This window comes from Eptesicus fuscus, chromosome 20, assembly GCF_027574615.1.
Source record: "Eptesicus fuscus isolate TK198812 chromosome 20, DD_ASM_mEF_20220401, whole genome shotgun sequence".
Taxonomy (NCBI): domain Eukaryota; kingdom Metazoa; phylum Chordata; class Mammalia; order Chiroptera; family Vespertilionidae; genus Eptesicus; species Eptesicus fuscus.
In genome coordinates, this window is record NC_072492.1 from 36913360 (window position 1) to 37050409 (window position 137050).

Consider the following 137050-nt stretch of genomic DNA (forward strand, 5'->3'; position numbering starts at 1 on the left):
CCACCCACTCCAGCCCCTGGAAGGGGAAATAGCCCCTAAGGAATGTAAAGCAGGACAGCCCTGCCCACAGACTTCAGGCCCACATCCCAGGGCACAAGCCTTCCCTTTGGTGCTGAGGCCAGGAGAAAGGCAGAGGAGAAAGAAGTCTGCAGAGATGGCGAGGACAACAGAGTGGGGAAAAGGGTGGGGAATCGTTGGGCAGGGGCCCACCTCCCCTCCACTCTACATCCTTGACGGTAGAGAGACCCTTCAGGACCTCCCAAAGCCAGAGAGGAGGAGGGTGAAATTAAGGCATTTCCCCCCAAGTCAGCTGAAACCAAGGCACCAAACTTCCTGTTCCGTCCTCACTCAGGGAGACTCCAGAAACAAAAGGTACTATCTGGCCCCCTACCCACCTTGAGCTGGCCCAGGCTCCAAGGGGGGAAAGGATAGAATCGGGGAAAGGGTGTGAGATACAATATGGGGAGAGGCTGCAAAAGGTAGCCCCATATCCTCCAGAGGAAGCAAACTTTTAGAGCTGAGATGTGGGCCACAGGGGAAGGGGCCTGAGACAGCTTAGAGGAGCAGGAGGGGCGAGGCTGAGAGACCCACACGGCACACGTCATTGAATGTGTGACTTTTTGTTTTTAATAGAAAAAATAAACAAAATCACAATGATGAAGCCCAGAGGATGGGGCCGGGGCGTCATAGGGCAGGCTCCTGCTCCATAGGTTCCTCTGCTGGCCTGTGGGGACAAGCACAGGGAGGGGCATTGAGTGGGGTCCTCAGCGTAGGCGAGGGCAGAGAGGTGGGAGGAACCTCACCTGGGGCTGTGCTCCCTGGCTGCAGCAGCCTGGGCCTGCTCGGCCCCCACTGACAGCAAGGCCATGGCGCTCACAGTCTCGGCCTCCTCCGTCTCACCTGCCTGGGCCTCCCGCAGGGAACGACCCAGACCAGCAGCAAACCTCTGCACACAACTCCAGTGTTTGCCTGTGGATGAGAGACGAGCAGGAGATCAAAGAGGGCAAAAACCACCATATGCATTTGTTCATCCCCAGCCCTGGCACACCCCTAAGCTCCGCCCCTCTGGTAAGGTCTGAGCCCCTCCACCTGTCCCCACATACTCTGGATCTCGATGACTTTCTCTAGCGTGGCCACTGCGTTGATGTTGGGCTTTTGCTGTAAGACTGTCTCATCCAAGGGCTGTAGCTGGCAGTAGAAAGAAGAGAAGGCTTAGGGTGGGGAATGGGTGGTGGTGCCTGACGTTCTAACCACCCCATTCAGCCTCAGACATCTCTCATGATAGGGGGAACCCCTACTCAGAAAGCTCTCCTGGCCTCTAGCTGTCCTTGGGACCCAGGAAAACCTTCCCAAGGGCCCTCGGTACTGCTTGACCCAGGAAGGGGCCCTTCCTCCCAGCCTCCCAGACCCTGGCCTACTGGCCCACATCCCCCAGCCCCTCCCTTCACCCCTCACCTCCACGCTGAGCAGAGCCGAGACACAGGCCTCAGAGGCATCACAGATGGCGGTCAAGTCGTGGCCTCCCTCCAGGGCCAGCACCACCCGGCCCCCTGCCAACGTCATCAGCTGCCTGGTCAAGTGGCCAAAACCTTTAGGGATGAGTGAAGAGAGATGAAATGGTAAAAAAAAAAAAAAAAAAAATTCAAGAGAAGGTAAGAAAGGAGAGGAGAAATAGAAACAAGAGGTGAGACAAACAGCACAAAATAAGATGGTAGACTTAAACTCAAACGTGTGTATCTATCCATAATAAAATTTAATGTCAATGGACTAAATGCTCCATTAAAGACAAAACATAACAGACAAGCTTTAGAAATGCAATTAGATGTCTTTTAAAGAACACCACTGACACAGGATGGATCAACAAGCTCCATGCCTAGGACTCCGGGAGGAGACACACCCTCTGCTATTCCCCCCACCTCCCTCCTTGCTTGCCTCTCAAGGCCAGGATTGGCAGAGGGAGACTAGGGGGCACTGCCAGGATTATTGCAAGTCTTGGACCTGCCCCAGCTCTCCTCCCAACGGTGCAGCATCAGTCTATACTGCTCCACCCCCCCACTTGACCCCATCCTTACTGTTCCACAGCCTCCCTTAACCCCCCAGCAGGCTCACATCTGGCGGTGACAGAGTAGCCACCCAGCGGAGACAGGTGTCCCTCAACAGCATCAAACCCGGCGGAGACTAGGACCATGTCAGGTGAGAACTCGTGGGCAATGGGCATCACCACTGTCCTGCAAAGGGAGGGCCCAAGCTGACCCTGGCAGGAGGCTGAGCCAGGCCTCGCCCCACTGTGCCCCCCAAGACAACCCCCTCCACCTACACCAAACTGAGTGTCTCTACCCTCCCACGGCAGGGCCCGGGGGCTCCCACCCCTCCCTTGGCCCTTCTCAGTCTTCACCTGAAGGCTGTTAGGTATTCCACGTCTCCGATGGGGGGGTCCACACCTCCCGTCCATGCCACGTTCACATTGTACCCCATGCCCGGCCCTCCGCCAACCTGGCAGCACGGTGGGGGAGGGGTTATTCTCACTGCCTAGGGATCCCAGAAGTTGCCCCCACCCTCAGCCCTACCTCCAGCCCTCACTCCACTGACCTCTGCTCTGCATGGAAGGGCAGTTGGCCGGTGTGGTCCTCCCACTAGGAGCCCAGACTCCCCAGGTACCAGCACCACCAAGGGCCTCCAGGACTCCCTGCCAGGTCCCATTCTGCTACCTCCCTAAGGGGCCCCACATTTGAACCCAGGAGCTGTACCTCTTCAGGAGCCCCGGAGCCTGGAAAGAAGTTCCCATTGTCGTAGCGATGCAGGGAGATGTAGAGCACGGAGGGGTCATTGTAGAATGCTTGCTGGGTGCCATTGCCATGGTGAATGTCCTAGTGGGGAGGGGTGAAAGCATCAGGAAAATGGCCCAGGCTCTAGCCCAAAGGTAAAAATTCCACTTGTCACCCCCCCTCCCCCAATATGGTGAGCCCAGGGTACAGCCCACCACTAGCTACAGGGCATCTGTGTTCTGTTCACAACAGTATCACCCTATGCTTCTCTAACCAGGAGCTGTGCAGGGTAGATGCAAAACCATGAAGCGAATGTGGCTACTCTCCCAGGGCCCATTCTATACAACAGTGTGGAGGGCAACGTTAAGGCTAGTAAGCCTTGGAAAACAAATAGCTATAGCCCAACCCGCATGGCTCAGTGGTTGAGCATCAACCTGTGAACCAGGTCACGGTCCGATTCCCGGTCAGGGCACATGCTCGGGTTGCAGGCTGGATCCCCAGTGGGAGGTGTGCAGGAGCAGCCAATCAAATGATTCTCTCTCATCATTGATGTTTCTATCTCTCTCTCCCTTCCTCTCTGAAATCAATAAAAATATATATTTTTAAAAAACACAGATACATTCTGAAGAAAAATCCAACATTAACATTAATTTTTAGGCCAAAGTTGGTCTTCAAAGAGATTTCACCCTTGACGAGGATTGCTCATGGCTACTTCCCCAGCTCACAGGGAGTGGTGGGTGCCTTTCCCTCTGCCAAGAGAGACAGGGTCTGAGAAGCACTGTGTAGGAGCAAGAGTACAAGTGTTGGGGCCAAAAGGCCTGATTTGAAACCCAGTGCCAACATCCCAAACTAAGCGGCCTTGGTTGGGTAAGTCACCCAACAGCTCAGTGTCTCCATATATAGAAATGGACATCCTAATTCTTCCTTCCTACATAAGATGGCGTGAGCACACTGTGTCGTGATATTACGATGGTATTGGTCTCTACTGTTCAAAGTAGGAAGTCCTTTCAGTTACTTGAAGCTGCAAGGTGGGGGCCAACATGGACCAGGGGCTAAAACCACTTTCGAGTCTCCTAGTGAGGAGGGAGTCCCAAGGAAATGGAGGGTTGGGCTAATGCTCCAGGAGGAGGATGTAAAGTAAGCCATCAGGCCCAGCTCCAGCGTGGGCACCTGAGGAAGAGGAGGCAAGGTTGGGTGGGGGCTTCCTGAAGGTTGACCCTGGCCCCAGCAGCTCACTGCTTACCCAGTCCACGATGAGAACCTTGCCCACATTCAGCTTCTGCTGCAAGAGTTTGGTTGTGATGGCTACGGAGTTGAAGAAGCAGAATCCCCTGAGGGAAGGGGGAGAAAGGGCGGGGAGGTCAGCCTTAGCAGTGGTTTGCTCCATGAGCAGGATACATGCATCACCTCGCTGAGAGGGAAAAAGGGTGAGGACTGCGGGTCTAGTGCAGGGCTGGGGTGGCACTCACATGGCTGTGGATTCCTCAGCATGGTGTCCTGGGGGCCGGATGATGGCAAATCCATTCTGAAAAGTTGCAGACAGAGGGACAGAGATAAGAGACAGACAGGCAGGCAAGGTGGCCACAGAGGGGTGGACACAGAAGGACAGAAATATAAGCCAAGCAGGGAAGAAAACACAGATCAGAAACATGTATCATACACACCTGTGGCCAGCTGTGGGCCACGTGGGCAGATAGGCAGACCATCCCAGGTCACGAGATGCCCATGAGAGCACCAGACACTAGTGCCACTTTGTTGGTCCCTCTTTACCCCTCATCCCCCAGCTGGCCTTAGAACTGTCACCTCCTCCCAACTCTGGCACCTGAAAGTTGAGGTTGCAAAGGACCATGCCTTACTGAAGGGAAAGCTAAGGCTGCCCCATCCTCGGCTCCTGAGGATACAAGACCAAGGCAAGCAGTGCTTAGCTCCCCCCTGCCAGTACTCACCTTAAGCTCTCCAGCTGCCACCTTGAAAGCCAGCTCCACCAGGCAGCCCACCGCCATGCGCACGGCACTGGAGGAGTGCATCTCATTCCATACAGTGTCACTGTCCACCTGCAGGGGCAGGAGAGCAGGCTTCAGCGTGCCCCCTGCAGGGGGAGGGCAAGAATGGGGATGGACACTTGGACAGCCAGCAGCTATGTTGGGCAGGAAGGGAGGGGCCAAAATTGGGAGAACCATTCACCAACCCCCACTGGCAGGTGCCCTACTCACCCCGATACCCCCACAAGGCAGCATGGCGTACATCTTCTGGCTGATGGGGCCTGCAGGGAAGAGAAACAGAGCTACTCTGGAAGCTGCCTCCACTGCCAAGGCTGTAGGTTGGGGTGTGCAGAGGGCAGTGAGTTCAGTCATAGAAAAAGACCCAAGCCCAGGTCAGGCTTCTGCAGCCCATACCAGTTGGGAGATGTCTGTCCCCTATTCTGGGGGTACATCCTGCCTCTGGGGCAGACAGCAGGGAAAAAGGGGCAGGATCATTTGGAAGAAGAGCAAAACACACCCCCATCACCAAGCCAGACCCCTCACCTTCCACTCTGCAACGCACTCCCACCAGCATGCTCTGATAATGTCATATTCTACATGAACAGAGTCCCTTGGAGGTATGCAATATGGCCCCTACCACCTCTGCCTTGGGGATGACCTGTGCTCAACAGGACCCACTTGCCTACCCTGGCCAAGCAGTCTTCCTGACAGCCCCCTATCCCACCCAGGCAGTGGACAAGGCCCGGCCCACACCCTGCCCGTCAGCCTGCTCACTCACCAAGCAACTTCTTGCTGTCCAGCTTCTGTCGGTTGAGGGGGCTGGTCCCATAGAGCAGGGTATGGTATTCAGAGTGCACCGTCTGAATCTCGTCCAGTGTGGCTTTTCGACCTCGGATCCGCTGGCAGGGGAGATCAGGAGAAGCGTGGCACTGAAGGTCCAGCTCTCCGTGAAGCCCAGACCCTCTCTCTGCACCACAGCCTGGGGCACATGGAGCCACTTCTGACCTCAGGAGATCCAAAGGCTTTTGAGAAAATATAACCTGGCCCCCCCTGGGAACCCCAGGCCAGGACCCTCCCCGATTCTGCGGGGGACCATAAGGGGAAAACAGGCTGTAAGGGATGGGGGGACTGGCCCTGAGGTCAGGGGTTGTACAGAGACACGGAAAGAGGCTTCACCAACAGGGAGGCACAAAGGCCTTCGCTGGGTTTGCGTTGGGGGCTGAAGGAAGGAGGGGCTCCCTTACCTCACACTTGCTGAGCAGGCCCGTCTCCTGCAGCCGGGACCAGATGCTCTGGATCCGGCCAGCATGCTCAGGGTGCACGTGTGTGTTTCCGCACATGCACTGGTGCTTCAGCATGAATGTGTCGTAAACCACGCCTGAGCCAGAGACATACCTGTCCGTCAGCTCTGCTCTGGGCCATGTGATAGGCTGGCCACCGCAATCCTCAGAAGAGCTCATTGAGCTCTCCCCAGCCCACCCCAGCCACCCTCCCACACACCCACCCCTCTTCTCTCCTCCGGAAGTTTTTTCCTCCATTACTGCCTGTCCAGCCTCCCTGCTCCTCAAACCTCACCGAGGCTGCCCTTGACACCCCCCTGGTTTTTATCTCTGCCCACTACGCCCCTAGCACCGGACCCTCGTGCACATCCTCCTTGCCCCGCTCCTGTCACAGCCCTTGTGTGCTGCTCCCCACCCCCCACTCCCCACTGATGAGGTGAGACCATCCTCAGGCATCTGTGGCCCCAGCACAGGGCAGCGTCAAGGGGAAGGGCTTTCTGGAATGGACAGAGGCCTCACGCTTGCCCTCACAGGGAGACAGGGGAAGCTGGAAGGGCAGGATCCGACTGAGACAGTGAGCTTTCTCCACCCACTGGAGGGCTTGTGCGGTGATGGCACAAAATCAGGGGTCCCTCAGCAGGAGTGGGTGGGGGCCCTGGAAAAGATGCTGCCCCAGTGGGTATGGACAGGGGATCGCCACGCTCCCTCGCGGTGGGGCAGAGGATGCCCCCACTACCACAGGTGGCTGGCTGGTGGTGCACAGGGAGAGGACGAAGGCCTGTTTCCCTCCCTTCAGGGCACTCTGAGGGGCCCTGGCAATCCCTTCAGGCCAGGGGCTGTATCTCTTCACGATTCCCAACAGACTGAATGCATGCACAGGCCCCTGGCACAAGGTGGAAGGACAGTCGGCAGTAGTGGGGCTCACCTGTGGTGAAGAGGTGCTTGGTGGGCTGGTCTGGGGGGCTCTTCATGCCCCCAGGAGCAGCAGGTGAGGACTGGGTTCGGCCAAGGGCCTGGTGGGGCACAGTGGACAGGCTGAGGGGTGCCTGGTACACCTGTAGTGGCTGCAACTGCTGGGCATCTGAGAACACCTGGGAAGGAGGAGAGTAGGACGGAGCCTAGGTGAGGCGTAGCCTGAGATGGATGTGAGGACAGGTGTCCTGGGGCCTCCAGGGGGGTCCCATAGCCAGCCCTTCTAAACCTCCTCTCCCCCCACCCCCCAACTCCCTCCAGGAACAGAAGAAACTCCAGCCTTCATTGTCTCCATCTCCCAGGAGAAGGGGAGGGATGGGAGGACAGTGATGAGTCATGCCAGAGTAGCATTGAGGTAAGTGTGTGGGAGGGGTGGGATGACTCAGGCCCCGAGGGCTCAGCTGTGGCCGCAATGAATGAAGTGCGCACTAGGCACAGGGCATACTGTAGTAACAGTGAGGGTGTGTGTGTACACACGCACACACGCACGCACAGGGACCATCGCACAACCGACCCTACGCAGGCAGAAATGCAGATAACGGCCACATACGTACAAACACACACACAAGAGACAGGCGGGGGCGATCACAGACAGAGGCAGGGAGGGGTTGGCGACTGGTATTGACAGCTCTGAGACCAACACCAGCAGTCCCTCCCCTCCACAGCTCCTTGTCTTTTCCTACTCCGTTTGCTCTCTTCACAAAGCTGGCCCTGCACAGCCTGGGCACTGCAGACTGGGGAGAGGGAAAGGCAGGGTGGAAAGGAGGAAGGACAGAGGGATGGTGATCGAGGCCTGGGGGAGGGGGCACCTTTCTGTAACCAGTTCTGGACTCCTCCAAGTCAGGTCCCTCCTCAGCGCCACTCTCGCCCTCCTCATCCTTGACCTGGATGCAGTCCTCCTCCTCCTCTTCCTCCTCCTCCTCCTCCTCTTCCTCCTCCCCTTCCTCCTCTTCCAGGTCCTCCTGCGTGCTCTCACTCTCCGTGGAGCCTTCTCGGGGTATGGTGAGGGCTCCCTCCCCCAGCAAGGCCTCCTGCTGCTCTGTGAGCTCCTCTTCTGTCTCCTCGGGGTGGGTGGTGGGCTGTCGAGGCAGCTCCCCAGTCTTCGTGAGGATCTGGGAGCAGAGCAGAGGGAGCGCATCAGCTGGGAGGGGGAGCAGCCGTGCAATCTGTGGCCCAGGAGGGTCCATCCTTCCCTCCCCTCTCCCTGGCAGCCACCCAGCCCTTACAGAGCTGTGTGAATTAGAAAAAGGCAAGGTGGCTCCTCTGAGCAGATGTGGCACCGGGGAGTGACCTCGGTGTCAGCCCCCTCGGCCTTCCTGTCAGCCTGGTCCTGCCCCCGGCACAGCCCTGCGCGTTTACCTCTCCCGGCTCACCTTGCCCAGCTGCAGCTGCTGCTGCTTCTGCTTCTCCAGGAACTGCTGGTGCTGCTGCTGCATGACCAGCTGCTGCAGGGCCTGGGGGCTCTGGGGTAGCGGCGAGGACTGAGTGCGGCTCAGGGGCCGGTGCCTCGGGAGCTTGCCCACCGTCCGCATGCTGGTAGCCACTCGTTCACCCGTCACCAGTGGGGACTGCCCATGGAGCGGCACTGTCAGGTGCGGGAAGGAGTCACCATGACTGTCAGGCCCCTCATCCCATCCCAAGACTCTCCCCATCCTAAAACACCACCACCTGTACACTCAGGAGAAACTGTGGAGCGGCCTGGAGCACCCTGCCCCCAAATCTGAGCCCCGTTCTTCCTCCTCCCCGTAATGAAACAGTCTCCCAGCTAAGAGCCACTGCCTCCAGCAAGCCTTCCTGGATTCTCCATTCCCTCCCTGTGATTCACTTATGTTTGCACATGTAGTCGTGGGCCCTCCATGTGAGTGAAAACAGTGACTAGTTCTTCCCATCTACAACAAGACCTCCCTGCTCAGGAACATGGATCCTGGGCTGGGGAGCCCGGGAGCCAGGACCACGTGTCTTTTAAGCAGAACCTCTTCTGATGCCACTGGCTACTTAAGGGCTGACTGTCCCAAGCTGTGCTGTCCAATCCCACAGCTGCCAGCCACACTGACTACTGAGCACTTGAAATGTGGCCTAAATTGAGATGTGCTCTAAGTGTGAAATACACCCAGGTTTCAAGAGAGTGTAAAACACAAAGTATCTCACTGATAACTCTTTGTATCGACTATGTGTTGAAATGATAATATTCTAGATATAGTGAGTTAAATATGTTATTAAAATGAACTTTTAATGTCTTAATGCGGCCACTAGAAAACTACATTACAGATGTGGCTTGTGTTATCTTTCTACTGGACAGCGCTGCTCTGGCACGTGAGCTCCATCACGGCAGCAGGTGCGGCGGAGCCCAGGATCCGCAGGCTGTAGGTTGTGGAAGAAATCAATGATGCCATTGAGGGAAGCTGTGGCAGGGCTGGAAAGAATCCCTGACTGCTTCTCCCTGCTGGTCCTGCCTTGAGCCCCAGAAGTGGGGCCTGACCCTCCTCCCTCGCACAGCGGCCTGCCCACTCACCAGCGATGAGGGTGCTCTGCTGCCGGGCCTGCTCCAGCAACAGCACATGCTGCAGCAGAGAGGCGTGCCCATGGGGGCTCGAGTCGCCCTCCAGTGTCACACCCAGCAAGCAGCCGGGGATAGAGGATGTGCTCATGAACTTGCCAGTCAGTGCGCCACCCTGCCGCAGGGACTGAAGGGCCTGCCTCTCAGCCTCCTGCTGTGCTGACAGTTTCGGGGAGGCCTGGGGATGGAGAGGGGAGACAGATGAGGGAGGGGCTTATACTGCCCCCGTCCTGCCAACTTCGGACCAGCATCCCTCACCTACCCTCTGCCCACCTCCCAGCTCTGAGGTAGTGTATGTGATCTCCCTCAGGGCCTTGGGAGGACAAAGCTCTAGCTGGGGACATCCAGGACTAACAGGGTACGCGCCCGTACTTACAGTGAGGTGCGAGTTGGTGACAGTGACTGTGGCCTGCAGCCCTAGGGAGATGTTGGGCAGAGAGGGAGACGTGTAGAGGCTGAACTGGTTGGGAGAGCTTTCCAGAGGGAGGGCCCGGTGCTGGGGGAGCATCTGGGGAGCAGTCAGGAGAGACAGGCATGAGCGCAGGCAAAGGGGGACTACCTGGGGCTGAGACCGAGGGCTCTGAATGGTGCCCTGCTCCCCGCTACCAAGCCCCACCTGGGGGCGGGCCAAGAGTCACAGCCGTTCAGGGGCCCGCGGGGCATATCCCACTCCAGGGCAACAGGTCTCTCCAGCCTGTCTACATGGGGAGAGAGGTCCCTGCTGGGCACTCTCAGCAAGACAGAGGGGAAGGAGCTGCTGTCCTTCCAAGGGAAAAGGGGTACCTGGGGCCCACCCTCCCCGCCCACAGGCCCGTACCTCGGTGGGGATGTTGGGGACTGAGCCAGTAAAGCCGTTCTCAGCGATGGTGCTGTGGGAGCTGTTGGGAGAGCTGGGGCCAGAGCCTGGCGCGCTGTTACACACAGATGACACTACGGGAGAAGTGGCTGTCAGCTGGGCCTGCTTGGAGCCACCGCTACTCCCAGGCCCTCGGAACAGGGACAGGAGAGGAGTCCTTACCGCCAGGCCCGGCACCTGTGATCTCAACAGCTCTCTTCTTAAAGGTGCTAATGACAGTCCCATCCTTTCGACGCAGGAGGGGACTGCTTCTCCGCTCGGCCACCTTCTGCTTTAGCCTTGAACGCACTTTCAAGTTAGGTTCAGAGGCTGGGGAGAAGGTAGCCAGGGCTCAGACACAGCCACGCAAATGGGCACACACGACAGCCCAGCCCTCCACCTCCCAGGAGCCATATGCTGGGAGGCCAGGCTGGGCACCTACCTGTTTTGCGGAGGGGGAAGTCATCGCGGCTGTCATAGGGCCCAAGCAAAGGCAGTTTGTAGGAGGGAGGCGTCCCAGGGGGGCCACTCTGGGGAGGGGAACTCTGGTCCAAAGAAGCATGGTGGGCTCCCCTAGGGGTTGAAGGGCAGGGATAGAGACAGATTTAAGGTATCACCTGTCACCTAGCATTCTACGTTTATGAAATATCCACTGTGTGCAGCGATAGGAAAATGGATCCTGATGAGGGAAGCGAGAGAAGCCAGGAGTGGGATTTCCTAGGAGGGACTGCAGGGCCCATATATGGCTTTAGGTCAGGAACCTCTTTCTAGCCTGCAGGCAGGCAGCCCCTGAGCAGGGCACCTCGGGGACCCATGCCTGCCCAGGGTCATTACCAGCATTTGGGATGCTGCGGGAGGGAATGGTTGAGGCCGCCTGGCGTGGGCTCCTTTGACTTCGACAGGAGGAATTCCTGGAGCCTCAGCTTCACCTCGGTGCTGGCGATGGCACCTGTGGGACAGGGCACAGCTGACCTGGGTGCTCGGGCCAGGACCCCACAGCCTAGGGGAGACGGACAGGCGTCCTGGCTGGCCCCAGGAGGCCCCAGGCCTTACTCTCTTTGCTCTTCTCCTTATTCCGCAGGATGAGCAGCTGCTGTTCCAGCCGCTGCTTCTCCAGCTCCTCCTGCCGCTGCTGCTCCCGCTGCCGCTGCTGCTCGAGCTCCTGCTGCCTCTTGGCTGCCAACATCTGCTGCTGCTGCAAAGGCACGGGGGCGGGGGGCAGGGGGAGGCAGGGTGAGCAGGTCCAGGCGGGGGTCAGAGGTCTGGGTGGCCCCCCCGCACCCCCCTCGCTCACCTTGAGGTGCTTCTGCAGCTGGACCTCATGCTGCCGTGTCAGGTGGTCATGCTGTTTCTGGAACTCGGCGAACAGGAGCTGCTTCTGCAGCTGCTGCTGCTGCTTGAGCGCCAGGAGCTCCTGCTGCAGCTGCTGCTCCCGCAGGGCAGGGTCCACAGAGCCTGCCAGAGCACCCCGCAGCTCCACTGGGCTGGGGCTGCCTCCACCCCCGCCACCCATGGAGCTGGGCATGGCTCCTGGCAACACCGGCTTCACCTCCACTGTGGGGAGAAGAGGCAGAAAGGGGTCCCCACTAAGCCCTGGCAGCCTTGCCTGACACCCAGAGAGCTATCAAGCAGGACTACTAGACCAAAAGAGAACGGAGAGATGGGAAGTCAAATCCCTCTGCTCTGGGGATACAAGCTTGTGCCTCAGTTAAGTGAGGTTGAAGCCATAAACTTCAATAAGACGAATAAGCAGGAAGCACAGTACCTAGAAGATTGTGAGTGCTCAAAACGTGCTACTGTCATTGATAGTTAATGCCACTGGGTTCTTTATATGAATTATTTTACTGATGAGGAAACTGAGGCTTCAAGAGGTTTAAGTAATATGACCACAGACAGACAGCAGGTGACCGATGAACCAGGATATAACTACTGTCCTTGTGCCTCCTCCCTCACCTCTCAACACCACACACTCCCCGCCAAAAAGTCTGTACTAGAAGAGACACTGAGGCACAGGGGTCAGTTCTAGAAATGACAGGACTGGCAGCCAGGCCCTCAGTGAACCCAGGAGAGGCCCTTGGGGACCCTCTAGACATCCCTACCCACTTCCCTTCTCTCTTCCCCACACCCAACTATGGAAGCTGAAAGGAGAGGCTATGGGAATGGGGGTGAGGTGGAAGCAGGAGGCCTCAGGGGAAGGGGGTGCAGGGCTGCACCAAACCAGGGACAGGAGGGGGCTGGGAATCAGACTGGCTTCCTTTGCTGGATTATCTCCTTTCAACAGTTTTATTGTAATTACCCTGAAAATGCCGCTATATATAGAGTGAGCCAAACAGCAGCTGTGCCTAGGGGGAGGAGGGAATGAGAGAATGGGAGAATAGGAGGGCAGGCGCAGAGAGGAGGTGGGAGGAGGAGACAGGAAAGGAAAGGGAATCAGACAGGAAGAAGGTAATAGCAAGGGGGGCGGATGGGGGGACGGGAGCTGAGGCAGAGAGCTCAGAACTGCAGTCCCAGGGACAACCTGCTGGGAAGGGAAAAGGAGTCCAGGGGCCTGCTGGGTCCCAAGACCTTGGGTCCAGGCCCCCAAGTGGACAATGGGCTGATGGGCCCCAGGGAGTGGCAAAAGGCTCCAATGGGAAGGATAAGCCTCAACCTCTTGATCCCTATACACTGTCCTCTGGTCACTGAATGTCACTTCCCATCACTGCCCTGTGGTTGCCAGGGCAAACACCATCACCAGCAAGGAGCCCCAAACCCAGCCCACACCCCACAAAGCCTCCTGACGCCAGCAGGAAGGGGAAGGCAGGCTACCCACTGCCTGGGAAGGAGGAAGTGAGAGAGGCAAGGCCAACCCATCTTGTTTCTTTTCCATGTCTTTCTCCAAAGAAAGCCCTCACTTTCCTCACTCCAGCCCCGGGAGGCCCCAGGGCGTGGGGAAGACTCTTATGGCAAGAGCCCACTCCTGCCCAGGCCTGGAGAAGAAAGCACCCTAATATCCGTGCGGCTGCCAGTGTTTCCTGCCCTCGTGTACAGGCTTCTGCCCAGGTTCCCCCAGCCCCTCATCAGGAGTACAGAGGGGCGGGGGGGCAGTGAGGGGCTGAGCTAAGAGAGGCTCCCACACCCTGTGCAGTCAGCCCATGGGCCTAGATCTGAAAGAATGTCACCGAGGCAGGGGCTAGGCCTGTTGAAGACCCTCAGGCCGGAATACGGCCTCTGGGACCCACTGGGGGAGGGGAGGTGAAGCCTGAGCAGAATGTCTCTCTCAGTCCCCATCGTCCCTTCTCCCCCAAGCACTGCGAGGCACATTCCTCTGTGGTCTGCCCGCCAGCCACACTGACGACTCTGCGGCCAGAAGGCCAGAGCCACATCTGTAGGAGTGGCCAGATGTGGCCAGAGGGTGGGGCTACACACACACACACACACACACACACACACACACACACACATCTACTTTTCCTCCTAACCCATGTTCTATCCCAGCACCAGGACATTTCTGGAGGTGGCCGGCACCATCCAGGGTGCAAACCAGGGTGGCAGCAAAGAGCCAGCAGCCAGCCTCAGGTCTCCCCAGCTCTGGAAACACCCAGCAAGGCCCCAAGCTGCCCTGGCCAGTGTGGCTCAGTTGGCTGAGGGTCGTTTCATGCACCGGAAGGTCGCCGGTTCCATTCCTGGATGGGCACATGCCTGGGTTACCAGTTCGATCCCCTGTGGGGGCATGCAGGAGGCAGTAGATGGATATTTCTCTCTCTCCTCCCATCCTCTCTCTCTAAAATCAATAAAAACTTTTTATTTTACAATAAAGGCCCAAGCTGGCTGGAGAGTTGTCTGTTCCTAGGTAAGCCTGGCTAGGCCCGGGGCACTCCAACCACTCAGCCAAAGGTAGACAAGCTTCAACCTGCTGCTCCCAGCAGTGTCGGGGCTGCAGGAGCCCATGCCAGCCCGCCCGCCCAGAGAAGGGCAGGGGTCCAAGTTATCCTGGCTCCTCGCAGTCCTGGCTTCCCTTGCAGGAGCCCTGCAGAGAGGGCACGGGCTCAGGTGAGGGGAACCTCCCACAAGGGCTCCCTCACAGCCGCCATCACGGCTGCCACCAAAACGCCAGGCCCTGTGCTGCAGTTAGAGCTGCAGCCCCATTGGTATGCAGGTGGTGGGGCAGCCAGCGGGCTCCGCCACACAGCACTGTTCCCACGCAAGCAGGAAGCACGGGCGACTGGAGACTATTAATCCGCAGGCCCTGTGCAGCCTGGACAGGACACAGCACCCCAGGGGTCTGCCAGGTAGTCACCTGGCTCCAGCCAAGATGGAAGGGGCTGCAGCGGAGCAGCTGGAATCAGAGAAAGGGTAGGGGGTAGGCACTGAGCCCCTGCATGTAGGCTGCTGGGCACAAGACCTGGGGCCTAACTGGCCTTGCACCCCCTCAAGGATCTGTGCCCTCTGCCAAATTGGCACGAGCAGGGTAGGTGCAGTGGCTGCCCTCAGCACGAAGCGCCTGGAAGAGAAATGGGTGTGTCATGAGAAGAGGCTCTTGATCGCCTCCCAGTGGACCAAGGAAGGTGCGAGGACCTCTGGAAAGGGAGGGAGTGGACCGAAGGACACTGTTCCTTAAGAGGACAGTTGGGAATTTGCTAGCAAGGAGACGAGTGAGAGGCCAAGTGTGGGGTCACGTACAAGGGCAAGGCCCTGGGTCCTCCCTTTACCCCCATACTTCCTTCTGACAGAGAGCTGTAGGTAACAGAAAGTAAGCCGGACAGCCCACACAGCAATCTCCTACAGGGGAAGCATTGTCTACCCCGCTCCAGACTCTCTCCTTCCTGGGGACTCTGACCCTTTATCCTGGGAGTGGCGGCCTCGGGAACCAACAGTAACACCATCCTGTCCTCTGGCCTTCTGTGGGTCTGACCCACACCACCCCTGTGGAGAAACCCAGCGCAGGCAGCTGGGTGGGCAGGGCTGGATACTTCTAGCCATCACAGTGACCCCACTTACACCAGGCTCTGGCTCAGAAGGAAGCTCCCTGCCCAGCTCCTGGGCACACCTGGGCAATGGTGAGACCTCAGTGACACCTTCCCATCTCGCTGGGCCTCCTGCCTCTCCAGGAACCCCTTTAGTCCAGCGGGGGTCCCACAGCAGATCTGAGCAGCACAACCAGGGACAGCCTAGATCCTTGGGGGGAGATGAGGCAGGTACTCATGGGCAATCTTTGGGACAAATGCCAGCACAGCCTTAGACTACAAAGAGTGTCCAGGCCAAGCCTTCCTCCTGCTCTGAACACACCACAAGCCATGCTCCAGCTCCAAGCCCGCTCTTGGGGAAGTCACCAACTCCAGAATCCCTGTGACCCAAGCACTGGCAGCAGGGAATGGTGCCTTTAGTTGCCCTTGGAGAGGCCCTGGAGGGAGCAGGGCCGCACAGTGTATGGACCTGCCCGGCAGATCTAAAAAGTTTAACAGTTGGCTCTAAAGAGACCCTCCTCCCAGGAAATACCAGCCACAGAAGTCGAGGGAAGAAGAGGAGACCACGTGAATGTAGAATATGAGGGAGGTGTGCAATAGCTGTTTGGAATGTCTACACGGGACCAAAACGAGACCTTTGCTGACCAGCCCTGGATCTGAGGGGCTACCCTAACAAGAGAGAGGGGGTGAAAGGGGCTTTTGAGATCATCGGTTTCAATCCCCTTGCTACACAGATGAGGAAACCAAGACTCTTAGGCTCCTGTGCAGAAAATCCCACCAGCTAAGGAGCAGGAACTCGAAACCCAGTGTCCTGACTCCCAGCTCAGGCAGCCTGGCTCCACGGCGGGCACCCCGGTGCTCAGCACCCACCAGACCTAGGTAACCACCTCTCTGGAGAGCAACAGGCTGGCAGCCTGCCCTGGAGGGCAGCACCTTCTACCAGCACCAATACCCTCAGGAGCAGGTCGGGGAGTCAGCAGCTTCCTTAAATGTTTAATGACCTCACTCTGTCCCTCTGGAGAATGGGAAAAGGCCCTTGTCCCTCTGCCGGTCTTGAGGGATTTTGGAAGGAGGCACAGAACAGCATTTCACACTCCTCCCCACGACGCCCATGACCCCTCCCCACGAAGGATGGTTTCCCATGATCTATTTCTGTGCTCTTACGTGATTAGTGAGGCCAATTTAGGCTCAACAGGTTCTACCACAATTCAGACAGCATTTCCACATGTGCAAACTGGGATGACTCTCACCTAGCAATTTTCACAACGCCTCATGTCACACGCATCACATAATGGGTAGGAACAAGGGCTGGAGTAAGAGAAGACCAGGGTTCAAGTCAGGCTCTGCCACGTCCTAGGACAAGGGACTGAGCACCTCCCTGTGCCCCGTGCAGGCATCTGTGAAATGGGAGTAGGAATAGCACCCACCGCCCAGAGCCGCTGGGCTCGGGAGAGAGAACACAGGCAGAGCGGCTTGGCACCGGGCCTGGGGAAACCTCAGGAGGTGCTCGTCAGGGCTGTTATTAGTGACTCCTGACATTTCCCGGACCCCTTTGCCAGGCTAGTGAAGCCTACGGACCACTTCTCAGAAGGTTCCTAAAGTGAGTGAAGTCAAACAGTACGTAGAATCACGTGGGGTCAAATTCGCAGACCACCTGAACTCCCAGGAAGTCAGGCTCAGACCTCTACCAGAGGGAGGCTTCAGCGCTCTCGTTTTAGACTGCCCCAAGGCCGCTGTGGTCCTGTCCCCATCAAAGCCCTTCCTGGGGGTCACACACAGCACAAGCTGGACCCCAGCGCTGCAGAAGGCATCTCTGGGAACAGACTCTTCCCAACGGTGGCTCCTCCAGGCTTTTCCTCCGGCCCTGCTACCTCCAAGAAAGGCCACTCTGTCCTCTGCGGCTCGGCCCATAGCGGTGGAATCCCTCCTTCCCCTCAAAAGCATTATTTAGCCCAGAGGAGCATGCGTTTGGAGCCCTGCTCTCAGGGCCCCAGTTACGAGCAGCCAGAAAGTCTCCCCTGGCATCTAGCCTTACTGTGCCCGCTGCAGGCAACACCTCCCTCCCCGGTACCATGCCACATCTTCCTGGGCCCCTCTTCTTGCAGAAGCAACATGAACTGACTTCAGAAACTCTTAGAATGACAGGGCAGGAAGGGCCTGTAAGTCAGCAACTTAACGTCCCCAGTTGACAGAGGAGGACAGTAAGCCCCGAGATGTGAGAAATTGGTCCAACGACACCTGGAAAGGAGGCGCAGGAGCCAGCCAGGGCTTCTGGCTCTCCCTTCTGGCTCTCTACCTCCCACTGAAAAAACAGGAGAAATCCTGAGGCTGCTCCTGAACGTAATGAGCGATGGAGTAAGGAGCCAAACTCAGTATTCAGGATCCAGGGATCTCGGGGCCCCCAAAACACCAGAGACCAGGAGCACGTAGGAGAAGGGAGCCAAGTGGATGGAACCCCCAGAAACCCCGAGGCAGACCGTGCCTCTACAGCCTTAGGGGTACAGAGCCCAAGGGGAAGGTACAGAGCGTCTCTCACTGGTGAGAATGGAGTTCGGCATTGATCTTGGGCTGCCATGTGAGGGAGAAATAGACTCACTTCTCCCAGCCCAGCCATTTCCAGGAAACACTTGGGCACCATGCTAGAGGCAAGTAAAAGGCACGATAACCATTCAAAGTCTGCAGCTGCTGCTGAGAATGTGCACTCCACACCTGGGGTGGACAACAGGGGCCTCAGGACATAACCCAGCCCTGAACGTCCAAGAGAGCAGCCTGCCCACCTGCCCACCTGGCCACTTGCCAAAATCCCCCACCCCAGCTGGGGTTTAGCCACCTGCTCCCCAGCGTCTCAAGACATCCTCCCTCTCCAGACTGCCAGGCTGCTAAGAGCTGGATTTGACTCTGACTGGGGTAACCACCTCCCTCCTTTTGCACGAGGCCCTTCTCTCAAGAATCCTCAAGCCCACTGAGGCCTTCCAGGGATGCTGGTGACACCCACTGGCAGGCGACTAGGCCCCATGACCCCTGTCCACATGACCCCTCTCCACACAGCCTTTACTCCAGCATGGTCTGGGGCTACTCCCGTCAGCGTCACCTGAGATGTGCTAAAATGCTGGTTCTGGGCTGCCCTAAAGAATCCGAACCTGGGAGGGGGAGGGGCAAGACTTGGGAGCCTGCATTTTCATAGATTCCTCTGGTAATTCTGATACAACTGAAAGTCTGAGAACTACTTTCTCACAGTGTCCCGGGGCGGCCGCACTCGTTTTTGCTGCCAACCTGACAGCTGTTACAGCTGTGTGTGTGGACACAGTTAATCTGATTTCCTGTCTGGCAGCTGTGCAGCAGGGAAGGGACAGCTGAGGGTCTCAAAAACAAGAAGAGGGGATGAGGTAGGAGGGAATGGGGGCAGGGGAGGCTGTCTGAAGGGACGGGGTATTCAACTCTGTTCCTGAGCTCCCTTCTCCTGTCGGGCTGAACTCCCTGCAGGAAGGGAAACAGGTGACCAAGTGGTCCCCAGTATTTATAGAAAACAATCTCCTCTCTGAAACCTCAGCAGTCCCCCCAAGGCCAGACTGGCCTCTATTGTCTAGGAGCACAACTTGGAGGTACAAAGGCAGGCTTACCCCATACAGCTGTGCAGGTTAGACACTGCACAAGGGCACCTGATTGAAGGGACAAGTCGGGGACTGAAACCCAGCCCATGGTCCAATTGCTAGGCCATGCACTCTGGCATGAGGATATCTATCTGAAAAAAAAAGGCCACTTTCTACATTTTGCACATTGGAGCTCTTCTTGTGTGGGTTAGCAGTGGCCCTACCTAGAGACCTGAGTCCGAATCCCAGCTGTCTCTTACTCTGTGACCTTGGGCAAGTTCCTTAACCTCTCTGATCCTTCTCAATTATAAAACATGGCTATTAATACCTCCCTAGAAGAGGTAAGGTAAGGAAAGCACCTGATATCCCGTCACTTAGTACACTATATTAGTTCCCTTCCCACCAGTCTCACCCTCCCTCCCCTCCCCACACCCTACACCTACACACCCACACGCCCAGCCAAGCTTGGTATGGTCTGAAGAATGTGAATAAGAATATCCAGGGGAAACTCCAATGCCAATCCACGGCACTGCTCAAAATCCCAATATGCACAGCGTCTTTTCCTGGCACAGGCAGGATGCACACCCTCCTCACTGGGAAAGGAGACTCCTCTTCCGTGCCTGCTCATAATATCCTGCCCAGTCCAGGCCGGAGGGGAATCTAGGGCTCCCAGGGAGGCAGGGGATGCCCCAGCACTGCATTCTGGGGAATCCCACCCTGCAGTTCAAGTTCCCAGACTCGCCAAGCTGGGACCAGGCCTAGAAGAGGGGGTGCCCACTGTGTGCTGGGCTGTTGTGGAGGAGCCCTCAAGAAAGACCTAGGATGGCGCTAGACCTGAGCTGGGATCTGTCCCCCTCCTCAAGCAAGAACAGCAGAGAGTACCCCACATCCCTCATGGGCTCCGTCTGCCAAGGTTCTGGCTCACCCACTGGGGCAACCATATCTGTCTATTTACCCAGAGGGCCACGCCCCGGATTAGAGCCTAGGAATCCTGCCATCAGCCCTGGACGCCAGCCCCTCAAGCATCATTCATTCATCCGTGTGCCAGGCACTGTGCTAAAGCTGGGAAATGGCTGTGAACAAGAGAGCCAGAGAGCAATGGATGCCCCTAAAATGGGGTTCCATACTTGCTGCTGGAGCAGGCAGAGTCCACCCCGGAAAGGCCCATTCCCCAGCCCCTCATGCTGCAGAGGACTGGCAACACACACTGCCCAAAAAGCATCCCTGGACACCTGCTTTTTTAGCCTCCGGCTCTTGCATCCTGTGTCAAGAGACTGGGGGGAGAGGGAGAGACCAGGGTGCCTGGGCCCTCATGGCCATGTTTATCCAGGGTGGAATTTTTTTAACCCAAAGGTTAAAGTGTTTCTATTTGAAACATCTATTTACATTCCAGAGTGAAGAAAAAAAAAACCAAGGCCTCCGAGCTCCCGGCCTATATCTGTCCCCAGCCGCGTCACAGACACAGCATCAGAGCTGCGCAGGGGAGAACATTCTTAGCCCTCTCCCCGAGCCGCCGAGGTGACTCACACCTCCCTCCTGCCAGCATGGACCACGCCACTGCCGCTCAGAAGGCTAGGCAGCGTGTGTTGCGGGGGGATTAAGGGGAGACAGGGATCTGGAGAGAGAAACTGGCAGGGGGTTCTATGCAGGCACAGGCAGCCTTAGGGGTGAGATGTGGGTAGCGGGGTTCCAGCCTGCAAGGATTCTGGGGTTTAACTTGAAAGGTGAGAGAGCGTGCTGAGGAGGTAACCTCAGCCCGACCACCAGCTGCTGCTGGAAGGCAAGGGACAGTGGGAGCAGGGCAGGAGGGGTGAACTGATATGGCATCTGCCAAATGGGGTAGAGCTGCCCCCAAGCAGATGCTCTGCAGTCAGTCCTTGACTTCCCAAGAGACCACCTTGACTGCTGCAGGCTCTGGGACAGGGGTCAGCAGGTAGAGTCTTTAGCTAGAGCTTCAGACTCAAGTAGACCAAGACTAGACCAGCCGTCCATGTTTACACTCCCTCCCAGGGGGCTGTGTAGGGGCTTTGCAGGGCTGGTGCCCAGGGTTATGCCCCTACCCCAGGAGACTACATGGGCATCCCTGCCCAGGCAGATGGCAAGCCTTGTTCCAAGGGTTTTCCTAATTTTCCCAAAACAGTCACCCACTGACACATCTCAATTCAGCTGCAACCTTATCCCTGGATGGTTTAAAGCCAAATCACACCAGCTCCCACCTTCCAATTCAAAGCTTGGGACCCACGCCCACGGACCCAGAGGCAAAGACTCCCCATACATACACACACAGACACCCACGCCCAAGTGCCAAGCCACTGTCAGGAGGGGCCAAGCGGGCATGGATCCAGCAGGCCCCTCCCTCGAGGAAGCATCTTGTGGTGCCGGCCTGGTGGGAAGGCTGTGCCAGAAAGGCCTTGATGCTGCCAACAGGTTCCTGGGAGGGAGGGAAGGAGTGGCCCGGCTCTAGGGCACCCCACCCCCAGCCAAGAGCCAAAAAAGTCCCTGCTGAGAAGGTGGCAGGGCTAGGGGGGTCCCAAGCCTCTATGAAGGCATCTCTTTGCCCTCATGAGATGGGAACAAACCAAGGCCTGGGGGAAGGAGACATATGGGGGAGCAAAGACCTAAGGCAGCAAAGGCCCCCTGATATCCCAGCTGCCAGCCTCTGCCTAAGTCTACACGGCTGCACAAGCCTCCTCCCTCAGGTGACTGGTTCCCAGGGGACTCCTGACGAGGGACTTGCGGAAATCACTGCACGGACCCTCTGCTCCTCAGAACCCAGCCGGAGGAGCGAAGGGAGCCTTTACTTGTGTGCACACTCAGCTCTGGCTTCTTCCCCTGCCCAGACCTGGGGGGCGGGCAGCCTGGAGGCAGGTCACTGACCCACTTCCTCCCCTCTGACCACGGTGCCAACTAGGCCAGGATCCTCCAGCCATCCACAGCCCCCAGCAGGCAATGCTGACCCCACCGGAGGCCAAAGGGGCTGGAAGAGATGCGGCCCAGTGCAGCCGAAGGGAGGGCAGGAAACCCCACCTCCCGAACTACCCATAGTCTCAACACAAAGCCCCTGAGCAAGTCCTAAGCAAGACCCTATCTGGGCGAGGCTCAGAGCCAGACACTCAGCCCCAGAGACAAGGATGCCCAACGGCAGGGGACAGGTGGGGTCGCCGAGGCACTTACCTGCCACAGGGATGCCGTGTAGAGGGGTCCGAGGCAGGATTTCCAAGGATGGTTCCCGGCCTGACATCCCATCTGCTGAGAAACAGGATTCCGTCTCATAGATGGTTTGCAGCATCTCCACGAGCCCCTGAGCCTTGGGCACCAGCAGCATGCCAGAGAGGGGGCCGCCAGAGGCGGGGATCAGCCAAAGGGAAGGTGGTCGGGCAGGCCCTCAGGGCTCAAGGGCTCCCTCAGGCCACTGCTGCCGGGACCCGCACTTGGGGAGGTGCCTCATCCGGCCTGGGCACTCCTGGCAGCGGGAGGAGCCAGGAGGCCCCGGAGCTACGGGCCCAGCTCGCCCCTAGAGGGGCATTGGACCACCGGCCTGTCCCCAGCTCTCGGGAGCTGGAGTATGGCAAAGCACTCAGGGGACAGGAAGGGGAGCTCAGCAGGCAGGCGGGCTCTCTGTGTTCCCTCCCAGCCCTGGGTGACAGCTTTGGGACCGGCTCCCTGCTCCTCCTTCCCGAATGAGCCGCCGGCAGCTGGCAGGAGACTGAAATAGCAATTGGGGGAGGGCCCTGTCTATAAATAGGTGGAGCATGCTCAGGGAGCTGCAGGCTGGCTGCCAGGAGCCAGGGCCTGGCGGAGGCCCCATGGGGGGAGGCGCGTTCCACCCCAGGAGGAAGCGCCAGGCAGGGGGATGGGAAGAGGGGAGGGCCTGCACTCAGGGCCAAGGCCACAGAGGCTGGCGGCCAGAGGCTGGGCTGGGGAAGGGCACCACCGGAGGATGCGTGCATCTGGGACAGCTCTGGTGCTGCTCCTGGCAGGCGAGGGGCTGGAGACCAGAAAACAATTCCATCCTCTCTCTTCCCTCTTGCATCCAGAGCGTGTTTAGGAACAGGAGAGGTCTTCAAGAGGGCAGACAGGGCCACCTGGCCTAACCTTGCATCTTTCCTGGAGTTCTTCTAAAAGCCGGATAGAAGTTTGTTTAACTTCTGCTCTCCCTCGGAGCTGAGAGGCGCCCCTTCAGCCCCTCAACCAACATGGAGATCCCTGGGCAGCAGCTAAATGGCAGCTTCCTTCAACATATTGGGGTGCCACCTCTGGAGGCTGCTCTGCTTCCTTCTAGGGGGCAGGAGACTCTTCCTGGACAGGACTCATCCCCGCCCAGGGAAGGGGACCTGGGCGCACCTGTCCATTCTCAGAGCCCGGGTGGTTTGTCCCCTGCCATGTGCCAGGTGGAATGCTAACAGCAGCACATACATCACCTCATTTATTCCGCATGATGACCTCAGGGGATAGGTGCAGATGGGGAAACCAAGGCACTGAGAGGTGAAGTCACTCACCCTTGGTCATATAACTGCTCACATGGTAGGGCTAGACTGTCTAAGCGCTGACTCCCACAGCCCACTGCCTCCTGCACAGCAGAGCGAAGCTGCCCCAGGGTTTCCGTTAACAGGGACCCAGGTAGGAACAGACTTGAGGTTGGAGGCCCTCTAAGAAGAATCAAGAAGCTGCCAGCATCCAGCCTTCCTCACCAGTCCCAGACCTGACAGAACAGCTCCTGTTCTGGGGTGCCACTGGGACCGAGGGCTGGTGCCCCATGAGAACTGGTGACACCTACCTACCCTGCCCACTGCTGGCCCATCCCTTCTCCTTAGATTGTGCTTCCCACTGGTACAGAGATCCCACTTGGCCCCCTGACCTCACTGGAGCCTTTTAATAGCCTGGTTATTCCTGGGTCTGGGTCCCCCTCCCCCTTCCTGATGTCACAGTTGCTATTTTGGAGCCCCCTCCTGGCCCCTTCTTGCCCCCAACTCCAGGCATGGAGCCAGGGACACCTGTCCTCTCCCTGGACTGCATGACCTCACCCTCTTGTCGGGAGCCCGGGGGGAGCTGGCCAACCAAGGACACAGTGGCTGTGGGTCCCGAAGCCCATCTTCCCACCAGCTTCTGCCAGCCAAGGTGCCTCCTGCCTCAGGCGGGGTGCACACGGACAGGGGAGGTGGCAGAGGTGGGCATTCCCAGGCTACAGACTGGCTGGCAAGATGTCTATGTGGGGGGTAAGGGGGCACAGGACCTAAACAAATATCTGGAGCCTCAGCTTCTTAGCCAAGGCAGGTTCTAGAAAAATGGGGATAGAGCAGGACCCCCACAGGGGTCTGAAATTGGTGGACACCCCAAGGTAGGACATGGGACCTTGTTTGCCACCCCCAACCACAAACTCATCCTGGCCAACCAGGTTCTCCAAACAAGAAGGGAAGGCCAAGGTCTCCTCAATGGGGTGACGGGCAGCAGACTCAAGGGAGCCCAGTAATAGCCCCTCCCAACCCAGGACTCCACCCACCCACGCTGGGAGCAACCAGAAGGGCTGGCTAGCCCTGTCCTGGCTCTCTTGCCTGCCCCAGGCACAGGAGAGTACGGCAGGGGAGCCCTGCTCTGGAAGAGAGGAAGTCACCAGTTATAACGATTCCAAGCAGGGCCTCCAGAACCTGGAGCAGCCAGAAACCTAAGGAGAAAACTCTCTGCTTAGGGAAGAGAGGAGCACCCAGGAGACCGGGCATCCAGAAGTGGCCAAAGCCAGGGGCTTAGGGCAATTCCCAGCACTGCTGTGATTTACAGTAACAGCAAGAGGTGGGAAGGGAAGTGTCAGACACAGCCAGACAGTCCTCAGTGCAGCTCCAAGGGAACAGGAGAGGAGGACTGGGATGGAGGCAAGTCTCTTTTTTTACTTCTGAGATTCAAATGATGCAACAGTATCTTCCTAATGCCTAACCTCAATCCTTCCTGCGCTATGGCCCCTTTCCTTGTGGCTCATGTCTCTTCGGCATCCCCACTCATCCCATGTGTCACCCTACAAACCTTACAGAGCACCCACCAAACATGGGTATCTGAGCCTCATTCGGAGCCAGCACAATGACCTTGTTCCGTCCCTCGGAGGCTTTGGGTCAGGCCTCCTAACCCCCTACATCTCGAGGAAGGGAACCCAATCCTGGCTTCTTGTGCTCCTCCAGGCTTCCATTTCCTGGACCCCAAGTCTGGGGTGGGGCCTGACCTAAAGGAAGAAGGCAAGGTCGGCTTTGTGTATAATACGAAAGCCGAGGGCTGACCGAAGAGCACCCCGGATGGAGTGTGGGTGCCAGCTTTCCTGGGGTCCTAGAGACATTAGGCCTGCCTGCCCTCCAGTTTTCTCCTGCCCTCTGAGCCCAGTCATGCTGGAGCCCGTTGGCATCGCCTGGGAGCTGCCATATGCCAGGTCCCATGCTAGGTGCTGGCTGAACCCTCTCATCTGAAACCAAGCCCAGGAAAAACATAAACTCCTACTTTGGCATCTTCACATCCCCTCAGGGTTGACCCTGCCTCCTCCCACCATCCCATTCTAAGCCTTCAATCCCTTTGGAATGATGGAGCAGGGGAGAGGAAGTCGAACAGACCCGATCTATAGTGAGCGCCGAGATGCGCTGGGGGCCCCTAAGTGGAGAAGTGACAACAGGAGTCCACTTCCCAGACCCCCACCCCACACTGGCACTGACCCACTTTCTCCTCCTCAGGGCTGGCTCCTTCCCCAGGGGCTTAGAGGCAGAGCCCGAGCTGGAGACTGGGAGGCAGGACGCCGAGGTTCCTGGCTCCACCCCACGCCCATGCCCCAGTTTCTCTGGTCACCAAGAAAGGAGGGGGCAGCTGCCCTCCCTCCCTCCCTCCCTCCTGGGAAAGGGAAGGAGAGAAAGTGTGGAGTATGCTGGGAGGTGCTGGGCAGGCAGGTGTTGTCATAAAGCTTGTCTCCCTCCCACGCTGTGGATAAGGAACCTGGCTGCCTTCTCCTGGGGCCCTGTCACATCTAGACCGGCTCACATGGCAGGCCTCACTCTTACCCTCTCCTCTGGGCAACAGCCCAGAAGACGGGGCAGTGACCAGAGCAGGCCTAGGTCCCAGGTCTCGGGTCAACCCCAGGCAAGGGACAGATTCTGCCAGTCCTTCAATCCCACTGAGGGGAGCAAACGTGATCAGTTCCAGAAAAATAAAGAAAGCCTAACTCCTCAAGCCCCCTTTTTCCTGAAGAGAAGCCAGACACCCGGGAGTGGACTCCTCGGGGAAGCGGGCAGCCCCCTCGATGGGCTCTGCCTTTACCCCGGACGGGAAAAGAGACCAATCAGGTGAAAGGCTGGCATTTGGCACACTCTGGAGGTAAGCGGGTCAGCTCCCACTACCCAGGGAGGGGAGTTGAGCCCCAGAAGTAAGCAGCCTCGAGTCTCTACCTGCCGCCCCTCACACAGAACTCCCTCTCACTGGCGTGTCTGCTATGAGAGCAGAGATGAACCACCTTCTGTTTTTCTTCTGTTTTCCCACAGGCTGAGCTCAGGGTCTCACAGGTTGGGCGTAGTCAGTAAGGACTTATCAAACAGGAAAGCTCCTACACTGAGAAAACTTTAGGGGAACCCCAAAACAGTGCTATTCTGTGTCCTGAGGAAAGAGGAACGAGTCTTTGGGGATTCGGGACAGGATGGGAGTGCTCAGGGGCGGGGCCACCCAGGCCCTGGGGACTAACCATCCTCATCGTGCCCACCTCTCTCCCAGCCTCGTGGTCCCTTGCTCTTCCTGGGCCTCTCTGAAGGGTATTCACAGGGGAGGCAGACACCACAGGCTCCAGCTACAATTCGTGGTTTCACTTTACTTCTGTGAAGTCCAAAGGCACATTGTATCCAAGGCTCTGCCTGACGCAAGGCACCTGCAGCCCCAACCCAGATGCCACCCTGAGCTCCGGGAATAGCAGATGCCAGGCCCCTTGAAGAGGACGAGCTGGGTGGAGGTGGCTGTCCCCGGAGCAGCTCTAACCACAAGTGGGAGAGCCAGCCCTGGAGCCCCAGGAAAACTCAGCAGGAAGGGCCTCAGGGGGGTGCTCCCAAGGAATGACCCCAGTTCTGAGGCCTCTCCATAGTCCTAAAATGAGGTCCCCAGTCCCCAGTCCCCTCCTTCTCTCCCTCCTTCCCACACACGAGAAGACAGCATCTCCCCCTACTGGGGGGAGCTGGAAGGCCAGGCAGAAGCACAGCCAATTCTATAGGCCGCACTCAGGAGGCTCCTCCTGGCAGGCTCAGCAGCAGCTCCCAGGCTGCCTGCCTCCTGGGCTGGTGGAAGCCTCCAGCTCCTACCACACTCCTGCCAACCCTGGCAGAAGTAGCTGCAAGGGGAACTGGGACCACCAGAACCTGAAAAGGCAGCCCAGTGAACTCATCAATCCAAGGTTGATTATTTTACCCTTTTCTTAAGGGAAATGTCCTTCCCAAGCCATCAACAGAGGCCTCTGGGCAGCTCTGTTCCCTTGGCCATGGCTTAGACCCCAGGCCTGGTGTGACTGGAGGTGGCTCCTGGACAGGTCAGCATAGTAGCTCAGATGGCACTACTCCCAGGTACAACTGACCCTGCCAGGGGGCAGTGTCCAGCTGAGATGGGCAAGGGACTCATGAGAACCCACCAGGCCTCTCCTCTCCCGTCACCAGCCCAGTCTCCGAGGAGGAAGCAGGAAGTCAGAGCTCAACAGCCTACCCTCCAGCATGGGAGTCACACACACCTCTCCGCGTCTAACAGCTGGCACGGCCCCTACAGCTGGACTGAAGGCAAGGGCAGAGGTGGGAGGATCTGAGAGGGAAGCACACCCCCGCAGGAGGGGGCTCCTCAGGCGGAGCTGACTGGGTGAGTCTCAGGAGTCCAGCCTCCTGCAGCGGGCACTCTACTCTGCCTGCAGCCTATGCCCTGGGCATGTCGTGCTGCGAAGAGAAAGGAAGGAAAGGGGGCGCAGCCTTGGCCAAAACAAGTGGCACAAAGCCAAACAACCCCACCAGCTTCCAGATTTCCTGAGTCTGCTGGACCCCCCACGACCCTGCTCAGGGCACCTCCCACCTATCGTCAGCACCGGGGCCCCACAACAGAAAGCCCCAGTCCAGCAAACTGACAAAGGGGGAGGAGGTGAGAAGGGGCCTGGAGTCCTCCCTGGTGCTGCTCGGTCTCTCCTGCGTATGGGTTTTCATCTCTAGGCGAGTTTCCCTATCTCCGGAAGAGAAACAATACCCCTCCACCTCTACAGACAAAGATGTGGGGCCTAGGATAGGCGTGTTGAGCAAGAAGGGCTCTGACCCTTTAAGACTGTACAGAAGAAGACAGCCACGGAGAGAAGGCAGTTATTACTTTGACCACAATGACCCATGACCCTCCTGTGAAACTCCTGAGGGTCCAGCTCAGGCCACTTGGACACATGGTCATGGGCATACACCCAGACCCACCCACACTGAAAGCGGCCTGCGTCCCACCCAGAGACTATTTCTGGCAGCCTGAGGCAGGCTCCTGAGAGCAGAGAGGAATAGGAAATCTCAGAGTCAAGACCCCAAATTAGGCATCTACCATGTCTAGGGCCCACGGGGGAAAGGGGTAGTGTACCCGACTCAAAGGAGAGAGCCAAGAGTCTTCTAACCCACCCCAATCCCACACACCCCAACACGGACCAAGGCCAAGACCCCGCAAACCTCCCCTAAGGAGAAAGTATGGGACACAGAGGACCACGCCACCAGGAAGAGAGCCACCACCACAAAAAGGAAGCTTGGCATTCAGCTACTGTAGGATCTTCTTCCAACAGCATCGCCAGACCCCCCAGAGAGGCTCAGGGCCCCACGCCCCCTCTCAGGCCTTGGTGAACAGGACAGGACACAGCTAAAGCTAAAGGCCCCCTAGTTGAGAGGGTAGGCATGGGGAACAGAGCTGGACCCATGCCCTCCGAGGGCCAGTCCAGACTGTCGACCCATCGATTCTCAGGTGTAACCCAGGATCAATACCTTCAGGTTCACCTCTTGTCTTTTCTTGCGATGCTTCTCCACTCCTGACCCCCTTTGTTCCCTTTCAGCTCAAACTGGCCTAGGCTCTCAACATGCACAGCCCATTGCAGCCAAAGCCACCCGGGGCGCCCTTCTCCAGCCTCCCAGCTCTTACCCGAGTCGGTGGGAGAGTTCATGCCGGCTCTGGGCCTGCAGGAAGCTGGCGTTGGGGGCTGGGACGGGAGGGAATGGAGCTGCGGTGATGTCAAGAAAGACAGACGATAACAGACAGACGGACGGGACAGGAGCCCGGGGCCGCTGTGCCTCTAATGCCCATCCGAGGCCATCCTTCGGGGCGAGGAGGCAGTCAGGCACTCAAAACGGCATCCCTGGGGAGAGACGGAGCAGGGTTAGAGGTCCCCAACTCAGGAATCTGGGAGCTGCAGAAGACCTCCGCGCTCGTCAGCTTACACCTGGGGAGAAGAAGAGGGACAGCTGCCCAGGGGCACGGAGGAAAGCGGCAGACCTGGACCCAACCTCGGTTTCTTCTCTTTCTAACTGGCGAGGCTGCCAGCACTCAAGGGAAGGGAAATGGCTGCAGTAGTCCCACCCAAATCAACTCCTTTTCCAGCGACAGTGCCCACCGCCAGGTGGAGAGACCTGACAGGCTCCCCAAGGGTGCCCAAGTGGGACTGGAGGCGCCCAAAGGAGGAAGTGCAGGGAGGCTTCGAACTCTGTCCACAGCAGCGGGGAGATGCAGGGCCGACCTGGGGTCCCTGGTTACGGGAGACACTGGTATCCCAGCCCCAGCAGCCTGAGTCGGGGCTCTCAGGTGAGTGTCACCTCCTCCCACTCTCTAATCCTTGTGCCAACTCTTGAAATGTGATGTGCTTCCATCTCGGTCTCCCCCACTTAACAACTGGTCAGGGAAAGAGGGACACCCTCTTCTACACATAACCCACGCTGTTTCCAGGAATTTGGAAAGGCAGAGGTGTTCACCCCACATCCAGCGCCCCCCAGACTTGGATCCAGGGCCGAAGCCCAGGGTTTTGTGTGTGTTGTGCAGGTTGTGCCCTGTGCAAGGTCTGAAATCCAGCCTATAGTCTACCTGCCAGGGTATGGGTCACCCAGGCTGAGTCCAACCAGAATAAGGGACACATTTTTCCAGTTTGTACAAAGGCACCAAAAGGCCCAGCTGTAGGCCTGCCAAGGCCAATATAGTAATAGAGGATGTCCCAGGATTAAAAGACCGTGAGTTTGACAACCTGTCCCCACTCCTCCTAGAGCTAGTCCTCAAGCCTCAGATACTACACACTCACCCACCCCGAGCCCACCCCTAAACGGCCCACGTTGCACCCCCGACATGATCTCATTCATTTTCTTCCCAGTGAAGGTAAGCCCTCTAATACCCAGTGAAATTGAGGTAGCAGGAAGTGATCAGATGAGGCTGAGAGGAGCTGGATGTTTAAGCTCTAACAATGCTTCCAGCCAGGAACAGGCGATCAGCCCTGCCTCTGGATAGTCCCACCTCCTGGCAAGATACATTCTCAGTAAGCCTTGAATTCTCACCAAGGATTCCCAGGAGTAGGGTCCATATGGAGCAGAGTAGCCTTGCAGTCAGCCATGGCGGGGACACAGAACACACACACACACACACACACACACACACACACACACACAGGCATGCACACATGCCCATGCACGCATGCACACACACTAGGAAGACTTCAAGTCTTCATAGGCCTACTTGCTGCTTGCTCTTACCCACAGGGTTTGGACTCTGTAGCTGGAGAAAGGTGCCCTCAGATTGGGGAGGTGGGAGGAGGCAGAGAGAAGGGGCTGAATGGCTCCCAACAGGCACAGGTGTGGGGCAAGGACAAAAGAGGCTGTGCAGGGCTGGGGCCAACCTCAGGAATGCAGCAGGTGGAGCTGTTGGTGCTGTGGCAGGGCCAGCGTGGGCAGGCAGCTCAGCCCGTGCCCAGCCCGTGCCCACCCGGCCTGGCGCCCAATCCTGCTCACACCCTTTCCCGTGGGCTGTGGTACACAGTTTCAGAAATTCCCACGATTCCCAACAGCCCAAGTGGCCCAGCCCATCTGCCTAATAAAAGACACCTCCACAGCAGGATGCGCAGAAGGGGCACAGCCTCAAAGGTACAAAAACTAAGTCAATATCAGTCCTGAGCCCCCATCATCCTCACCCCCTGGGGAGAAAAGGAGGGGTTCCTAGAACACCCAAGAGCTCAGGATTCCTCCCCTCCCTGCAGGATGCAGCAGACCCCTGGGCCCTGTCCACCTGTAGAGTGTCTGCCAATACCCCCATTAAGCCTTCCCAGTGAACAGGGGCCTCCATGGGAAACAAAGCAGCATTCACTGCCTAATCAGGACAAGTGTAGATTCTTGTCTGGGGTGGGGCATGAAGTGGAAAAAGGGCAGTGTGATGGTTAAAACCTGAGCTATTTGGTCCCTCCTCTGCCAGAGAAAAATCAGTGCTAGCTATTGTTATATGAGGGTCTCCGTGGGCAGTTGGGGGGGACCAAGAGCTGTGTGGCTCCTGAATGGCAAATTAGTGAGCAGCCCAGCTTCCTTGACATAAGTAAGCAGACCCCAGGGCCCTGTGCCCGCCCCATCAACTCTCTCAGTCAGACCCCAGGATCCAAACCCACCTCCAACGTCCAGCGAGGATGGCAGGGCAAGGAATGAGGAAGCAGCTCACCCTACAAGCTCACGGCTAAGCCAGGGCAGTTAAGGCAAAAAAAAAAAACCCACACCCCATTCATGAGCAATAAAAACTCTGGCAGAGGGTGGGAAGAGACGGGCAGACAGGTGAGGGAGATACAGAGTAATGTAATTACCCAAAGGCCACAAGTTTATAGTGCTGCCCTGCAGGGATCCTGTCCCTCAAACAACTCCCTCAGAATTCCTGGGGCGTCAGGTGTCCACTTGAGGGCCTCTCTGGAACCAGCACCACCTGGCAGCCTTCGGACACACCAGCTCTGGCCCAAGCTCTGAGCACGGTGGCCAGGGTCCCTCCCCAGGTCACAGGCGGCCAGGTGAGCTGTCTGAACCAAATCCTGTGAACCTAAAATTGCCCACAATCTGCTATCTGCCTCCAAAGACTTCATCAGAAAGCTACAAGCCCAGACATCCCATCCCAAGGCGCAAAGGACCTCTCCTGACTTGGACATGGGAGACCATGTCCCCAGCCTCCCAGAGCTTCCACAGCCGTGTACCTTCCCCAGACTGGGCCACCAGAAGCCTGGGATTATCAGAGCCATGAGGGGTAGCTGACTTGGATGTCCAGGCCCCAAACTAAGAGAAAGGCGGGGGGGGGGGGGGGGGGGGGGGGGGCGGGCAACAGGGGAGAGAAAAAAAGGCACCAGGCTGACAAATTCATTTTTGCAATCAGCCCATTTCTGTTTGTCTGCTCAGACGCAGCTCCAGGCATCTGCACCAACCAGATGGAGGAGGCTGCTATTTCTAGAAGAAGAAAAAAAAAGGGGGGGGGGTTTGAGATGGGAGGGAGGGAGGAGGCAGAGGCAGAGGGCAGAAGACCTGGTCTGTTCGCCCTAAAACCTCCGGCAGAATGATATCCCCTCCCAGCACTACCAGACTGGGTCCCCATTCCAGAGAGGGCTGGGCCAGGGGCTGGGGTGAGGTGGGGTAGGGGAGAAGAAAGGCAGAGAAAGTTTAATTAGCCAAAGTCGACTATAGGCTACAACAGGCCCCCTCACAGGCGGCATCAGGTTTTCATTCATGAGCAAGCGACAGTGCTCCAAAAATGCCAAGAACCGCCCCCCCTTGTAGTCTCTCCCCCCCCCCCAACAGGAGTGCATCCTCTAGCAGGCTGGCTGAGCCTGATGCCGTGTTCCAGACATCCCTCCTCCAAGGGATGTGAGTAGGAAGAATTAATTATTAAAGAGCAGCTGGTACTTCGGCACCGACTGTACTCCCCCCCCCCCCCCCGCAGCTTCTATAGCTGGTCCCCCTTCCCCCTTTAGCAGAAACACAAACTACCCCCCCTCCCCCCAATCCTGGGCCCCATTTGTAAACACACAGCTAAGATGCCACCCCTAGGGAAGGGAAAGCAAACCTTTGTCTCTGCAGCTACTTGGAGGGGGTGGGGCATGTGATACTGCTGCCCCCCACTCCCTCCAAATTACGGGATCCAGCCACAGAGGAGGAAATGTTGGGGAGGAAGGAAAGGCTGGCACAGAGCTAACGTCCTCCATCCTTGCCCCCAAGTAACTTGCACCTGGTATCTGTCTCTCTGGCCCCTGGTGAGCATACAGGACCGAGTGGAGGCACTGGGGGCCCACTCCCCTAACTCAGAGAGACCCCTGTCTGCCTTGTCAAGACATGGCCCAGATCCAAGTCCAAGGGGGGACAGAGCTAAGAGAGGATTCAAGAGGAGGGGCAGGAGGCAAACCAAGATCTCCCCAAGCTCTGTGTTCAGGAGGGAGAGGAAGGAGGGGAGACTGGAATGAAGGAGGCAGCCCCCAACATGGCTCACCCACCATCCCTAGCCCAGCATCTCCAAACCAGGAGACTCAAAGGCCCAGGTACCTGGAACACAGACTGAGGACCCTCTCTCAGCCTATATCCTGTGAACCTGGAAGGGCCCAGGGCAAGACCCAGACCCTGGCTCAAGTCCTGCAAGTCAGTCCGGTCAAGAGTCCCACCGGTCAGTCTGGTCCCGGATCTCCCACCCCCTGCCTCCTTTTGTTCCTATGATCTGGCTCCATTCTCCCCTCCCAGTTGGACCCTGAACCCAATCACCACCCCCAATAGCCAAAGCTAGTTCCAAGCTCCAGAAGAACAGTGGTCACCTGAGCATCCCCCAAAAGCAACTGCAGTTGCTACTCATCACCTCATCTCAGGCGGCCAACAGTGGGGGTATCAGGTGGTCACCTCCTCCCCCAAATGGGGCACCCTCATCTTCCTTTCTTCCCCCCCCACCAACCAGACTCCCAGATGAATTACTTATCACCCAACCAGTCTCATCTTCCCCAGGGCCCCAGAGAAGGGTGAGGCAGCGAAGCAGCCTCCCCCAAGTTAAAGGACACAGGCAATTTCACCGCCTCCATGAGATACGGACCCAGGATGAAAAATGAGGGGCATCCACCCCAGACCAGAAGCCCGGAGCTCCAATCTCCTAGCTCGCTCTCTCTGTCTCTCTCTCTGTCTCTCTCTCTCTCTCTGGCTTCAGGGTGTCAGACGGGAGAAGAGGGTGGGAACAAACGCAGTAAGGCCTCACGGGGGAGTGGATGAGAATAATGGGAGAGAGAAGTAAGGTGGGCCCGTAGGCCCCCTCCTCTTGCACGAACTCAAGGACACAAAATGAAGAAGGCGTTCTTAGGTCTGGGTAGAAGCGCTGTGAGGTGAGCAGCGCTCCTCAGAGTACCCAGAAAGGGGTGCCCAGCGCAGAGGGGTCTGCATAGAATCTGGGTGCAGGGCTCAAAATCGCTCTGCAACCCAACATGCGCCACTCGGTAGGGGGCAAATCAGACAGATCCGGCCGCGTCCAGGCCATTTGGGACTGCGGGTCACGGGAAGGTGGGCCCTTCCCTTACCTGCAGGAAGGCGCCCCTGCATGGGAGGGGCGGGGAGGGGCGCGCGCAGTAACCCCGAGGCCCAGCTCCCGGGCGGGCGATGCTCCCCCCGGGGGACGCCGGCCAGCGCCAGGAGCCGGGAGGAAGGAAGGGGGCGCGGGGTGAGGAGCGCGGAGCACGGGGCGCGCGCGCGGGGGGCGCCCGCGGACAGCGACGGCAGGAGAAGGTGCGCCGCCTCGCGTCCCGGGGGCCCGGGGGAGGTGGGATCCGGGTGGTGCGGTGAGCTCACCCCCTGTGGATCGAGCTCCAGCTTCGCGGACGGCGGCGACAGCAGCAGTGGCGGCGGCGGCAGCGGCAGCGCCTCCCCGACGGCTCCTCCATCTTTGCGGCGGCTCCTCCGGCTCCGATCGCCGCCGCCACCAACAACAACATTCGGAGACGTCACTCCCGTCACGTGACCCGACCCAGAGCTAAAAATAGACATCCCCCCCCCCCCCCCGCTCCTCCCGCCGCTTCATCTACCACCAACCCCTCCCCTCCCGCTAGGCCCTCCCTGCAGGGCGGGGCCAGCGGCGCCACTGGAACAGCTCCTTAAAGGGCTGGTACCCCGCGTAGAGCTGCGCTGGGAAGGGGGTGGGAGGCCAGGGATCGAGCCCAGCGAATAGTGCTGGAAGGAGCGCTGCAGGCGGCCGGGTCTGACTGCTGGGGCTCAGCCTCTGGGACACCTGATTTTCCTCCCCGCGCTTCCTCGACTTCCTTTTCAAACCGTGGATGGTGCAATCGTCGCCTGCCTAAGCTTCTTCCTAACACGCCCTGCTGCGGTGGGGGAGGGGAACTAGGGAAGGGGGGCGGATTACTAGGGTCTAGGGGAGTCCTCGGAGGCCCCTGCCGAGATGCCAGGCTGGGGGTGGATGGCTGGGACAGATCTTGAGCTCTGACCTCACACACTACATCCGTGTCAGGGGAGGGGAAAAAATGGGGAAAAGCCAGGGTATGGTTGTAACCGTCCAAGGCCTTCAAAAGGAAGACTTCCGGTCTCTGATGCCATCCTTATCTACAACCCGTCTTTGGTGCCATTCTCATCTGCAGCTCTCCTTAGGACACCATATGAATATGTGTGGTTAAACCTAGACAGTTTGTCAATAGTCCAGTAATTCCACTAGCAAATTTTATTCTAAGGAAATAAATATGTCTCCAAAATGAATATGGCAGGAAAGAGGTTGTTTATAATGATGTGAAAAGTTGGAAACAACCTAAATATCCATCAATAGTAAGGGATTGGCAAATAAACTAGGGGACATTCATTCAGTGGAATGCTATCCAGACATCAAAAGTGATATGTCCAGCCCTAACTGGTTTGGCTCAGTGGATAGAGCGTCCGCATGCAGACTGAAGGGTCCCAGGTTCGATTCCGGTCAAGGGCATGTACCTTGGTTGCGGGCACATCCCCAGTAGGGAGTGTGCAGGAGGCAGCTGGTCGATGTTTCTCTCTCATCGATGTTTCTAGCTCTCTATTCCTCTCCCTTCCACTCTGTAAAAAATCAATAAAACATATTTAAAAAATAAAAATGATATGTCCATAAAGACCTGAAAAGATGCTTATGCTATATTGTTTTCTTGAAAATCAGGATTCAAACTAGTAACTATAGAATTGCTCCGTTGTTGTAAACAACAAACTAGATCCATATGTCTGAGTATGTGTGTATAGAAAGAAGCCAGGAGAATAAATACCAAAATATTTACCTTTGTTTTCTCATTTATCTTTTCCTGTATGCCTGAAGTTTTGCAACGATCATGTATCATCTAATAAGAAAAAGTAAGTGACATACATAAATATTTCTGGAGCAAACTGATAAAGATTGTTTCTACAAAGTATCTCATAAATCAGTTCCCGCTCCAGCCCCAGACACATCTACAACCCCACCCATTGTACTAAGCCAAATCACCCCTCAGCTCAGATACTATAGCTGCCTCCCCAATTAGTCCACTCCCTGCACCCATCCCAGCCTTCTCCCAAAACCAGAGTGACTGTTTTTAGAACACAAATCTAATCAAAGAAAGGGTTTAAAAACTTTCTGATTTTCCCACTGAAATCTGTATCTGGCCCAGAAAAGTGGTTTTTAAACTTTAGGGTTCTTACAAATTAACTGAGAAGTTTGTTCAAAATGCTAATTCCTGAACCCCATCTCCAGAACTAACTTTATATATGCTTTTATAGATTCTGATAACCATTTGTAAATATATATCTATTTATGGCGTTATTGGTTCAGTGTCCAACTCTGTAAGCTTCTTGAGTGCAGAATCCACACATTTCCACCCAGCAGTGCCTGGAACAAAAAAAAGATTTAGTGAATATTTATTAAATGAAATGAAGGAGTACTAAAAGGTTAAGCCAAGGTGAGCATTTTTTTGACTGGACAATGGACTCTGAGCAGAAAGCCTGCGCCCACCAAGTTACCCCATGTCACTCCAAGACAGGGGTCCTCCTGACTCTGTTCTGTATTGATGGTGCCACCCATTTGCTGTCACTTCTGTTCAGCCTATGTTGTCTCCTGTTGGGTTGGGTTGGGTTGGGTTGGCATTTTGCTTTCTCCATCCTTATGTTTTGGCTCCCCAAACGGAGTATGAGCCACTTGAGAAAAGAGGTAAGATCATATTTCTTGTTGCCTTTCCAGCACCTATTTCATCACCTTGCACATAGCAGGTATTCCGTAAAGACTCCAGGATACTGAAGACTGGAATTTCTTCTCTTGAGATCTCAGAACGTGAAGACAGAATCCTCCATCTGGTATGACATATGTCAATGACTGCCTTGTGGAACACCTGCTAGGCACTTCTGATTCCGTCGATGAGAGAAATAATCAACTTGCCCCAAAGCACTGAGTTCATGCAAGCAGGAACAGGGATTCAAATCTAGGTCTCTCTGTCTGTCCCCTAAACACAAGGAACAGGGCCTGGGGCAGCTAAGCTCCCAAGCCCAGCACTCTAGCCCCCTTTTCTGGTGGTCCCTGAGACTGTGTCACTTTAGTCCCCAGTGATCAAATGTCCTAGAAGTTAATATAATTCACCATATGGGGCCCTGACTAACCCTCAGATTTCCCCTTTTCAGCTAAGTGTGTGTTAAATAATTCTGCATTCATTCTACATGTTTCTTGAGTGCCTGTAGTAGGTGCTAGGAATATAGAAATGAATCTGTCTTTAAGGAACTTAGAGTTCCTCACAGAGAATAAAGTGTCTTTTGTTATGAGTAACTAGGGTAGGCCCTTGCTAGGACCATTTACCATGGAAACAGGTGTCCTGGGGATGTCCTGTTAACCACGCCCTCAGTGTCCCAAGGTAGAACTTCTGACCCTGGGACCCAATGGTGAATTTGGCTTCTTGGTAGAAGAAAATCGGTCTTGGAGGAGAGCCAGATATTTAACCGGGCAGGTTGGAAGCACTATTGGACTTTGAGAAGAGGCATCAGGGCTAGGGAGGGGAATGAGGAGTGTTAAGCAACACCACTAGGGACTCTGGGAGTTGCTACTCCTGCCTGGAATCATGAGAAGAGTCCTGGCCAGTACTTGGAGCAGGAGAGAGAGCAATGTTCCTCCCTGCTTGGTGGACCCTGCTGTACTGACAGCGAACCCATCTCCTCCACACCCCCTCTCACTCACCCAGGGTCTATGCCCTCTGAAGTTAGTATTGCTTGGGGAACAGACAGGATACCCAGTTCCAATGTGCCCTCCCTCACCTTCAAACTCTCACCCAGAATTTCTCCTACGGTGGAAATCCTCAGATCCATGGGCAGGATTCCAGAGGCTCTGGGATCCTCTGGCCAGAGTGGTCTAGCTCACATTTCCGTTCTCTGGTGGGACAATACTTAAGCGGCCCTGATGGCCTCCAATGAGTGTCTGAGTGGAAACAGTCTAGTTCTGCCTCAATACAGCCTCAGGCAGAAAATAATGTAGAACAAGAAAGAACTGAGCTGAGCCCTAACTGGTTTGGCTCAGTGGATGGAGTGTCGGCCTGCGGACTCAGGGGTCCCAGGTTAGATTCTGGTCAAGGGCATGTACCTTGATTGCGGGCACATATCCAGTAGGGGGTGTGCAGGAGGCAGCTGATAGATGTTTCTCTCTCATCAATGTTTCTAACTCTCTATCCCTCTCCCTTCTTCTCTGTAAAAAAATAATATATATATATATATTATTATTATATATAAAGAAAGAAAGAAAGAAAGAAAGAAAGAAAGAAAGAAAGAAAGAAAGAAAGAAAGAACTGAGCTGATAAACCCAAGAAAATCACTAGATCTCGGAAATATGCATTCTTTAAAGCTTTTACATTTACCAAGGGCAACTTGTACATGAGGCACCGTGTTCCTATTCCATTCAGCAAGAATTTATTGAGCATACTGACAGTTATGGCGTCAGCCAAGGGTTGGGGCTCCATGCTAGGGATGCCTCTATTGAGGACTTCTCCATGATCTCTGATCTCTGAGGACAGGTCAGCGGTCTGGGTCTGCAGGTGTCTGACATCTATATTGACTCGGGGGCAAGGTTGGTAGGTGGTGGAGATTGTGGTGCCTTTGGGTTCCGGGTCTTTTTTAGTATGGGTAAAGCGCAGTACTGTAAGTGGGAGCCTGATTGTGCCACGTCTTCTCTGTGTGTTTTTGTCAAATTATGTTATCTCAGGCACCTCAGTTTGTGCACCTGTAGAATAGTACCTCCCTTATAAGTCTGTGGTGACAAAGTACACACACACACAAAAGCTTAGCACAAAACCAGGCATGGCAATAAATGGTCATTAGTATTGCTACTGAAAAAAAAATGAGAGAAAATGTATGAGGCCGGCACAATGCTAGGTACTGTGGGGACTACAAATAATCAAACAAACAGGACAAGAGATGAGAAAACCTGGGTCCTAGGACCAGCTCCATCCCTTGGATGAGTCATTTCCCCTTTGGACCTTAGTGTCCTTATCTGGGAAACAGAACTTCTATTCTCTATTCCCTTTCAGTTCTGACACTCGTGAATTCCCCCTTAGATGTGATGGCAGGTGTGATCACATCCAGCATAGTACTAGGCTTCCATGTTTAAGCTGGACCTTCATGCTTTCTGGATGCTTTAAGGTCCAGGGCTGTCAATAGGCTTTTTACAATACTCTGAAGATCCAGAAGAGAATTTATTTCAGGGAAAAACAATTCATGTGCCCAAGGCACGAAGCAAAGGCGTGTCTTTGAGGACTGAGTTATTCGAGTTGAACTCAGGATACCTGAGTTTGGCCCAGGTCTCCCTGTGTGACACTGTACAAGTCCCTTCCTCTCTCTGGGCCTTTTGTTTCCTTACCTGTAGCATGAGATGGTTGGACTAGATTTCCTTCCTTCCAGCTAGAGACAGTTCTGATGGTACCATGGATGAAGCTGAAAAGGAAGGATGGCAAAACTGTTCCTCCTCCCCCCCCCCTTTTCTTCCCTTCCTTTCTTCCTCCTTTCCCTCTGGGCATAGGGCAGAAGGAAGCTGGTTCCAAGCCAGCATCCAGCACAGAATCACGCCTGACTGAGATTTTGGAGGAAGAGCAACTGACAGGCTCCTAGGCAAACCTTCACCCCTCTGGGCTTCATTTTCCTCATCTGTAAAATGGTATGATTGGATGGATGGCTCCTGAGGATTTTTCTAGCTCTGATAGCTAACAATTCTAGAGTTGTGGCTAAAAAGAAAAAGAAATAAAGAAAGGAGGGCCTGATCGGAGACAGAGCCTCAGTCATTCCTCACTTGAGAGCCTCACTTGTCCCTTGACACTTTCTGTCCCTTCCCAGGCCTCCTAGCTCCTGCCTTCCTGGGAGAGATTGGGAGAAGGCTACTGTCTCTACACTCAGCAATGACCCAGCCTGGGGAAAACCAGCTCCTAGAACAAGCTGTGAATGAAGACTATTCTGAATGCAGTTATCATCATTTTTCATGTTGCCTTAAATAAAAAAAAAAAAAAGGAGAGAGAGAGAGAGAGAGAGAGAGAGAGAGGAGAGAGCAGAGAAGAGCTACAGTCCCCTGGTCTATAGTCCCACATCAGCCAAGAGCTCGCACAGCAGCCACAGGATAGCAGGTGACCAGAAGGCCTGGGACAGAGGTGGGACCCTAGGACAAGGCTTCTCATCCTTGGACATGGAGTGGCCCACATGGAGCCTTCTTACCCCTCTAACAGCAAAAAGAGCAGGAGGTCCCGGGGGATGACTGAAAAGGGAACCTGTTCTCTTCCCCACCTTCCTACTGGAACCCGGAGCGGAGGCCCAGGATTCCCTGGACTGTATGTGGTCCCTGGCTGCCTGCTGAGAAGCCAAGGCCGCACGAACACAACGGTGCAAGGACAGCTATGGCCAGTCACATCCCACATGTCTACAGCTCCTCCAGAGTGTCGTCTCTGCGCAGGACATGCATGTCAGGGAGGGGACAGAAGGTATACATGTGCCTGCCCTCTGGGAGCTTATGATCCTTTGGAAACAACCGAGTCCCAAGAAGCAGGGTTGAGCAGTGGGGAAGGAAGGAGCCTGGGAGACATCGGCCAGCTCTGCCTATAGAAGCTCAGACAAGTCATTGGCCTTCTCTAAGACTCAGTGTCCCCTCTATGATTGGAGGGTTGGGCTGTGTGATTCTGGAAGGTCCTCTTGTCCCTAAGGTCATGAGATAATAGAGGATAAGACGCAGTGTCCTTACGTGATATATGGAGGGACGTGGACTACAGCCACACAAAAACTGGCCCAATTGCCTTTCTTCCCTGGGTGTAGCACCCAGATGAGGTCTCTCTAGGTTTGAGAGGTCTCCCCAAATAGACAGAGATAGTCATGTCCTTTTTCTCCTGGGAACTCTTTGAGGACACATTCCATCATCCTCGAGCAGTAGGGTCTCTGGCACATCCATGAGGACACTTCCTGCCCAGTGGACAGACAGAGCAGCAGACAGCAGACTTTCATTTCATCCTCCCAACCCCACAAGGTACGCATTATTATTCTTATTATTATCCCCAGTTGTAAGATGAAGGACCTGAGGTGCAGGAGAATTAAGGAACTGGCCAAAAGCTACAAATCCAGTAAGTGAAGATGCAGAGATCTGACCCAGGTTATGGGAGCCCAGAGCCTGTTTAGTTTAACCACTGGATTTCAACCCAATGAGAGAGTAAAGACCTTGACCTGGATTGATGCTCTGATACTTAGCTGTGAACTTGGAAATGTACTTACCGTAATCTCTTAGAATCTATTTCCTCACCTATAACAACGGACAATGACATCCTCCTCGGTGGGTTGCTGGGCATGCCATGGAGTACCTGTGTGAAGGGCTAGCATAGCAGGGCAAAGGGTGAGCCCCACCCTGACCGCCAGCCTTGGTCTTACCACTCCTTGGTTCTGAACCAGCTGAAATGGTACTGACCACTTTCACTCCAAGCAAGATACTCACCTTCCACACTAGAAAGGATCGCAACCCCCACCCTCTCTCGCCTGCAGTTTCCAGCTCCTGAGCGCCCCATCTCCTTCTCCCAGGCTCTGTAGAATTGCCCTGGAGTAGGTAAGCCCAGATGGCCATCCCCAGATGTTTCCCTGCCCCAGGGATGCCGCAAGAGCAAGGACTCCAGACTAGGGTTGCCAGAATTAGCAAATAAAAACACAGGATGCCCAGTTAAATTTGAGTTTCAGATAAATAATAGTTGTGTAGAGTACTTATATTAAGAATTCATGCCCTAGCCTGCTTGGCTCAGTGGATAGAGCGTCAGCCCGTGGACTGAGTGGTCCCAGGTTCGATTCCAGCCAAGGGCACATGCCTGGGTTGCGGGCTCGATCCCCAGTAGGGGGTGTGCAGGAGGCAGCTGAACAATGATTCTCTCTCATCATTGATGTTTCTATCTCTCTCTCCTTCTCCCTTCCTCTCTGAAATCAATAAAGAAATATATATATATTTTAGCCCTAGCTGGTTTGGCTCAATGGATAGAGTGTCGGCCTGCGGACTGAAGGGTCCCGGGTTCGATTCCAGCCAAGGGCACATGCCTGGGTTGTGGGCTTGTTCCCCAGTAGGGGGCGTGCAGGAGGCAGCCAATTGATTCTCTCTCAACATTGATATTTCTATCTCTCTCTCCCTCTTCCTTCCTCTCTAAAATCAATAAAATATATTTAAAAAAAAGAAATATATATTTTTTAAAAAGAATTCATGACTTTTTTTTTTGAAGTGAACATATCAAGATTTTATTGTCATATAATAAAACAAAATATGAGGCTTAGAACTGGATCACTTGGCCCTTTCTCTTCTTATCTCCTCCCAGTTCACAATGCTTACATCTCTTAATAGCCAGCATTCTCTTAGATCTGCAGTTGGGCTCAACGCATTCAAGCCTCAGCACAATCTTCTTTGTAGTTTTAGCCCTTTTTCGGAAAATCGGCTTAGTCTGCCACCATAGCCGCTCTGCCTCCTGTCATCACGCCGCCTTCCCTGCGCACACAGAGAGGCCTTGGCCTTCTTGTACTGGGTTGCTTTGTGGGGTTGATGCTTGCCACACTTCTTACAGAAAGTTTTAGGAACGTTCACCATGTTTGCGAGCGCTATCAGCAGGGAAAGCAAGAATTCATGACTTTTAAACTTTATTACTTATTTTATACTTACATTAAAAATTATTCCTTATCTGAATTTCAAATTTAAGTGGGTGTCTGCCATCCCGACCACTCAAAACTTTGAGGTTAGGTTGGAAGACTGACCTTAATGGTAGACAGCCCAGCAAATGACTTTTGTTAAGAGCTTTTAGATAACTTTAGATATAATTTAGATAACATAAAACTTACCAATTTTGAATGAACAAGTCAACATTTTTTATTAAATTTACCAAGTTGTACAACCATCACATAATCCAGTTTTAAAACATTTCATCACCCCAGTATAATACCCATTTACAGTTAATCCTCATTACCACCTCCACAAATGGCTTTTTAAAACATTTAATAAATTAATTACTTTTTCTGCTATCAAAAATCACAAACGTTTAATGTAGAAATTCTGGGGGAGATCTGAAAAGAACAAAGAAGAAAATAAAATTACTTCTAAATCCATAATTCAATGAGAACAATCCTATCTAATAAAGAGGGAATATGCTAATTGACCCTCACATCATCACAAACATGATGGTGCCCATAGCCAATAAGGAGGGAATATGTTAATTTACTCCCCACCCTCAAAGATGGCGGCGCCCACAGCCACAAGATGGCGGCACCCAGTCCCCTCAGCCCCACTGGGGTGGCAGGCATGCGCGGCAAGGCTGGACCCGCCCCCAGGCGGGCCCCGCCGCTCCGCGCACCTGCCTCTGGAGTCCCCCAGTCCCTTCAGCCCCCCAGCCACCCAGGGCCGGCCTGAGGTGCAGGTAACCAGAGCCGGCCGAGGCTTGTGCTGCCGGCAGTGGCAGCAGCAGAGGTGTGATAGGGGCATCGCCTTCCCCTGATCACCGGGTCGCCTCCCACCCCTGAGGGCTCCCGGACTGTGAGAGGGAGCAGGCCAGGCTGAGGGACCCCCCCCCACTCCAATGCATGAATTTTCATGCACCAGGCCTCTAGTTATTAATAATTGGATGAATACTTTTCTAATCTTTTTTCCATGCTCATATTTTTTTTCCAAGAAAACCTGTATCATACTGGACAAAATATCATACAATCTAATTTTTCATGAAAATATTCCCATGGTATTGAATCTTCTTCCACATCAATTTCTTTGGTTGCCTTGTATTCCATTGTGCTGTTCTACTACAGTTTCTCTATTCAGTCCCCTTTTGATGGACATTTGGATTGTTTCCAATTTTTTACCATTTTAAATAATGCTGTGATGCACATTCTTGTAGCTAAACTGCTGCACATATTATTATTTTCTTAGGATAAATCCTTAGAAGTGGAGCTGTTTTAGCTAAGAGTTCACACATTTTTTAAGGCTTTTGATATTTTTACTTGATTTTATTATTTTTTTCATTAGTTTTTTTAAAAAGATTTTTTATTGATTTTTAAAGAGAGGAAGGGAGAGGGAGAGTGAGAGAGAGAGAAATCGATGTGAGAGCGAAGAATCAATTGGCTGAACTAGCAACCTTTTGGTGCACAGGACTATGCCCAACCAACTTAGCCACACCCAGCAGGAATATTTTTATTGATTTTAGAGAGAGAGAAACATCGATTTGTTGTTCCACTTATTTATGCATTCATTGGTTGATTCTTGTATGTGCCCTGACCAGGGTTCGAACCTGAAATCCTGGACCATGGGGAGGACACCCCAACAACTGAGCCACCCAGCCAGGGCTGGTGATGATCTTTTTCTGACCTAGTAAGGGACACCACCATGGGCCCAAATGTCCAAGTCAGAATCCTCAACTAAGGTTCAGTCCAAGAGAAGAAGGCTGATTGATGGGGAGTAGTGGGATACAGGTTGCGGGGAGCAGGTGAAGGAGTGCAGAGGAGAGAAGCTACCAGGTTCTGAAGATTATCAGGTACTGGGGAGACACTGTGTGGGACTTCCCTGAAAAAACATAGGATTATTCTTGCCCTCTCCAAATCCCCCCCTCACCACCAGCCACAGGTGCTCCAGGCAGCAGCTCCAGCAACTCCTTCCCCGCTGCCCCCATGTTTGTCTTGATGCTCCTCCAAGCAAGCTGGATGCCAGCTCCGAAGATCCAGCCAGCTGCACCCAGCCCTGAGCCCCGCCCACACCGCAGCCCCGAGTAGGTCAGCCTGGCTTCCAAAGGCAGAGCGCGGCACCCCACCAGGGGCTCGGCCTCCCCGCCTCTCCTCCCCACCCCCCACCCCCCCCGCCCCCAGCTTTGGAGGAAGACCAACTCAGGGATGCTTAGGGCGGTGCGGGTTGGATTGGGGGGGTGTAGATCTTGAGGTGACTCACCCGCCACCGGAGGGGAGAAAGGGGCTGGGCGGTGAATGGATTGCAAACCAGAGGGAGGGGTTGAGGGGATGAGCTTTGGTGCCTTGATTCGCTCGCGTCAGTTTCTTCAACATCTGCAGTGCGTGGGGTTGAGCGATCCCACTGGGGGGTTGGAGGGGAGGGCTGGGCGGCTCACTGACGTTTGCTTCCCGCCTGCTGGGTCGCCGGAGCAGTTCATGAATGACTCACTTCATTGTCAGGCTGATTCACTGCTCGCCTGGGGACTCGGGAAGGAGGGAGGCGGATGGGCCCCTCTGTGCATCCCGCGCGCACACACGTGCGTTCGCGGGCGGGGCTCCAGCGGGCCCATTGAGCTGCTGGGGTCAGGGCACGTTAGATGGGTTTCCCTGCTAAGAGGAAGGAGGATGCGCACCACTGGCCTGTGGAGAACAAGTTGGAGGTTTCTGTCTAGAGTCTCACCTGTGACGATTGCCATTCAAATTAATTAAAATTAAATACAATTAAAACTTGGTTCTTCCGTTGCTCTCGCCAGGTTTCCAAGTGATCAATAGTTACATGTGGCTAGTGGCTGCTCTATTGAACAGTGCAAACAGAAAATATTTCCATAAACACAGAGAGTTCTACCCCATCGCACTGGTCTGCGCAGCCTTCATACACACAAAGCCACCAGCCCTTCCCCACCTCCATGCACTCAGATCCCCGCCCTCAGAGGCAGCACACAACATACATTTTATTCCACACGCATTTTACACACTCGCTCAACATGCATCACCCACCAACACAACCATGCAAGACCCTCAGCGTGTGTACAACCACGCCAGTGAAGGCCACTTTCCATACCAAGGTGAATGTCGATAGAAACACATAAAGACAGCCATCAGCACACTGACCGGCATACAACCGTACATAGGATAAAAGTCCAAATTAGGACAAAATGCAATGGCAAGTATGCTGAAACAGAGAAACTCAGAGCATGTGGTTCCCATAACAAATCTCAGCACATGTTTGCAAACTCAAGTAGGGGGAAAGGAACCCACATTGTTGAGCCCTTGCCAACGTGCCATGGAGTTGGCCATTTCAGTGCATTAATTTATTTAATCGCAGAGCAATCCTGTGAAGAAGAGGTATTATTCCATTTTCATAGAGGAGACAACTAAGGTTCAGAGAGATAAAGTAACTTACTCAAAGTTACACAGCCAGTTAGCAACAGGGTCAAATATGAACCAAGATTTGTCTAGCTCCATAGCCAATGAAAAATGCCGTGTACACACACACACACACACACACACACACACCAGGTCTGCTCTCCTTTGTGCCTGAGAAGGTGGAGCTCCTCACCCAGCAGCTGCAGGCATTTGCGTAAGCGAGTGTGGAGTTGCTCAGGCTCCTTCGCACTCTCTCCTGACAAATGGCATTAAGTCATTCAACAAATGCTTGTTGAGTGTCTTCCATGTGCCAGGTCCTGTGCCAAGTGTGGTTCACGAAATGAAAAGCCATCATTGTTGCCCTGTAGGGATTCCAAGTCCAGCAAGGAGGTGTGAAGGAAATCTGAAGAAAATACAGGGCATACAAGAAACCAAGCCAACCTGGAGCTAGGCCCCAAGTGCAGGGAACCAAGGAGGACACCTGGGTCTGCCCGGGGCACTTAAGGAAGGCTTCTTAGCGGAGGCAGCCTGGGACCTCGGGCATGAAAAATAAGTGGGGTGAAGAGGGGTTGATAGTGACTGGGAGGTTGGTTGAAGGCAGGATAGGGCAGTGAAGCAGATGCCAGGGCATTGCAGACCCTGGGATCTTATATGTCACCTCTGGTGACAGGGAGGGATTGAAGAATTTTTATTTTTTCCATTGATTTTTAGAGAGAGTGGAAGGGAGGGGGAGAGACACACAGAGAGAAACAGCAATGTGAGAGACACAGCGAGTAGTTGCCTCCCACACATACCCCAACTGGGGCAGGGATCAAGCCTGCAACTGAGGTACGTGCCCTTGACCGGAATCGAATCTGAGACCCTTCAGTCTGTGGGCCAACACTCTATCCACTGAGCCATTTTTAAAAATACTTTTATATGTTTTTGTTAACTGATTTCTGAGCGAGAGAGAGAGAGAGAGAGACATCGATTTGTTGTTCCTTTTATTTATGCATTCATTGGTTGCCTCTTGTATGTGCCCTGACTGGGGACTGAACCTGAAACCTTGATATTAGGACAATGCTCTAACCAACTGAGCTATCCGACCAATTTTTAAATCACAGGCAACCTCCATATTGTGTCCTGTCAGGTCCTCCCCACAGTGTCCTAGGTCCACATTTCCCATTTGCTCCAGCCACTGCCCCCATGCTCCTCTAGGTTCTAACAGGAAGTGGCAGCAACAGATGCTAAGTGTATTTAACTGAGAAAGGTGATGGAGGAAAAAGCATAGGATTTCCAACCAGAAGATATACCACTGAGTGGCTGTGTGATTCTGAGAGAATCCCTTCCCACGCTGGGCCTCAGTTTCCTAATCTTTAAAGCAATACCTGCCCCTCACTCTGTACAGGATGTCTGTGACCACAAAATGAGCTATTGGTTAAAATTGGAAGCCGCAGAGTATGGTGTGGATAGGAGTTATCATTATTCCTCTTAGCCTTCGGGGCTCTGTGATCTCCTGTCAACCTGAGCTGACCGAGGTGAGAGTCACAGGGAGCCCTAAAACTGGGTCTCCGGGACTATCCACAGTGGTGCAGGATGAGTTGTACCTGGATTCCTGTGAGGAGAGGAGGCCTGCAAATGGGAGGGTTGGGATTTTGTCCCCCAGATCAGAAGCACAGAGGCCTTGAGAAGATGGCTAACTTGGATGAAAGTTAGGAGCCCAGGTTCCCTTTCCCAGTGCCATTCTGGCCTCCATTCTGACATGTGACAAGAAAGCTGGTCCACATGAAGCTATGATAGAAGCCGTAGGCCGTCAGAGGGGAGGCCAGGCCAGACAACCCTAGGAAAGATTCAGGACTGGCTCAGATCAGATGGTTAAGAACTACAGTCAGCTGAAACCAGTTTGGCTCAGTGGATAGAGCGTCGGTCTGCGGACTGAGGGGTCCAGGGTTCAATTCCGGTCAAGGGCATGTACCTTGGTTGCGGGCACATCCCCAGTGGGGGGTGTGCAGGAGGCAGCTGATCGATGTTTCTGGCTCTCTATCCCTCTCTCTTCCTCTCTGTAAAAACTCAATAAAAAATATTTTTTTTTTTAAAAAAGAACTCAAGTCAGAGACCTTCCTCCTGCCTTTTGAATCCTCCACACGATGCAGCCCTAGCTGTCATTCTGACTAGCCCTGTGATGACAAGCATAAGAGAAACTGAGGTCGGAGTAAGGGTCATTAACCACAGCAGGCTTTAGGGACAGAAGCTGGCCTTCTCAGCTCACGAGGCCCCTGTCCATCTCTCTGCACAAATCTCCTGGACGCTTTTGGACCTGTGTCTCCCTGACTGGTGTGTGAACTTGAGGGCACAAGCAGTCATTCTTTTCTCTATCCCCAGGATCAAGCATGGTGCTCAATACATAGCAGCCATTGTGTCATTCAATAACTCTATTGTGTATTGTGCTAAGTGCTGGGGCTACAAACTTGAACAAGCCAGACAAGGTCCCTGCCTTCAGGGACCTCATATTCTAGTGAGAAATACACATAATAGAGATGTAAACCATGATAATTATAAACTATGAAAAGTGCTGAGAAGAAAATAGTGATGGGGTGGGGTGTGGAGGGATGCTACGTGAGAGAATAGATGACAGGGAAGACCTGAGATCTCAGCTGAAACACCGAAGGATGGAAAGAGCCAGACCGAGAACATCTTTACTTAATAAATGTGTTGCAAAGATAGATAGATGGATGGAAAGATGAACAGACAAACCAACGGGGTGGCTTCTGGTGTGACTGAGTCATGCTCAAGCACCCACTCCCTAGTGTGCTTAACACAATAGAGGAGGATGGTCAGGATTGGGCCTAATGCGCCCAAATTGCCAACCTTGCTCTCATCAGAACGCTTATTGAACCAGCCGACCCAGACCGAGTGGCCGCTGGAGGGCGACCGAGAGCCCAGCAGTTTCCCTTTAAGGCCGGGGCGGAAGACTGGCGGATGTAGTGCCTTGGTGTCGGCGGGATAAAATAGGCCCGCCCCTTTAAGAGGGCGGAGACGCCGGAGTGGCGGCGGCTTCGAATGCGACCCAGGGCTCGGGCCCTCACCTTCCCGGCGACCCAGTCTTGGTACCGGCCCGGGTCGCAGGGACCTCTCCGATCTCGCCCCAGAGATACTGTCACCCGGACTCCGACCCTCCCGCCCCGGGCCAAGTCCGAGGCCCCGGCGACCACTTGAATTGGGGCCTATCCGGTTAACCCTTTGGCGGAAGCGCACCCGCCGTCGCCATGGTAATGCCGCGCCTCGGGGCTCCTGGCCTCTGGGTCTGGGGCCCAACAGCTGCCTTTCAGGCTCCAGCCCCTCTACTGGGCGAGCTGCAGGGCGGGTTTAGGGTTTGGGTGAGAATTCGGTGGGGTCGGGAAACCTGGGTTTGGCATGGACGCGCCCGGAGACCCTGGGAAGGCTCTCTCTCCACCCACCTCCCTCCGGGCCTCAGTTTCCCTCCTGTGGCCTTCCATCTCTTCTTGGCGAACTCCTGTTCATCCTTCCCGATGCGCTCAAATGTCACGCCTCCTGAGCCCGACCCTCTCCCCCCAGCCCGTCCACTCTGATCCTTGGACACTTGGGGGCAGGTACAGCCCTTGGCTCTGGGTTTGACACACGTCTCAGAGCTGGCCACGGCAGCCCTGCTGCCTAGAAAGAAGGACCTGTGGACTGGGGCATCCCACCTTCCTGGGACCCTGGCCTTTGGACATGGGATTAGAATAGAAGGAAACCACTGGCTTGGCTTTCAGGAAAAAAAGGTCCCTCTGCTAGGCATGTTTGGATTCACGGTTGTGTCTTATGTGTGACAAAGGTTGCTCAGGCCAGACCTTTGGGATGTTGCAAAATCCTCATGCCCATGCGTGCAGTGCTGAGTCTAAAGACTGACCCATGCTTCCTTTGGCAGCCTCTCCTTGGCCTCTTCCCCTTCCAAGATTAATGCAGATGGGCCCGAGTGGGTTGTTTTATGGAGAAAGGATTTGAAATCATCTAAGTCTCTTAAGTAAACCCCATCTCTTCTCATCCCTTATTCCTCCCCCAACACTAGCAAAACAAACAAACCAAAAACAGTACACCTGATGGTCTTGTTAGAATTGGGAAGAAGCAGAGTGAGAACAGAATGTACTTGCAAATGGTATTTCTCCTCCAACCTCAATTGCTTTGTTTTCCTTTCAGGCATGCAGTTTGCAGAAGCTATTTGCTGTGGAAGAGGAGTTTGAAGATGAGGTAAGGAAATGTTGGTGAACAGAGGAGGTCTTAAGATGTAAATACCCAGGGACATATGTAATACTTTCAACAATAAAGATTAAAAAATATATATGTAAACACCAGGCTCAGAACATTTTGAAGCAACCTGCCCCCCCCCCGCCCCCCGCAAACTCCCCCGTCTCCTTTTACTTGATACATACATTGATTTTTTTCTGTGAAAGATGAAGAATAATGAGAAATGTAAACAACTTATTTAACTGTCTTAGAAATAAATAAAAAGCCAGAGAGACGAGCTCCCTGATTGTCATACCTTTAAGTTATAAGGGCCCCTGCCTGGAAGCTGTGTCTGTAGATGATTTGATTTGCCTTCTTTTTTTTTTTTTTCTTTTCTTTTCTTTTTCAATCCTCATCAAAGGACATGCTTTTCTGTTGATTTTAGAGAAAGAGGAAGGGAGAGGGAGAGAGAAACATCAATCAGTTGCCTCCCATTCACTCCTGGACTGACAATTGAACCCGAAACCTGGGTATGTGCCCTGACTGGGAATCAAACCCAGTGCACACCTTCGGTGCACAGGACAACGCTCCAACCAACTGAGTCATATGGCCAGGCCTGATTCATCTTCTTGATGACATGCTTGAAGCGGGAAGAAAGTTTATGGAGAGCCAGACACAGCACGGCTATTGGATGGCAGGAGGCCTGGTGTCACCAACTGGCCTTCATTCTCTGGACTTCCATTTTCTCTTCTGCGACATTCGAGGCATTCTGCCTCATGTGTTCTTTCCATCCCTCTCTCCTCAGAAGATGAGGGATTAGACTAGATCTGAAGCTGGCACATTAGAATCACCCCTGTTGAGGGCCTGTTACACACCAATTAAATCAGAATTTCCATCTCAAATCCTTTTCACAAAGAAGTAGGACTCAAGTGAGTAAAGTCCAAAAAGGTAAATTAATCTGCTTAAGAATAAAGCACCAACAGCCAGGATGAGGTCTTGGCCCCTGACTCAAGTCTTAACATACATGGAAGTTACTAAACTATTTTATAGAATAAAATTATTCTATTTTATCAATGACAAGCCATTCAAACCTACTTTTTGTGTCCCAGCACTTTGCTTTAAAAATCACATTTAGAATTTGTCCAGATGCCAAATTTGTGCTGAGCGTGATAGTGAATGCTGCCTCAGGGACCTTTCTGGCAGTCCAACACCACATTCTCGTTCCCCGGAGGCTTTCGGGACATGAGGTTCGAAGGGGAAAGTAATCTTTGTCGGACCTCGTAAAAATCAGTCCAGCCTGGCTAGTGTGGCTTAGTGGATTGAGCCTTCTTGTGCACCAAGAGGTCACCGGTTCAATTCCTGCTCAGGGCACATGCCTGGGTTTTGGGCTAGATCCCTAGTTGGGGGTGTGCAGGAGGCAACCAATCGATGTTTCTATCTCTCTTTCTCCCTCTCCTTCTAAAAAAAAAAAAAAACAATTTTTAAAAAGATCATTCATTGAGGCCTTAAGACATAGTGACAGGGGCACATATAGGTTCTAGTTGTGGTTCTGTGAAGTTACTTAGCCCCTCTGAGTCTTAGTTTCTGTATCTAAAAACCAGGAATAATAACAGTACCTATTCATAGGGCCCATGTAGAATTCATTGAGAAAATTCTGGTAAAATATTTACATGGTACCTGACACCTAGTGAGATTTCAAATGTTAGATGTTTTTATTATCACTTGGGGACTTGACAGTTATTTTTACAAATAATTCAAAACTTCCAGCTTCGTCAAGAAGATGCGTCCTTGTCTTTGTCTTTTAGCTTTAGAGATGTGTGATTACAGGCTGAAAAGGTGACTGTTAAATTGACCCTTTTGAGTCTTACCGGGTGAGGGTAGGACTGCTAGGCTGGTAGTGAAATTAAGAGTGAAGAACTCTGACAACTCAAGTTTCTGATCCATGACCAGATCCTTTTCCCCTTCCCAAGACAGATAACATCACATCTGAAAGTGAGGTCTTCCTGGGAAAAGAGATCCATCAACCCCCGAGGTCATCAGTATTTTACTGCAACAATAATTCTAATGTTATTAATATTATTGTTAAATCCCAAGGTAGTGTTGTTGGAGAATGCTGCTCTCCTGATAATACACAAAGCAGGAAAAAGCCTTTCTCTAGCCCAGACAATCCAGTGCGGCAGCAGGGGGTGGGGGCGGCGGGGACCTTCCTGTCAGTTAAATCAGCGGTTCTGACTCAAAAACACCCTCGGAACAGGTCTGTTGCTCCTGAAGATGTCAATCTCACCTTGCTTCCCAACGGGAACCCATACTTAATTTAACTTGCCGGTAAAGCTATATTTAACTGCTGCCTATTAGGCCTCTCTGGCTTACTGAAGGCCGTGGTGTGTGTGTGGGGGAGTTGGGAGGGTGGGGGGGTGGGGGGTAAGGACAAGCAGCATGACCAGCTGGACACATCCCTATTTCACAGGCTGGATAGCAGAAAGCTAGACTCCTTGTGACCTTGGGGGATTTGTTTGACTCGTTGGTGCTCCCCCAACTGCCACCACTGCCCACCCCCCACTTCCCAACCCCCACTCAAGACTGAATAAAAAGAGTGAAGCTACCTGAAGACTTAGCCTGTGAGTGTTTCTGGTAGAAGCCTGGAGGTAGGGCGCTCATGGGCAAGATGAAGCGTGGTGAGAGACTCCACCATTGCCTTTCATGCTTTGGTTTCTTGCTTTTGTGTCTCTGCACATATATACACACCACGTGCCTGAAACAGTAAAAGCAGTGTTTCTTGATTTCTCACTGTCTCTGCTTCTTCGTAGGATTTCTTGTCTGCTGTGGAAGATGCAGAGAGCCAATTTGCTGGCTCAGGGCCTGTGAATGCTGGGTGCCTCAGACCCGTCTCTTCCAGGCCACAAGACACTGTGCAGGCACGGTCTTCTGGGCAGCTGCCATCATGCCCCCCTGCTTCCTCAGAGGCTGTGGACCTACCAGCCCTGGGACTCCGCCTTCCTACCTCCAGCAGGGCTCCAGCTTCCACAGGAACAGCCCGCCTAAGGCCTGCCTCCACTTCCAGCAACTGGACTAGCAATCAGAGAAGAGTGACACTGACAGAAGTGCTCAAAGAACCAGCAAGACCACAGTCCTCGGCCTCACACCCCCTGCTTTCCTTTGAGAGCAAACAGCAGGTGATAGGCGGCTTTGAGGGACCTGAGCAAGATGAATTTGATGAGGTCCTGGCAAGCATGGAACTGGAAGGGCCTGGCATGGAGCTGGAACTTGGAGTTAACCGTGAGGCAACAGGAATCCTGCCCACCGGGCAGCAGGAAGGCTCAACATGGACTAAAAAGGCTCGGGTAGCTGACCTGAGCAGATCTTGCCAAAAGGCCCCCATGCCCGCCACCCACATAACTGGTATCACATCAGCCCAGGGTCAGCCTCCAGATCCTGTCGTCTGCTGTAGGACTCCGCAGCCCCACTTGAGGACTGGTGCCGTGGGTAACCTGCCTATCCCAACTGCCTCAACACTTCCCGCTCAGCAAACCCACTGGGAAGTCTGCCATAAAGCTTCTCCAGTTCGAGGACCCCAGCCTCTCCAAGCTCCTGGGAGGCCTGTTCAGAGCAGCCCTCAAAATCGTGTCCCCAGTCAGCCATTCCAATCTCCAAATGCCCACTTAAGTGGCAAACCTAATTTTCCACGAACTCCCAACTCAAGCTGTTCTACTCTCTCAAGGACTGGCTCTGGATTTTTCCCTCGGGGGCCCTTACAACCCCGAGCTCCACTGTCTTCCATTGAGTCTCCTGTCAGCACCCCCAAGGGTCCCCAAGCAGCTCTGCAGACACCCATAGTCACCAACCACCTGGTACAGTTGGTCACTGCTGCCAACCGGACACCCCAGCAGCCCACGCGCACTACCACCCGAGCCAAAACACGCCGCTTCCCTGGCCCAGCAGGGATCCTACCTCACCAAGTGAGTGACAGCTTCTCTCTGGCTGAAGTCAGAGCCATCCAGGATGTTGGGGGGAAGGAGAGCAAAGGAAAGAAGCAGAGTTGCAGCACTGTCCAGTCCCAGAATATCTTCATTCCTGGGGGGAGGGAAGGAAGAAAGGAAGGAATGAAGGAAAGGAGAGAGGGAAGAAGGAAGGGCGGGCAGAGGGGGAGGGTCTTCAAATCTGTGGCAGAATCAAAAGAAGGAAGGAAGAATTGAATGCTTGATAAACCACACATGATAGGGGTGCATAAGGCTCTGAGAACTTCACTATTTTTTTTTCTTTTTAAAAATATTTTGTATTGATTTCTGAGAGGAAAGGAGAGGGAGAGATAGAAACATCAATGATGAGAGAGAATCATTGATTGCCTCTTGCATGCCCCACACTGGGGATCGAGCTCACAACCCCGCATATGCCCTGACCAGGAATTGACCGTGACCTCCTGGTTAATAGGTGGGCCACTGAGCCATGCCAGCTGGGTGAGAACTTCACAATTTTCATACGTTTGTTGAGTAACTACTGTTTGCTAGCACTGAGAAAGGAATATTCTCTCACTTACATTTGCTAAGTTGGGCAATTTGCTTGGAACTCAGAATACAGATTAAAACAGCAATGGTTCCTGTCCTGAGGAGCTTCTTCTAGGGGAAGACATGCAAACAAACAATTACACATAAAATGCGCAGTGTGAGTAGAGGTCATGCTCTGGGTGCTAAGAGAGACTGGGTTCCTTGGGCTTTCTGAGTGGGCTTTGGGTGGACAAGTAGGTTAACGGGTGTGTGTCAGAAGCCTGGGCTCTGGAGGACATTTCAGTGGGAAGACAGGAAGAGCATGTGCAAAGGTCCAGAGGCATGACAGCAGGATGCTCTCGGGAAGCCATGGAACAGTTTATTGTGACTGGCGTGTGGGATCCACGTGGGGAAGCTGGGCTGTGCTGAGAGTTTGGATTTTAGCCGTGGTGGGGGGACAGGACCCATCAGACTAGTCTTGAATCAGATCCTAGACCATTAGGATCTGGTCTGGTCATGGTAGGTGCACCCCTTCCCTAGCATTTTAAAGGCGTTTGAAACAGTTTCTACCTGTTAGTTTCTCTTTCCTAGCACTTTAAGAGAAATCCAAGGAGGCCATATACATTCCTCCTGGGTCGGATCTCTGCAGGGAAGGATTAGGTCCCTGAGAAGGGAGTTGGGGAAAGCTGTCCTTTTGCATATCACAGGCCTCTCTATTCAGGTCAGTGCCCCCTTCAGGAAGCTCTGGGTTTTGCTCCTGGGCCAGCTCCATCTTCCTCACATTCCCAAAACTATCCCCAAAGTGTCTTTTTTGAGCTGCCAATGAGGCTCCTGAGACTTTGTTAGGAGAGATGTAATATGTGTTAATTGTCCCTGATAGTTTCCTGAACTCATTATGTAACCCAGACAAGAAGCTCCACTTGTAAATAACAGCTGCTGAGCTTGCTTTCACCGTCTTCTCTCTCCCCTTGTAGTACAGCGGGAAAAACCTGGAGGAGATCATGGTTTCCACGCCCCAGACTCCGACTCATGGTGCTCTGGCTAAATTCCAGACAGAGGTAACTAATTCCGTGCAAATGTTAACTTCTTGGGCATCATTTAAGAGTGAGGGACATCCCTGCACCTTTGAGGAGTTGAGAATCAGAGTTGATGCTGCGAGGCCTGTCCCCTAGGGTCACACACGAAAGGGGAGCTGGGAAAGGCAGTTTGGGGAGGTGGCAATTTTACTGGCACAAGGTGAAGCCTATTCTGATGCCAACCGGGTAATAGCCGATGCCATGAGCCAGCTTTCTTTCCCATCTCAGAAAGAAAAGCTCAGCTAACTCCATCTATTCTCGGGAGAAGCATGGAATAAGTGTTAGGAAATTGTATCTCAGGAACACTTCTCGGGTTTCTGAGAATTAAGTTGAGAAGGATCTGCCTTCATCTTGCCTCCAGCGGGTTCCCTTTTGGCAGGTGAGACTCAGCCTCCCTCCTCCCTGGCATTTTGGTTGGCCTGCTCTGCCCTCAGACTCACTTTTGCTTCTGATTCTCTATGGTAGTTTTTCTCTTTGCTGCAGCTCCACAGATCAGCCAGGCCATTTCAGATCCAAAGCAATAAATACTCATCTGAATCAAAGCATTTTTTTGATCACGAAGGCTAATTGTTAAAGCCAGAGGCATCCCAAATAAAATATGCTAGGGCGCTCTGCAAGCCTATAAATGTATGTGGGGGTTCTCTAGCCCTGAGACTTTTCAAGTCTAATACAAGAGACAAGCATGGATAGCCTTTTGCTTCAATGTAATTAAAATCAGGACCTGATTTAATATAAAAGAAAAGGAAGAGTGCCTCTGCTCAATAATATCTAAGTATGATATTATTGTGATATACAACAAGATTTCACATACCGTTATCTGACCTGGGAGATATATAAAAGAAGACATTGTGGCCACCATGCTACAGGGAACTCGCCCTTTCTCTTCCACCCCTCCATCCTGTCTCAGCTGAGGTCTGTAGCAAGGTGGACCCATTCATGCAGGCTCCCCCTCTGCTTTGTGGTGCCAGATTGTTACTAGTTCCCAGACATCAGTGGAAGAGGATTTTGGGCGAGGGCCCTGGCTGACCATGAAATCTGCTCTGGGCCTGGATGAGAGAGACCCCGCCTGCTTCCTCTGTACCTACAGCATCGTCATGGTGCTGCGGAAGGTAAGGTCCTGGGTGCTGAGACACGAAAGGAAGACCATTTTTGTCTTTTTCACCAACCTTCTGCGCTGCTCCACCTTACGAAGGGGCTTCTGTGTGCTCCTCTTACCCCAGGCCTTTTTCTGAATGGCAGCACGAAGTCCCTTTAGTTGTTATCTTTCATTCACCTACCTTTCCACTATCATCACAGTATTGGGCACAAGCAGAAGGAGAGAGTGCATTAGGGGCATGTCTCTGCACAGTCAGGCCCTGGATTGGGGGGCAGGGGGGTGGGTGCGGGTAAGCACACTGCTCCCCAGAGGTCAAGGGTCACATGCAGACACATGTTAGTACATGTGCTAACATATCCTTGCCCATGGCCTACCATGATAGAGCTCTACATAAATACATAGACATGAAAAAGGAGGCGGGGAGAGAAATGAAGGTCTGCCAGAGGGAGATGAAATGAGCACTTTAAACTGCTTCTTTGCCCTCCACCAGGGAAGATCATCACCACACCTGTATTCTGTCCCCTCCCCCCGCCACCCTCCAGTTTGCCCTGGCACACTTGGGAATCTTACAACTGGGACATGGCTGGCTCAGCAAATGCCTCTCCTTGCAACCAGGCAGCCCTGAAGCAGCTTCCCAGGAACAAGGTCCCCAACATGGCAGTGATGATCAAGTCCCTGACTCGGAGCACGATGGACGCCAGTGTGGTTTTCAAGGACCCCACGGGTGAGGAGTTAGGTCCTGGGAGTGTCTCCATGTGTAGATGAGAAAATCGAAATAGTGAGCAGCCCACTTCCCAGCCAGGGCCCAACCAGTCTCTGTGCTGCCCTTGACCCTGAGACTGATGGGCCATGTATTTGCAGGAGAGATGCAGGGCACGGTGCATAGGTTGCTGCTTGAGACACGCCAGAATGAGCTGAAGCCTGGCTCAGTGCTGCTGCTAAAGCAGGTATGGGGAGCTGTTTTCCACCCCTCCTGCCTTGGAGGAGGCCCCCCAAGCTGTCTGTGTGGCTCTCTTCCCCACCAGGACCTAGGCAAGGAGTTGTTGGGCTGGTGCTGACCCTGGCTTACTGGAGCTGAGTAAAGACACAACCCCATTCTTTGGGGGTGGATGGGATGGGGTTTGTGCTGTTGGGGGAGGAGGGTGTGGTAAGTGGTTGGGGCAGGATGATTTGTGTGATCCTGGTGCAAAGACTAACTACCAAGGGAGAAACAAGTGAGACCAGGTGGCTGTCTGGCAGCATCTAGTGCTTCATCAGGGCACTGACCTTCCTCTTCCTTGACTCCAGATTGGAGTGTTTTCTCCTTCGCTCCGAAACCACTACCTCAATGTGACGCCCAACAACCTGGTCCATATTTATAGCCCAGATTCTGGGGATGGGAGCTTCCTCAGGTCATCTCAGCCCTTCCCCAAGGTAAGAAGAGCGGGATGGAATGGGGCCTGATAGAGCCACTTTCTGCGTGGGTCTTCTGATTTCTCCCCTTCCTCCACCCTGAGCTAAAGAGATGCCTTTAGGGACAGGGCCATCTCCTCCTGTCCCTGCTTCAGCTGCCTGCCAGATGGCACAGTAACAGGACCTAGAAGAATAGCTGGCTTCTTAGTGATCCCTGAGAGACTAATGGCGGACTTGAACATTGGAGAGGCTGGAGTCACTTGAGAACTAACAAGTTGAGGGTCCATGGGTGGGCGGGGGGGGGCGCGGGCGGGGAGGGAGGTGGTCCTCAGTAAGTGACCGAGGACAGATCTACTATAGGTGGCAGAGCAGAGAACAGTGAGCTGCAAGTGGCCTGTCCGGTGAGCCAGCACTTGCTCTGCATCTTCCCTTTGCTAAGTGTGGGGATACCCACACACAACTCAGGTGGGGACACCCCTTTGGGAACTGAGGGAGACTGGGCTTCCAGACAGCTCTACTCCAGGGTGTGAGTACAGAGCCTGGCCTTGATTGGCACACAGCATCTCCTCTGTGGCCACTCCCATCCTTCCTGGGATCCTGGGCTGGTGTCATGGCCTGGCCTAGGGGTCAGGAGACCTGGGTCATGTCCTCACTCTGCTGGTAATTTGTAATGTGACCTTGGCAAGTCCTATCTTCTCCCCTGCTGTTGCTTCATCTGTAAAACGAGTGGGTTAGAATCAGTGGCTTCTAGTCAAGTTACACCCTTAGTTCTAACTTGCAACTTCCATTTCCCTCATCTTTCTGTTTAACCTTCCTCCTCACTTCAAAAAAAATCTTTATTTTTATTTTAAATGTAAAGTCATCCATACTCATTGAAAAAAATTAAAATGGTACAGAATAAAGCAAAACATGAAATTTAATCTCTCCAGTCCCATTCCCCAGAGCTAACCATGGTTAATGATTTAGTTACAAGTTTTAATTACCTGTCCATATATTAGCTAGTTTGGGGATTAACAGCTAATTCTTAATCCCAGGCTAACTGTTCAACATATTTCTGAATGACCCCTTTACTTTCTGCTTCAGTTATATAGATTCCCTAAAATATCAGATAAAAATAGAATTAGGAAAGAAAATCAGCCAGAAAAGTTTTTTGTTTTTGTTTTGTGTTTTTAATTATCTGCTGTTTTGGATGCCTGGTGTTTCAGCATGGGCATGGGTGACTGGCCCTTGCCACACTCCTTCGTCCCATCTTTCCTAAGCCCCCACCTATTCCTTTGAGGTTGTCTGCATGGAGATAGTACTAACCAGAGAGGTTTCAGGGGCACAGGCATTGGTAACCAGATCCTGTGTCCCCAGGATCCAGGTAGCTTCCATGGCAGCTTCCAGCAGGAGCCTGCAAAGCCTGGGAAAGACCTCGGAACAGCACAGAGTCCAGAGGCAGGGGCATTCCCACAAGAAGTACTCACAGAAGCAGGTAAGACAATCAGCCTGTCCGGGAGCAGAAGAAATTCTCCTATTCCTCTTGCATTGCTCAGCCAGATTCTTCTGGCTGCATCTTGTTCCTCCCATTAATCTTTGGATCTTATGGAATCTTACAGAAATCAGATGTGGTGCCTGCTCTGGCAAACCTGGAGGCCACAAAATAAGTAACAGTGTGATAGGGGCCACATACAGCAAATAGAGTGTTACCCACTGGTCCCCCCATTTCCAGGCCATGTACTGTTAGCCACACCATCCTTGTGCCACCCTTGAGTCTTCTGTGGGCTGATGGCCAGACCACAGAGGCAGGTTTCCCAATCCTAAGCTTAGAGGCACCCCACCTGAGGACTAGTCAAGAACAGTTACTTTTATTCCCTACCTCCACAGAGGCACTTTGGGGGACGGGATAATATCATCTCCACTCTTCAGAAGAGAAGCCAGCTGAATGAACTGTGATTCTGAACACATCTGATGGCTTTTCCCAGCCTTGTTCCTCCCTCTGTCCAGTAAGAGGGTTGCACCAGGAGACCTCGGAAGCCTTTCCATTCAGGCATTGTGCCTGTGGATGGAAGTAGAGGCACCAGCCCTGGCTGGGTAACTCAGTTGGTTAGAGAGTCATCCTGATATGCCAAAGTTGCGGGTTCAGTCCCCGGTCAGAGCATATACAAGAATCAACCAATGAATGCATAAATAAGTGAAACAACAAATCAATATTTCTCTCTCTCTCAAATCAATAAATTTAAAATTAAAAAAAAAAAAAAAAAAAGGAACCACTGAGGCCCAAGGGGAGCCTTTTTCTCAGCAGAATGGGCCCCTGCCTCTTGTCATTTGTGGGTATGTGGGGAACAGAGGGAAGATGGAGGTCAAGTCAGCCTTAGGCCTATTGGCCCAGACACCACTGCCCAGGGAGAGCCACCTCCTAACTGTGCTGCCAGGTCCAGGCCCTCCTAAATGGCAAGAACCTTGGACTTGTCAGTCTTCTCATCCTCTCCACCCGCCCTGCAGATGACCTGGATGGACTCCTGAGTGAGCTCCCTGAGGACTTCTTCTGTGGAACCAGCACTTGGGACTGCCCGAAGGCAGGGCACCCACCATGAGCAGGCAGCCTCTGAGCATCAGGCAAGGCTCTGGTTGTGTCTGATCATGCCCAAGGGGAGGAAGACCGGCACGAAAGGAGATTGGCAAAGCTCGGGACTTCTGTGGTCGCTCCCACCCTGGATGCCTTCCCTAAGAACACCCTTGTCCCTTGGAATCTGCACTGTCGTCACTTTGGGTCTTCGTTGGCGTACCAGAACCCGGGCCAAGACTGGCTCTCCTGCCCTGCTGTCTTCCAGGCCCTGGGCGCATCGTTGTCCTGCCAACTGGGAAGGTGTGTCGCCCTCCCACCTCATCTTCACTTTGCAGGACATTGGACCTGCTTGGTCCCTTTACTCGTTAGTCTCTGTACAGCTGAGGAGCTGAGAGGAGCCACACCACAGCAGTGGCGATCTGTCCCTGTGGGCAGGGAAGGAACACACTCAGACTTCCCTGTGCTTTGTCTCTGGAGGCCTATAGCTGCCCAGCTTACCTGTGTCCACGGTTCACAGGTGCGGGGGAAGGGGTGTGGCTACGGTATCTTGTTTGAAATAAAGCAGCTGCCTGCCTCACCTGCCTCCCCCTGCCGTCCGCACCGCTCCTTGCCCCGTTCACTCTGCCAGTGGTGCTTTCACCAAGCAGAGCCAGGCTACTCGTTTTCTCTCTCTTTTTTTTTAAATAAACTTTTTCTTTTAGACAGTTTTAGATTTATAGAATCATTGCAAAGATATTACAGTGAGTTCCCATAATACCCCACACCCAGTTTCCCGTATTATTATCATCAGACATTAGTTTGGTAGCTTTGTCACAAAGAATCAGTACTGATATATTATTATTAACTGAACTCCATACTGTATTCAGATTTACTCAGTTTTCTCCTGATGTCCTGACTCTGTTCCAGGATCCCACCTTACATTTAGTCACCATGTCTTTCTGGGCCCGGGGTGGGGAGCTTCTGGCCCTGAGAATCATGTGGTCTGGCCCTGCCAAGGCATTAGGGTGAGTTAATTAAATGTTTGACCAAAGGTAGGCTAATTTTTTTAAAATATATTTTTATTGACTTCAGAGAGGAAGAGAGAGGGAGAGGGAGAGAGAGAGATAGAAACATCAATGATTAGAGCAAATCATTGATTGGCTGCTTCCTGCACGCCCCGTACTGGGGATGGAGCCCACACTGGAATCGAACCTGGGACCCTTTGGTCCGCAGACCGACACTCTGTCCACTGAGTCAAACCAGCGAGGGCCATAGGCTAATTTTTAGGTTGATAATATTGTATGGCTCGGGAATGATGTTACAAATATCCAAATGGCCCTTGGCAGAAGAAAGGTTCCCCACCCCTGCTTTAGGCTCTTCTTGGCTGTGGCTGTGTCTTAGACTTTCCTTGTTTTATGGCCTTGACAGCTTTGAGGAGAGCGGCTCAGGCATGATATAGGGTGCCCCTCTACAGGAATTTGCCTGTTTTTTTCATGATTAGACTGGTGTTATATGTTTTTGGAGGAAGACCACAGAGGTAATGTGCTATTCACATCATGGCAAGGGTGGATGTTGGCCTTGATCACCTGGCTGAGGTAGGGTCTGTCAGGTTTGTCCGCTGTAAAGTTACCTTCTTCCTTCTCCCTCTCCGTTCTGTCCTCTTTGGAAGGAAGTCACTGTGCGGTCCACACAAGGCCTGAGGAGTTATACTTGACCTCCGGAAGGGAAGAATATTCACATAGATTATTTGGAATTCTTCTGCATGGGTGATTGGCCTGTTCTCCCTCTTTTTCTTTTAAACTTGGAAAACATTTATTTACTTTCCCACATCAGTACTCACTGATAGGAGTAGCTAAATTTTATATCTCCTCAGGAAAACAGCACCATTGAGTGTCTGGTACATCCTGTGGATAACTTCAATCTTAGGTCACAGCGTTAAGAGCTCCTGCTTTGGTCCCATAAGCTCTCTTTGAAATGACCTATCCCTCATTTTTTATTCATTCATTTGCATCAGTATGGACTCATGGGTATTTATTCTAAGCTTTGGGTTATATCCTAATACTACTTTATTTATTTTGTCAAGCAACTCTTGGTCACTGTAGCTTCTCTATACCACCTTTTAGGCCAGAGCTGCACAAGGGACATGGGTGCGGTGTAAAAGGCCTAATGGTACCAAGTTGCCAACTTTGTTTTCCTTTCCTGGAATAAAGGGAAGAAAGGATGCTTCTCTCAACTCATGGGTGAGGGGGCGTGGGTTAAAGACCCCAATTTGGCCCAGCCAGTGTGGCTCAGTGGTTGACCATCAACCTTTGAACCAGGTGGTCATAGTTCGATTCTGGTCAGGGCTCATGCCCAGGTTGTGGGCTCGATCCCCAGTAGGGGGTGTGCAGGAGGCAGCCAATCAACGATTCTCTCTTATCATTGATGTTTCTATCGCCCTCTCTGAAATCAATAAAAATTATATATTAAAAAAAAAAAACACCTCAGTTTGACCCCCAGCCTCCCCTGTTTCCACTTGTCTTCACTAAGCAGCTGTGAGTCAGGGACCTCTGATGGGCGTGGTGCTGTTCTGGGGGAAGGTGTTAATCTCCCTTTTCCCAAAGAGGCTGATCCCATGGATCCCACCTCAAGACTGAAGTGAACAAGTGCTTTACGAACTCCATGCTCAGTTAGCTGTTGGTTGCACTCGGGCCCTGTTCTGGAAGGCTTTTGTGTTCTAAGCCCAGGAGCAAGAAAGGACTAATCCGCCAGCACCCTTGCCCCTTCACACTCCCATTTGGTCCTCCTACCTGCCCTTCTTTCTCTTCTACCCACTGCTAACTCCCCAGCTCTGCCTTTGTAGCTGAGATCTGTGGTCTTCATGCACCTAAACCACCCCCTGCCCCTGGCTGCAGTGCCCTTCCCCGTTCAGCCCCCTGCCCTCGCAGTCCTGGCTGAGGTCCTGGTTTCTCTTGGTGTGCTTCATCTCCCCAAGGTTCTGAGCTCCGAGAAGGCAGGCTGGGTGTCCAGTCACCTGGCCCTGCTCCTTGCCAGAGGAACTGGGCTCCCTGTGAGCTCATGTGTGGGTTGAAGTATAGGTCTTGGGAAGTTAACCCTAAGGACAATTTTTCTGCCCTTAGGAAGTTAAGGCGAGGGACAGGAGACAGAACACATGGTGTCTGGGGACTGAGCTGTAGCCAGAGCACCTCCAGGCCTGGGTGACAGGAAGGTTACAGAGAGGCTGGGAAGGTCGGCACGATCATGGGCCCCACACGCCATGACTGTTGTGCACCTCACAAGGGAGGGGACGCCCACCCCACCTTGGCCCCTCTTGGCCCCACCTGGCCTTGCCAACTCCCAACCCTGGGAACCCAGCTGTGGGTGCTCAGTCCGGGCCGTTGGTGGGGCAATTAAAACGCTGAATGGGTGCCAACAGGGTTAATCACTGCTGTGTTTATAGAGGCGCCTTTCTCTGAGGTTCGCTGAGCCCTCGCTGCGCATGATCTCATTCCTCCTCTGGGATCCCTCACTCTGGAACACCACCAAGAAGCTGGGGCCAGAGTGGGTGAACAGCAGGATAAAGGCAGCGCCGGAAACAGTCCCGGCTGCTGCCACCCACTTGGGCAGGCTGATGAGTGTTTGCTCTGGCAGAGAACAGGGGCCCTCAGTCAATGCACTACACACAAGAGGCCAGCCTGCTCTGTGCCAAGGGCCCCTAAACACCATGTCAAGACCTACTGTGTGCCAGGCCCTGCTGGGACCAGAAACCTAACTGAATAAATAAATTCAGAGCCTCCTCTGGAGCCCACATCCAGCACGGCAGCCTCCCCTCTGCAGTGCACTGGGACAGATGCTTCACAAAGTGCACGGATTGGGAGTGGCCGGTACCGAAAGAGTGGGGGACCTGGCGCTGCTGCAGCGATGTCCCCCAGAGCGGGTGACCTTTGAGGTGGACTTTAAGGAAAGAGTCAGAAGAGAATTCCAAGAAGAGGGAATGGCAGGGAAGGGTGAGGAGCCAGGATGAGAATGCTATGTGATGTGAGGCCAAACCAAGGAACCGGGGCTTAGTTGGAGAGGGGAGGTGTTAGAAGTTGGCAGAAGTTTTCAAGCTAGGAATTAACCATTTTAGTTAGATCGTTCCATTCAGGCAGTGAAGCAGAGGGGTGGTGGCCAGAGGAAGAAACACCTGGTAGGAGGCTGGGCTGGCCCAGGTTAAAGACATTGAGACTGAAAATGTGAGGACAGGAGCTGGGACCTCTCTGTGCGAGGGGACCAGGGAGAGGAAGAAGTCAGAGATAACTGAGCAAGTGCTGCTGCAGAACCAGGGAGGGGAGGAAGTGCAGGGGCCGAGGAGCCAGAAGGAGCCTACAGTCTGAGGAAGACAGACTAGCCACTGCAGCCGAGGCAGGATGGGGCTAGGCCAGCCCGCCTGCGCGCTGAGCTTCCGAGGAGAGCTTCTGATGCAGGGACTGGCATCCCTCCTGCCTCCGCTTGCCTGGCTTTGCCACCACATCCGCTAATGTTATTTCATGGCCTCATTCCTCCCCCTAGAGGCTCCTGGAAGCACAGCCACTTTCTCCTGAGAGTGAATAGGCCCCTGGCTTAAAGGTCTCATGGGTCTGAGTCCCCAGAGTTGCAAGGTCAAGCCCTTGGCCCTTAGGCAGGCATGTGAGCCCTTTTAGGAGCTGGGGTGGGGTGGGGGGACTCGCTGAAGGTAGTTTCTATAGACCATGTTGTCCCCGCTAGGAGGGTGGAGAGAGGCTCACAGCTGTCTTGGCTCTCACCTCAGACCTTGCCAACCCAAGGTGCTCACTCCTAAGAGATGGGAGGATGTGGACCCCGGGGTACAGGGATGGCCTCGTTTGAGGGCTTGCTGGGTATGAGCAGGGGCAGGGGCTGGCCCAACACCTCTGCACCAGGATCAGGACTCTGGGCAAACCGTGTTTACCAGAGACCCGAGGGCCTATTTATAGTCTCAGCTGCTGCTCTCTCTGGGCCACGGGGGAGGGGGCAGGGTGGCTCCTCACAACAAGGGTGTAGTCACTGGCTCTGCCCACCTGCTGCTAACCAGACCCCTGCCCCTTCCCATGGCGGAAGAGACCTTCCCCTTTACCTCCGCCACGCTGCGCTCTCTCCGCCTGCAGCGAGAGTGGCTGGAGTGGGAGGACAGGCGCAGGGCGGCAGCCCAGCTCTGCCGGAGCCAAAGGTGCCCCCCAAGTTCTCTGGCCCGACTGGCTAGGCCTCGCCGCTCCTGCCGAGACCCAGCGGTCCACAACGCCCTGTTCTCCGGCAACCTGCAGCAGGTCCAAGCCCTGTTCCAAGATGAAGACGCCGCCAACATGATTGTGGAGACTGTGAGCAACCAGCTGGCCTGGTCGCCTGAACAGGGTAGGGAGCAGCAGGTGTGGGCAGAAGGGGAGAAAGAGGGAGGGGGGGTGGGGAGAGGGGGAAAGCCCCAACCCCTCCCTCCAGACCATAAACTGTGCTATCCTTTCCCACTGCCCGTTCTAGTTCCCTGCTAAACAGCGATGAGGCATGGTTAGTTGTTAGTGTGTTTTATCAGAATTAAAGTTATATTAACACATTAATTACATAAGAATACAATTATATTCTTATGCAATTTTTTATGAATATATATTCACACATGAATATTTTTTCTTCCACAGAATGAAATTATAATCCATATGCTATTTTTTAACCTGATTTTTTCATGTTACATGTCAGTAACCATAAGTCAACATAATATTTTATATAGGGGCATAAATTCTCCTGTATGGGTATGCCATGATTTATATAACTAGCCCCCAAATAGATTGGAGAGAATCGGTTCCTTTTTAAAAAAATATGTTTTTAATGATTTTTTAAAATATTTTTTATTAATTTCAGAGAGGAAGAGAGAGGGAGAGAAAGAGATAGAAACATCAATGATGAGAGAGAATCACTGATCGGTTGCCTCCTGCACGCCCCCTACTGGGAATTGAGCCCACAACCGGGAATCAAATGGTTCATAGGTGCTTAACCACTGAGCCACACCAGCCGGGCTGGGTTCCTTTTTTTAAAGGCTATTTTAAATAGCAATATCATGAACATCTTTGTGTACTTGCCAGCTGATTTCCTTAGGATCTATTCTGACCAAAGGGTTTGTCCCCTGTAAACCAAATACCTCAATTGAGATTGACAAGAGATTGCCTCCATCCTGGCAGGGTAGCTCAGTTGGTTAGAGCCTTGTCCCATATGCCAATATTTTGGGTTCAATCCCCGGTCAGGGCACATACAAGAATAAATCAATGAATGCATAAATAAGTGGAACAACTAATTGATGTTTCTCTCAAATCAATAGAAGAAGAAAAAAAAGAAAGAAAATTGAAATAAAAAAAAGAGATATTGCCTCCAACCCCACCCATGGATTTGGGGTTCAAAATCCTTGGAGAGCATATGTTCTCACAGTCACCACAGGCTCCAAATTCCTGTTTGGCTTCAACTAATAGAGGTGTGACCCTGCGCAGGGCATCCCTGTCTCATCCTGCAGCATGTCCATCATCCCTCAAATGGCACTTGGCCTTATTTAAATTCTAATAATAAATAAAACATGCTTTATCCAAGCGTTGGGACACCCAGGACTTACTTCGCCATAATGTATAGTAACTTACTGTTGGATATTAGGCATCTATGTCCTTTAGACAAGTCCTTGGCCATTTCTACAATTTGGATCCAACACCAGTCCCATGAACAAACTCTCTCCCGCTCCTCCTTCCCCCACCCCCACCTCTCATCCTCCCAGCCCTCCCCCCTTGCTTCTACCCTCACTTTCATCCCCCCCCTCCCCACCCAGAAGTGTCTTGTCATAGAACTCCAAGCTCATGGCTCCTCCAGCTCTGCTCATTGGCCACTCCCAGGCTCAGCTCCAGGACCTCCTGTTCATAGCTCTCCCCATCCCCAATGCCAGAGCCCCAAGTGAACCAAAAGAGGCAAGAACTCCATCAGCAGCTCAAAGACCCAGATGTTCCCTTAACAGAATTCACCCTCCTTAGTTGCCCTTATGTTTTTTTTTTAATTTATATGATATTAAAGTCTTAACACCAGTACCTTAGAATGTGACCTTATATGGAAATTGGTTCATTGCAGTTGTTTTGTTTTTTTGTTTTTTTAATACATTTTTATTGATTTCAGAGAGGAAGGAAGAGGGAGAGAGAGATAGAAACATCAGTGATGAGAGAGAATCACTGATGGGCTGCCTCCCGCAAGCCCCCCACTGGGGATCGAGCCCGCAACCCGGGCATGTGCCCTTGACCAGAATCGAACCTGGGACCTTTCAGTTCGCAGGCCGACGCTCTATCTACTGAGCCAAACCGGCTAGGGCAGTTGCCCTTACGGTTTTAAAGAGCAATTAATTTTTTTCTATGACACACATACTATGCGTTGTTACAGATTGACAAACTGTTCTAAAAGGCTGTTCTGATTTACTCCCAAATCAGGGCTTGAGTGAGCCCCTCTCCACAGGTACAACCTGGCACAGAGTTTGTGCTCAGCCAGGGGTACAGAAGGAAAACTGGCATCAGCTGTTCACCGCAGCCTGCCCTGCTTCCGGGTCTCACCACCCCCGCCCCCCAATACTGTCTGCTCTCCACAGGGTTCTGGATACTGACCCCCAAGACCAAGCAGACAGCGCCCCTCACGATTGCTGCGGCCCGAGGCTATACCGACTGTGCCCGCCACCTCATCCGTCAGGGAGCTGAGCTGGATGCCCGGGTTGGGGGCCGGGCTGCCTTGCATGAGGCATGTGCCCAAGCCCACTCCGACTGTGTGCGGCTGCTGCTGGCCTTCGGTGCCAAAGCCAATGTGTTGTCTGCGGAAGGCACAACCCCCTTGCACCTCTGTACGGCACCCGAGTCCTTACAGTAGGTGCTCAGGGCTTGAGATGGTTTGGGGAGGGTGTGTGTGTGTGTGTGTGTGTGTGTGTGTGTGTGTGTGAAGCTCACGGCCTGGAGACAGGTCTCATTCTACAGACGAGAAAACAGCCTCAAAAAGGTTTAGTGACTTGTCCAAGATCACATCAGCTACGCCCTGAAGGCAGAAGCCCTGTTGCTTCTGGGACAACCCTGTTCCAACTACAGTCTCTCTTATTCCTTGTGAACCCACTGTAGCCAAATTCCTACCTGTTTTGAGGTAGGCATCAAGAAAGATCTAGCCCTGGCCAGTTTGGCTCAGTGAATAGGGCATCAGCCTGTGGACTGAAGGGTCCCAGATTCGATTCCGGTCAAGGGCACAGGCCCGGGTTGCAGGCTCCATCCCCAGTTGGGTGCGTGCAGGAGGCAGCCCATCAATGATTCTCTCTCTTCGTTGATGTTTCTATCTCTCTCTCCCTCTCCCTTCCTGTCTGAAATTAATAATAATAATTTAAAAAACCCTCAAGGGCTCCTAGGAGACACTCCATAGCCCCATGCTGGGAGCTCTTCTGCTTAGCTCTAGATCAGTGATGGGTCCAGAGTGATCCAAATTTTCCAGCTCTTTCTTGAGTTCTTATGGGCACGTGGTACTCTTTCTAGCAGACTTTATCCTTTTAAATGAAGTGAAAACAGTTTCACTTACTGAAATCCTACCTACCGAGTGAGCTTTTCAGTGTTATTTAAATTTAGTATTTGGAAACAAAATTTAGCCCATGATTAAACTTACCGAGGAAATAAATTCAGTAGTTATGGATGACTGTTTGCTCTTGGCCACTGAGCAAAGTGCCTACTGAACATGCGCACTGAAGGAGAGCTGGAATTCTGGGTATTTGGGGGAAGGACATTTGGTCCTCAGGGTTTCATTGGAGTTGATGGATCTGCTCCTGACTTCCAGTGGCTGCCATTCAGGCTTTTTAATGCTAAATTACTCTTAGTTTAGTTTCATCATCGTTTATTGTGTATTTGGCTTACCCCACAGTGGTTAATAATGAATATTTGCCTGTATGGTGTTCTGGCCTATGATTTTTTCCAGGAACTAGACGACTAAAAAAATGTGCGCCTCCTAAAATCTGCTTTCTGTTGTCCGGTTCTGTTTGTTTGTTTGTTTTTAAATATATTTTCATTGATTTCAGAGAGGAAGGGAGAAGGAGAGAGAGAGAGAAACATCAATGATGAGAGAGAATCATAAATCCGCTACCTTTGCACACCCCGCACTGGGGATCAAGCCCACAACCCGGGCATGTGCCCTGACCGAGAATCGAACTGTGACCCCTGCTTTATAGGTTGACACTTAACCATTGAGCCACACAGGCCGGGCTATTTGTTTTCTTTAGAGTAAAGCGGGGTAGGTGGGTCCCCAAGTGCCTTCTTTTGTTGGAGTGGGTGCGGCTGGTCTGGAAGGGTGGTCTTCCGGTTTGGAGGCAGGAGGAACATATTAGGATTTCTCCTTTTTCTTTTTGACTCACACTCATTAATGTTCTGTGTTTCACGGTGTACACAGTAGTGGGCTTTCAGTTTTGTGTATGTGCGCTCTCCACTCGCCAATGATTCAGAGCCAGGCCTTGAGCTCCCGGTGGGACTGGGGCGTCAGGTGAGACTGGGGAGGGACTGTCTGAGGCCGTGAGGACTAGCGCCCGGGTAGCCACTAACAGGCTGTGTCCTCGGCTGCTCTGTGTTCTTTCTGGGCTGCTTTTTCACGTGAAAACTGAAGATGCTCCTGGTGACTTCCCGCTCTTCCGTCTGTCAGGGGCCTTCTGTGAGCCTGAGGGTGGACACCAGGCCCGCCTTCGGGTGCAGGGGGTGGGAAGAAAGGGGGTAAGGGGTGACAGAGGGCTTCTCCGGCCCGGCCGGGCCTTGGTCCCTCAGGATTTGCCTTGGGACCTGGTGCCCTGCCCCCAGGTGCGCCAAGCTGCTGCTGGAGGCCGGAGCTACCGTCAACGTGGCTGCGAGGGACAGCGAGATGACACCCCTGCACGTGGCGGCGGCCCGCGGCCTGGAGGGGCACGTGGCTCTGTACTTGGCGCACGGAGCCGACGTGGGCCTGCGCACCAGCCAGGGCGAGACCGCGCTGAACGCCGCTTGCGCCGGGGCCGAGGGCCCCAGCGATGGCCGGAAGCACCAGGCTGTGGCGCGCCAGCTCCTGGAAGCCGGGGCTGATGCCCGGGCGGCCGGCCGCAAGCGCCACACGCCCCTGCACAACGCCTGTGCCAACGGCTGCGCGGCCCTGGCCGAGCTGCTGCTGCGCCACGGCGCCTGCGCTGGAGTCTCCAACGCAGCGGGCCACACACCCATGGACTGCGTGCTGCAGGCTGTCCAGGACACCCCCGACTGGGAGCCCGAGGGCCTCTTCGGGGCACTGCTGGACTACGGGGCCCAGCCAGTGCACCCTGAGGTGCGTAGGGAGAGCCTGTGAAAGGAGGGCCCAGTTGGGTGGGGGGGATTGTGCCTGTGGAATTGCCCCACCGCAGGGGACGAGCGGGGGCCAAGAGACTGAGAGCCCACCTTTTGTGGCCAGAGGTCTGTCCCCATCTTGGAAAAGACCGGTGAGGGCTCTGGGGGAAGATATGCAAAGGAGACAAGGGGTCCCGAGGAAGCTAGCTGGGGCCGGGAGGTCGTGGAGCAAGGTGAACTGAGCATGGGAAAGTATGAGAGACTCGGACATTGTCTCTGGATTTGGATCTGCCCCTGGTTGGGAGGGGCATGGTGCCCCTGAGACCCTCTTTCGATTCCTAGATGCTGAAACTCTGTGCCAACCTCCCTCGGGCACTAGAAGTCCTACTTAACGCCTACCCTTGTGTTCCATCCTGTGACACCTGGGTGGAGGCAGTACTCCCGGAGCTGTGGCAGGTACGTCCACCGCAGGGGCACAGATCCAGCCTGGGCTCTGGGGGAGATGGAAAGAAAGGTTGGGCCCTAGGCGTATCCCTCCAGAATGGGCTTCCTGGAGGGAGGGTCAGGAGGGCCCCTGGGCTGGAGGAGGACAGGCAGAGTGAAACCCCTGAATTCTAGGTTCCCTCTACCCCCTAGCAGCTCAGAACAACCTCTAAGTCCACACCCCTCTCCAGGCTCTCTTACCTGCATCCGCGCAGACATTTCTTAGGTATCTCTGACTCCGTGTGCACTGTGCCAGCATCTTTGGAGTGGGGATGGGTGCAGACATGGTGTAGACGGGGCTCTGCAGTGTGGTCCCAACTCCCATGATCCCTGCAGGGCCTCTCTGGCTCTGAATCTGAGTCCTTCAGGATGCATCAAATTTTACATGTTGCAAAATCCTAGAGCCCTACCGCTAGGTAGCCCCCAGTTGGAAGGGCAGAATTAAGGGTACTGGGCCATCTGACCCTGTTCCACTCACGGCCTAGGAGCATGAAGCCTTCTACGGCTCGGCCCTGGCGATGGTGAACCAGCCCAGGCGGCTGCAGCACCTGGCCCGGCTGGCTGTGCGTGCTCAGCTGGGTAACCGCTGCCGCCAGGCTGCCGACCGCCTCCCGCTGCCCCAGCTCCTCAGGGACTACCTGCTGCTGCGTGTGGAGGGGCGCATCCAGTGAGCACCGTGCCAGGCTGCTGCCACAGCTTGTCCTGCTTTCTCCATCCACCTTACTCCCCCCACCCCAACCCTGGACGACCAGACCCTGGGCCTCTGTTTATACTCCACGTCCCTCCACTGACTCCTTGAGACAGCTGCTGACCAACCTTACCTGAGCTTCAGCTCCTCTCTTGGCTGGAAATGTCTGCAGACTCAGACTTCATCCATCTCATCTTTGCCTAAGTGGATGATGCCACAAGCCAGGAGGTGATGATCATTGTTGTAACCCCTCATCTTCTGCCACCAATGTATTTTGAAATCAGTTTCCTATGAAGAATGACAGACTCTGCCTCTAGTTGTACTGCCTCTGCCCAAATGGTCATTGTCATTTGAAGGGAAAACCTCCCTGACTGGTCTTGAAACCCATGCTCTTGAAATCCTTTGTTCCCAGGTGTTCCCCCTCCTTGATGTACCCTCCCCACATTTTTTTTTTCTTTCTCTGATTGAAGCTGATATCCTCAAGACAGCTCAATAGTACTATTTGATCAACCTAGCAGGTAGCCTTCCTTGGTATCATATCTATTTAAAAAAAATTTTTTTTATTGATTTCAGAAAGGAAGAAAGAGGGAGAGAGAGAAACATCAATGATAAAAGAGAATCATTGATCGGCTGCCTCCTGCACACCCCACAATGGGGATCAAGCCCGTGACCCAAGCATATGCCCTGACTGGGAATTAAACCATGACCTCCTGGTTCATAGGTTGATGCTCAACCACTGAGCAACACTGGCTGGTGGTATCTTACCTATTTAAGAGCCTGTGTCCATCTCAACTAGGCTTGAACAGGTATTTCAGTAAATGGTTGTTGGAGGAATAGATACATGATGCCTGGGACCCATTTATGGTTGCACTGTGCTCCCCCCACACCCCAGTGATGCATGGTGTCTGAAACAGTGGTCACCACACTTGTGATCTCTGAGGGTGTGTGACAAGAGGACCAGCCACCAGTTGTCCCCCGCCCCCCTCATTTCCTCTTCTGGTTTCCAGAGTCAAATGTACCACCATTCATCTTTAAGAGGAAGCTTTTCAAGCCAAGCTAGTTTTTATGAAAGCAAATAAATGATTTGTGCACAGTACCAATGTGTGAATGTTGTTAGGTTTTTAAATGAGACTGAGATACCTATCACTCCATGTTTATTTCCCCCACTTTGTCCTCTTCCATGGTTCCCAAATTTTCTGCACTGAGCAGCTGTTACTCTTGTGATAGCAACAAGACCCCATCCCAGCCCCTGAGCCTAAAGCACCCACTGTGGGAGGGAACTGAGGAGGGACCCTGGGATCCCCAGTGCCATTCCCATTTGGAGTCATGTGGTAAAGACAAGCCAGGAGCCCTGGAGTTGGCTTCCTACAGCTGTTGCCCAGGCTCCCCTCCTATGTGGAGTTGTATCTGCAGAGATGCCCTTTGACCAACACAAAGGCAGGCTTTTACCTCCTTATGTAGAGCAACAATCTTTCCTTTCTTGACATTTTCACTTTAATTTCACAGAGCAAAGGCCCAAGAGGAGAGAATGAAATCCTCTTTAGTCCTGGGCCCACGCTGGGAGCCTCCTTCTCAGGGGAGGATGCTGAACTGTCCACCCTCTCACAGCTACAACTACAAGATATCTGTTTAAATAAAACAAAAGATACATGTGAAGATGTATATTATTTGGGGGTAGGGCAAAAGCACAAAAGAAAAGATTAATAGATATGGATACAGAAAAAGCTTAATGAAAACACCAAGTCATAAACACAACTAAAAGGCAAAATATTGGAAAATGTACTGCAGCTAAAAGATTTTATTCCCTTGATCTGTGAGAGAAAGAATAACATCTGTTTTATTATCAGTGTTGATTTGGTGTCTCTACAGTGCATATTAAAACAGTAATATGATATTCCACTAGGTTGGGGGAAATTTTTTTAATGGCAGGAGTATTTTTAAAAATTATATTTTTATTTATTTCTGAGAGGAAGGGAGAGGGAGAGAGAGATCAGCTGCCTCCTGTACGCCCCCTACTGGGATGGAGCCCCCAACCGGGGCATGTACTCTGGGAATCAAACCGTGACCTCCTGGTTCCTAGATTGAAGATCAACCATTGAGCCACACAGGCGGGCCATTTTCTATTTCTTGATCCAAATGCTAGTTCCACCGGTGTGTTCTGTTGGCGAAAATTACCTGAGCTCTTCGCTTATGAGTTTGCCCCTGTTTGCATTATTTATACTTTAATAAATTGTTTACCAGAAAACAACCCAGCACGACTTTAGAAAAAAATTTAATTGCAAAAATCTGGATAAGTTCTTGGAAGCTGAACCTTTTCTTGGGCTCCTGCATTTCTTATGTTCTAAACCGCCCCTGAATCTGTGTCTTCTTTAAAATGCTTTCTTGCATAATTTACCCAAGTCCCACGCTACCTGAGGCCGCATTCTCGGAGCACCGGATAGTAACTAGCCTCCCAGTTTGTCTCCTGACTAGCCCTGAATTCTTGGAGCTCAGAGAGGCCAGACCTTACAGATCCCGCTAACCCGGAACAGTAATAAATCCTATCAGACAGGGAGGCTAGGAGCAGGGCCGGAAGAACAAGATTGGAAAGAGGGAAGTGCTGCTCGGTTCCGCCCAGCGGTGCCAGCCTGCTCAATCTTCCAGACCCGGAACCACGCCCCCTATCAAGCACCGCCCCCAACTCCCTCCTGACCCCACCCCTCAACCCAGGGCTCCTCGGACCCCGCCCACTGGGCGTGGTCCTGCCCCGGGAGGGCCAAGATCCCGCTAACAATGACTCCGCCTCTCCTTCCGCTGAGAAACCTGTCCCTTTTAAAGAATACGTTTACGCCAGCCCGCCTTACGTAGCGTTTGCGTCATCAGTGCAAGGCGGGGAGGCGGGACTTCCTGTCTCTGGTTCTAACAGCTTCCGGGAAAAGCCGGAAGAGACTGGACCCTGGACAGAATCGGGGGTAGCCAGTCCCTTCCCCGGCCCCTACGGAAAGGTGAGTCCATCGGCCGTCCTAGAGAAGTCAAAATACTTGGTCTGGCCGTTTCAGGTGAGGTCCTCTTTCCCTATCCAGGCATAGTACCGGTCCAATCCCTTCTTAATTTCCCATGACTCCCCGCGTACACAAGCCCCGCCCCCAGCCCCCCGGCCCCGCCCCGAAGTTTGAGGGGTGTGGAAGGTTTGTGACCCACTCACCCGATTTTACCCCTCACCGGCTGGGAGACGTGGGCTTGGGCTCGGCGGCTGGGACCAGGCGACCTTTCGGCTCGGGTGGGCCCACGGAACCCTCTCCAGTGCCGCGAGAATAGGACCGCCCAAACGCGGAGCCTTCGCTTCGAGAAAAGGCAGGGGACGCCCCCTCACCGCCCCGTCAGGGTCGCTCACAGGCTGAGGAGAGAGAAGGCCGCTGAGGCAGAAGGCCTGGGGTCTTGCCCGGCCCCCTGCCCACGAAAGTTTCCTGTGTCAGTGCCTGTCTTTTTAGCCTCTTCGCCACAGTTTCCTTTTCTGTAAATCGGTGTTAATGACATTAACCTTCTCACCATCAGGGGTTAGTTGTGGGAGTGATAAATAATTACTACCATTTATTTATTGAACAATTGCAATGTGCCAGGCACTCTAAGTATTTTGCTTCGATAATTTCCCGTCATCTTTAAAACAACTTTATGAGGTAGGTACTGTTTTTAGCAGGGCAATAATGGGATCAGGTTTTTTAAAAATAATCCTCACCTGAGAATATGTTTTTATTGATTTTTAGAGAGAGAGGAAGGGAAAGAGAAAGAAACATCGAGAGGAACACCGATGGGTTGCCTCCCCTACGCGGCCCAACCAGAGATCAAACCTGCAACCTAGTTATGTGCCCTGATAGGGAATCGAACCCACAACCTTTTGGTGTAAGGGACGACGCTCCAACCAACTGAGCCACCCAGCCAGGGCAGGTAGGTACTGTTTTTAACCCCATTTTACTTATGAGAAAGCTGACGTTCTGAGAAAGTTGTCTGAAATTACAGAGCTAGTAAGGGGCAAGACCAGGATTATAAATTAGTGGGTTTTTCCCGGACTCCAGAGCTCATGTATAAATAAGAATGTGGAAACTGGGCAGATGTTGATACATTCCACACATATTTTTTGAGCAACTCCTATGACATGATGGGCACTACAGCACATAGAGAAATACATGTGATCCTTGTCTTCCAGGAGTCTAGTAGAGAGAGATGGACAGATAGATGCATATGAGTTTTATAGTTGCTGTGAGAATAGTCTGGTAATGATAGTCATTAGACTGGATTTGCCCAGGGACAGCGGTGAAAGCAGCAGATCCTCCAAGGGAAAGAGTAGGTACTCCTAGGAGCAAGTCGTGATCCTTGCCTTTCTAAGAAACTGCTGAGGGAGAACCTGCACAATATGAAAAGAGATGGAGGTATGGATTGTGATAGCTATTTTGGGAGTTTTCCAAATCTGTTCTACTCTGGTAGTGGTTTTTTTAGTTGTGAGCCTATAGTGATCCAATAGGGTGGTATGTCTGATGTCTGTCCTGCTTTGCTCCCCAGAGCTTGTCAGAAAACATTCATAGGACGCAGACACAATGCCTGCTGTATAGTGTTTGCTGATAACCTCTATCGGGCCTGTGAAGTTTTCTGACTCTTTTTGTCCCTTTGGGGAGATCTGACTATGGTTTTTTTTGTTTAAATATGTTTTTATTGATTTCAGAGGGAGGAAGGGAGAGAGAGAGAAACATCAATGAGAGAGAATCATTGATCGGCTGCCTCCTACATGCTCTTACTGGGTATCGAGCCCGCAACCTGGGCATGTGCCCTGACTGTGACCACCTGACTCCTGGGTTGACACTCAACCACTGAGCCATATTGGTTGGGCTGACTCTACTTTTGATGATAAATTGATTTTCTTGGGCTCTTGATGCCTGGACCTAGATATGTGACCATGAGATAGGTTCTTTTATTTCCTTTTTTTTTTTTTTTTTTTTGAGATGGGGTTTTAAATGAGACAGTCTGGCGAGAGTGGTTGCAGTATGCCTCCAAAGGGGCTCCAAAATAAAACACAGGCTATTTGGTCTCTCTGAGGCCGCCTTGGAGGCTCTTCAAAGAGGCACAGTTGCTTGACTAAGTGATAGAAGTCCTAGAGAAACTCAGGGCTCAAAGAAGCAAATGTTTTCCCCAGCTACCAGAAAAGCAACAAGCAATTGCAGCAGTAACAAAGCTGTAAGGTTTTCCTTATGATCCATGTTCATTGGATGGTTGGATTGTGAGAGAGGAAGGGTGTGGAACTTGAGTTTCACAATAGAGATAAAGGGTAAGTCCTTAGCTTTAGGTTGGGAGTTCAGTGTTAGGAAGGTTTCCCCTTCTGCAGGACAATGAACTCCATTTTCTTTCAGGGCTGGGTTAGTTAGAAGCGAAACAAACTAGAAACCGGATTACGCTCTAGCCAATTTGGCTCAGTGGATAGAGCGTCGGCCTGCGGACCAAAGAGTCCCGAGTTCGATTCCAGTCCAGGGCATGTACCTTGGTTGTAGGCTCCTCCCTGGCCTGGGCCCTGGTTGGGGCACATGCAGGAGGTAACCAATTCATGTGTTTCTCTCGCATCGATGTTTCTGTCTTTCCCTCTCATCCACTTGCTCTAAAAATTAGTGGAAAAATATCCTTGGATGAGGATTTAAAAAAATAAAAAGAAACCTGGTTACAACCCCACAGGCCCTGCTGATGTTATCCCCCTTTGTTCCTGCAGTGTGGACCCCGTCAGCAGCCAGGCCATGGGACTCTCTGATGTCACCCTTATTGAGGGTGTGGGTAATGAGGTGACTGTGGTGGCAGGTGTGGTGGTGCTGATTCTAGCCTTGGTCCTAGCTTGGCTTTCTACCTACGTAGCAGACAGCAGTAGCAACCAGCTCCTAAGCACTATTGTGTCAGCTGGCGACACATCCGTCCTCCACCTGGGGCATGTGGACCATCTGGTGGCAGGCCAAGGCACCCCAGAGCCAAATGAACTCCCCCATCCATCAGACGGTAATGATGAGAAGGCTGAAGAGGCTGGAGAAGGTGGTAGAGACTCTACAGGGGATCCTGGAGCTGGAGGTGGTATTGAGCCCAGCCTTGAGCATCTGCTTGACATCCAAGGCCTGCCCAAAAGACAAGTGGACCCAGAGAGCAGCGGTCCAGAAGCCCCTCTGAGATCTGAGGATAGCACCTGCCTGCCTCCCAGCCCTGGCCTCATCAATGTGCGGCTCAAATTCCTCAATGACACAGAGGAGCTGGCTGTGGCCAGGCCAGAAGATACTGTGGGTACACTAAAGAGGTGAGTGAGCTGAAAAGTGGGAGACTTTTAATAAGCCATGTCCCCAATTTTTCCCCATTGCCCTGCTTTGTTGGTTCAGACCTGTTTGTCTTCTCATTCTTGCTTCTTTCCTTCTCTTTCATCTTAACAGTAAATACTTCCCTGGACAAGAGAGCCAGATGAAACTGATCTACCAGGGCCGCCTACTGCAGGACCCAGGCCGCACACTTCGTTCCCTGAACATTACCAACAACTGTGTGATTCACTGCCACCACTCACCTCCAGGGTCAGCTGTTCCAGGCCCCTCAGCCTCCCTGGCCTCCTCAGTCACTGAGCCCCCCAGCCTCGGTGTCAGTGTGGGCAGCCTCATGGTGCCTGTGTTTGTGGTGCTGTTGGGTGTGGTCTGGTACTTCCGTATCAATTACCGCCAGTTCTTCACAGCACCTGCCACTGTCTCCCTGGTTGGGGTCACTGTCTTCTTCAGCTTCCTAGTATTTGGGATGTATGGACGATAAGGACATAGGGAGAAAAATGAAAGGCACGGTCTTCCTCCTTATAGCCTCCCCCTTTCCTGGCCAGAGCTGGGCCCAATGGCCTGGGAGGGAGGGATGGAAAGGATATGGTGGGTTCTCTTCCATAGGACCAAGGGTCCCGAGGCCGGTATGGGGCCTCCCCTTCATGTCCACGAGGGTAGACATCCCCTCTGTGCAAGCACAACTCAGGTAGAAACGAGGATGTCATCTTCCTTCTTTTTAGGGTCCTGAAGTTCAGAGCCACCCTGGTGGCCCAGCTCAGTGGGGAGCCTGGGCTCTGAGGATTTTCTCCTGTGACCCTAACTCTTCCCATTGTCCTGCATGTTTGTTCCTCAGCATTCAGGGCCGCCTGCCAGGGCAGTGTAGCATGGCCCCAGCATAATTCTGTAGGAAGCCTGGAGTATCTTCCAATTCCTTAGTGGAATATCCATCTTTTGACTGAAATCACAGGCAGGAATGAAGGTTGTCAGCTTGTCCTATAGGCACCTAGCTGCCGTCTCCCTTCCCTCTTTACCCCTGTAGCAGGAATAGAGTGTTCTCCATGTTCTGGACAGTTTCCAGTGGTTTTTTTCAAAGCACTTTGCTTGCATTCTTTTTTTTTTTTTTTTTAATAGTCCTTTATAGAGCTCTGTCAGGAAGGGGATTGGGGCACAAAGCCAAGCCCCCAGCATTGGGAGAGGCCAGGCCACAGCTGCTGCTACCCTAGGCCTAAGGGTGTAAGCAAGAAACAGCTCTGGCTCTCAGCCAGTGACCTGCACTGCCCAGCTCCAAGGAGCTCTGGGTATGGAGCACTATGCCCCAGGCCCTTGTCTCTGGGGCTGTTGGATGGAGGGCCAGTGTCTGTGACTGAATAAAGTTCCATTTTGTGGCTATGGAGCTTCCTTCTGTGACATTAAGAGAATGGCTTTGCTCTGCCTCCAGCAACATGGTAATGAGGGTGGGTAGGCCCAGCTACCAACGGGAGATGCAGTTTATTTACACCAGCAGCCATGAGGGGCAGGGGAAATACACAGCGTTTACAAAGTTAGCTACCTGTACAAGATGGATTACATATGCAAAAATAAAAATCTCAAGACCACAGGACAGCGTGAGCCCCCACCCCCCTCCCCCAATGACCCCAGCATGCGGTAATGCCAGGCGGGTGGCCCCTGGGCATGCGGGGGGGAGTGATGCATGGAAGGAAAAGCCACCGGCCATGGAAATTAGTACAGAACCCCCCACACACACTCAGACACATGATAGGATACAGGGTGGACGACACCTAGCCAGGGTGGGAAGGATGGGAATTGAAACCCACACAGCCTGCTGTTAGAGGGAGGGGACTGGGGAGCTCTTAGCCCCTGTTCAACTACATGGTAGGGGGGCATACTCTCCTGGGAAGGACAGGGTAGGGATTTGTTCTCAGGGTCCCAGTTGGACCAAGCCCATCTCTTACCCAGCTTGGGCAGGGGGCTCTGCCCTGAGGTGGCCTGAGGAACAAAAGGGAAGTGGATGTGGACAAACCCGTTCCCAAACTACTTCCCACTTCTCTCTCCTCCAACCAGAAGGGGAGAATGGGAGAGGCCAGAGGGGAAAGGGTATATTAGGGCCTGAACTGCAGCTGCCTCTCAGAAGGGAGAATGGCCCCTGGCCTTCCTCCCTTCACCTTCAACCTACTTCCAGGCCATCATTTGGAAGCAGGCTGGAGGCTGGCTGAGATCCTCCTTTACCTCTGGCTTCCCCTCAGAGGGAGAAGACTGGGGGCGGGAAATGGGGTGTGGGGTAGGGTGTCAAGAACAGAGGAGCCCAGGCCCCATAATTTATTCTAACTCCTGACAAAATTTGTTTGGCTTCTTGAAAAATAATCACAATTCTTGGGTTAAAAACAAATTTGCAACCAGGCATCAGCCACAAGTAGAACCATCCCAGGGGGAGGTTGGGGTTCCAGACAGGGTACTACAACCCCATCTATGTTGCTCCCTTAACCCTCTAGGATCCCTAACCCAAATCAGTCCAACAAGTCCTGGGTACTACTACCCAATGTGGGATAACTCCTCCTGGGAGGAGGGCAGGGGACACATCCAGCAAATGCCAGAGAACTTGGCTTAGGGTCAACTCCACCTGTGTCAGTCAGCTCTGCTCCCAGCCCAGTCTGCATTCCTCCAACTCAGCTCCTGGGAGTGATGGTGCCCGCATGGAGGTGGGATTGCACATCTCTTTAGGATGTAGACCAGGCAGGTGGGCACACTGGCATGACAGTCCACAGAAGGGCAATGCCTAGACATGATATCCCTTCCCCTCTACTGATACCCCAGAGCACAGAGACTACCCTCTTCCCACCCCACTCCTAGCAAAGGGGAAGAGGTAAAGATCAGGATTTTCCTCAGAGCCCCAAACCACAAGTACAGAATAAATAACTTAAAAGCGGCTAAGGAAGGGGAAACAGGGCAGGCTTTGGAGGCAGGAGCATCGAGAGGAACTGAAGCTGGTCAAGGTGGAAGAGGGGGTAGCAAGCAGCAGTTGGGAACATGGGCTGCCCTGGAAGGCCAATGGGGCAGGGTAGGCAGGAGGAACATGGGGCCACCCCAGGAGGGTGAGGCTGAGCCCCTTCCTGGGGCAGGGAATGAGGTAAGAAAACATTTCAAATAAAGCAGCACCGTTCCCTCTCACCTTGGGGCCCCACTCCTCACCAGCCCTGGATCAGGGAGAAAAGGTAGGGGGAGTCATTTTGATACACAACTCCCTCTTCCTCCCTCCCCTGGCCCAGTCTTTGAAGCTGTAGAGGCTGGAGGCCCTTTCCTGGCACCCAACAACAAAAGGACAGCTCCTGCTGCTGAGGAGGCCCATGGGGACTGAGGGGAAAGGGCTGCCCCTGTGAGGGGCAGGGAAGGCAGCGGCAGTTCTGGACGCCTACCTCAGCAGACAGCTCACTGTGCCTGCCTACCCCTGGGATTTGGGGCATTTGATAGGATTCTGCACACAGACAGGACATGCCCAGCCCTGCCCCTCAGCTCCAAGCACCGGACCCATTCACATTGCTGAGGGCAGCTGGGGGAGGCCCCCTCCAGGCTCAGCTTCTAACCCACAGCCTCCCAGGTAGCCACAATGCTCCTCGGCAGGGCTTAGTCCAGTTCCTGGGTTGGGGGGCAGGCAGTGCCCTGGCAGAGTGCCCAGGTCAGGCCCCTGGCCTAGCTGGACATCCAGTAACTCACAGAATAAATATGAAAACCGCCTCCCCACCAAACTTATGTCCAAGGCATAGTATGTCCAGGTCTGAGTCCTGCATGCCGAGGGGTCGTACTCCTCGCAGAGGATCCTGACACCCCCCAGGGGCGCATAATTGGATCCTCTGCCTGCCGGGCCCACCAAGCTTCCCAAGCCCAGACCCCCAACAGCCGTCCATTTGCCAGGCTATGCCACCTGGGTGGGGGTCGGGAGAGAGGGCTCTGCTTAGCCAAAGGCTATCCCTTGCACCCAAGTCAGTTGATGTCATCGTAGATGCTGGGCGTTGGGGGTGCCGGTGGCTTTGGCTTTTTCTTCTTGTTAGAGCCCAGGCCGGAGGCAGTCCCTACCAGGCTCAGATGGGATTTCTTTTTCTTGGTTTTCCGTGACTCAGAGCTGTTGGTACCTGAAGAGAAAGAGGCACAAGGAATGAGGGCAAGGTTGTGGCAGAACACAAGATGCCCCCACTCCTTTGCTTTGGACCCAGCTGGATCACCTACCTAGACCCCATCCCTGATTCTCACTCGTCTTGGAGGAGCCTGAATCAGAGGGTGAGAGATCGGAGGAGCCATCCCACTGAAGCCGGCTGATCAGGGCCTGGCTGTCAGTCATGTCAAAGCTGTCATTATCCAGGGAACTCTCGACCTCTGGAAGGACACTGGAAAGGGGATGGGCCAGAGAAGAGCTTTACAGATACCAATTATCATCCTGACTTTTCAAAACCCACAACCCCTCTTGGAGGGTCACTTACGCGGAGGGTCCAAGGAAGTAAATCCGCACGGCTCGCCGCTGCTCATCCGTATGCTGGGGGCAGCGCAGGGACCTGGTGGGGAGAGAACGATCAGACCCCAACAAGGCAGGAAGGCTCTAAGGTGAAGCCCCTCCCCTCAGCAGAGGTGGGAGGGATGGACAATAGGGAAGGGATGAACAGAGAGCCCCCAGATTGTGGCCTAAGGCCTGATCATTAGAGGAGGGGAGGAGAAGGGTGGGAGTCCCTTTGCTCAAGTCCAGGGGTACTCCCAACCCATGCCCAGGGTGAGTGCAGGAGGGCCCCTGGCCCCCTTTCTAGGTTCTGAGCTCACCTTGTGCACATCTTCTTGGTGTGTTCAGAAATCACCCCACATTGCTGGAAGAGGAATATAAGCTGAAAGGAGGGATGGAGGAGAACCTACTCTAGACACTAGATGTTTCCTTCTGTATAAATGCTAGATGACACATGCAGAAATGGCCCCAAGGTGTCCAGAGCAGACGGCCCCAGACACCATTGGCCAGGAAACCTAACTCCAGAGAAGAACTATATGGCCCTGATTGCTATGTCACCAGCTTTCTCCCGGGCCTTGACCACTGCCTGTGGCTTCAGCCCACTCCCAAAGGTCTCCCCTTTCCTGGTTCCTCACCGTGGTGAGCAGGCTACGCAGCTCCTCCGGTCCCAAGGTCTCGTAGCTGATCCCAGCTGAGCTGTTATACTGGGGGAGAACCAGAGGTACAGGTTAGAGAAGCAGCAGCCAAAGAAAAGAGGGTGGGGATGGGGTGCAGCCCAGTCCCTCTAAGACTTCCCAGCAGTTTTTCAATGATTCTTTCCATCCCACCTGCACATGGTGAGGGGCTGGGGCCCAGAAAGAACATAAATATGCAAGATCTAAATACCCCATTGAGTGCTTCTGGCTGTCAGCATTCTGATCCCCACTTGTCTAAATCCCACCCAACCCACAACAAGGAAAATGAGAGGGAACCTAAGAGGGGCAGCCCCCACTCACTCACCTTAAAAGGATCCGAATTGCTAAGTTCCCCTGAAGAAGAAAAAAGAAGGGGAAGGGTGTTTGATGCAGAGGTACAGACAGAGAACCCTGAAAATAACCAGAGAGGAAGTGGGGGTGACAGAAGGATCACAGGCCCTCCCTCGAGACCCCTGTCCCCCAAGCCTCCCACCTCCCACCCTCCAGCAATGAATCCCAGAAAACACAGCTAGAATCACTAAAGTTATCACAGCCCCACTTACCATTTTTGTGTTTTAAAGACTTGGATCTTCGAGGGGAATTGGGGTTCTGGAATGGGAGATACCATAGCTTTGGGGAAAGGGTAACGATAAGGGGGAGCCGAGAACCCAGGGAAGGAAAAAAGATTTGACAAAGAAACATCCTCAAATTTCTACTCTTTCTACCCATTTCCACCCCCATCCTCCCAAAGCCTCTGCTGCCCTCCTGCCCACCACAGACACCCTCATCCCAGAACCCAGAGGTACCCAATGACCTCAGACTTGAGTCAAGACACCCGAGGACTCCCTGCCCAAAGGGGAGGGTATCTGTCCTTTGCCCAAATTTCCCTCATGCTTGCCCCGGCTCTCACCTTGTCTGATTTTCTCTTCTTGGCTGTGTAGGACAAAAGGATAAAGGGCAGGGTCACTTTAAGTTCCCAATCTAAGGGCACCGAAAGAAAAGTACAAAACTACATTCTCTGCCCTCATTCAAGATAACAAAATGTAGTTTTGTTACCCAATTCCCTCTGGCCCACCTTACCCCCAATGCCCTCCAAGTTTCCCCAGATGCCCAAACACCTTTTTTCTCTGAGCCATAGGACCAGTCGTTGTCATTGATGTCATCATTATCCTCTTGGTCACTCTCAGACTTGTTCATGCTGTTGCTATTGGCAATCCTGACAAAGGTAGGAAAGAGAAAGGCCAAGGCTGCCACCTCTCTCTTACCCCCATATAGTGGAGCATCTGGGGCCAAGCATGACCCACCCACCCTCTGTACCCTACAAATGCCCCCAAGGGACTACACCATGTTATAAGCTGCAAATGATGAGCAGCTCTGGTTTCACCAGGAGGAGAAGCCCTCACCGGCGGTTGGCGATTCGACTGCTGTTCCGACCCATTCCTAGGCACTTCTCCAGATGGGGAGCAAAGCGGGAAGCGGCAATGCTGCGACTGCAATTGGGGCAAACACACTCCTTGCTCTTCCACTGGTTGAAAACCTGTCCAAAGATGTCCAACCCCGGCTGGTCCACGATCTCTGGGGACAGGAGAGGCGTGGCGATCAGGGTGGGCATTCCCACCCATGGCCTCTTCCAACTCCCTGCCTAAGCTCACAGGAGCTCCAGGCTCTACGTGTGATGTGATTTCCAGAGGAACCTCCAAGCACTACCAGGACTGCTCTCTTCAACCCTGAAGCTCACCAAAATCCTTCATGCTATCAGGATCCGTGTCGTCCAGGAAGAAGTAGCCACACTTGACAGCCCGGTGTACCTCAAAGCAGAATCCCAAACAAGAATCCTCGACCAGGTCAGCGTATATCTCCTGAGCGATGGCCTGGGTGTAGGGGAGAGCATCCACAGTCACGAGAGTCACAGCCCCGTGGACTGAAGCAACTCTCACCAACCAAATCTCTTGCCAAATGGGCCTGGCCAAAAATAATGCTTTCTTTGCCATTTCTCCCATCTTGACTTCGCCTTCTTTCTTCTGAATCCTTGGGCCTTTTCAGCTGGCCCTACTCCATTTAAGGAACAAGGCTGACTACCCAAATTCCTCTTTGGTTTGGATGTCAGATATAACAACGTAGAGATATCAAGAGAAAGAACTAGAGGCACACGTGGGGGAGCCCTCACCTCTAGTTTGCTGTTATCCAGGCCAGACAAAGACATTTCCTCCATTTTCATTTGTAAACTCTTGTGGAGACGGCGCTCTGACTGCTCATAGCACAGCGGGCGGCAACACGGCTGCACACATGGGAGTGGGGGTGTTGGTATGAGTCCAAGGCACCTCTGAACATTGCCACCTCCCCTCCATACCTCGATGCCCAGAGCTTAATCCTGGCATCAGGATATACCCCCCCTAAGGCCTAGGCTCACTAAGTCTGGATGGTCCTTCAAGGCCTGAAACCCAAAGACGGCCTTCCCAGGCCTTAACTCAGGCCCTGGCTCTACTGCTAATCAGAGTCTGGGTCTATAGGAGGCAGCAGCTCACCCCAGGTCCCCAAAACTCAAAACCCTCTTTGATACCCATGGTGCAATGCAGCAGGGGGAGGAGAAGGAACTCTAAGGCCCCATAGGGTGTGGCAAAGAACTGCACAGACTCCTAAATACACCCCCCCCCCTTTCCCCAGGCTCTCCTTAAGAGTCACCTCTGCTTTCAGCCAGGATGTCCACTTGGGGGGGTACTGCTACCAGAAGTAGGAATGGCCCTAAGACCCTACAACCTTCACCCCAATGACTTCCCTTGAAACAAGCCTTCCACTGTAGGAGGGAAGCAAAGTCCACAGAAACCTAGAGCTAAAGGGGCATTTCTAGTCACCATGAGCAAGAGGGGGTAGAGCCCGGTGGGATGACATGCCAGGAGTGGGCACTCCCCTTACCTGTTCTTCTTTTAGATAACCACCCTCCCTCCCTCAGGATCTGCCCGGAAGTCTCTCCAAGAGCCCCAAAGTCCAGGAATCCCCACCAAAGGCTTCAGAAACAGCGCCCACAGTCCGGGGCCCCTCGGAACGGTGGGTACGAGTTTAAGGAGCAGCCGGCCTAGAGCGGGGTGGGGACTGACAAATGAGCCAGGGGCACTTGGGAGGGTAGGGGGCCGGGCCTCGGCTCGTCCCCCGTCCCTGCGGCACTGCTGCTGCATCATACCGACTGGGGGAGGAGAGCCGAGCCGCCGGAGGGCCGGCGCCGGTCCGGGACAGACCGACCCTCAGAGAGTGGACAGAGTGGGACGCCTCCCGGCCCCTCTCCTTTCCCACCCGCCGACAGCCCCGGCCGGCCGGGAAGAGGAGTCCGGGAGGGTGTCTCTATTGTCCCGGGGGCTGGGGCCTGGCTTCCTAACAAAGGCCCCGCGCCCCCTCCCCGGCCGGCCCTGCCCCGCCCCGCCCAAGGGGGACCCAGACAGGGGGAGAGCAGGGGCCCCCGGCCGGGCCGGGAAGCCGGGGGAAGCCGGGCGTTTCCGCGTCGGCCCGGGGGGAGGGGAAGGGGCGCTGACCCAGACCTGGGGGGGAGGGGGCCCAAGCCCCGCCTCGGACCCCGCCCCCCGCCTCCCGCAGGCCCCTCCCCCGTCCGTCTCCGTCCCGTACTTACCCCGCCCGGGGGGCCGCGCCGGGGCCCGGCGGCCTCTCAGGGCCGCGTCCTCCGGCGACGGCGGCGGCGGCGGCTGCTCCGGAGCCCCATGTCCGTCGGTCCGTCCTCGCCTCTCCCCGGGGCCCAGGGCCCGGGGCCGGAGGGTCGGGCCGCCCCCCCGCCTCGCCGCCTCACCGGGCGGCCATGGCCCCTTCCCCTCCCTTCTCGTCCCGTCGCCGCCTCCTCCTCCTCCTCACCTCACCCCGCCCGCGCGCAGTCCGCGCGCCGTCCGCGCGCCCCTCCCCCCGCCCCCCACTCCAGCCCGCCTCTCCCGGGCGGGGGGTGCGGCGCGAGCCCAGAGCGCGCGCGCGTGCCGCGACCGGAGGATGGATGGATGGAGCAGGCGAGAGCGCGAGCGTGCGCGCGCGCGCCCCTCTCCCCCTCCCTCCGCGCGGGCTCGAGGCCAAGCGCGAGCGCGCTCCAACCTCCTCCTCTTCCTCCTCCCGCCCCTCCTTAACACCCCGCCCCCGCCCTCCCTTCCTCTTCCTTCTTTCGCTTTCGCGCGCCCAGCGATGGCTCGCGCCTGCTACTAGGGCCCGAGCGCGTGCATCTGCCCCGCGGCCGCAGCTCGGCAGCATTTGCTCCAGGGGGCGGAGACCGAGCGGGGAGGAGGGGCGCCACGCCGCCGGCCAAAGTACCGGCGGATGGGGACGGGGGCGGGGCTGGGGGCGGGGCCTTCTGGAGTCACCTCGGCCAATCGTCGTCTCGCCTCGGCCGGGCCGGCCCAATAGGTTGGCGGTGAGTGGGGCGGCGTTCAAGGTGAGGTGCGCGGTGCGTTGGGGGCGGAACTTTGTGCCGTCCCGGCCGGCTCCGGGGCGGGGGCAGCGGGTGGCGTCTAAAGAGAGCGCCGGCTCCCAGCCGAGCCTGGGACGCCTTCCGGCCCGGGCTCCCCCGCCCTTCCCTCGGGGCTCCTGGCTCGCGCCCCCAAACCTGGCATTGACGCTTAAACGTGCAGCCACTTCTGTGAAGAGGCCAGAGTTAAAGTGGGGCGCAATTAGCCCCTCAGGGCAAGCGAAGCCGTGGAGCTGAAGGGGCTCGTCTGAACCTCCGTTCCCCCTGTTTCTGGATGTATCTCGGCTTCCTCCAGGCCTGCGGACCGACAAACACCTGAAATGAGGGTCCTCCAGTGAGGGCGGGGGCCGATCTTTGCGGTTCTGAGCAGAGCGTCCTCCCCGCCCTCATCCTAATATAGATCCCACACCTGCTCGCTTTTCCTGCTTCCGGAACCCACGCTGGACCCCACCCCCCCACCTCGTAGACTGCCTGGCACCGGCCAGACCCTCCCCCCGATCCAGTGCTGGTCTCCTGGGTGTGCCCGTATCCGCCTGCTCCCCCTTTACCTTCTGGCCTTTCCCAGCCTCCGAGCCGCAGTAGGTTTTTAGACCGGCGCTTCCATCTCGGTTACTCTCCGAGCCTGGAGACCTGGAACGGGTGTATGACAACCCTCTCCCCTCAGAAGATAAGATTAAACGAGGAAAGACTTAAATCATAGACTTTGGGACCATCATTGGCTCTTTAATTTTTAGCAAACACTTATTAGAGAAGACTGTACTAAGTGGTTAAGACCAGAAATCAGATCTGAATTTTTTTTTTTTTGAGAAATCAGATCTGAATTTAAATCTGTGGGTTTGACAAATGAGCTTAGGCAAATGGACTGTGTTGCCTCAGTTTCCTCTCTTGTCACTGGATTTAAGTTGTGAGGATTGACACACCAGTGCAGTGACAAGTTAGCTCAGTGTAAGTGCCTGGTAAATCTTAACTGTTATTCTTATGGAGCTCTGTGAGAATTCTTATCCGTGCTGGGATGCAAACATGAAATATAACAATTAGCCCTAGCCGGCTTGGCTCAGTGGATAGAGCGTCAGCCTGCGGACTGAAAGGTCCCAGGTTCGATTCCGGCCAAGAGCACATGCCTGGGTTGTGGGCTCAATCCCCAGTGGGGGTCGTGCGGGAGGCAGTCGATCAATGGTTCCCTCTCATCATTGATGTTTCTATCTGTCTCTCTCCCTTCCTCTCTGAAATCAATAAAGAAATATATATATAAAGAAATATAACAATTATAATCCCCCAAGTCACAATTTGTAGTGTTAGACAGACTTGTAGGAAAATAATCGCCAAACCACGTGATAAAAACAAGAGAGATATACATAGGAAACAGGTGGCCAGGATGAGGGATCAAGTGATGTAGGAGAGATGGTCCGTCGGGAAAGGCTGCTTGTAGTAGGAAATGAACCAGGTCAAGGTAAGGCAAGCTTCAGAAGTATGGCTCCATCTGGAGAACTGGAACATAGGAATTGGTGGGGAAGCAGCAGGAGGTGAGGTCAGGTCACACAGGACTAAGGGTGTGCTGAGGAGTCTGTGAGCTTGAACGCTATAGACCATGAGGCGTCTTCAAGGGGAATCCTTTGAACAGACTTGCATTTCAAGTAGATCACTCAGGAATGTGGAGTCCAGATACAACCTTAGAAGCAGTAGGTTTTTATTATCGATTGAGGTGTTGGGGTAAAGAGGGGAGAGAAGCTGAAAACACCTTTAACCAAGATGAGTTAACTCTGAGGAGGAGACGTGAGGATACAGAAGAATGACAAAGTTCATTTTTGGATCTGTTGGACGTGCTATGAAATCAGCTGGTGGAGACTCTCAGAGGTGGTTGAACTTGGGTGCAGAGTAAAGGAGTGAGGCCAGGCCTTCAGGGACCTCCACAGCGTGAATCCACTCCAGTGATGTGGCTCCTTCTCTAAAAATGCCTAGTATATCCTGCCCTAAGGAATCTACACATACCCAGGAAGCCTCCCTGTCTCCTCCATTTGCCTAAATCCTTCATCACTTACCCACCTGTGGCCATCCTCAGACCAAATTCCTTTACAGCTGGGTTGTACTATTCATGCAGCTCTTGGCCTGGGCTGCTCTGTGGTGGTGACCTCTTTGGGCACACGCCCAGTCTCCACAGTTAGCACCAGTCAATAAACACTAAGGACTGCACTGGCTGAGGCTCTGGGTAAGGCCCTGGGTTAAAGAGAGACATACTTGTCCTAATGGAATTTACAGCCTAGCAAAAGCCTGATGTGGAAGAAATAAAATTGAGTGCGATGGCATCCAGGTTGCTGAAGAAACAAACGGCATGGAGATTTTTTTTTTGGAGGCTTCCCTGGAGGGAGTGATTTTTTAAATGGAGTCCTGCCCAGCTGGTGTGGCTCAGTGGTTGAAGCTCGACTCATGCACCAAGAGGTCACCAGTTCAATTCCTGGTCAGGGCACATGCTTGGGTTTCAGGCTCAGTCCCCAGTAGGGGCTTGCAGGAGGCATGTTGATGTTTCTATATCTCTCCCTCTCCCTTCCTCTCTAAAATCAATTTTTTTTATTTATTTATTTTTTTAGATATATTTTATTGATTTTTTACAGAGAGGAAGAGAGAGGGATAGAGAGTTAGAAACATCGATGAGAGAGAATCATCAATCAGCTGCCTCTTGCACACCCCCTACTGGGGAATGTGCCGGCAACCAAGGTACATGCCCTTGACCGGAATCGAACCTGGGACCTTTCAGTTCGCAGGCCGACGCTCTATCCACTGAGCCAAACCGGTTTTGGCATAAAATCAATTTTTAAAATATTAAAAAATAATCCTATATAATAAAGGGCTAATATGCAAATCGACCAAAGGCTGAATGACCGGTTGCTATGATGCACACTGACCACCAGGGAGCAGATGCTCAATGCAGGAGCTGCCCCCTGGTGGTCAGTGCGCTCCCACAGGGGAAGTGCTGCTCAGCCAGAAGCCAGGCTCACGGCTGGAGAGTGCAGCGGCGATGGCAGGAGCCTCTCTCACCTCCGCAGCAGCGCTAAGGATGTCCAACTGACGACTTAGGCCCGCTCCCCACACCATCAGTCAGACATCCCCCAAGGGCTCCTGGACTGCGAGGGCTCCCAGACTGTGCAGGCCGGGCAGAGGGACCCCACCTCCTCCAAGTGCACGAATTTTGTGCACCAGGCCTCTTGTTTAAAAAATACAATAAACGGAGCCCTGATTTAACCTCGGTGGAAAGATGCAGAGGAAACTGTTATGTGTATAGGCAGAATGTGTACAGGCCCGGGAAGAGAGTGTGGTATGTGTGGTATGGATGGCTGGTGTGGCTGAATTGGGGCAGAGAGGCCAGTAGGGGCAACAGCTCCCCCAGGGCCATGTAAGCCAGACTTATTCACGTATTCAACAAATCTTTCCTGAGTGTCAAATGTGTGCCAGGCAGTTTTACTTGGCAGAAGTTGAGCAATGGTGTGGACTACTGTAATGAAACAAGCAGATAAAGAGTATCTTCTGCCGAGACCGGTTTGGCTCAGTGGATAGAGCATCGGTCTGCGGACCAAAAGGTCCCAGGTTCGATTCCGGTCAAGGGCATGTACATGGGTTGCGGGTACATCCCCAGTAGGAGGTGTGCTGGAGGCAGCTGATCGATGTTTCTCTCTCATCGATGTTTCTAACTCTCTATCCCTCTCCCTTCCTCTCTGTAAAAAATCAATAAAATATATACTTAAAAAAAAAAAAAGAGTATCTTCTACTTGGGGAGATAGAAAATAAACAAATACAAAAACAAGGGGCTGTAGGACAAGGCCTCTCTAGAGAGGGTGGTCAGGGAAGACCTGTTTGTGGGGTGACATTTGAGCTGAGGCCTGAAAAATGAGAAAACTAGCTATTTGTAGAGTTGGAGGCATAGCGTTTTGGGCAGAGAGAACAAATGCAAAGGCCCTGTGGTAGGCATATTTGAGGAACAAAAGAGAGATTACTTGGCTGGATAATTGCGAGTGGTTGGGAGTAGGGTGAAAGAAGGAAAGCAGGCCCAGACCTTGTATGGTCATGGTAAGTAAGGCATGGTAAATTATTAAGTACAGAAATAATCAGATTTATATATATATCTATATATCTATATCTATCTATCTATCTATCTATCTATCTATCTATCTATCTATCATCTATCTATCTATATATTTGGTTAATCCTCACCAGAGGAATATATATATATATATACATATATATATTGGAAGGGAGGAGAGACAGAGAGAAACATTGATGTGAGAGAGATACATTGATTGGTTGCTTCCTGCACCGGCCCCAACCAGGGCCCGGGATTGAGCCTGTAACCGAGGTACATGCCCTTGATTGGAATCGAACCCATGGCCCTTCAGTCCGAGGACAGACATTCTAACCACCATCTAGGATCGGATTTATTTTTATTTATTTAAAATATTTTTATTGGTTTCAGAGAGGAAGATAGAAACATCAGTGATAAGAGATAATCATTGATTGGCTGCCTACTGCATGCCTCCCACTGGGGACTGAGCTAGCAACCTAGGCATGTGCCCTGACCAGGAATCCAACTGTGACCTTCTGGTTCATAGGTCGATGCTCAACCACTGAGCCACACCAGCTAGGCCAGGTGTTTTTAAGACAACTTGGGTTGCTGTGTGCAGAATGGACTGTGGAGGGCAAGAGTGCAAGCAGGAAGACCAACTTTAGGTCTTGGCAGAAGTTGAGCAATGGTGTGGTCTTGAAAAGTATAGTATGGCAGCAGTGGAGAAGGGTAAATAGATTTCAGAGAGATACAGGAAGTAGAATGGACAGGTCTGGGCAAAGGAATAAATGTGGAAATGAAAGAGGGAGAGACGAGTCAAGGCTGAAACCTTGGTTTCTAGATTGAGTAACTAGATGGTTGGTGATCATTTTGCGTCTTGAGGTGTGAGATGGGGATATCTTGAGGACCCCCACTTCCCCAGATATCCCAGAGGATACAAATAAGTCTGTACAGGTCTGCAGCGTGGAAGAATGTTTTCTGTAGATACTGCATTTTGGAATGCTTACCTATGGGTGATAATTGGAGGTTCATTGAGTGACATTGGGATAGAATGAGGAGAGCTGATACCAGCAGAGTAGACCAAGTCAGGAGATAGACAAGTACCCACTGGAGGTAATGAACATATTAGTGACTTCAGAGTCACCTCGGGGGAGTGGGGAGTGGGAGGCGAGGAAATAGGAGACCATGAGGGGCAATGAGCTTTTCAGCTTTGCCAAGAATAAGAGGGGATGAGACAAGAGCTCTTGGACAGGGCCTGGGTTTTCAGCCCTCGGTGGTTCCAGGAACCCCGACAAGGCCTGTGCAGGGAAGGCTGTCTTAACAGCAGAGCGCGAGTCATCAAGGCCCAGCCCACTTCCCATCAGAGGTCTGGGTGGGGTTGGCAAAGTCACTCCTAACCTTGGGTGAGGCTGAGGACTCAAGGTGGGAAGGTTGCCCCAACTCCCAGTGATAAGCCCTTGCATGACCAGGTTGAAACCCTGACCCCCCAATTTCCCAAGGCAGTGCACTCTGGGAGACGATGTCATTTCTTTTCTTCTCAGTCCTTAGTGGTCTGACCACCCAAGGTGAACAAACTGAAATGAGAAAGTACAAGAACCAGCAGCACAAAACAAGGTGAAGGTAGGTTGCCTATGGAATTTTCAGGAAAGAGGAAGATGGTTCTAGAAAAAGAGGCAAACAAGTTGGCTTCAAGGGTCTTCCCACATTGGACCCTGCCTCCCACTTTCATTGATTCCAGTGACCACACAGCAGTCAAACCTTTTTTTTTTTTTCCACTTTATTGTACAAAAAAAGGGAAAACAAAACTTCCACAGTTGGCCTTTAGCTTAGGCAGACACCTCTAAGCCACTCCCTCCCCCTCCCATGATACAAATTCAAGTTGTGGTTGTTGTTGAAACCTACAAAAACACTCTTTAAATATTAGAAAAAAAAGGGGGGGGGGGATGTGGGGGTCCTCCCACCCCAGCCATCCCATCCCAGTGCCAAAATGCACTCAGAGTGACCTCTTACAGCACCAACACCCCCACCCCCACAGCCCTGTTTGTACTGTAAGAATTTTTCAATTTTTAAAACAGGAAATAAAAAGCGCCCCATTCAAAGTTGTTTTTAAATGAAAACACATTCCACTAAAACACAACAGCACAGGGGCACTCAGACAGGGAATGGGGTTCTCTGCAAGGGCTCTTGGTAAGAAATAGAACCTGGGAAGCCCTGTGCCTAATTCCAGGATAGGGACAAAGGAAGGGGAGTGGGAGTGGGGAGTATCCCTCCCTAGCTCCCCCAACCCCAGCACCACGTCCAAGGCAAAGGCTGCCTTCCTTTGGGAGCAGGATCCACTTTTCCTATCCCACCTCCTAGGTGGAGTTCCCACTCTTCCCCCCAGTTCTTGGCTTTCATTCAGAGGGGGGAAGGTTGAAAAGCACAGAGACCCAATTAAATAGCTCACTGACATGATTGCAAAAAAAAAAAAAAAAGCCAAAATTTAATCAAAAACAAAAAAATTAAACCCACAGAGACAAGGTGGCTTGGCTTATTAAGGATCTAGGAATCAGGGTACCAAAATGTTGGGGATAGCTGGGAAGGGTTAGAGGGACAGCTGCAAAAGCAGCTTTTACAGACCTCTTCTCCAGCTGTGGGTTTGGGGCGGGGGGGCAGGAATGGAGCAGACCTGAGAAATCAAAGGAAATGGGGGCAGGGGAGCTGGAGGATATGAAGGCAGGAGGGATAAGAGCTTGCAACACACCTCTTGAAGCCCAGGTCCTGGGCCTAGGGTGGCCAGGAGACCCCTGGGATGGGCTCGAGGCCCTTCCCACCAAATACAAGCTTTAATTTTCAGCTGGTCTGCCCCCCTCCCTGCCATCCTGCTGGAGACCAGCAGCAGCTCAGAGTCATGGCCCTGGCAGAGGGAAGCTGCTAGGAAGCATCAGAGAGTGGCTTCAGTACACCCCCTTTAACTGAATCAGAGATTAGGCAAAGCAGAGGATGTGGAGAAAGGGGCCGCCCCAGCCTGTCCCCACCAGGATCAATGTCACCCTGGCCTTTGTCAACCCTTTTACCAGATTCATGGACTGATGTGGGCTTCCCCCCCCCTTACACACTTACACACACACACATATACATGTGCCTTTGCACACATCCACAGGTACACCCATGCTATGTACAGGACACACACACACACACACACACACACACACACACACACTCTTTCTCTCTCACTTTTCCATACGTATCAAGTTTTAAAAAGTCCCAAACTTACCCCCCTAAACCCTCCCTCCCGGAGAAATGACAACAGAGACGGCAGCCGAGATCGGTAGGAAACGTCTCGTTGACAGCTCAGAGCTTAAAAAAAAATATATACACATATATAAAAAACACCTCTGCCCCCTCCCCCCAAGAGTGGGTCCAGGTAGCTCCTTCCTGCAGGGGGCAGGGGAGAGGGCAATGGGGCAGGGCCTATTTTCTCACAGGCACGTGCCCTCCTCTCTCCACATTCCCTGCCTCCAGTTCCAACGTAGGGGGTCCAGGCAGCAAGCCCCTCTGGGAAGGGAGCGGTCCTTCCCAAGCTTCCACCCCGCCCCCCCTTAAGTTGGGCTGCAGGTATAGAGGTCCTCACTGAACTCTTTGGGACCCCCCCCACCCCACTCCCAGGTCCATTGTCCATGCCGGAACCGCAAGTGCAGAAGAGTGGTGGGACGGTCCAGTCCAGTGGTGGCTCAGTCTGATGGTTGCCCTCCCTGGAGAGTCCCCAGGGCTGATGTCTCTGAGGCTGCAGAGTCCTGGCCTGGGCTCCTCCAGCCCCTCCCCCCACCATATTTTGTTTAAAAAAGAAAGAAAGAAAGAAAGTGGGGGAGGCCAGGGGCAGGGGACAGAACAAGGGGGGAAAACAAAGGCGGTCAGTTGGAGAGGGGAGCCCCAGGTGGGGCTGAGCCTCAGTTGGAGTCAGAGTCCGAAGAGTCCCCTGAGGAGGAAGAGCTGGAGCTGCTACCCTCAGACTCGTTGTCTTCATCCTCGTCATCATCCTCGTCGTCATCTTCATCCTCATCATCCTCCTCATTCTGGGGGCAAGAAACATGCCATCACCAGGATGGCCATCCTGGCAGGGCCTCACCCTCCCTCCCCACCATGCCCGTCCACCCCACCTCATCCCCGTCCTCGCTCTCATCCTCGCTGCTGGACTCTGAGGAGTCCCCGCCATCCTCAGAGGAGTCCCCATTCTCATCATCTTCTTCCTCTTCATCCTCGTCGTCCTCATCCTCGTCTTCATCCTCATCCTCCTCAGACTCCTAAGAGGGACAGAGTTGCATCAGTGGTCTCTGCCACAGCACTCCAGGTGCTGAGCCCCCCCTGCCCCCCGCTAGAGGGATTCCTTACAGATTTGGACTGTAGGGTAGTCCGGCTGGACTTGGGGTTCGGGCCTCGCAGCTTGGTCATGCTCTTACGTTTCTATAGGAGAGGATGGAGATACAGACAAAGGGAGCAGCCATGAGTCCCAGACACCCCCAATCCCTCCTGACCCCAGTGCCACCCTGCTCCCGGACTTACATTGGAGATGTACTCTTTATATGCTGCACGGTCTTGGGGAGACAGACTCTGGGAGAGACAAAGGAGGAGGTGAGCGTTGGGACACCACCCGGTGGGGCCAAGCATTTACTACTAACCACCATTCCTCTTCCCGGTCTCCCTGTACCTGGGTCTCTGCAGAAAACCCCTGGCATCTGAGAACCAAGTTCCAGGGTTTCTGCTGAAGATGCTCTGAACCCTTTTCGAGCCACCCTGTCCTAAGACTGTTGTTTTTCATGTCCCCTCAGATGCAAGCTCCAGAGTCAGGGCCTTCCTCAATTCAGAAGTCCCCCATGACAACTCCCTTCCCCCCGAGCCTGGCATCATCCCTCACACCCCAATACCAAACCTGGAGCCACTGACAAGGCAGCCTGGGGCTCACCAAACTTCCTGAATACCTAAACCCTGCTAGTTCCCTGGCCAACCTGCCTGAGTGACTGGGGAGGACATAAGCGACTCACACTACAGACCTCACTGCTAAACCAAGGCACAGAGAGGGGGCCAAGCTAGAATCCAGGAGAGGACCCCTGGTTCCAAAAGGGAAGGAAAAGGCAGTCTGACTTAGATTTTTCTTACTAGCTAGCTGTGTGGTCTTGGGTAAGTTACTTAACCTCTCTGAGCCTTGGTTTTCTTATCTCTGATAGTAATCATTACCTTGTAGGACACCAAATAAAATCATGAATGCAGACCAGCCAGCAGGATGCCTCCCTCTTCCAAGGGTCCCCTGCCCTCTCACCTTGACCCAGAGGTCCAGGTGCACTTTGTACTGCTTCTGCTGCTCCTCAGCCAGCTTTTTGTAGTGCTCCTTCTGGCTCTGGGAGATGCGCTGCCAGCGGCTGCCAATCTCCACCATGCGCTCCTTCAGGGGCAGGTGGTTCAGCTCCCCGTTGGACAGCAGCTCCTGGGAGAACTTCTGGTAACCGTTCCTGAGAAGAAGCGGGGGCGGTGCAGGGAGGGTCAGAATACCGTCCAAGTAGCTCTCCAGCTCTGACCCTCCTCACCTCCAGGGTGGGCTCCGGACTCACATGGGAGGCTTCTTGGGTTCTCCCTGGAACTTCATCTTCTTGGATGAGTTTGCAGCAGCTGGGGGCGCCCTCATCTCACTCAGCTCTCTCTGTGGGGATACACAGAAAGGCTACAGTCATCCCATCCCCACCCCCCAACATATTTCTATCTCTTGTCCCATGCCATGAGTGTCTCAGCTGACTCCTTGTGTGTGCCAGGAAGGAGGAGAAACTGAGGCACGGCCAGGGAGCAACTTGCTAACAATTCACACCTGTGGTGGGCACTGCGGTTTGAAAGTGCTGCCATAATTGCACTCATGTGACTTCCATTGTCCGATCCATTTAACTGATGTGTGACCGAGGCTCAGAGAAGGAAGTTGAGAGACTTGTTCTGGGTCACACAACCAAGGCTGGGATTTGGGGCACCAAGCCCCAAGCAGTGACGAAAGCTGCACACCAGAAAGGGGGCCCCCAAATTTTAAGTGGAGGGTGGTGGCCCCAGCTCCACCCCACCCCATTGCACAACTCTAACCAGCAGCCCCTTCCCACCTCGTATCGCTTTTGGTCTTCAGCCGCCTTCTTAATCCACATCAGTTTCTCCTTCTTTTCCATGTTGTTCCAGGTCATCTCCATGGCTTTCAAGGCCTTCACCCGATCATTCTGGGGACAGACAGGGCTGTCAGCTGTGGGAGGGGTCACCTGGGACTGGAGGAGGCCTGCGTGGGCAGGCTGCTGAACCCCTTTGCCCCTCTTTCCTACCTTGAAGCGGGCCAGGTAGTCCCCGATGACGCTCTGTTGCCAGATCTCCTCGGCTCTCTTGGGTGACTCCGGCAGTTTGCCCCTTTCCTCGCGCTCCCCAGCCGGCTTCCTCTCAGACTGGGCCTTCAGCGCTGCTTCCCGGGCCTTGTATTTGGCCTGCAGAGGGATGGCACCAGGCATCAGCCTTCCGGCCACCCCCAGAGGGCGCTCGTTCCCCATCCAGCTGTTGAAGGTTCCCAGCAGAGGCTGGGCCGGTGCAGACATCTCCAGCCTCGGGCTCAGCCCCGCCCACCAGCGCTGCTCCCCAGGGAGCCAACAGCCCTCAGCTGACAGCTTCCCGCCTTCCGGCTGGACTCGCTGGGCTCCCAGCCCCAGCACCTGAGCCCAGGCACCAGTGTGGCTGGCACAGGGCAGGGGTGAGGAAGTGCGGCCAGGCCCGAGAGGAGAAGCGGCCCATATTCAGATGCCTGGCAGCCCCTCTGGTCTGGCCAGCCTGACCTTCTTCTTCTCGGATAAGTCGTTCCACATGCGGGCCAGCAGGCGCGTCAGCTCGCTCTCTGAGAGCTCCGGCCGCTCCTCCTGCAGCTGCCGCCGCTTCTCCTCGGAGAAGATGAACATGGCTGACACTGGCCTCTTGGGCTTCTCTGAGCTGCCCTGTAGGTGTGCAAAGAAGGTCAGAGTCCGTGGAGTGTTGACAGGGAGCCTGCCTTCCCCACTCCCACCAGCTCAGCGGCGCTCCCTGCCCACCTTGCCCCCTTCCTGGGAGGGCTTCTTGGAGGCTGGGCTGGTGGTTTGCTTCTTGTTGATGTTCAACATCTTTTCTTCCCCCAGGACCCGCTGCTGCTCCTCCTCTGGCAGGCTCTGGTCCAGGGAGAAGAGGCGGCATGGGCTTGTGTGCCCCGTTCCCAGCCCGCTCCCAAACTGTCCAACGGGTCCTGCACACCGCCTCACCCACTCACCTCTAGAAAACGGAGCAGTTCCACCTCGTAGTCTTTCTTTTTCTGGGAAAGGAAGGGGAGCCAGGGTCAGTCTGGGGGCAGGCTCACTGGGAACCCTCGTGGGTGGTAAGCAGAAGGCCCAACGTTATCTGTTGGTCTGTCCAGGTGCTAGACCCAGCACACCAACTTTGAAGCAGGTGCCCGAGGGGTCAGACCTCATGCTTCAAGGCTCCCCAGGCTCTCCAGGAATCCTCCCTCTCCAGGGGCGCTCCCGCCACAGCTCACCTGGTCGCACTTCTTGTGGTAGGCATCCTTCTCCTTCTGGGAGAGCAGCTTCCACTGCTGGCTGCATAGCACCATGCGCTCTGTGCTGGGCACGTCCTTCATGTTGGCCATCAGCTCTGCGCAGTACAGCGAGTAGCTGTTCCTATCAGAACCAGAGCACGGGAGGAGCATCCCTGTGAGCAACAGGGCGGCCCAGGGCAGCAGAGCCCGGGCCCAGGTCCTTCACCAGGCAGCTCTCCACCTGCCCAGGTGCCCACTCACCCACCCACCCCAGGGCCGTGCTCACGGAGGTGGCTTGGTAGGTCGCCCATCAAATTTGTCCTTGAGCTGGCGTTCAGCCTTGGTGAGGGTGGACTTGGTGATGCCCTCCTCACTGATGTTCAGCTCGGGGTGCTTCTGGATATAGTCACGCATAATCTCCTGCAGAGTGAGGTGGGAGGATGGAGGGCAACGGGGTGTGGGGTTAGCGGGGGCCAGGAAGGGGGGGGGAGAGCCGCTGGGAAGGGGAGGCAGGGAGCAAAGCTGGGGGGTGGCCGTGTGTGTGCTGTGCCACACAAATGGTGCCCTGCCCTGCCCTAGCCTGAGATCTCATGGGTAGGGGGGTGTGGGGAAGGTAGGGGCAGAGGTGAGGGGCCCAGAAGGCCCCTCCCTCAGTGGAGGGATGGGGAGTGACCGCCTCCCGCGGAGTGCGGGGGCCACAGAGTCAGAGGGCAGAGGCTCATGAAGAGCCGGATGGGGAGGAGCGCAGCGGAAGCCTAACCTCGTACTCCTTCCGCTGCTCCAGGGCCTTATGAATCCATTTCAGCCTCTTTTTGTCCGAGAGCTGAGACCACTGCTTCCCCAGGGAGTCCTTCACCTCCTTCGTAGTGGCCTGCAAACCAAAAGCCGTCAGACACACACAGGCAGCCAGGGGCAGGGGGAAGGGAGGGGGGTGGGGGGCACAGAGGCCCCGCCCCCTCGGGCCACAGGAGGTCACAGGAGTGTCCCCCACAGGCCAGGAGGAGAAGGCGGAGAGGCGGGGGTCCCGCCTGGGTGCAAGGGGACAGGCTCACTCACACGCGCACGCACACGCTTGCACGCCAGCTGGCCCGGGCCCTGTCCATGCAGCCCACCCCTGGGGCGGGGCCTCCTCTCCTGCTCCATGCCCAGCCGACCTGGCGCGGCTCCCCCCCTTGCCACCGCCATGTGCCCTCTGCCCCCACCCCTTGGCCGGACACTCACATCTGGCCGAACTTTGAGATACACTTTCTTCTCGTGGGTGTACCACAGCTGCTGGGGGGTTTTGGGCTTCTCGGGGATGTCCGACTTCTTGGCATTCTGGATTAAGTCAGGGTGATCCTCCCTAGCCAGGGCATGGGGAGCAACAATCAGCAATTTGGAGGGAGATCCTGCCAGGGCAGACCCGGCTAGCTGCCCCGCCCACCAAGGCTCCTAGGACTACCGATTGGAGACTAGTGGGACAGTGGCTGCCTGACTGTCCCTGCCCTTGAGCATGACCCACTAGGGTTCACACGTGACCCGTCATCTTCCATGCCTCACGGATGGCAGGCTTGAGGCTCTGGTCAGTGTTAGCCTATCCTGTCACACCCAGCGCCCTGTGGCCCTCCTCTGGGCTCCACTGCCTTACCTGAATCGGGCCAGGTTTCGCTCGAACTCCTGTTTCTCCCTCTGGAAGTCCTGAATATACTTCATCTGGGGGGAGGAGGGGACCGGGTCATCCACAACCCAAGGCCTGAGCTACAAAAGCCAGAGTCCTCCTTGCTAGCTATTTTGCCTCCCAGTTGGTGACATGGATGAATGGAGGATGGCATGAGCAGGCAGGGGATGCCGGCCTGCCTTCCGGTGGGGGGTGGGGGGTGGCAGGTGGGGGCAGGGCTCAACAGTAGCCCAGATAAGTGAGAACTTACAGGGGTCTCCCAGAACACATCCTACTCCTTTGGTTTATGACACCCCGTCACACAGTAAACAGTGACAGGGCTGGGACTCCCCCCAAACCTACCCCTCCACCTCTCCCCAACACCTCAAAACTCCCACAATGAGTTGTCAGGAGGTGTAGGACACGCCTCCATCACTCCCTCCTCCCATGTCTGTGGCAACTGATACTGGTCTAGCCCAGTGGTCGGCAAACTCATCAGTCAACAGAGCCAAATATCAACAGTACGACGATGGAAATTTCTTTTGAGAGCCAAATTTTTTAAACTTCAACTAGATAGGTAGGTACATTGTTATTAACTTAATTAGGGTACTCCTAAGCTGGCCTTTGCTAAAAACTAAAGGGGCGAAAGAGCCACGTGTGGCTCGAGAGCCGCAGTTTGCCGACCACTGGTCTAGCCCCTCAGAGGTAGTCCTGCTTCCAAGGCAGGAGAGGAGTGTGTTGAAGGGAACCCAGAGTGAATTCTTGCAATGCAAGTCACATCCTAATAGATGTCTCTTAAATTGGGATATTTACCCCCATCCACCACCTCTGGATCCCTGGCTATCCTTCACAATTCTGATACCATCCTCCTTCCCTCCTCAGCCATCGCCTTCTCTGCCACTAGGCGTCCCCATTTTCTCCTTCACCCCTTCCATCAGCCTGGTCCTCCTTCCCAACCATCACCTGACTCTTCCCAACTTCTCCACACTCCTCTCTCCTTCATTCCCAGCGTCTTTTTCCTTCCTGATCTACCTTCGGTCATGGCTCCCAGCCAGTGTTCACCTCCCTTCCCCCACCCCGCTTGCCTAGATTCACAATCATTAGCACTGGAAGGGGCCCGGGGCTCATAGTGTTTGAGCCCAATCCCTGCCTCGTGCGGAAGAGACACCAGGTGTGGGAAGCCCCGCTTTCCTCGGGCTCCCACAGAAAATTGGGAGCAGAGCCCAGCCTGCTTGACCCCAATCTCAGCCCTCCTCACACAACAGCAGCTTTTCGAGCTGGATGGCACCTCGGAGCCGGGGCTCAGCCTCCACACCCGTCAGCTAAGACCAGGCCTGGAGCAGTCAGGTGACTTACCGAAGGGCACACACGGCAATTCAGTGGGAGCCAGAACAGGTCCAAGCCTCACGTCCCCTAGGCCAGCACACTACCCACTCTATCACAGTTCCTCCTGTCCCTCCCCGGTCCTCGGACCCTGTCTCTTCCTCCCATCCCATGAGTGACTGGGTGTCGCTTGTATAGTTAGCTCTTCAATATCCCCATCAAAGGGTCAACAGCTGGTTTTACCCAGCCAAATTCGCTCCTTTGTGGAGTCCAGAACCAAGGGCACAAGAGCCCGCAGCCAGGGTGCATACACCAGGCAAACGGCTACCCACAGTGCAACGGCCAGTGCCACCTCCTGAGAGCTGGTTGTAGACAACTCTGATGCCCCTCATCACCTCTCTGGCTCCATCTTGGCCGTCTAGCGTCTCTTCTTTGGGTCCCTCTCTCCCTACCCCATCTCACTCATGTCCCAGCTGCAGGATCCTCCAAGTGCTTTGCTGCCTCTCTCTTTGAGGGACTATTGCTCTCACTGTACTTGACCGTCTATCTCTGCCTGGGAGGCTAGGGCGACTCTGCTCAAAGTTGACAGCCTCCAACGGTCTGGTATAGCATGAGGCCACCAGAGACCATGTGTATCCTTGGGCAAACATGTGTGCATGGGAAGGAAACCCACCTAACATATGGATGTGGCAATGAGAAGGGCTCTAGGCAGGGAGCCTAGAGCACTAAACCCGAGTCCTGTTCTAGCATCATTAGTTTTGTGACCTGGGACACGATACCCTCCAGCACCCCGGTTCCTTGCTCACAAAATCGGATAACCTGTTCTTCTGGGGCTGCCTTTATGAGGATACTGCAAGCGTCAAATGAGACCATGTCAGGACATGTCAGAGGGTGAAGAACTGCTGTGCAGGCCTAACAATGAGGATGTGCGCATGGGAGCAGAGCTGTGTAAAACAACACCGTGGACTGTGGATGGTCCCAGCACCTAGCTCAGCCTGGGTTACACCTGTGACAGTGCCTGTGATTTATGGTGTGTGGGCCGGGAAGTGGGTGATCAGGTGCGGCTGCCCAAGACCCTACTCTGCTCTGCTGACCCACCCACATCCCTGATACCAAGTCCCTTTGTCTTGACCCACCCACATCCCTGATACCAAAGTCCCTTTGTCTGAGTCCCACCCCCTGACCCCAGCAGCTGCTCCCAGCCTTTTCCCTCCCAGCCACCTTAGCCCCCCTCCCCCCACCTTCTTCTTCTCGGGCAGTTCCTTGTATTTCTTGGACAGAATCTTGGTCAGGTCCAGGTTGCTCATCTCAGGGTGAAGTTTAGCATACTTGGCCCGCTTTTCCATGAAGAAGCGGAAATAAGGGGTCAGGGGCTTCTTTGGGAAGTCGGGGTGTTTCTGGAATGAGGGACAAGGACACAGTGAAGGTCAGACACCATCCATTCTTTGGGCCATTCCTCTCCTACCCCTTGTGCTCCTCCTCCTGGAAACTCACCTTGAGTTTTTTGCCTTTGTAAGGGTTTTTAACATGTTCCTGAGCATCGAGGATCAGTTCTGTCAATGTACGGAACTTTCTCACCTGGAAGAAGAAGGGAGGTGAGTGGAAGGGGAAGTTCAGGAGAGGGGGCACTACCCAGTAGCATACTCCCGTTTTCCAACGGGTTTCCTCTACTTTCCATTAGACTAAACGTAACGAAAGAGGAGGCGCAGAGGCCGACAGCCACACAACTCAGGTGGCTCCTCACATCGAAGCAGACACCCAGGCACTAGCTCATGCCTACTGCAGAGGCCCAGGCAGTCAGACACACCAAAGGCCAGCAACAAGGTGACCCCCTGACCTCAATGTGGTTGTCTATGCCAGCACCCCATTCAACCCCCAGAAGAGCTCAGGAAACAGAAGCTCCGAGATGGTAAGTATTCAAGGCCACAAAGCTAGAAACTGGTAGAACTGAGAACTCTAGGCCAGTGCTGTCGACTGTACCACCTCCCAAAATGCACCCGGTCTCTTTCCTTCCTGTTCATAGACTTCTGTTTCATCTCCCACACCAGGAAAGTTAAGGCAGGGGTCCGTATAGAGGTGTGCTCCTGTGTGTCAGGAAGGGGGGTGGGGGGAGGGTATCAGTTACCTCGTTAGAAATCTCCACCCATTTGAGCTTGCACATGTCTCCAGAAAAGTCTTTAAATGCTACTTTTTCCCAATCCATATGTGACTCAGTGGTTTTGAACTTGGAACTGTCATTGGATGGAAGGTTGTTCTTCATGCATTCTAGCAAAGTCAGCATGTCTTCCTGAGACCAGCGGTCTGGAGAGGGGTAAGAAAGGTGATCATGACTGGCTCATGCTATCCCCTCATCAATTCCCCGGTCCCTGCGTGCTCAACTCTTCCTCCCCAGAGCTTCCCAGTCCCTGGTTACCTCCCATCTGTAGACAGACAAAACATGGCCTAGCCCTAAGGAGAAACTGTGGCCATATGAATTAGAGCAGGGATGCCTGTCCAGACAGTGTCATACCTAGAAAGCCAGACCTGAGTGCCACAAGGTACTATTTATTGTAGGGAAGGAGGAAATGAAGCTACTGTGATTGAGGCCCATTGGGAAAACAGATAGCTTATCAGAGAGGGGAGGGAAGCAAGAGGCAACATTTCTAAAGGTGTCGCCAAGTTCAAGTGCAAATTCTAGGCAGATACCCTAAGAGTTCAACAACTGAGGATGGGATGTGGGTAGTAAGGAGAACCAATGCAATGTTTCTCTCCAGCACAGCTGGAAACTAACATTAGAGAAATGGGTATCCCATCATCCCCCTCCCTCTTGGCCTCTGAAGGAAGGTCTAAGGAGAATTTGGGGCAAGTGAGAAAAACTGAATGGAAATGGTTATTTCGTTTCCATAAAGGAAAGCTTTAATGCAAGGCAGGCAAAGGCCCTCAGGGCCCTGGCTCCAGGGAGGACCCCCAGAATTCTGAGTTGTCTTCTCAGCCTAACTCCCATATAGGCATAAAAGGGCTCTGGGCCAGTCACTGAAATGCAGCTGCAGTGAGACCTACCCTAGAGAGTGAGCTGGGAGAACAGCTATCCAAGGCTAGGCATCGAAAGGGCTCCTCATTTGCATTTACATCTGTTAACCTGGGCCTGGGTTTCTGTAAGGCAGGTCACATAAACCCATAGTCCTCTCTCCTCTCCATGGCCCAGATGCTCAGCTTCATCTTACCACCTGCCCCCATACACACTGGATCCCTACTGGTTGGGGTAAGCTCTAGTTATAAAAATAACTCCCTGGGTTTAGGGTCTCAAACCATCAACACACCCTTTCCAAGTACCTCACCAAAAAACTCTTCCTCTTAGTAATAAAAAAAACCCTGAAAATCCTTCCCAACCCCTCTCTTCTCCCCCTGCCTCCACATTCCTCATCCTTCCTCCCATTCCAGGACACTGGGGAAGGACACATCCCAGGCTGACTGGGAACCCCAGAAGGAAGGCTTACAGGGCCTCCTTCTCTCTCTCTAACAGGGGGGGGAGGGAAGGAGGGAGGGGGCATATGGAGTGTGAAAAATACAAGGCTTAATAATTTGGACTGAGCCAAACCCCCAGGGTGAGGGGTGCTTGACTCTTACAGACACCCTTGCCCTTATCTCAATTCAGAGAATGCAGAGTGGAGAAACCCTGTAGGAGGGGAGTGGAGGCAGCCATGTGGGAATAGAGGATTTAAGTTAAAGAGGACTAAGGATGGGGGCTCCTACCTTGGCCCTTGGGGGCGGCCATTTCCAGGTCTGTGGGGCAGTCTGCTTCTCCGTTCATTCTCCAGCCGTCCGGCCACCTCCAGCCACCTCCTTGGTCACGCTGGCCGGGCAATCCGGGTTCAAAGCCACCTCACCCTTCAGAAGAGATAGCAGCCTCTACTCAGAGGGAGTTTCTATTCCTCCCTCCCCCAGAGGGGAGGGGGGCAAACGTCCCCACTCTCAGAGAGACCCTGTCAGGACCCTAGCAGATTTAATGGGTAGGTGGGTGTGAGAGGACTCTCCCCCTTTTCCCCGTAACCCCCACCCCCAGCCCTTGCAGCCAGGCTCGGCGGCGTGCGCCCTCCCCTGCCCACGCGAGAGACTGCTCCCAGCTCCCAGCTCCCGCGTGCAGCTAGCGCCCGCCCTCCTTCCCCCACCCGGGCCGAGAGAAAAAACTCCTCCTCCCCTACGCGCCCGCCCGGGGGAGGCCCCAGGCTGGAGGGCGGGGGAGGAGGAAGGGCGGGTAAAGGGCGCGCGCGGCCGCGGAAGCGGGCACGCGCCACAGTCTCCTCCTCCCGCCTCCCCCCAGCCGGTTCCCCCCGCCTCCGCAACCCGGCGGGGACCCGGACGCAACGCAGCCGCCGCCGGCCCCGGAGAGCAGCGGCCGCACCGCCCCCGGGGACCGGATCCGGATTCCCGCCGCCCCCCCTCTCGGGCACCCGACGCCGTCCCTGCCCGCCTGGGCGGGCGAGCAGCCGGAAAGAAGCGGCCTGCCCCCCACCCCCGAGCCACCCACCCGGGCCAGCGGGGCCGCCACCGCCCAGCTACCCCGAAGCGCACGGAGGAACCCGGCGCAGAGGCGCGACCACGGCGGGAACCGCCGCCTTCTCCCCGAGCTTGCGGCCCAGCCCCGCCGGCGCCCCCGCCCCGGCCTCCGGGGAGCCGAGCCAAGGAGAGGGCGGGAGGACGGCGGCCCGGAGGCGGGGGCGCAGCGCTCACCGGCCCCGCCGCCCCCTCCGGCGGCCGGCGAGAACTGCGCCTGCCGGCTCGCAGAAGCGCGGCCTCCTCCGCTCGCGGCCGGGGCTCGGCTCGGGCCTCGCTTCCTGCCCTCCCCTCCCCTCCCCCGGTTCTCGGCGTCCTCTCCAGTGCCCTGGTCCTCCCTCGTCCCGTGTTCTGCCCGGAGGTGGCCCCGGGACCCCTCCGGGCGTTCACCGCACCCGCTGTTCGCTCCCCGCCGCCCAGTCCTGACCGCGGATGCGTCCCAAGCCGCTTCGGTTACCCGGCTCAGCGCGGCCTCCGGGCTTCCCGCTCCGGCGGCTCCCTCCCCGGTTCTGAGCGGCGGCGCCCTCCCCCGCTCGGCCGGGCACAGCCGCAGCTCCCTCCCGCGGCGGCAGCAGCTCCTCCTCCGGGCGCGGCGGCAGCGCTGGGGCGGCGGCTGCTGCTGCTGCTGCTGTGGCGGCGGCTGTGGCTGCTGCCTGCTGCTCCTCGCGGCGAAAAGCACAAAGCACAGCGCCCTCCGCCTGCAGGCAGCCCGCCCGCCGCCCGCCCGCCGGCCCCGGCCTCAGCTCGCACACCCCCCGCCGCCGCAGCAGCCTCCGCCGCCGGAGCGGGGAGGAGGAGGGAGAAGGGAGGAGGAGGAGCGGGAGGGGGGCGGGAGAAGCGGGGCAGCGAGCGCGTCCTTCCCCGTGGAGCGCACACCGACCCCCGGGGAGCGAGCGCCAGCCCGCCCGCCTCGCCGGCTCCGCTCCCTCCCACAGCCTGCCCGGGCGGGCTCCGCGGGGGGCAGCTGGGAGGAGGGGCGGGAGCTGGGGGGACCCGGGCGGCCGAGGCGGAGGGAAGGAAGGAGAGGAGGGGGGGTGGTGTGGTGCTGGTGGTGGCGGCGGCGGCGGCTGCTGCTGCTGCCGGGGAGGGGGGGGCCGGGGCAGGGAGACACGCAGCCGCCCGGATGGCGGCGGAGCTCGGAGCCGGGACGGGCGGGCGCCGAGAGCGACCTCGCCAGACCCGCGGGGGAACTGGCATGCTCGGCCGTGGGGAGGGAGGGCGCGAGGCGCGGTCTGAGAGGGTGCCCGGAGGGGCCCCCGGCGGCCTGGGAGGCTTCGGGGTGCCCGTAGCCCTGCTCCGGAGCTCTCCCCCAAGTCCTCTAGGCTCAGATTCGGGCTTCCACGCCAGCTCTCGCCCGCTCCCCGCTCCCGCCACCCGAAGCCGGCGGACCGCTCCCACCCTCATCCCCGGAGCGTGGCCACCAGCTTGGGGCGCACGCTAGTCGTACGCGGCGCCAGGCTTCGGCGCCTACCTCGCGGTTCCCTTGCTACCGAAGAGAATACACACGAAAGTTAAAAAAGAAAAAGACAGCAAACCTACAAAATTCCCTCTCCGTAAATTTAAAAACAAAAACCCTTTGCTTCTTACACCCCAGAAAGGGCGAGGGAGCGACGGGCTCCGGCAGAGGAGCCTCTCGGGGAGCCGGTTCAATCCAGCCCGGCATGTCTCCCCAGGCCTGCCCGGGCGCATGGAGATCGGCGCCGCTGCCTCTCGCAGCCAGCTCTCCCCCGAAATCTACGGCGCTGGGGCTCACTTACCGAGCGTGTGAATGGGAGCGCGGGCCAGGGGCACCTCGGGGTGCGGCGGGCCGAAGAGCCGAGCCGCAGCTCCGCCGCAGCCGATGCCGGGGCTGTGAGTCGCCAGACAAAGCCCGAGATGGCGAAGCGGAGCGACGGCTAATGGCGAGCCCCACGCGCCGCGCTCCGCCCGCCCCGCTCCGCCCGCCCGCCCGCCCGCCTCGGCGCAGCGCGGCGCCGCTCCGAGCGCTCGACCGTCAGAGCCGCCTCGGCGCCGCCGCCTCCCGGGCCACCCAGGCCTCGCCTGGCCCCTCCGCCTCCTCCGGGCTGCTCAGCCTCACCCTTTCCCTCCCACTGCGCTGGGGGCTGCACGAAAATAAATAAAAAGAAAAAAATGCTTTTCTTTCTTTTTTTTGTTTGGCAGGGCGGGCGTGTTGAGACTTTTGGGTCTTTTGCCCCCAGCTCGCACTCACCTGCGGAGCTGTCGGGAGGGCTGGGGGTGGGGGCTCGCGGGGCTGGAGCCGGCGAGCGCGGGTTGAAAGCTAGCCAAGCTCTGCAGCGCCCGACCCGGGCGTGTACGCCGCCGCCAGTCCCCGCAGAGAAATCGTCCTCCTACCCCCGCCTCCATCGCTCTGCGTTTCTCTTCCAATCAGCCGGTCGCTTGGCGGCTCCTCCATGCTCCGGCCAAGCCCGCTGCCTGGAGCGAGCTTCACTCCATCTGCTCGCCCGGCTCCTCGCTCCCCTATCGGGGCCGACGAGGCGACGTGGGGCCGGAGGGGGATCTGCGAGGGAACCTGGCTGCTTCCCGCTCCCATTGCTCCCTCCCGGCTGCCTCCTGCCTCCTGCTTCTCTCCTGCGTCTTTCCAACTCTCCCCTGTCGCCACTGGTGTGTGTCTGAGTGTGTGCGCGGTTTTTTTTTTTTTTTTTTTTTATTGCTCTTTGCTTTTGCAACCCTAAAGCCAAAGCGGGGGGGGGGGGGGGTAGGAGGAGAGCAAAGAGGAGGGGGGTATTTAAAAAAAAAAAAAAGGCAAGAAAGAAGCTCTTAGATTTGCAACACATGGAAAAACCCGGGGAGCACCCCGCCTCGGCCGATCTCGGGGCCCCGCGGGAGCCTTCCGGGTTTTAGATCGAGCCTCTCGTCGTTCTCAATACCCCTCACCTCCGCCGGGTCTAGGATCCGAGGAGTCCGAGCAAAAAGTTCTCCCCCTGAGCCATATCAAGGGGTGTCAGGGTGGGAGTTGGGGGGGGATTTCTCAAGAAGCGGTAGCCATTCCTTGCACCCAGGCTTCGTTAGCTGGGCCGGGGTCGGGGTGGAGAGCAAAATCCCGGTGGGTTTTCGGAAGGGCTTCCCTTCCCGGGCGAAGTCGGAGCCAGGAGACCAGGCTTCGCACATCTCCCCTTCGGCCTCTGCCTCCAGTGCCCTGCCAGCTCCCCCTTTAATTTTTTCTCTCTCCTTTAATCTAATTTCTTCCAACTCCACCTTTGTTGTTAATCGGCGTCACGCCGGGACCAGCCAATCCTCGCCACGCAATCAGCTTGTCAAAAAGCCTGGGCCAGCCCTGGGAAAGCAGGCCACGGGCGCTGCCCCCACTCCCGTCCTCTCCCTCTACCCCTCCGTCAGCCGGGAGCCCCGAGGGGAGCCGGGCACCCCGGCCTCTCCGCCCGAGCCGCAGCGGGGCAGCCTTCGCGTAGGCCTCCCGCACTCCGGCATCCTGCGGCCCGGAGGTGGAAAAGCCTGGGCGGAGGCCACGATCCACCCTCCCACTGCGGTCGGCTGTGGTTGTCGGTCTCAGCCTTGCCTCCTCGGAGGAAGGTTTATTAGGACGCAGGGAGCCAGAAGATGGAAGAACGCCTGATTCCCACAGGCCTGCCTACGGGTTGGGCCGTAGCTTTGCAGGCAGCCATTGCTCCTGCTCCCAGGCCGCCGGTCTCCCACACCAACGCTGCTCCAGCCCACATCTCCGCCAGCTGGGACACCAGCCCCTTTGGACGCGTCCCTGGCACACAGCCTTCTCCGTCCTCACAAAGCGGCCTCGCTGCTGTTGTAATTCCTCTTGTCTCCTGGGAGAAATGAGATTCCTTTCCCAGGACTCCACAGCCCGCATCTGCCACGTTTCACAAGCAGGGAGGAAACCCCTGTCAAGATCTGGTGTGTCCAGATTTTTGAGTGGGCAGGGCCTGTAAGAGAGGTGCTACCTTAATGCTAACGCAGCTGAAGTCTCAGGGCCCCTCGTTTGTAGGGTTGTCTAAGACCCTGTGCTTAATTTTGACTCATCATTCGATATTTTTGTTAATGAGTTACCTCCCCTCCTCACCCCCGCCCAGAAAATTAAAAAAAAAACAAAACAAGTTTCAGCCCCAGAAATCCAGTTCTGCCCTTGGAACATACACAGGGCATTTTGTGTTGGATCAAGCCATCTCATAGGAACTGACTTTCTTGTTTTGACTGGGAAACAGCAAAGCATTTGGAAAGAGAGGGCCCAGCTTCCCAGCATCTCAGCTTTCCCACCATGTTGATAGTGTGAGTCTGACCCAGTCACCTGATCCCATTTTCCTTATCTATAAAATTAGAATAACAATCCTACGTTCTCTGCTTTCCTCACCAGCGTTGGAGGGTCCAGCGAAACGATATATGTAAAATTCTTCCCAATGTTACTTGCCACAATTACAGTGGGAGAAACTTAAACCCCAAGGCATTTCCAAGTCTTCCGTGCACAGATCTGGAGTCCAGGTGTCCTGCCTCCTGGCCCTGATCATAATGGCCGGGCGAAAGGACCTTTCGGTAAAGTGCTTTGGAATAAAACAGGATGAACATGAATCATAAGAATGATTATTATTGACTTTTCATTCCTTGGGCAGCAAACATCATGGCTGGCACTCTCCCCACTTGGAAACCGATGGGCTTGTTTTACATCTATTGCGTCCCTGGTGAGGTCAGAAGTCTAGGACTTGGGCTCTGGGCCAGAGCATGAGGGAATCTGCCCTCGGTCCTTTTTCTTTGCCTCCTCTCCCAATTTATCCATCCCTCCCTTCCAGTTTTCTGCCCTGTGACTTGGAGCGGAGCCTCAGCATTCCACAACCCCAGCCCAGGCTGGTGACAGGGCACAATCCTAACTACAAGCTCTCTACTTGGCCCCAGCCTTTTCCCGGGTTGCCAGGATTTCAGCAGCAGCTCATATAAAACACCTAGTGTGCCTGGAATGCGTTAACCAAAATGTGGTACTTGAATTCCTGGTGTGTTCGTGGAGTAATTTTAGATAGTGTATAGATGAACATATTATTTTCAAAGTTATATATTTTAATGTGTTTGGAAATGTCCTGTTTTTAAAATATATATATATATATTTTTTAAAAACAGGACAATATATATATATATATATATATATATATATATATATATATAAACAGGACATATATATATAAATATATATATAAAATATATATGTATTTTAAAAACAGGACATTTCCAAACACATTAAAATATATAACTTTGAAAATAATATGTTCATCTATACACTATCGATGTACATATTATATATATATATATATATATATATATATATATATATTTTATATTTCAGAGAGGAAGGGAGAGGGAAAGAGAGAGAGAGAGAAACATTAAGATGAAAGAGAATCATTGATCAGCTGCCTCCTGCATGCCCCCTCCTGGGAATTAAGCCCACAACCCAGGCATGTGCCCTTGACTGGAAACGAACCCAGGACCCCTCAGTCTGCAGGCTGACTCTATCCACTGAGCCAAACCAGCTAGGGTGAAATGTCCTGTTTTTAAATTTTTATTTAAGACTAGAGGCCCGGTGCACAAAATTTGTGCAGGGGGGGAGGGTCCCTCAGCCTGGCCTACACCCTCTCCAATCTGGGACCCCTCAGGGGATGTCCGACTGCCTCTCGAAATCCGGGACCACTGGCTTCTAACCACTCGCCTGCCTGCCTGCCTGATCACCCCTAACCCCTCTGCTTACCTGCCTGATTGCCCCTAATCACCTCTGCCTGATTGCCCCTAATTGCTCCCCTGCTGGCCTGATTGCCCCTAGCCACCTCTGCCTCACCCCACACCTGGGACCCAGGATCCCCTCCTTCTGGCCCACGGCAGGAACCTAGACACGGGCTGGCTTTGCCTGGGCCAGCCGCAGCCGCAGGGGACCATGGGAGGGAGGCTTCACCCGGGTTGTAGTTGCAGGCGCTCGGGTCCATGGGGTGGAAGGCTTTTCCCTCTCCCAGGCCACAGCCTGGCTGGTCCCCATTCCTCTCTCCCCAGTGTTGAGTGTCTGAGGTGTGAGGGCATGAAGACCATTTGCATATTAGCTAGGATATTATATAGGATAGTGACACAAAGACTTCTCCCTGTCTCTTTTCTTTTTTTGGGGGGGGTGGGGTGGGGGGAGCTACTGTCCCTTATTTATTTATTTTTATTTCTTTATTGATTAAGGTATTACATATGTGTCCTTGTTCCCCCATTACCCCCCACCTCCCATTCATGCAATCCCTTATGTATTTGTATTTTTTTAAATTGAGGTAGAGTCCTGACTGGTTTGGCTCAGTGGGTAGAACATTGGCCTGCGGACTGAAGGGTCCCAGGTTTGATTCCGGTCAAGGGCATGTACCATGGTTGTGTGCAGGCGGGGGTGTGCAGGAGGCAGCTGATGGATGTTTCTCTCTCACTGATGTTTCTAACTCTCTATCCCTCTCCCTTCCTCTCTGTAAAATATCAATAAAATATATTTTTAAAAAATTGAGGTAGAACTTACAGATAAATAAGTATACACATCTTAAGTGTACAGCTTGATGAATTAGTATACATGTCATATGTGTGTGTGTATGTGTTTGTGTAATGTAACCACCAACCAGATCAAGATATTGAATATATCTAGCATCTAGCATCTAGAAAGTCCACATTCATCTCCAAATGTCACCAGTATTCTGAACCCTATTGCCATAAAGAAGTTTAGCCAAGGGACTCTTTCCCCCTCCCCATGTGGGAGTCTGTTCTTTGGAACTCTTTCCCCCTCCTGGGAGTCTGCGCTGTGAGATTCTTCCCCCTTCCCCACATGAGAGTCTGTACTTGATCTTCAATAAATTTCCACCTTTGCTATAAAAAAAAAAAAAAGAAGTTTAGCCAGTTTTTGGAGTTCATGTACATAGAATCATACAGTGTATGCTCTTTTACATATGACCTCCCATTCAACATTATGTCTGAGACTATCATGTTGCATGTAGTTCGTTCCTTTCTCATTGCTATATAGTATTCCATTGCATAAATATACCACAATTTATTCTTTCTATTTCTAATGGTCATTTCAGTTGTTGCGTTTTTTACTGTTATAAATAAAGCTGCTCCAAACATTCTTGTGCATTCCTTTCAGTAGACATATGGCATTCATTCCTCTTAGGTATATTTCCAGGGGTGGAATTTCTGGATTAGGATATAAATATATGAACATTAATTGCCAAATGGGGTTGCCAGTGTTTTTGGATTTTTGGACATTTGAATGTGTGTAGTGATATCTCATTGCTTTAATTTGCAATTCCTTAATGGCCTATGATGTTGAACATCTTTTCACATGCTTAGTTGCCGTCTGTTTATGCTTTCTGGTGAGATGTCTGCTCAGATCTTTGTCCCATTTGTCAATCAAGTTGTTTGTTTTCTTGTTGTTGAGTTTTAAGAGTTCTTTGTATGTTTTAGGTGATAGTCCTTCACCAGACATGTCTTTTGCAAATATCTTCTCCCAGTCTGCAGCTTGTCTTCTCATTCTCTTGATATTATCTTTTGCAAAGCAGAAGTTTTTTATTTTAAAATTGAACTATGACCTCCTGGTTCCTGGGTCCATGCTCAACCACTGAGCCACACCAGCCAGCATAAGATTTTGTTGTTGTTGTTCATTTGCTTATTTGTTCGGAGTTCTCTGAGTTTCTTGGATCTATGATTTGGTATCTGACATTAATTTGGGAAATTCTCAGTCATTATTGTTTCAAATACTGCTTCTGTTTTTCTCTTTCTTCTCCTTCTGGCATTTCCATTATGTGTCTGCTATATCTTTTGTAGTTGTTCCACAATCCTTGGATGCTCTGCCTGCTTTGTTTTGTTTTGTGTGTTTTTTCCTCTCTCTTTCAGTCATTATTTTCTTTGCTTTTCAGGTTTGGAAATTTTTATTGTCATATCCTCAAGCTCACAGATTTTTTCTTAGCCATGTTGTCTGTTAATGAGCCCATCAAAGGCATTCTTTGTTACAGTGTTGTTGTTGTTTTTTATCTCTAGCACTTCTTTTTTATTCTTTTCTAGAATTTCTATATTTCTGCTTAGATTATCTATCTGATCTTTCATGTCACCTACTTTTTTCTATTGAATTGCTTGGCATATTAATTATAACTTTAAAAAACTCCTAGTTTGTTAATTCCAACATTCACAATCATACCTGACTTAGTTCTGATGTTTATTCTGCCTTTTCAAACGGTGTTTTTGCCTTTTAGTATGCCTTATAATTATTTGCTGAAAGGCGGATATGAGGTACTGGGTAAAAGGAACTTTGGTAAACAGGCCTTTATTAATGTGGAGGTGAGGCAGCATTCTCCTCTAGTCCTATGATCAGGTCTCATCTTTTGGGGGGCCTTTCTCCTAGACTGTGAACTTCACCAGCACTTCTGTCTGCGCCCCTCCCCCCCACCCCCGCCACCTCCCCGTTAGGTGGGACAAGATGGATACAAGCAAGGGACTGGAGTTGGATATTTCCTCTTCCATTTCAGTTAGGATCTGGTTAAACCCCAGCAGGTTAGGCTCTGGTAAGATAGTTTCTCCTGAGGGCAAGCCTTCTTAAGAACAGAATGCTCTGCCATATTTCAAAAATGGTTCCTTTTCCCTTCTGCTTGCCAGAAGCATGAAGGGAATTTTTCTTTGATATTCACAGCGAGGACCTGGTAGAGCTCCTGGAGAGAAGACTTCCAAATGACTGTGTCCCCCTGGAGTTTTTAAGTCTTAGACATAAGCCTCCAGCGATTTGTCAATTACAGTTCAGGTTTTTCTACCCCAGCATTGGTTCTAGTGGAGGTTTCTGCTCAGGTGAGTGGTGATACTCTGTATCTGGCTGGCTGTTCCTCCAATTTAAGGGGCAGCAGTTTGTCCTGTGACCTCACTTTTCTGGTAGATCTAAGAAGAGTTGATTTTTCCATTTGTTCAGCTTTTTGTTAAAAAGTTTTTAAATTGATTTCAGAGAGGAAGGGAGAGAGAAACATTAATGGTGAGAGAGAATCATTGATCGGCTACGCCCCACACCGGGGATGGAGCCTGCAACCCAGTCATGTGCTGTGACCAGGATTGAACCAGGACCTCCTGGTTCATACGTCCACACTCAACTACTGAGCAACATCAGCTGGGCTCATCTCACAAATTTTGATGTTTTCATCTTCATTCAGTTCAAAATATTTTCTAATTTCCCTTATGACTTCATCTTTGATCTATGGGTTATTTAGAATTCCTTTGCTTAGTTTTCACTAGGGGTTTTCCAAATGTCTTTCTGTTACTGATTTCTAGTTTAATTCTCTGTGGACATAGATTATACTTTCTATTATTTCGTGTTTTTTACAATTGCTAAAGTTTGTTTTGTGGCCCATAGTATGGTCAGTTTTGGTGAGTGATCCATGTGCAATTGAAGAGAATGGGTATTTTGCTATTTATGGTTGGTTGAAATGTTCTGTGAATATAAATTAGGCCAAGTAGGTTGATAATGCTCTTCAGGCGTTCTATAGCCTTAATAATTTTCTGTCTACTCTTTTCTATGGATTATTGAGAGTGGTTGTAGTTTCCTACTATGATTGTAGATTTATCTTTATTTCCTTTCAGTTCCATCAGTTTTTGCTTTATGTACTTGAAACTCTGTTAAAAATTATGTATGTCCTATTAAAATATACTAGAATTTTCATGCACTGGAGGGGGGGGGGGTCCCTCAGCCTGGCCTGCCCCCTCTCACAGTCCAGGAGCCCTCAGGGATGGGAGGCGACCCCATCAAACCTCTGCTGCTGCCACTGCCGGCAGTGCAAGCCTCAGCCGGCCCTGGTTACCTGAGCCTCGGGCGGCCCTGGGTGGCTGGGCAGCCACAATCCGAGGCTTGCCTGTGCCTCAGGCTGGCCTTGGGTGGCTGGGGGGCTGAGGGGACTGGGCGCCGCCATCTTGTGGCTGTGGACGCCGCCATCTTTGAGGGTGAGACAGTCAATTAGCATATTCCCTCCTTATTGGCTGTGGGCGCCGCCATCTTTGCAATGATGTGAGGGTCGATTAGCATATTCTCTCTTTATTAGATAGGATATGTAGCCTGGCTGGTGTTGCTCAGTGGTTAAGTGTTGATCTGTGAATCAGGAGGTCACGGTTCGATTCCCAGTTAGAGTACATGCCTGGGTTGTGGGCTCAATCCCCAGTGTGAGGCTTGCAGGAGGCAGCCGATCAATAATTCTCTCTCATCATTGATGTTTCTGTTTCTCTCTCCCTCTCCCTTCCTCTCTGAAATCAGTAAAAATATTTTTAAAAATATGTAAGTTAGTGTTACATAGAAATAAATCTGGAGGAATATGCTCTGAATTATTAACAGTGCTTACTGGGGATGGTTTTGGAGGCTTTTATTCTCGGTGTTAAATAGTTCCATAATCCTGTTTTATAATATACATACATCCTTTTTGAAAGTTGAACATATAAAGATATGTTTAAGAAGAGAGATAGTTGCATGCCTATGAAGGTGTCCTCTCAGCCTGCAAAGCATTCTTTTGTTCATCTTGGAAAAAGGTCAGCTGGACGCTCTCTGTCTGTCCTGTTCTTGCCAAGCTCCCAGACCGTGGTCCACACCCCCTGCTTCTGCTTCCTTACCAGCCCTTCCTTCCTCACCGCCTGTCACCTGGCTTTGGGCCCAGGTGCCTGGGAAAGAAACAACCTTCTGAGGTCACCATGTGGCCTGTCAACCCCATAAGGCTTTCCACCATGTCATTTGACTTTGCTGAGCAATTTCACCCACTTTGTCTTTAGTATATTTCTTGGATGTTTTCCATTTTCTAAACCCTTATTCCCTCAAGACATTCCCCCTCTCTCTTCACTGGGCCAACTCTTACTTTACCCTCAGCAGTCAAAGCAAATGCCTCTGTCTCCAGGAACTCTTGCCTAACCCTGCCCCCCTTCTGTTCTCACTACTCCCTGCAGAATACTCATCACCGTTGTTGAATACCTGGCTCCCATGCTGACTGGAGGTCCTATGAGGATAGGGGCTCTGTCCCCCTGCCTGCTATTGACCCACATGCAGATTCCCAGTTTGCCTCCTTGCAGCCAATCCCTCCTGTAGATAGCTCCCAAGTGAATCACTTCATATTGCTCCCCAGTTCAAGAACCTGCAATGACTTCCCCATGCCTGCTGAATCAAGTCGAAACTCTTGAGGGCTGGTAAGTGGGTGAAATTACTGAGCAAAATCAAAGAATTTGGACCAACAGAGCAAAGCCTACAACACAGTGCAGATAATATATAGAAACACACACACACACACACACACAACACACACACACACACACACACAAACCAACTGCAAAGAGACATTTTTGAGAAATACGATTATATTTAATTACACCAAAAGGAAAGTTTTCTGTTCGGTGAGGTGGACAAAGTTTTAAGAGCAAGATGACAAGATGTGAGAATATTTTTACAAGGTCTAAAATAAACAAAGGGTAGAATCTTCCAGAGTCTCTTGCAAATCAACATCCAAAATATTCCATTGAAATATGACCAAGTGATATGGAAAGACAATTTATAGAAGAGGAAATCTTAAAGAATAATCAGCAATGCAGAGATGCTCAAACTCTTCAGTGATCAGAGAAATGCAAATATAATAATAATGAGATTGATACTCCAGTCAGATTAGCAAAAATCAGACAGCTGGACAATGTCAATCACCTGGGAATATAGGAACCCCCTGCACTGCCTGTGGAAGCATGAACTGCTGAAGACCTTTTAGAGAAAAAATGTGGCTGTATCAAGTCAAATCGAGACAAATATATTTATACCCTATGACCTAGTAAATCTGCTCCTGGCTCCTACATATATAACCCAAAGAAATTCTCCCTAAGATCCATAAGAGGGTAAGGCTGAGCATCCTTTGCAGGAGGGGAGTTGGGTGCAGTGGGGTATCCCTCCCTGGAGGAGTGGAGAGGCTAAAGGTGGGGGGGGGGGGTGCCCCACGGAGCACCATGCAGCAGGTAAAGCAACTCCATGTTCACAGAGCAGCCTGGCTGGTTAAAAGGACAGAGCTGGGTGAAAAGAGGACCGAGGCCTACAACACAATGCTGATAAGAGATAGACGTTCACATACACACACCCCACACAAACCAAGTGCAAAGAGACATTTTGAGAAATTTGATTATAAATTGGATATTAGGTATTACAGCTAATTTTGTTGGGTGTGCAGTCAGGTAAGAAAATGTTCAGTGTTGGAGGGGATGCATAGCTAAAAAAACATAGGGGTGAAATGGCATGATGTCCGGGATGAACTTTAAAGTGTTTAGTTTAGTGAAGGCGAAAATGAGAAAGATGAAACAAAGATTTAAGCAAAACTTCAAGGCAAAATCTTGATAATTATTGAGTTTAGGAGACAAGTACATGGGAATTTGTTGTACTATTGTTTATATTTGGTATATGTACTACAACTTTTACTAGTATAATAAATTTAAAAATATCGATGATACATATTTTCAAGACTATGTTCACACAAAAAGATACACATTAAACATGTTTGAGTCATTGTCTATGGAGGGGAAAGAAAACAGGAGTAGGAAATGAGGACAAAAGGGAAGGAAGGAAAGAAGGAAGGAAGGAAGGAAGGAAGGAAGGAAGGAAGGAAGGAAGGAAGGAAGGGAAGGAAAGAAGGAAAGAAGGGAGGGAAGGAAGGAGGGAAGGAAGGAGGGAAGGAAGGAAGGAAACATTAATGTTCAATGATAATTTTCCGTGAACTGAGGAGGATGATTAACTTAACCCTCTGCACCTAAAGTCCAAAAGAAGAGGAGGAAATGATATCCCCTATAATTCTCCCACACCATGGCACTTTAATTTTTTGTGTCTAACCGCCTAACCTTCATTCTTCATTCGTGTGCATACTACACTTTCCTGCACAGCTGTCACCAGGGCAGTTAAATCGCTTCGTGCCTTGCTTAACAGGAATGAATTTTTATTCACCAAACGCCAGTCCTGGGCTGGGACCTCTAGGTCTGTGATCTCATTATCTCCACTTTACAGATGTGGAAAACTGAGCTCAGAGAGGAGGTTCTCTGTCCAACTCCTGTCACAAAGCTGGAACTCCAACCCCCTTGGCCTCAGACACCCAGGATTATGTGATTGCACCAAGCTGATCCAACAGCTTCTTCATTATTATTTGGAAGGCCTGCCTGTGGTGCCTTTATATTGATGTAGGGTCATTTACTAACTGCTCTCCTATTTCTGAGAATTGGGGTTCTTTCTAGTGTTTTGCTTCCATAGATAGTCCTGCCAAGAATATCTTCAGGTTTAGAGCTTTTGGCTTCTGTTGATCCATTTCCTTACCAGGCGTGGGGTTTTCTTGTGTTCACCTAAAAGGGTGGATCTCACTGTGGCCATTAATTCACTTAGAGGGAATTTCCATGAAAGGAAATGCAGGGGGTGGGGGCGCACAGGGCATCTGTGCAGGGGCAGGAAATGCAGGGGGAATGAGGCCTCAGGCCAGGCAGGAAGTCAGATCCTGATTGATTTCTGTGGTCTTCACATTTCCTGGCTCAAGGTGGGGAATGGGGTTCTGGCAAGCTCAGGGCAGGGCCAATGCCGTGGGACATGACGCTGCTGTGCGTGGGAGGTGGGTGGCTGGGTTGCCTGGGGCTCCTGTAGCTCCCTAGTCCTTTGGCTGCTGCGCTGGCCAGCCTGGGAGGGGTCAGCTGGGGATAGGCAGCAAGTAAATATAGATCCAGGGAAGGAAGCCAGCGGACCAACCCGCACTGACCTCTGGCTGGAAGGCTGGGGAGGGTGGAGGGGGAGTAGGCCCTGGCATCTTCCTCTCCATCTTGGGTGACACCCTGACCCAGCAGCTCCTTAGAATTGCTGAAAGCGGCTGGGGGCAGGGTGGGGGGTTGGGGAGACAGAGTCTCCAGGGGGATCAGAGTGGGGGATGGTGGGAAGCTGGTCAAGAGATACTGCTCCTCTGTGACTGACAGCCAACTGCATTTCCTCTCCGCTGATCCCTCTCGGAGACGCTGCCCAGCTTGAAGAGGCCAGGCTAAGGGACTGACTGTTTCAAAGGGATGTGGGGTCCACGGTCCTAGAGGCAGGGCCAGGCCCCTTTACAGCCCCCTCCCCACCCCCACGGCTCCTGCTTATTCTGGAGAGGAAGGATGTCCTGAGTGTAAGCTTGCTTCCCTTGCTCTCTGCCCCTCACAGTGTGCTGGCCCTCCTCTCAGCCCCTAAAGCTTGGGGGGCCACCAGCCTGGCCCCGCCCCAGCCTGGCTCTCCTTGCACCCAGGGCTGCAGCCCTGCACCAGCTCCACACCACACACACCATGTCTGCCTGGCCCAGCCAAGACCCCTGGGACCCCTGACTCCGGGAGGGGCATTCCAGCAAGGCAGTCACTCCACCACACATACATTTATTGGCAAAACCTATTCCCAGGCACCGAGGGGAAGGGCACTAGCAGAACGGGTGGCCTTCTTTCCCGTGTTCGAGGAGCAGAGGGAAGGAGGGGCAGGGACATCTCAACCAGAAGAACAAAACCAGCAGCTAACGTTTATTGAGCTCTTCCTCGGAGGCCTGTGTTAAGCAAGCCTGTACATGCACTGTCTCACTCAACCCTCATAACAAGCCTAGAGCTTGATAGCATTATCGTTCCCGTTTTACAGACAGTGAAGTGGTGGGCCCTCGCCAGTTTGGCTCAGTGGATAGAGTGTCGGCCTGCGGACTGAAGGGTCCCAGGTTCGATTCTGGCCAAGGGCACATGCCTGGGTTGTGGGCTCGATCCCCAGTAGGGGGCGTGCAGGAGGCAGCCGATCAATGATACTCTCTCATCATTGATGTTTCTATCTCTCTCTCCATCTTCCTTCCTCTCTGAAATCAATAAAGAAATACATTTTTTTTAAAAAGAAAAAGAAAGTGAAGTGGTGGGAGGCGGCTGTCAGCCTTCAGGGGTGGACCCGAGGGCCTCCCACCAGGAGTCCCACGCCCCTTTTTTTCCTGTCACACCATGATTCTCAGTTTCAACCATCTCTTACATTTCTAGTTCTTTCGACTCTTTTTATATTTTTGTTTTTTAAAAAAATAGATTTGCCCATATTCTGCAGAGCCCACTGTCTCCTACTTCAACTGGTCAAATCTGGGTTTTCCCCAAGATTGCTTGGGTGGGGTTGGGGGCAGTGGGTCACTAATGGGGGTCTGGGCATGTGGGAGGCCAAAGTACAGTGACAGCTCTGAGAAAATCCCCAACCAATAAATTACAAACTTCCCTCCCCTCCCCATTCCCGCCCTCCCCACCCATCCAGATCTAGAACAGACTGTGAGTCCCCATCACTCCCCATCCCTCGGCAGGTTTCTTGGCTCTGTCAGCTCTGTGTCCACAGGGCCCAGGGGCTCAGTAAGTGCTTGTGGAATGAATGAATGAATGAATGAATGAGTGAATGAATGAATGAATGAGAGCATGGGGGAAGGGAACAAGCACTTAGGAGTCCTGAGTCCCAGCCCTGATTGCCTCCTTACCCACACCTTGCCCTCACCAGGACACCTCCCTCTGCGCCAGAGAAAAGGGTCCCCAGGTAGGGGGTTGGAGTAGAGAATGGAGGGAGGCATCAGCAGGGGCATCGCTAAGCATGGGAAGGTGGATGACTGAAGGAGAGCACAGAGCTCTGGCCTCAGAATCGGGAGACCCGGTCCAAATCCCAACTGTATGGTTCAGGAGCTGTGTGACCTTGGGCAGGCTTGAAGAAGAATGACTACAGCATAATAGTCCTTTCAGAGTTTACAAAGCCCTTTGTTCACATTTATCTTTGGTCCTCAGTAACCATCCTGTAATGTGGGTATTATTATCAATATACCCATTTTACAGAAGAAAAAGCAGAAGCTGGAGAGGTTAAGGACTTGCTCAAGGTCACATAGCAAGCTGAAACTTGAACCCACCCTCCCAACTCCCTCCCTCACCATTGCCCCAGTCTGTGCCAGATCTAAGTCCGGGCTCAGATCTAAGTCCCCCAGCAGGGTACCCCCATGCGGCAGTGTGGCAGCAGGAGGGGCTGCACAGTGGATGCCCTAATGTGGGCTCCACTGGCCATTTCCAGCCCCCCAAAAAAGTCAGTCTAGCCATTGTGGAAGGTTTTCTAGACACCCCTGCCTTCCCCCACCCACAGCCTCGGGGCCTCCGCTGCTGCCCCAGGAGGGACCTGGGAGTCCATGAGGTGGCCTTGAACTTCTGCTTTTCCTGAGAAAGTGGAGCAGTGGAATGGGGGAGAGGTCTGGGGCCTGGGCCTCCTCTCACACAGGCATGGGCACCTCGTCATATTCATCCCGACCTTCCTCCTCATCAAAGCTTGGCTTGGCATCATCAGCATCCAGCTGGAGGGCAGGGCAGGAAGGAGAGAGAGTGAGTGGCCCAGGGGCCAGATGAGCCCTCCCCCAGCCCTAAGAGGCACCCCTGGAGTTAGGAGAGGGCCTGGCTCTCTGCCCCCAGGGTTGGTCCACATGAGAAATTCCCAAAGTGTAGGGAGCCCTGGGCATCTGATGCCCTTTGCAGGAGACGGACCTCTAGAGGGCAGGCAGGGGATTCCTTCACCAGGGCACCCCCACGGTGACCTGTGTCACACCTTAGACAAATTCTACTGGAGGAGCAGGCGCTTCCAAAATGAGTAAGAAGACCGCAGGACCAGCGCCCAATGGTCAGGACAGCTCACGTGGGTCACACCCTGTGTGCCTCTTAACCCTCTCACCCACCCTGTCAGTACCCCTCCTTTTACAGGCGAGCAAACCCAAGGCACAGGAAAATGAGGCCACTTGGATGTGGCAGTGCCAGGATTTGAATGCAGGCCCCAGATCCAGACCTTCCTTAATGCTGAGACCCACCCTCTCTCACGGAGCCCTCCCTGAGCCAGCTCTGGGGTCCTGCCCTCCAGCTCCTGCTCTCTCTCAGCCTCCCTCCTGCCCCAGGCCTTGAGGGGTGGGGCTGGGGAGCTGCCACTCACACACTGGAGCTCCAGGTTCCTGAAGATGAGGGGCAGCAGGAGCCGCCGCAGGGGCACCGTGAGGATCAGGACGAAGGGCAGGGCCAGCGAGGTGGCCTGGAAGGACTTCACTGCCCACAGCCCTGCCAGGCAGACGATCTGGATGCCGGTGAACAGGTGCATGCGCCAGGTCTTTACCTGCGGGCAGAGGCGGGGGTCATCGCCTGCCCTGCCCGGCACCAAGCACTCCCGCCCCACCCTGGGCTGGGCAGCCGGAGGGCCCTGTACCCGCTTGACGTAGGGCACATCCGGGTGGTACTTGGGCGGCTTGAAGAGAAGCAAGATGCGGTCGAAGAGCTGGATGCCGCTGAGGGAGGTGACGCCCATGTAGAGGAAGATGCCAAACAGCACAGCCAGGGGGATGTGGGACAGGATGGGCCCCATGAGGATGGACAGGCCTGCAGGGAGAACCACAAACTTTCAGCCTCACATGCCCTGGGGGACCGGCACCAGGTCGGGGAGTGAAACCACAGGCGCCACGTAGAGTCCTTTCTGTGGATTTTTTTTTTTTTTATCCTCACCCGAGGATATGTTTTTTTCATTGGTTCTAGAGAGGAAGGGAGAGGGCAGGGAGAAGAGAGAGAGAGAGAGACAGAGAGAGAGAGATATGAATGTGAGAGAGGAACATGATCTGTTGCCTCCCGTACACTCCCAGACCGGGATTGAACCCGTGACCCTTTGGGCATTGGGATGATGCTCTAGCCACTGAACCACATAGGCCAGGGCTCTGTGGATCCTTTTAATAGGTATTACCCGCCTTTTAGAGATGAGGAAACAGACTCAGAGAGGTAAAGCCACTTGCCTAAGGCCACACAGCTAGTAACTGGCAGAGCAGGGAGACAAGCTCCGGCCTGCCTGACTTCAAAACCTACTCCTGTAACCCAGGGAGGTCACAGAGTCAGAAAAGCCCGCCTTTTTCCTCACTCCAGCCCAGAATGTCTCCATCACCCTCCACCTGTCCAAATCCTAACCCTCCTCCAGCTAACACCAACTTCACCTTCTTTAAGAAACTTCCCTGGCCTCGCCATCAGCGATCATAGTGAGGCCCACACCGAGTCTAGCTGGACTCACAGCTACTCCAGACTCAGATCAACCACAGTGACCCTCTGTCTTCTCCTCCCCCTCTCCCTCCTCCCTCTCCCTTTCCCTCTCCCCACTAGATTATGCCCTGGAGCACTACCCTTTGTGTCAGTCATAGAGCAGCTGAGCTAGAGAGACCTCAGGGGCATCTAAGAAACCCTGTAATGGTGCAAAAAAGGAAACTGAGGCCCACAGGGCAGGGCTGGAACTCAGTTAGTGAACTTCTGTCTAGAGAAGGCTTTCGTAATGGAGGCCCTCCTTCCCCCCCTGCTCAGATGCCCATCTCAGCACCTTGGTAATTTGCTCCAGAATTCCATCATGTGACTAACACACTGGGGAGATGCGGGCAGCAGGTGTGTGGGGAGGGCTGGAGGGGGCTGGATCCTAAGGGGCAGGGGCTGGAGGCCAGGGGCAGGGCCAGAGGGTGGTAGAGAGTGTGGCCAGCCCTCACTCACCCACAAGCACAGAGACCAGGAGCCCGCTGATCCGCTGCTCCTTGACTTCCTGGATCTGGGCTGCAGCCCCTGGGGCACTGGCCTTGCCCATGACGGTGAGGGCATTGGCATGGGTGACAGAACGCACGGTGGTGGCGCTGAGCCAGGGCATCCCGAAGAGAGTGGCCAACCCGCCCATGCCAATGACCAGCAGCAGGTCCAGGTGGAAGCCGGAGCCCTTGATCAACTTGCGTTCTGGTTTGCTGATAATCAGCCTAGGAGATGGGGGGGGGGGAGGTCGGGGATAAGCAGGGCTCTCCCTCCCGCACTCCCTGGGCCCCTCCTTCCTTCCCCATACTTGAGTTTCTATGTGCCTCCGTTTACCCTTCTGTGCCCACCCCCCTTGGAGTTCTTTGCCCCCCTCCCTCCCACCCCATCTTGAGAATCCAGACTCCAAGAGCAGAAATGTCTTCCGACGTCTCCACAGGCAGGTGTACTCTGAAGCTAATGAAGCGTAGGCTCCAGCCAGCGTCACTGGCCCAGGTCCTTTCCAAGACCTGGCACCGTATTTTGTAGTTCTCATTTCGTGTTCTTTTTCTTACAAAGGGCTCCCTAAATTACACGTTGCTGGGTCCCACGCAGCCTGGCCCTGCCCCCGCCCCTGCCTACCCCTGTGCGTAGGGAGGGCCACACATCCCACTGAGTCTAACTAGCATCCGTGCTGGGTGTCTGGCCCGCCTGCAACCTGTCCCTTTCTCTGCCTCCAACTCTCCCAGGCCCAGCCCCACCCTGGCTCTCACGTGGTGATCTGGGACTCAAGGAAGATGAGGATGAAGACCAGCAGGGCAGGCAGAGCGGAGGCAAACATCATCCAGATGGGGAAATGGGAATACAAGCCCAGCGGGTGGATGATCCAGCCCCGGGCCGAGGAGTTGGAGACTTTGAGGCCTTTAGGCACGCTGAGTTTCTGCGGGAGGGGAGGCAGTTGAGAACACGGGGGCAGGGGATGGGGAGAGGTGGAGACAGGGGCAGATCGGGTCCTGGACACTGGGGAGCTCACTTTTATTGCGCGTCTACTGTGTACCCAGTCCCTACATGGATGTACGACTTTTACATACATCTCATCCCAAACTCCACAGATAAGGAAACGGGGTCAGAGAGGTGATGGAGCTTGCCTTACATCACACAACTATTTGGGGGCAGATCTTGCCTGGCTCCAGAACAGATTCTTTCCTGCTGCCCTGGGTTAAAGAGTAAAGGAACAACCTGACCCAGGCCCCAGCTTCAGCCACAGGGGTTCTGTAAGGCTGTGGGAGGAACGTGGGGCTCCCCCGGAGGCCAGGGATGGGGTAGGTGTAGTTCTAGCTCACTCCAGGTTTGGGAAAGCCATTCTGGGGAGAGAGCAAGCTGGGGAAATGAAATGAGGGTAGAAGGAGAGGGTCACCTGGGTGTAGGTATCCTGGATGAGAGAATCCACCATGACCATGATCAGGATGGAGATGGGGACCCCAAAGTCCCCGATGACCCGTCGCAGCTGAGGGCAGGTGGGAGAACCAGCGGTTAGTGCCCGGTGGTCCCCCACCTCCCACTTGGCCCCCTTCTGCCCCCTCGTCACCCAGGGGGCCCTGCTCTTCCCGGTTCGCTACCCCCTTCCACGCCCTGTCCCTGCCTCCCCACGGGGTTCTCGGCCTGGGCATGCTGAGAAAGGGGGCGGGCTTCCCTGAAGGGTGGGATCTTGATGAAGAGGGGGCCAGGGAGGCTTGGAGTTGGGACTGAGAATCTAAGGAAAGAAGGGGAGCGAACGACCCTGGGGAAGCTAGGAGGGTGCTTTGGACGGGGAGAGGGCAGGGCAGGCCAGGGCAGTGGAGACGAATGCTTACCTTGCCGGGGAAGTAGGAGCTGTTCTTGAACTTGCGCAGCGTCATGGCTAAGAAGAAGGTGCCAGCCATGAGCACAAGGGAGAGGAGGGCTGTGTTGGGCAGGGGGTCCTGAGGTTTAGGGTCTGTCGTCACGTTGTGTTTGTAATGCTTCTGCAGCGGGTGGCTCTGGAAGATCTGCAGCAGAAAACCAAGGCATCCTGTTCCCTCCCATCCATCCACCCTCTGTGCATCATCCATCTACCCACCCATCATCCGTCCACCTATCTTCCGCAGCTGATAGGGTAACAGAGGGGCAATGACATTCTACGGCTTGGTTTTCAGGCGTGCGGACCAGGCTAGGCTTGGGTGAGGGAGGCCATGAAGGCAATATGTACGTACGTGTGTGTGTGTGTGTGTGTGTGTGTGTGTGTGTGTGTGTGTGTGTGGTCTGTGATCACCCAGGGCCTGGAGACATGAGGAGACTGGGAGAGTGGAGTGCAGAGCTTTAAAGACTTGGAAAGACCCACCAGCCTACAGAATCAGGGACAGACATATGGTGTCCACTCTTCCTGTAAAATGCAGACACAGCCCTAGCTGGTCTGGCTTCAGGACTGTGGACTGAAGGGTCCGGGGCTCGATTCTGGTCAAGATCACATGCCTGGGTTGTGGGCTCAATCCTCAATGGGGGGCATGCAGGAGGCAGCTGATCAATGATTCTCTCCCATCATTAATGTTTCTCTCTCTTTCTCTCCCTTGCTCTCTGAAATCAATAAAAATATATATATTTTAAAAACGCAGACACAGAGGCAGGCCTAGTTTGAGGTGACAGAGCTGAGGGGTCAGGGTGCTCCATCCACAGGACCTGCGGTTCTTGAGGGCAAGTGCGGGAGAGGGAGGGGGGACATCAGAGCCTCAACACCCCTCCACCCCCACTGTCCCCACCACGCATGCAATTCCCATTTCAGTCTCACACACATGCTCACCCATTAGTCATCTGTGTGGTTATAAACATGGACAGGTGCACACAGAGGTGCCCTCTCCTTGCAGGTGTCAACATGTATGTGGTCATAGTCACATACCATGAAAACACGGCCACACAAGTGCCAGGCAGACGTGCGTGCAGTGACACACAGTCACCTAGCTTATGCTCAGTCTCACACACGCACCCCCCATGCTCGTTCCCCCTCCCACCTTGATCAGTTTGGTGAACGTCTCGTAGATGAAGATGAGGGAGATGAGGAAGGAGAAGATCTCCTGGGTGTAGCGGGAGATGAAGCGGACCAGGAAGCTGCCCTCGAAGGCCACCACCAGCACCACCAGCAGGATGAGCCAGAAGCCGATCCACACACGACCCACGAGGTACTCCAGGCCATTGTTGTTGCAGAACTGCAGGGTGGTCAGAGGGAACTGGGGTCAGACAAGCAGGCCCAGCCCTGGGCGCCGGGCACAGGGTCACAGGGTCACAGGGTCACAGGGGGGCCAGAACAGAGCTACCGAGAAGAAGGCTTCCTCGAACACGAGCAGGGGGCCTGAGAAGCCCACCACAAGCAGGGGCTGAGCCGCCAGCAGGGCGAAGAGGATGCCCTGCGCTGCCGTGGAGATGAGCAGCTCCGACACCCCCATCTGGTTCTGGGTCTTCTCTCCTGTGGGCAGAAGTGACAGTGGGGTCAAGGTCAGAGACCATTTCCAGGGACCAGCGGAGCATTTCCTGGGCAGGCTGATGCAGGCAGGGGTCCGGAGTGTCAGATCGGGGCAGAAGTGAGGGCCCACAGTGGCCAGAGGATCAGAAGAAAGGGTTGGGGGTGGGGTGGGGGGGGGGCAGGGGCACGCAGAGGAACTGACCCAGGAGGCCGCCAAAGGTGATGGCAGGTGACAGGGCGGCAAAGTAGATGAAGATGACGGCAGCCAGGACCTGGGGGCTGAGTGCATCCGTGATGTCACTCAAGTAGCGAGGGTAGCGGCGCTTTAAGTCACGCACCAGGCCCCCGAAGAGCCTGCCTGTTCGTTGCAGAGGGTCATCCGGGCCACCAGGGACCCCTGGGCCTCCATTTAAATCTGTAGTGAAGAATAGGACCATGGTCGTGGGGGGCAGCGGGGGGAGTGTGGGGAGAGGGGAGGGGAGGGGGTATCGTCTGATGGGAATGGGGCAGCCCAAGGAGGCTGGGTGGCAAGAGAACAGGGAGAAGGGACACCAGGGCGTTTGGTGGGAAGAGGGAGGTAGGGCTCACAGGGCTGGGCCGGGGTGTCTGAGGGTCTGTGGGGCCCAGAGAGCCTTGGGCCGGGCAGGGCGGGTACCTAGGCCTTTGTAGAACCTGGGGTCTGGCTTGGCAGGGCTGGGCAGGTAGCGTCTTCGCAGCAGCTCCCTCTGCACGGGCACCAGGCTGAGCAGGGCCTGCTCTGAGGGGGCGTCCGAGGGAGGCAGCACCAGGCTGCAGTCCAGGAAGCCCTCCAGGGAGTGCACCAGCTCCTGCCGGCTCTGGGCCAGGTACGCATCCGTGCGGAACACCTGGGGGCCAGGGAGGGGGTCAGGGCTGCCTGGCCCTGCTGGGGGAAAGGGCCCAGGAGTCCACAGCCAGGGCCCCCGAGGACAGAACCCTCTCGCCCAGCTCCTCCTTGCTAGGAACTGCTTTTCTTGCCCACCTCCTTTACCAGCTGCCCCCACCCCCACCCCCTCCCTGCCACACACACTATGAAAGGGTTGGGGGGAAGCAGACCCAGTCCTAAATGAAGAAAGGAGAGAGAACTAAGCAAACCAGATGAAGCCAGAGCAGACTAGGCCATTCCGGGCCAGACTTGACCAGGAAGAAGCAGGTCAGAGGGGGCCAGATCAGGTCATGCCAGGCCCGTCAGGCCGGGCCGGGCCAGATTACTCTGGCCAGACATGCCAGAAACAGCTGGATCAGACCGAATGGGCCAAACTAGTGACGCTCACGTGACCCAGGCCAGTCCAGTGGAGACTGGGCCTCAACCGCCACCCAGCTGCCCGGCTCCCCCGGCCCTCGCCGGCCCCTCCTTACTCTCTCGGACAGGAGGATGGCAGCAGCCCGGCCAAGCTGGGTGTAGTCGATGTGAGAGGCCTCGGGTCCCAGCAGCACGAGGAGGAAGCGCACGGGCACGCGCAGCTGCACCGCGTCCTCCAGCTCGGTGGCCTCCTGCAGCCTCACGAAGCCCAGCACGGGCCGCTCCAGGAAGGAGGCTCGGCCTGTGGGACGGGGCGGGGGACGTGAGGTGGCCTGGCCAAGCTGAGGGGCCACAGCTGGGGTCCGGGCTTCGGGAGAGGCAGGCGGGGCCAGGACAGAAGGTGGAAGCCGGGGTGGAGAGGGGTGAGTAGGTAGGAGCACCAGTGCTTACCCACGAGCACCAGGGTGGCCTCCGAATCCGGGGGGATCTTTTCCAAAATTCCGGATGGTGAGTGGCCCGCTGTGCCCCCCTCTCTCTGTTGGAAGGAAGGTGGTAAGGAGAGCACCCGGCCCCCTCCTCCCCTCGCTACTCTCACTTCTAACCACACTGCCGGCTCTCCCCAGGCACCCCCGGTGCAGCCTCACCTGTTCACAGAATAGCTGAGTCTCCAGCGAGGGGTGTTGGGGGAGCAGAGGCTGGGAGGGCTCCCCAGAACGTGTCACGACCGTGGGCTTCACACCCCCCAGGCCCTCTAGGTCTCCAGCATGGCTGCAGGACACAGAGGGGGCGTGGGCTGAGCAAGCCGCTCAGGCTGGGCTACCTGCAGAGCACTGGTGGTGGGAGGGATCAACTAGGACTCCCAGTGGCCAGACCAGGGGGACCCCGGGCGGAAGGAGACCTGGCCTCTTCCGAAGGGTGTCGGCTGTAAGCAGGTGCCTCTTTCTGGAATGACTAGGTGGAGCCAGAAGAGTGAATGGAGGGAAGGGCCTTGAGAGTCTGCCCTCCTGAGGACCAGTGGCCCCCAACTCTGAGCAGGGCGACATGGCCACCTGTCAAGAGCTGTCAGAGGCAAAAGCCATTCTGGAAGGAAAAAGGGGGGGGGGGGCGCCGCTTTGGATTCCCAGGGAGAGCCGGGGCAGATGGACGGGGAGGCAGCTCTTTGGGAGTGGGGTCCAGGTGTGGGCAGGCAGGGGCACCTGTGTTTGAGGAGCAGGACCCGGAGCAGCTCGTCCCGGTCCTGAGGCCGGATCTGCTCCTCGTAGATAAACTGGTCCAGCAGCTGGTTGGCCACCCCAGCCAGGGAGGTCTCCGGCAGATTCAGGAGGACAGTCCCTGCAGGGAATGGAGGGTGAGCCCGACAGCCGAACCGTGGCCCTCCTCCCCTCCGAGCCTCGCACGCAGGGGTCCCGGAGGGGCCCGTCAGGGCTCACCCTTGGCGAAGGCTCTCTGCAGCTCCAGGAGGCTCCAGAAGGTGAGGTAAGACAGGTGTGGGCGGCCCCAGGCCCCGTCCTCCCCCAGGTTCTCCTCCAGCCGCACCCAGCGCGCTGCCTCCATCCATTGCAGCTCCTGGTTCTTCCCGTCCATCACGAGTTCGTGCAGCTCCACGTAGACCTGCGGCCCCACAGACCTGAATTAGCCCATCAGGCTCAGGGCGGGGCCGTGGGGAGATGGCAGCCCAGGGCATGCGGACACTCCGGACACTCGGCAGGCTCTGAGAGATGTTGGTGGGAGGCCCAGAGCCCTGGAACATTTGGGGCAGATCCTGAGCTCGGAGGGACGGCCAGTGGGGAACTCCAGCCTGGAGTGTGGGTGAGCTGGGAAGTGTGGGGAGATGCTTGAGGGTCCCGGAGGTACGGCCCACACTCCGGCTCTGTTCCTCAGCTTCCTGTCCGGCCCCGGACTTCATTTCAGAGGCGTTTGGAGAACCTCAGGACCAAACGGGGTGCTAGAGGGGGCACTTAGAAGGGAAAGGAGGGGGAGTCCTGGGGTCATTGGGTCATCTCCTGCCTCAAAGACTGTTGAGTGGGTGTGTGGCTTGGCTTGTTCTTGGGTGTCTTTGGGGCCAGGTGGCCACTCTGGAGGGCCTAGCTGAGGACAGAACAAATTTATTAGCCAGCTAGGCAGTCTGGGGACCTACAGGGATGTGGGGGGGCCGGCAGAGGAGAGCGTTATTGCTTCTTGCTTCCCCAGGGAGCACCGGGCAGCGCAGCCAGGGCCGCAGGGCGAAAGGGGAGCTGTCCTCTTTCCTTCCACCCCTTTCCCAGGACCCGTCCCCCTAGCCGGTGTGTGGCCTGTTTGAAGCTGTACCAGTCCCTCCGCTCCTCCCTTCGCCTGATCTAATGGTGGGCCCCAGGGCAGGACAGGAAGAAGCGTTGGGGGAGGCTGGGGTCCTTACCTCGTGGGTGCCTGGCTGTGATGTGGTTTGGTGGTAGTCTGTGGCTGTTGGCTCGGTGAGGTGAGCTGAAAACCCGGAGGCTGGTTAGTGCTACCACCAGACAATCCCGCGCCACCGCCATCAGCCCCAGAAACCAGGGCAGGATGATGTCCCGCCGGTGCCCCCACCCCACCCCTGGGCTCCCCATGCCCGGTTCTTGGCCCAGCCTGGCTCTGCCACCCCACATCGGAGCCCTGGGGAGGCCCCTGGGACTCATCCTCAGTGAGGAGCGGAGGGTCATCTCCCAGGCGACTGGAGACACCTGAACGGGATGCTCAGGAGTCTCTCGGGGTCTCCTCGCCTCCGGCCACCTCCTGGGACCCATTCCCTTCCTCCTCACCTGCCTCAAGAACCCTGCCCGTCCATCGCTTCTCCCTGCTTCCAAGCTGAGCTCTGGGCACCTTTATAACGCCCCCTCGGCCCCCCACCCCCACCCAGCCCTCCATTCCCAGGGGGGCCTCTTATCGCCGATGCTAATTGCCTGCACTTAAGTCCTGTTGACAGTAAATAAGCACCTGCCTGGGGCTCCCCACTAAGACCTTGGGCGACCACGGAAGGGTTCCTGTTGTCCCTCTGCCTTGGGGGTCCCCAAGGCCCCCAATTTTTCAGGACCCCTGGACCCCCAAACGGAACAGTGTTTCCAGAACAGGGCCAGTGCCTGGCCTGGAACCAGCGCTGGACGGGCATGGGCGGCATGTGGGCTCCCGCCATCGCCCCAGACAGGCCTGGCTGCCCTCTCACGTCTAAGGGACACGGTGATGGTGACGGGTGACTGGTCCTGCCCGCCCCCCAGGCCCCGCCTGTGATCATTTCAAACAGAACTCTGTTTATCCTTCAATCAGCCAGGATTGTGGGAGAACTGGCCCTGGGGCTGGGTTGTGGGGGGGTGGGAGGGAGGGAGTTCAGAGAAGAGGGGAGGACAAGTCCCCCAGATGTCCCTGTCTGGGGCTCAGCAGCTCACCCAGCAGAGAGAGGGGGGTGGGCTTACCTTCTGGCTCCTCCACCTGGGGTACAGGGACACCTGGGTCTTCATACTCCTCCTGCTCTAGGATCTCCTCCAGCCCCTCTTCGTACTCCTCCTGTAGGAAGTGGCCGTCAGGACCGGGCTGTGAGGGGCTTCCTGAGTCCCCAGGAAGGTGGGCATGCAGGGCCAGGTTCCCAGAGGCCCCAGGTCGGAGCCCTGCAGATGCAGGGAAAGACTCACCTGCGAATCCCCCATGGCGCTGTCCTGATGGTCCGATTATCCGCAGGGATCTGAGCCCCCAGCATAACCCGCACTGCGGGTCCCTGCAGGGGAGAGGCACAGGCTGAGAGAGGCACCGGGCATCCTGTGGTCTCCCTGTCCGGCCCCAGAGCGGGCTGCATTTGGGTGGACGGTGTCGGGAGATGGTGGGGTCAGAGGAAGAAGGGGTGGGTGGAGGCTTGGAGGAAGGAGCTGGATTTTCAGATGTGAGGGCTGGCGTGCGTGCGTGCGGGGCCGGGAGCGGTGGGGCCGTGCAGGGAAGGGGAAGCCTGGCCGGTAAGGGTGTTTGGGTGGATGGGTATACCCTGCAAATCTGACTGCTTTCTCCACTCGCCAGTCCTCACCTGGCTTATTTTCTTGCCCGTCCCTGAGACAGAGCCAACCCCAGGGCAGCCTGACCTCTCCCCCACTTAGCTCCTCCGAAGAGTCTCCACCGCACACTCTCTCACCCGTGCTTCGCGCTGGGCATGGGGCTGCAGCATCCTCGGGAGTGGCCCGCAGGTCCTGGATGAGGTGGCCCTGCTTCTCTCTCCCACCTCCTCTAGACTCTGCCTCTTTTTATCTCTCCCCGCGTATCCCCTGGGCCTCCTTACCAAGCCCTTATCTGCCCCAGGGCCTTTACCTGTGCAGTTGCCCACATCCTGGAACCCCTCCCCCTTCTCACATCTCAGCTCAAATGTCACCGCTTCAGATTCCTTCCCTGACCACCCTAACACGCACCAACTACATTTGTCATTTTCTGGACCCATTTGTGCACATATGGTCTGAGGATCCCTCTGGAAGGGAAGGCACAGGAGGGCAAAGACCCTGCATGTCTCAGTCCCCATTGAATCCCCCCCTCCTAGCAGAATGGCTACACATAGTAACCACTCGTAAACGCATGTAGAACGGATGTAAGAACGTGTCCCCCTTGCAGGCATGCGGCTCTGGGCCTGGGGAACTGGTGTGACCAGGACCCAGCCAGGAGACCAGTGAGTCCTGCGCCTCCATTTCCCAGCTGTGTCGCTAGCAGAGAGGAAGGCATGCCCAGCCCAGGAATGCGAGGACAAGTCCAAGGGGTGGGGGGTGGCGGAGGTTCCCTAGGGTGGCCCCGGGCTGGGTATGGAGAGACGGCCTTTACCCCCTCGCCTACTGCAGCCCAGGGCATGGTGGAGAGAGGTTGGGCCAGGCTGGCAAATGTGCCCCCTCCGTGCCTGCGGGGTGCTGAGCAGTGGGAGGCTGGGAGGAACAAGACGCTGTCCCTGCTCTGCAGAGGCTCCCGCCCTGACTGGGGAGACAAGCCCGGGATACGTGACAGGCTCCGTGGCTCAGGAGATAACAGGTCCCGCAGACAAAGGAGCTATGAGCGGAATGTGCTGGGTGCCGAGGGTCTGTGCGCCAGGGCTCGGTGGTGGGGTTGGGGATGGAATGTCTCTGGAGGAGGAGACGCTGGTGCTGGCCTGGAAGCACCGGGAGGATGTGGAAGGCTGAGAGGTGGAGAGGGACGGCCAGGTGTGAGCAGTGGTAGGCAAAGGGCAGAGCTAGGACCATGCAGGGCGGGGGTGTACACAGAAAGGACTGCACCGAGCACTTTCTCTCTGACGAGTGGATGGCTCTGCAGGCCTTAGAGACAGGGAGAGGGGCATGACCCCCTAACCTGAGAAAGGGGGGTCCCTGGCTTGGGGTGGTGATAGGGCAAGCGATGGCCATGGGAGTGTCCCAGAGCCTGAGATGGGACCGTCCCTCCTGCACAGCACCTGCCCCTTGAAGATCCCGATCACATAGCTTCTCTCTCCCTCCCTGCCCCTCCCTGCCCCTCCCCACCCCTTCTCCCCACGTTTCTCTACCTGACTCTTGTCTCATCTCGATTCTCTTTCTTATCCCTTCTCGGGCCTTGCCTCGGCCTCGGCCTCAGATCCCAGGAATGCTCACCCGTGCCACGGGGGCTCTGGCCTGTTCCCATCTGAGAGGTGGTGGGTCAGAGGGGCGCTCCGGGACCAGAGAATCCAGGCTGCCTCTCTGCCTCTGACTGGCCGCTCCCAGCCTCTCTCTAGGTGCTGGTCCTTCTGTCTATAGAATAGGGGGCCTTCCCACCGGGGTTCCGAGACGTCAGTGAGAGAGAAGCGGGGAGAAGAGGTGCTCCCCAGGGCCTGAGAGGGTGCACCCATAACCCAGATTGCTGCCACCACCAGCCCCAGCCGCCCTCCAGCGGCAGGCCTTGCTCTGCCTGACACTGATAAGAACCCGCCGCTGATCACTGCCCTGCATCTGGCGGCATACCAAACACCTGGCCGGCCGGCCGCCCGCCCGGGGAAGGCCAGATAAGGCGAGCGGGGCGTCTGGAGCCCAGGAGGGGGAGCACACACAGCTGGAAGAGGCCCGGGGGGGCGGCCGTGACCAGATGACAGGGAGGGCTCCCTGGTGGCGTAGC

The 137050-nt window shown here is 54.2% G+C and overlaps 7 protein-coding genes, 1 non-coding gene and 1 pseudogene across 26 annotated transcripts; 3 read left to right on the top strand and 6 right to left on the bottom strand.

The window, feature by feature from the left end:
* Positions 1-604: 604 nt before the first annotated feature.
* On the bottom strand, positions 605-34881 carry HDAC5 (histone deacetylase 5). Of its 9 annotated transcripts, none has more exons than XM_054709129.1 (27): positions 34722-34875; positions 29059-29272; positions 22102-22173; positions 11686-11945; positions 11445-11586; positions 11226-11340; positions 10834-10964; positions 10575-10721; positions 10374-10486; positions 9933-10064; positions 9512-9734; positions 8373-8584; positions 7809-8111; positions 6953-7118; positions 5992-6125; positions 5526-5646; positions 4979-5028; positions 4712-4819; positions 4235-4290; positions 4009-4096; positions 2748-2867; positions 2396-2493; positions 2110-2228; positions 1456-1589; positions 1104-1188; positions 804-969; positions 605-724 (listed from the first exon to the last, which is right to left on the bottom strand). In XM_054709129.1, exons 2-27 carry the CDS (start codon positions 29078-29080, stop codon positions 685-687), a joined length of 3357 nt encoding a protein of 1118 aa, XP_054565104.1. In that variant the 5' UTR covers positions 29081-29272; positions 34722-34875; the 3' UTR covers positions 605-684. The 9 variants fall into 9 exon arrangements, with proteins under 9 accessions (XP_054565104.1, XP_054565105.1, XP_008147501.2 ...); XM_054709130.1 differs by having other exon boundaries at positions 11445-11583; positions 22102-22176; XM_008149279.3 differs by having other exon boundaries at positions 22102-22176.
* A 7770-nt stretch (positions 34882-42651) lies between these two features.
* On the bottom strand, positions 42652-42978 carry LOC103293039 (60S ribosomal protein L36a-like; annotated as a pseudogene).
* An 8316-nt stretch (positions 42979-51294) lies between these two features.
* Positions 51295-61852, top strand: HROB (homologous recombination factor with OB-fold). Its single transcript, XM_054709419.1, has 9 exons — positions 51295-51435; positions 53465-54613; positions 56113-56196; positions 57183-57323; positions 57926-58034; positions 58172-58257; positions 58598-58723; positions 60059-60176; positions 61187-61852. Exons 1-9 carry the CDS (start codon positions 51295-51297, stop codon positions 61276-61278), a joined length of 2046 nt encoding a protein of 681 aa, XP_054565394.1. The 3' UTR covers positions 61279-61852.
* A 1234-nt stretch (positions 61853-63086) lies between these two features.
* Positions 63087-63210, bottom strand: LOC114234437 (small nucleolar RNA SNORA25). The gene has a single exon (XR_003620638.2). It is a non-coding gene; the product is annotated as a small nucleolar RNA SNORA25 (small nucleolar RNA).
* Positions 63211-66295: 3085 nt separating this feature from the next.
* On the top strand, positions 66296-72699 carry ASB16 (ankyrin repeat and SOCS box containing 16). Its single transcript, XM_008149277.3, has 5 exons — positions 66296-66596; positions 68839-69106; positions 71054-71546; positions 71888-72001; positions 72514-72699. Exons 1-5 carry the CDS (start codon positions 66296-66298, stop codon positions 72697-72699), a joined length of 1362 nt encoding a protein of 453 aa, XP_008147499.2.
* A 2901-nt stretch (positions 72700-75600) lies between these two features.
* TMUB2 (transmembrane and ubiquitin like domain containing 2) lies at positions 75601-80393 on the top strand. Of its 5 annotated transcripts, none has more exons than XM_054709927.1 (4): positions 75601-75700; positions 76460-76640; positions 78445-79011; positions 79142-80393. In XM_054709927.1, exons 3-4 carry the CDS (start codon positions 78470-78472, stop codon positions 79503-79505), a joined length of 906 nt encoding a protein of 301 aa, XP_054565902.1. In that variant the 5' UTR covers positions 75601-75700; positions 76460-76640; positions 78445-78469; the 3' UTR covers positions 79506-80393. The 5 variants fall into 5 exon arrangements, with proteins under 5 accessions (XP_054565902.1, XP_008147498.2, XP_028012935.2 ...); XM_054709926.1 differs by lacking the exon at positions 75601-75700 and adding an exon at positions 75887-76372; XM_008149276.3 differs by lacking the exon at positions 76460-76640 and having other exon boundaries at positions 75601-75754.
* An 82-nt stretch (positions 80394-80475) lies between these two features.
* ATXN7L3 (ataxin 7 like 3) lies at positions 80476-88135 on the bottom strand. Of its 5 annotated transcripts, none has more exons than XM_028157120.2 (13): positions 87780-88135; positions 86328-86438; positions 85899-86031; positions 85564-85735; positions 85279-85376; positions 85071-85141; positions 84724-84790; positions 84486-84571; positions 84122-84190; positions 83807-83850; positions 83476-83547; positions 83225-83382; positions 80476-83130 (listed from the first exon to the last, which is right to left on the bottom strand). In XM_028157120.2, the coding sequence occupies exons 2-13, from the start codon at positions 86376-86378 to the stop codon at positions 82982-82984; spliced, it is 1170 nt and encodes a 389-aa protein (XP_028012921.1). In that variant the 5' UTR covers positions 86379-86438; positions 87780-88135; the 3' UTR covers positions 80476-82981. The 5 variants fall into 5 exon arrangements, with proteins under 5 accessions (XP_028012921.1, XP_028012930.1, XP_008147496.1 ...); XM_028157129.2 differs by having other exon boundaries at positions 84724-84769; positions 85071-85093; positions 87780-88133; XM_008149274.3 differs by having other exon boundaries at positions 84486-84514; positions 84724-84769; positions 85071-85093; positions 87780-88131.
* Positions 88136-95968: 7833 nt separating this feature from the next.
* On the bottom strand, positions 95969-110338 carry UBTF (upstream binding transcription factor). Of its 3 annotated transcripts, none has more exons than XM_054709070.1 (21): positions 109909-110338; positions 106899-107033; positions 105292-105467; positions 104661-104744; positions 104408-104563; positions 101835-101899; positions 101429-101549; positions 100968-101078; positions 100494-100627; positions 100208-100349; positions 99944-99985; positions 99732-99845; positions 99483-99638; positions 98985-99140; positions 98775-98885; positions 98247-98335; positions 97958-98147; positions 97204-97251; positions 97033-97104; positions 96801-96944; positions 95969-96716 (listed from the first exon to the last, which is right to left on the bottom strand). In XM_054709070.1, the coding sequence occupies exons 2-21, from the start codon at positions 106954-106956 to the stop codon at positions 96591-96593; spliced, it is 2295 nt and encodes a 764-aa protein (XP_054565045.1). In that variant the 5' UTR covers positions 106957-107033; positions 109909-110338; the 3' UTR covers positions 95969-96590. The 3 variants fall into 3 exon arrangements, with proteins under 3 accessions (XP_054565045.1, XP_008147491.1, XP_008147493.1); XM_008149269.3 differs by lacking the exon at positions 109909-110338 and adding an exon at positions 108157-108205; XM_008149271.3 differs by lacking the exons at positions 100968-101078; positions 109909-110338 and adding an exon at positions 108157-108203.
* A 13608-nt stretch (positions 110339-123946) lies between these two features.
* On the bottom strand, positions 123947-134616 carry SLC4A1 (solute carrier family 4 member 1 (Diego blood group)). Its single transcript, XM_008149268.3, has 19 exons — positions 134602-134616; positions 134386-134476; positions 133359-133423; positions 132394-132574; positions 132160-132295; positions 131608-131731; positions 131414-131498; positions 131080-131264; positions 130358-130568; positions 129905-130117; positions 129557-129705; positions 129254-129448; positions 128084-128257; positions 127648-127737; positions 127004-127170; positions 126225-126478; positions 124918-125087; positions 124651-124827; positions 123947-124027 (listed from the first exon to the last, which is right to left on the bottom strand). The coding sequence occupies exons 1-19, from the start codon at positions 134614-134616 to the stop codon at positions 123947-123949; spliced, it is 2763 nt and encodes a 920-aa protein (XP_008147490.2).
* Between the last annotated feature and the right edge of the window lie 2434 nt (positions 134617-137050).

Excerpts from the sequence above, each read along its gene's own strand:
- ASB16 (XM_008149277.3), top strand. The coding sequence starts at position 66,296 with ATGGCGGAAGAGACCTTCCCCTTTACCTCCGCCACGCTGCGCTCTCTC. Across the intron at positions 69,107-71,053 it reads ACGGCACCCGAGTCCTTACA|GTGCGCCAAGCTGCTGCTGG; the intron begins GTAGGTGCTCAG and ends CCCTGCCCCCAG. Across the intron at positions 72,002-72,513 it reads TACTCCCGGAGCTGTGGCAG|GAGCATGAAGCCTTCTACGG; the intron begins GTACGTCCACCG and ends CTCACGGCCTAG.
- SLC4A1 (XM_008149268.3), bottom strand. Across the intron at positions 131,732-132,159 it reads GTCCTGCTCCTCAAACACAG|CCATGCTGGAGACCTAGAGG; the intron begins GTGCCCCTGCCT and ends TGTGTCCTGCAG. Across the intron at positions 127,738-128,083 it reads GCTCCTACTTCCCCGGCAAG|CTGCGACGGGTCATCGGGGA; the intron begins GTAAGCATTCGT and ends ACCTGCCCTCAG.
- HDAC5 (XM_028157135.2), bottom strand. The coding sequence starts at position 29,080 with ATGAACTCTCCCACCGACTCGG. Across the intron at positions 8,585-9,511 it reads GCAGAGCACCCTCATCGCTG|TGCCGCTCCATGGGCAGTCC; the intron begins GTGAGTGGGCAG and ends CGCACCTGACAG. Across the intron at positions 6,126-6,952 it reads CAAGCACCTCTTCACCACAG|GCGTGGTTTACGACACATTC; the intron begins GTGAGCCCCACT and ends TCTCTGGCTCAG.
- ATXN7L3 (XM_028157120.2), bottom strand. The coding sequence starts at position 86,378 with ATGAAAATGGAGGAAATGTCTTTGTCTGGCCTGGATAACAGCAAACTA. Across the intron at positions 84,572-84,723 it reads GTCTTTAAAACACAAAAATG|GGTTCTCTGTCTGTACCTCT; the intron begins GTAAGTGGGGCT and ends GGTTATTTTCAG. Across the intron at positions 83,131-83,224 it reads GAATCAGGGATGGGGTCTAG|GTACCAACAGCTCTGAGTCA; the intron begins GTAGGTGATCCA and ends CTTTCTCTTCAG.
- HROB (XM_054709419.1), top strand. The coding sequence starts at position 51,295 with ATGCTTGAAGCGGGAAGAAAGTTTATGGAGAGCCAGACACAGCACGGC. Across the intron at positions 56,197-57,182 it reads TGGCTAAATTCCAGACAGAG|ATTGTTACTAGTTCCCAGAC; the intron begins GTAACTAATTCC and ends TTGTGGTGCCAG. Across the intron at positions 58,258-58,597 it reads CAGTGCTGCTGCTAAAGCAG|ATTGGAGTGTTTTCTCCTTC; the intron begins GTATGGGGAGCT and ends CCTTGACTCCAG.
- UBTF (XM_054709070.1), bottom strand. The coding sequence starts at position 106,956 with ATGAACGGAGAAGCAGACTGCCCCACAGACCTGGAAATGGCCGCCCCC. Across the intron at positions 100,350-100,493 it reads CGACCTACCAAGCCACCTCC|GAACAGCTACTCGCTGTACT; the intron begins GTGAGCACGGCC and ends TGGTTCTGATAG. Across the intron at positions 99,141-99,482 it reads ACTTATCCGAGAAGAAGAAG|GCCAAATACAAGGCCCGGGA; the intron begins GTCAGGCTGGCC and ends ATCCCTCTGCAG.
- TMUB2 (XM_008149275.3), top strand. Across the intron at positions 79,012-79,141 it reads ACTGTGGGTACACTAAAGAG|TAAATACTTCCCTGGACAAG; the intron begins GTGAGTGAGCTG and ends TCATCTTAACAG.